Raw genomic sequence first — 132,387 nt, 5'->3', positions numbered from 1 at the left:
ATAGAAGGGGGTAGGGAGAGAGAAAGAGTGCAGATGGAATGAGAGAAAAAGAGAGAGGGTGAGAGAGAGAGGGATATCATACATGGTCCTAAGGGGTCCTAATGGGTCTACACATATATTAGAGAACCATATGACCCCTTAAGACATCATACAACCCCTTAATATATCATATGGTCCTAAGGGGTCATGTCATGTGCTAAGGGGTTGTATGGTGTCGTTATGGGTCTTTGAGGTCCTAATGAGGTCATACATGTGTTAGAACACTATATGACCTCTTAGGACACCATATGACCCCTTAGGACATCATATGGTCCTAAGGGGTCATGTGGTATGCTGAGGGGTCATATGGTGTCATTAGGGGTCTTGTGGGGTCCTAATTGGGCCACGCATGTGTTACAACACCATATGACCCCTTAGGACCATGTCCTAAGGGGTCATATGGTGTGGTAAGGGGTCATGTGGAGTCCTAATGGTGCAACGGACGTGTTACAACACCATATGACCTACTAGGATACCATATGACCCCTTAGGACATCATATTCTCCTAAGGGGTCATGTGGTGTGCTAAGGGGTCAAATGATGTCGTTAGGGGTTATGTGGGGTCCTAATTGGCTCACGCATGTGTTACAACACCATATGACCCCTTATGACACCATATGACACCACCTTAGGATATCATACATGGTCCTAAGGGGTCATATGGTGTCATTGGGGGTCATGTGGGGTCCTAATGGGGCCGCACAAGTGTTAGAACATCATATGACCCCTTAAGATATCATATGGTCCCAAGGGGTCATGTCATGTGCTAAGGGGTTGTATGGTGTCGTTGTAGGTCTTTGGGGTCCTAATTGAGCCGCACGTGTTTTAGAACACCATATGAACCCTTAGGACATCATACAACCCCTTAGGACAACATATGGTCCTACGGGTTCATGTGGTATGTTAAGGGATCATATGGTGTTGTTAGGGGTCTTGTGGGGTCTTAATGGGTCTACACGTGTTAGAACACCACATGACCCCTTAGGAGATCATACAACCCCTTAAGATATCATATGGTCCTAAGGGGTCATGTCGTGTACTAAGGGTTCATATGGTGTTGTTATGAGTCTTCAAGGTCCTAATGGGGCCACACATGTGTTAGAACACCATACGACCCCTCAGGACACCATACAACCCCTTAGGACATCATATGGTCCTAAGGGGTCATGTGGTATGCTAAGGGGTCATATGGTGTCGCCAGGGGTCTTGTGGGGTCCTAATGGGTCTGCATATATGTTAGAACACCATATGACCCCTTAGGACACCATACAATCCCTTAGGATATCATACATGGTCCTAAGGGGTCATATGGTGTCATTGGGGATCATGTGATGTCTGAATGGGGCCGCACAAGTGTTAGAACATCATATGACCCCTTAGGACATCGTACAACCCCTTAAGATGTCCTATGGTCCTAAGGAGTCATGTCGTGTGCTAAGGGGTCATATGGTGTCGTTATAGGTCTTTAGAGTCCTAATGGGGCCACACATTTGTTCGAACACCATATGTGCCCTTAGGACACCATACGACCCCTTAGGACATCATATGGTCCTAAGGGGTCATGTGGTATGCTAAGGGGTCATATGGTGTTGTTAGGGGTCTTGTGTGGTCTTAATGGGTTTGCATATGTGTTAGAACATCATATGACCCCTTAGGACATCATATGGTCCTAAGGGGTCATGTAGTGTGCTAAGGGGCCACATGGTGACGTTAGGGGTCATGTGGAGTCCTAATTGTGTCACACATGTGTTATAACACCATATGACCTACTAGGACACCATATGACCCATAACAACATCATATGCTCCTAAGGGGTCATGTGGTGTGCTAAGGGGTCACATGATATTATTAGGGGTCATGTGGGGTCCTAATTGGGCCACACATGTGTTACAACACCATATGACCCCTTACGACACCATATGACCCCTTAAGATATCATACATGGTCCTAAGGGGTCATATGGTGTCATCGAGGGTCACATGGGGTCCTAATGGGGTTGCACATGTGTTAGAACATCATATAGCTCCTTAGGAAATCATATGGTCTTAAGGGGTCATATGGTGTGCTAAGGGACCTTATATGATGTCATTAGTGGTTATGTGGAGTCCTAAGGGGGAGAGAGAGAGAGAGAGAGAGAGAGAGAGAGAGAGAGAGAGAGAGAGAGAGGGTATGAATATAATGTACTAAGATCTATATATGCATATATTTTACAGACATATATATGTATATATACACATACACATACATATATTATATACATATACATACATATTATGTATATATACATATATATACATATTATACATATACATACACATATGATATACATACATATGTATTTCTATATATTAGGATGTCTTTATGTTGACATAACCCGTACGGGTTTTGTTCTCTCCAAAATGCGTACAAACCTCGTATGCGCTTTTGTTTCTAAAAACCCCATACATGCTATTAGTAAAACTAAACTCGTGCGTGTTTAGTACATTTAGGCTTGTGATTAGGCTTGGATGACAAGGCCAAGGGTTGGAAGTTTGATTTCCCTCCTTTCTAACGTGTTTTGTTTTATCAAATTGGTTTCTCGACTTTGTCATCATCAGGTTTATACCTCATCAATTGGTTATTTCTACAATTTCCACCATATTTTCACCCATCTTTTGAGCTTTCTAACCATATAATTTTAAAAAAAATTGAACAACATTAACATATTAATCTTGAATTTCTTTTACCAATGTCTCCATAGTTCTTAGAGACATATGTGTACCATTTTTTTAATAATTTTTTATCTACTTATCCAAATCTTTAAAAAAATTTATATTATTGTAGTGCACTTGATTCTTTACACTTATACAAAAAAAATTGCATTTTTGATTATTTTGGTGCAAGTTATGCTTCACGCATGAACAAGTACCTGATTTTCAGGATGTGACCATTTCGAAAATTCATAAAAAAAAAATAGTCAACAAAAAATTACAAAAAAAACACAGCTTCTAGTTCTCACTGTTAGCTATCTTTCTACCAAAGGATTTATCAAAATACTAAATATAACTATGACTTTTTTGATGCGCATGTCAGACACTGTGTTATATTTTTCAGAAAAAATAGGGACTATTTTTTTGTGTGCGAAGGATTTGACCCCCTCAATCTTATCCAATTTTGAAAAAAATCAGTAGTTTGGAAACTAGATTCAAAGTACTACAATATTTGTTCTTTGAGTATCTTCATATTTTGAGTGTATGACTCAAATTTCTCCTCCAAGTTCAGATTTAACTTATTTCAGAAAAAAAAAAGTGTCCACTTATACCCCCTTTTTGCACACCATCTTGGTGCACTTACCCAAATTGTGCTTGATTAGGCACTTCTTGTAAGGGGCATTCAATCCCCTAACATTCTAGTTCATGACCTTTATTTTTCCTTAGGAAGGCACTTCCTCTCCCTTGCATGTAAGAGAGAGGTAATTTTAGCTTGATCCTCTACCGCCCTTGCCATAATTCTTAGTTTGTTTAAGGATTTCCTCCCTCTCTTCTCTTTTGTCTTCCCACTTTTTGCGGTTTCTTTCTCAGGGCAGTTAAGGCCAAACCCTATTTTACTGTGTCCCTTTTTTCCTCTTACTTCTTGACATTGTTACTATTAAATACCTCTTCATTCTCTTCCATCTCCTTTGCATCTAGCCCCAAGATCTCTTACCAACCTTTGTTTTTCTTTTACCACATCTATTTTATCCTCCTCTTTTGTCTTGTACTCTAATCCCATAGGATGGTTATGCCCATCATATCATATACAACTTCTAGTTATGCATGAATATGTTTCTCTTCTATTTCCTGGATTTCTCCTTGCTCTACGTTGATTGTCCCTACCTCATCCTTTTGTTGTTTTTTCTCTTTCTCTTCCAACTTATCTCTATATGCTTCATCCAAACAAGTCAGTTATTTTCTTACCTCTTCCTAGAAAGACTCTACTTCTTCTAATATCTGATTCAAAAATGCTTTAATACTTTCAGAAACTCTCATGATTACATCCTCCTAGGTCTTATCCTGATATATATCATGTTCAAAGGCAAAGTTTTCAATAATACATCCACCAATACCATTGCTAAATTTTATATTAGTACCCTCATCCTGTGAAGGCTTTGTATTGATTTTGACCAATTTGTCCACTGCAATAACCTTTTTTGTTAATACATTGCCATGAATGGAGCCTCTAAAAAATTATGGCTTGATAAAATATGCCTCTCATGTTGTGATTATTTCCAGAGGTTCTAGGTTTCTAACATTTACATCAATGTCTACTAGTATTTTAACCTCTGTGGAATTGAGGAAAATCTTCTACTCCAATAAAAGAACCCAAAGCATTTCCAATCTTCGCTAGGGTTTCTATATGTAACAATTCTACTAGCAAATATGATATTCTAATCCATTTAGGAAATTTTCTAGGTTTAAATGATTTAGGGCTAAAATTAATTTGCCAATCCAAAAGATGAAAGCTAAATCCCTTGTATATTACAGGCTCACCATATAGTAGTTCTTTTTTCAATGACTCTTCTTTACAATCTATAAAAAAAAAGTTATCAAGAAGGATAGAAATACTTACTTTGTTTGGGACACTAGCTCGCAATGTTATTGATTGGTTGCCCTGATCCACTCCATTTTGCAAATAAACCATGCTTACTGTAGTGATTCCATCTTCCCTCCATTGTTTTGTTATGGATGAAAAATGCTTTGTAATTTCCCCTTTTGATTTGAGGATTTCCACTTTTACTATCATAGAATTGCTTCTGATTTGGTGCCTTTGTGGAGCAGGTTTCAAAGTATTAACCTTTTTGATAATGCAATGAGTGGATTTGGGTTGTGGTTTCCCTTGAAGATGGGGTCTCTATGCAAATTTTCCCTAATTGCATTGGATATTTCAACTATGCCTCATAGCAGTTATATCCTTAATGCAGGCTTTTGGATCAAATTGATATTATTTCACTTCTAACTTCCTCAAATGCCTTAGATGAATTTCGTTGGCTCCTGTCGCTAGCCAAGGGATAGAAACAGGTAACTATTTGCCCTTGATGCCACATGATTCGAATTTAGGAGATTTTGCAAGATTTTTTCGTTTCTTCTTGATCTCCTTGATTTCACCAATTGCCATTCATTCTTCTTAAGTGAATTTTTAGGGAAGAGGTGTTCCCTGCTTCACTTATCTTCCCATATTCACATTTTCACACATAATTCTAATTTTAAAATTTGATTATTTATATCTTTTTTTTGTAGTCATGGAAGTTAGTTATATTATGAAAAAATGTTTTTTAGCTCAAGAATATTTGATTCATAGATATTTTTAATATATATAAAATCTAAAACTAAACACTTGTTGCAAATCTTAATTCATTATTCTAAATTAAATTGGTAATTGTTATAATTTAATTGATTTCTCTATAATTTATGTCAAAGTTTTTTGTTTTATTTCTAAAATTCTTAAATATGAAAAATAAAATAAAAATCATTAAATTTTACATCTGTTAATTCAATTTAAATGATATTACGAATTTCACAATATAATAATTTAATGCAAGTCTTAAATTAAATAGAAAATAAAACTACTTTAAAAATAATATAAAAAATTATAATAATAAAATAATTCTAATTGATTTTAAAAATTATAAATATTTTACAATTAATTTTTAACATAGAGTAAACAATCTAAAAATTAAAAATATATTAATTTTTCAAAATTCAGGCCTGCCTAAAAAAGAAATAAAAAGTTTTTTCTATTTCTTCTATAGTGAATCTCTATTAATTCGTGTATAAAAGGAAAATTATTTTGGCCAATAAATAGTCATCAAATGTTTTTTTATTGAAAATGTAAAAAATTATGTATATATATTATAAAAAGTTTACTAATTATAATTGATATTATTAAAAAAACATACTAGATTATAATTGGTATAAATAAAAATAAGTAATAATTAACCCTAAACCGAGCGGCGGTGAGATTTGCAGGATGCGCAGCGGCGGCGAGATATGCGACCTTTGCAACCCGAGCGACGGCGATAATAGTAACATTGCTCTGCAACCCTAATCTGAGCGGTGACAAGATTTGCAGGGTGGGCCGAGCAGTGACGAGATCTACAAGGTGGGTGGCGTCGGCGAGCTCTGCAACCCTAATCTGAGCGGTGACGACCTCTGCATCCCGAACAATGGTGAGCTTTGCAACCCGAGCGATAATGAGCTCTATAGGGTGGGTGACGACCTCTGTATCCTGAGTAGTAGTGAGCTCAACCCTAAGTGATGCCGCAAGCCCTGCAACTAGGGTTGCTAGGGCCTGGGCCCATGGGAGTTAGGCGGGCTTCGTGGTAGTTGCACGATGTTTTATTAGAGGATAGGTGTTCTTGTGGTGGAGTCTAGCGGTTTCTAGGTAGATTGCAGGGTTAGGGGAGAGAAAGAATATTTTTGCGTCATCGTTTTGAACGCTGACTAGATTGAACACCACAACCCCCTTTGACATTTATGAGGGGACACCACCATTGTCACCTTGTTCTCTATTTGATTCATAGGCTAATCTTGTTAATCTTCAATCATATGTGACCTGGCCAAACAATACCCATTTGATAAACCCCAAATTTCTTTCAACCCCAAACAATGTTCCAATAAATAATTTGCGCCAAGGAGCACCCTTCAAACCAAAAAAGGTTACAGAGAACTGGAGAAAGAAAACCCCTTGCACATCTCTTCTCGATTCTCTTGCAAAAAATTCAGATGCAGAAGGTAATGGGCAACTTTCAAATGATACAGCTAAAGAGGGTAGCTGGGTTCCAGTCTCGCCAAAGGTCACAGATGCTGCTAACACTGGAGAATTAGGCAAGTCTGAGGGTGTGTATGAGATCATTTTGTCGGACCACCTTATTCAACCTCAAATAGATTTGTTACATGTCACATCCCTCATTGGTAAACTTCATTCCACTATTTCCTTTATGCATATTTCATTTTGGGCTAAATAGAATTAGCTGGGCTTGAATTATATTTTTTTGATGGATAAGCAGTCTCTCTTTTTCATTGCCATTTTTTATTCCAAAGAGCATAGAAATTGTGTTCATAGATATAAGGGGTGGTTTTGTAAGGGTGTTGGTATTATCACTTTGGCGTGGGTTCCAAATTTTAGTCTGGATTCAGTTCCTCCCCTTTTCATGCCTTTTTGGGTTGCTTTCTCGAGGCTCCCGCTTGAGTATCGTGATCCAGATATTGTAAAAATTTTGGCTAACCAAATGGGTATTTTCATCAAGCATGACCTTATCCCGTATGAACTTTCCCATTTAACCTGCCAAACCTCACAAAGCCACTTCCTAAGTCTATTTTAATCACTTCCTCCATAGGGAAATGGAATCAAGACATTTGCATATAGGGTACCAGGGATGTTGATGACCGTATAGATAAATTGGGTCATTTTAATTCGTAGTGCCAAGGATTGGGTATTGATGTTGTTAGGGTTTGCAAGGATTTTAAATGCTCATTTTATCAGTCTATTGCATCTTCTTCTTCTCCACCAATCGGGATAGTTATTATTAGAAAGTCTCGTACCTCCGAATAATGTTGACAATGTTGCAAGACCTTTCCAGGTTGTTTAGTTTCAGGTAGATCCTCCTCTTTCTTTGATTCCTTCTCAATTCTTTTCGGGTTGTATGACAGACATTTTACTTCCAATAGAAAAAAGAACAAAGCCCTCCAATTGGAAGAATTATCCTCAATCTCAAGTTGTTATCTCTGGTTCATGTTCTCTGCAAAAATTTGTGGGTAGATACAAGAATATATCTTTTGAGATCCACTGCTCTTCAATCCTGGTTGATTGGTTGTATAAGAACATATTTTCTTCCTCCCTCTTTAGGCAACTTACTTCTTCTTTTCTGAGTTTAACTTTTGTGGGACCCTCAAATTTTTAATTCCAGGAAATTTCTCTTTCACAAAATGCAAAGGATAACCTAGTTCATAGCTTGATGTTTAATTGCCAACCTTTCCATGTGGTTGGTCGCAATCTTCCCACTATCAGATCCTCATCGAATGCTCCAAATATCGAATTAATGGCATGTGATATCCTTATCTCTATCACATTGAATTTGATTGATGAATTTGCTCTTGAGGAATTCCTGGAAATTCAGGATGTCCCTTCTGTTGATGCCATGCCTCTCGCTCTTAATACTTCACCATCCACTTTTTCACCCCTTTTGGAATCTAGTCATGTTGATCACCTTGTGGATGAAGATACTTCATATCAACTCTTTCAACCTCCCACACAGCTTGACTTTGATTTTTCTCAACATCTCTCTCTTGCTCAATCAGTTTCTTCATCTCCTCTGTTATCTAAAACACCTAAAAAAAGAGGTCAAAAGCCCAAGATTCTTAAAATCCAAGAAGAGATTGCAACTGGTATCTAGACTACAATTGTAGACAAGTTTTCACCCCATTCAAGGCCAAGAAGAACATGTTGTTCTTCTCGGGTGCAATGAGGATCATATCTTGGAATGCTAGAGGTTTGAATGCCTCTGACAAGAGGGGGCATATCAAGAAGCAATTGGATTCCTCCCAAGCAGACATCATTTTATTACAATGAAACAAAGCTTTCTGATGAAGCCTCTCAAAAGATTTTTAAAAAATGGACTTTATGGGATATCATACATGTTCCTGCAGTAGGGGCTTCTGGTGGTATTCAGACCTTGTGGAATCCTAAGACAATCAAAGCAAAAACCTTGAGCCAAGGGACAAATTGGCATCTTATTCTTATTGAAAATTTTGATTTATCCTTTCTCCTCTTTAATATTTATGGTCCAACAACTCAACATGAGAAATATGCTCTTTGGAATACTTTATCTTGTTAGATCCATCAGCAGGGAGTTCAGAAAATCATCTTAGGAAGTGATTTTAATGCCATTCTATCTCGGGATGAGAAATAGGGAGGCAACCCTACTGCTTCTAAGGTGATTGATGACTTTAGATCTTTTGTGTCTAATAATGCCCTTTCTGACATTTTACCTTCTAATGGTCAATTTACATGAACAAACCAGAGAACTTCCTTTCGAATTGCAAGCAGATTGGATAGGTTTTTCACTTCATATGAATGGATCCTTCAGAAATATACTTTCAGCTCTAATATTTTATCTTTCTCTGGATTTGACCATTTTCCTATCTCATTGTGCTTGGATAAACATGAAGTTTCTCATCATAGATCTTCTTTTAAATTTGAAAGAATGTGGTTTCGACACCCACACTTTCATGCTTTGCTTTGTCAATGGTGGGTAAGTGCTCCCTTCTACAGGGGGAACAAAATGTTTCAATTTATATGAAAATGCAGTTTGTAAAAGCAAATATCAAAGTCTGGAATAGGGAAGTATTCAAAAACATCTTTGCAGAGAAATCCTATGTAGAGAAGGAGCTAAAGGGCATCAACAAACTTATCTTTTCTAATGGGATTAATCCTGAAACCTTCTCAATGCAAAAGCATTTACAAAGTTACTAGGAAGAATTATGCTCTAGAGAGGAATTGTATTGGAGACAAAAATCAAGGGAGCTATGGCTAAAAGATGGGGATAAAAATACCAAGTTCTTTCAGGTATCTGCAAAGATTAAGCAAGTTGCACCTACTATCTTTTCTCTCGATGCCTCTTTTTCAGGTGTAAAATTAACTAATGAACAAGAAATTAGGGAAGAGGGTGAACTCTTCTTTAAAAATCTTCTTGCTCCCTCTCCTTCGTTTGTTCCTAAGGAGTCTAGTGTCGAGGTATTGTTAGATTCCATCCCTTGTCTAATTTCATAGTGTGATGATGATTATATGATGCAACCTTTCTCTCTTGCTAAACTCCAAGAGGTGGTAGTTTCGATGGCTCCTGACAAGTCTCCAAGTCCTGACAGTTTTACTATGTTATTTTCAAAAATGTTGGGACGTTCTAACTATTGATCTTTTAATGGATTTGGAGGAGTCAAGACAAAAAGCTTTTATTCTCAAGAATTTTAATTTAACCCATCTTGCTCTTATCCTCAAATACAATAACCCTCAATCTTTTGCAGACTTTAGGCCCATCTCCTTGTGTAATACAGTTTACAAGATCTTCACAAAAACTATTTATCTCCGGTTGAAATCCTTGATTTTTAAAGTAATATCTCCTTAGCAAGGAGGTTTTATTCCTGGTAGGGAAATATCGGAAGGTGTGCTTGTGGCCCATGAAGCTTTGCACTCAATTAACTCTTCACAGTCCTCTGCTTTCATAGTTAAATTAGACACGTTGAAAGCATATGATAAAGTATGTTGGTCTTTTCTTTTGAGAGTGCTTAAAAAGTTTGGCTTTTTGGATAAGTGATGCAAATGGATCAAAAATTGTCTCTCTGGTGCACATTTCTCAATTATTATTAATGGTAATCCTTCTAGATTTTTTCGAGCCACTCAAGGAGTTCGGCAAGGTGACCCACTATCACCTTTTCTCTTTATTATCATGGCAGAAGCTTTTAGCAGATTGGTCAATAAGCAGCTGACTCTAGGTCTTTGGAAGGGGGTGTTCATCCCTAACACTTCAATTTCCATCACCCACACTTTATTTGTAGATGATACACTTTTATTTGGTTGTTCCAATATTCAAGAGGCAAAGCATATTAAGAAAATGTTGGACATATATACTTCTGGATCTGGGCAGAAAATCAGTGCTCAGAAGTCTAAAGTATTCATATTTAATACTTCTGAAATGGTGTCTAACAACATTATCCAAACCTTGGGCTTTCCGATGGATTCTCTTCCATCTTCATACTTGGTCATCCCTTTCTTTATGGGAGTAGGGAAACCTTCTTTTTGGGATTCTTTGATTGACAAATTAAAAAGAAGAATTTCTATGTGGAAAGCTAGATGGTTATCTCTGTTAGGTAGAACCCTTCTTGTCAAAACTATTTTGGCTGCAATCCCAAACTATTACATTTTTGTCCTTCAAGCCCCGAAATCTATTGTTTCCCATATCGAGAAAATTAGTCAAAATTTTATTTGGAAAGCAATATTTTAGAAGATAAAAATATCCATCTTGTGTTTCTTAACAAAATGACTCCCAGTAAAACTACGGGTGGGGTTGGTCTACACGATCTTTCAAAAAGGAATAAGGCCTTTAGGGGAAAGCTAGTTTGAAATATTTATGTAAAACCACATGCTTTGTGGTGTCAAATTATGCAAGCAAGTATTTAGATACTCCTACCCCATCATGTATTTTTACTATCCTTAATCCTCTGTCAGGGTCTGCAGTTTGGAACTTCATGGTGGCTTCTAGGAATGTGATTACTAGATATTTATCTTGGCAAGTACATAATGGCAAAGATGTCAACTTTTGGAATGATTCGTGGAGTGGTCTCCCCCCTCTTAATCTTGAGGAATCTCTAGTAGATGCGATCCCTATATTTATTGCTCATTGGGGATCTTACCTTTATGATTACATAGATGACCTTCAGAAGCCTTCAAACTGTGTCATTTGGAAGAATCCCGCTTCACTCCCAATCTCCTTGGATCAAAAGGTAAAAGTTTTCTTTGATTCTCAAGAACCGCATTGTATTTATTTCTAATGGTTTGGACAAATTGATATGGTGCCCTTCGAAGAACGAAAAGTACTCTATTAAGGAAGGGTATAAGGCAATTCATTAGATGTCTATTCAATCCTATTCACAAAGAGCTTATAACTTCTGTTGGAACAACAATATTCTTCCCAAGGTAGGGATGTTTGCTTGGCTTGCTTTACACAAGAGAATACTTACTAGTGAGAGACTTGATAAATTGAATATTGCACCTCCATTTGCCTGTGTACTTTGTGGTAAGCATAATGAAACGTTAGATCATCTTCTCCTCCAATGTGATTTTTCTCATTATTGTTGGATGTTTGTGCTTGCTAAACTTTCCTTTAGCATCCCTCTTCCAAATAATGTGTGGGATTTGTTACAATCCTGGCCAGTCTTATACTCATCCTCTCTTTTTGCATGCATTTGGAGAGTGATCCCATCCATAGTAGTATGGTCACTTTGGTGGGAAATAAATAAGCGTATTTTTAGAAAGCAGACATCTTCTCTTTATGATGTTCTCAATTACATTGAAAAATCAGTGTCAGAACAGGTTAATGCTCATGTTTCAAATCATTTCAATCCAAATAGGGAATTTACTTCTTGGGATGGCCAAGTTATTAATTGCTGGAAGGGCATTTCTATTCTAGTATCACCTTACTTTCTGAGAGTGAGAATTAGTAAAATTGATAGAAATAAAGTGAAATGGTGTCCTCCGAATTCAACACATTTCAAATTGAATTTTGATGGCTTCTCTAAAGGGAACCCAGGGGATGTAAGAGTAGGAGTATGCATAAGGGATCACACAGGGTGTTTTTAAAAAAAAAATCTGTTTCCATTCCACCGGGTACTAACAACTTCACAGAGGCATATGCTCTGCTTGAAGGCATTCTACTAGTTAAAAAATTGAACATTTCTTATATTCACATCAAAGGTGACTCAACTATTATTATCAACTCTTGCATGAAGAGAAATATTGACAATTGGCAGATAAGATATTTGCTTGAACAAGAATAGGCTCTTATTGATACATTTGTAAACTTTACCATTTCACATGTGTATAGAGAAGCGAACTGGGTTGCAGATCATTTGGCAAATATGGGAAGTTCCAAGGTGGAGCTTAATATGATGGGTCCGAATTGCGATCTCGATTCTTTTCCAACTCTTAGAAAACTAATTTTGGAGGACATGTGTACAGGATAATATTGCACATGGCTGTGCAGTTGTCCTTTTCATAATGATAGAAAGTTTGTATGTGAGGTATTATAATTGCAGGGTTTTGTGTATTTGCTGTATCTGAATGATGTGAATGGATGTCAATTTGGGCATCTATGAAGCGTGTGGACTTCAAGCTGCATAAATGCTTAAGTTAGACAATCTATGGGTTGTTATGTAAATGTGTATAGCTTTTGTGATGTTTTGGTTTGGACTTCATCTTGCTGAACATACTCCAGGAAGCATTCGATACTCAGGGATGATTTGTGGCATTTGGTATTCTGGACATTATGAGATATATTATATTATGGCATTTTATGTATTATCGAGCAAGGATCAACGTTTTTCTTTCTAATTATTTTCTCCAGGAACTCTATGAATCAACTTTTTAAAAGAAATATATAAATAAAATATATTAAATGACACTACCACCTTTTTAAAAAAAAATATAAAAATTAAAAATTCATTTCAATAGTACTATGCCTAAAGACAAATACTACCTAATAACCCTTAATTTAACCGTTCTATTGTCATAATATTCAATTAAATATATTTGTTCCATTATGTAATGTTCAATTAAAGGCTAGACTTTTGAGAACTCCGACCGGCTATGACTTTAGACTGGGGAAGGGGCCATTTTAAACAGTCGAGAAAGACACACGAAGATAAACAAAATTTGTGGAGAGATGCATTCTTTTGGATACAGGGCGAATGCCCTCTTAACATTTGCAGTGACAATTCTGGCAATGATGTGCGTCATGGCCTCCCTTTCCGACAATCTTAACACGCCCAACACACATGTGCAGATCGATGTATACTTTCTAACCCTATCCTCCATTGTTTTGACAACACTGACCTCCATTTCAAACAATGATGGATGCCCCCTATACCCTTTGTGTTGGCATTGATGGCATTTATAGTTTCTGCTTGGTCATCCATAACTCTTTTGTGGTGATTACCTTTTATTCGCATTATAAAAAAGTCGGTTATTCGAATTATCTAACAAGTCTTTAATGGCAGAACTAAGGTCATGCAAATTCATCCGCTCAATGCAAGTTTCTTGAATGTAGGTATTTTGACATTATAAGATAGAGAGGCATGTTGGATATTACTCGATGATCCTAAATTATGAGAACTAGGTTCAAAGGGCCCTTTGTTCTATAGTTGGTATCTAGTTTGTTGATATGCATGGACGAACCATTCCTTTTTTAAGATGTCGATATAGATTGAGAAAGATCCAACTAGAAAATCCATATTGTTGATATTTTTGGTATCCATTATCCTCATGTTTCGGAAGTCTCAAAATTTGCCTAGAAGGAAAGCATCCAATTATAAACCCTAACCAAGAAGACCATCATGGTTCAAACTCATTAGTGATCTAGTTTGTTTATATGAACCCAATCTCAATATGTAGTTCTCTTCGACTTCCTTTGTTGAGAAGTGACCTATAAACCAGTGTGGTATGGTTTTCCTTTAATGACCACTATTAGGACAGTGTTGAGTGCAGCGACCGTTTTTTGCCCTGTGTGTGCATGTTAGCTTCGCTTTAGACATGTATTAGTTGATGGGTTGGTTCTTTCATATTGAGCATTCACATAGAAAAGCTTTCTTTCTTAAACTAGCTTTAGTTCATTACTTTTGGTTCTAGCTCTTTTCACCGCAATTGCTTACACAATGTTATATAAATCTAGTTAAAGGGTAGGTGGGTACTCGATTTTAGAGAATCAAAAAATCAATTGAACTATAGTAGTTTTGGCATGGAAGGTGCTCTAATTGAGGTTGGATTTTAATATTGTCAACAACTATAGTATAGTAGTTGCTCGATCATGATCTCTTTTCCAATCCAATGCCCCCATCCTCTATAGTGGGGCAAGAAAGTGTACTAATATATACCTTCTTCCCAGGCACTTCCTTTCAATAACCTAAGTTATATAGTTGTTTAGTCTTTGTATCACCCTACTATTCATTGGTATCCCAACATGCAAAATGAAGGTAGGGGCAGTGTTTGTATCTTTGTATGGTGGGATGGGGTGATTCCTACTATCCATAGGCAGCTTTCTCATTGTTAACTTATTGCTTTGGTACGATGCTTCCTTTTGGTGGGCAGGTCTACTAGGATCCCTATCATTGCTAAAGTGGGGTTGGCGCCATCTACGACTTGCTCTTAATGATTAGGAATTCTTTCATTCCCTTCTTGCATTGAAATTGTGTCATTGTAGCATGCACAACTCAAACCATGTTCTCTTTGATTCATGATTCATTCATTATCATAGCACAACTTACCCAAGATCTTGATTGGCTCACATTTTGGTTTTGGTCCTATCCATCCCACCCAGCTCATAGGTATACTCACATATGATTTATTCATTGTATTTTGAGCCTTCCCTAAGTTTTCAAGTTTATCCTTATTGACTTTTTGTACGTCCTCCTTGGATGGACCTTGGATTGAGAGCATCTTATTTTATGTTTCTAAAGAATTGCCGACCATTGGTGGTGGGAAAACACTTGAAAGGTATCTTGCTCATTATAGAGTAGTAGGGCCTTGCTATGTGAATAGATAGGGCGTCCTACTATAACTACCATAATAGTTGGAATTAGTAGCGCAATTGTTAACATGAGATGAACCATGCGTGCAATGAGCCTTATTTTGTTTACTATGTCGATCTTTTTGGGAGTTAGTACACTTTGTGCCTTTTTTCTAAAATGATTTACTTTCAAGTAATACCTAGTTGAAGGTGTAAAGAATTTGATTGCCTTTATGACGCTTAAATTCTCATAGGGAATGAAGCTTTTATTGAGTAGCTTTGAGGTTAAACAATTTCAGCTTAAATTCTCACAGGGAATGAAGCTTTTGCTGAGTAGCTTTGCGGTTAAACAGTTTCAGCTTATGGGTGTAATGTGCCCTTTTCAAATTAGAATTTAATAATAAACAATAATAATAAAATTATAAATATAAAAGAATAAAATTAAACATAACCATAACTAAAATTTAGTTAAGTTTAATGAATAGTCAAAAGGTATAAGATGAAAAGTTGTGACTCCCTCAAACATGAGATATAAGGGAGAAGAGAACTTCATTTGAAAGGGGGATAATTGGGGAATCGGAAGTGCAGATCTGATTTAAATAAGAAGTGCAAATCTGATCTTGAAAGGTTGTGTCCCTTTCAAAGGGCCGATATAATGAAGAGTTGCACTCTTCCAAAGGGTGCTAATGATGGAAAGGGTGTGTCTCTTGCCAAAAAGGGCATACATGAAGAGGTGTGACCTCTCCCTCACATTGAGAGTTACAAAGGAAAGGAGTCAAAAACATCCAGTGAGATGACCATCGATCAGATTAGATCAGAACTGTATTAAGTTACAGGCAGTAACATCCTTGTTCTTGGTGGTATGCATGGGGAGGTAAGGAAGAAAAATAAGAGAGGAAGAAAATACGGGAGATAAGGAAAAGAGAACACAGGAATAGGAAGAAAGAAAAAGAGAGTCTGATTATTATCGTTGGTCATCACACATCACAGGTAAGTGGATGTCTATGATAATACGTAAGGGAATTACTAAATATTGTTTATTATTTAAAACACAGCATTCACTAATGATAACAAGAAATGTGTATTGCCTAATACAAAGATTAATGTATATTAAAAGAGACTAATACTCATCATTAACAATCATTTTTAAGTTCATATCTGACATAAAATTATAAAGGTAATCAGATTTAATAATGTAACTTATAACTGATAGGAAATAAGAAAATATATAACGCTAACATTTCTAATACAACAAAAAAGATGAAATAAGAAAATAAGGAAATAATGAAATGATGGCAAATAAAGGACTAACGATGATAACAAGATATTATTAACATAAAGCATTGATATAAATATAAAAGAATAAAATTAAACATAACCATAACTAAAATTTAGTTAAGTTTAATGAATAGTCAAAAGGCATAAGATGAAAAGTTGTGACTCCCTCGAACATGAGATATAAGGGAGAAGAGAACTTCATTTGAAAGGGGGATAATTTGGGAATCAGAAGTGCAGATCTGATTTAAATAAGAAGTGCAGATATGATCTTACAATGGGATTTTCATCTTCACAGAGATTAGAATGATTTGGATGTTGCTTGTTGGAGAATTTCATTGTCGCCAAGTTTGAACTTTGGTATCTTGGTATTGTAGCCTAGCATTTGAGTCTCAAGCCTTGAAAAGATGAGGGTTTGATTTACAGACACCACTTTTTGTTTTGGTTGTTATCTGTTGAGTAGATCCCAAGTTGACTATGGAACGTAGAAATTTTTTAGGATGTATCTAACATTTAGGCTCATAGGCTAGGTTCTAATATAAGAGTGATCATATTTGCACATGAATTCATTAGATATATTGGTCCCAAAGGTCTTTAATCCAGTTGCCTAATTAATAGAGTAGCTAGTATTTGGCTGGCCATTGACTAAATATTAATACTTACAATTGACGAGTTGCATTTGTTATGATGGTTATTAAAGTTGTAACATTTTTGTGCAAGATTTGTTTTATTTGTTGAGAAAGATAGTTCTTTCAACAAAATTTGGTATCACAGTTTTCGTACCTCTGTTAGCCAAGCTTATAATATATATGCATGTGTAAGTTTGTCTGTTAAGTTAAATAAAATGCATGTTGAAAGATTATGTTTCATAATATGTTAAACTTGTACCTTTGACTTAAGCAAAAGAACAAAAGGATTGCTTAATTTATATTTGATTAATTTGTATTGGTTGAAAGGATTGCACTACATACAGTTTTATTATACGAACATGTCTTTGGTTTATTAAAATTTTTATTGATTGGGTCGCTAAAGGTAATTTACTTAGTTTATGCTTGGTTTTGATTAGTTGAGTTTTGTGTGATTGCTGATGTTGCAGGTTTTGAATGTCAATTGGTTTCAAAGACACCCAAATTGGAATGACGAGGTAATGAGATTATTTCATCTTTATCCTACTTTGAATTGTTATAACTTATAAAACTCTCTATACTAAGTTGATTCATTTGTGTTAATTTTTGAAATATTCAAGCAACTAGGTTTTAATAAAATAGCTTGCTTTTTCATAGTGTTCCATGCAAATTTCCTGTGATAGATGACATGCTGGTTTCTTTTTATGAATATAAAATTGATTTTGTGTTGAAATAAGGTATGAAAGAACGTTCAAATTATGTGGTTTGGTTTTTCCAATATCTACTATAGCATGCAAAGTATAGCCTTCAACCCTTGTTCTTTGCATTTTTAATACTTCTCTTCATTAGCATGGTCCTTGTTCTTGCATTGCCTTTTTGTGCAGGTTGTGCATTTTTTTGCCACCTTTATCACAACAAGTAGGCACTCTCATTAAATTTTAGGTGACCAACCATTAGAATTAATGAAACTGATTTTGTGTTGAAATAAGGTATGGAAGAATGTTCAAATTACTTGGTTTGGGTTTTCCAATATCTACAATCGCATGCAAAGTATAGACTTCAACCCTTATTCTTTGCATTTTTAATACTTCTCTTCATTAGCAAGGTCCTTGTTCTTGCATTACCTTTTTATGCAGGTTGTGCAACTTTTTGCCACCTTAATCACAACAATTAGGCTCTCATTAAATTTTAGGTGACCAAGCATTAGAATTAACAGAAATCTCGAGATGCAATACAACATTTTACTTTCCACCATTAATTGACATCCTTGCTGTCCTGAACTCGATAGTTTTGTATCTTTTTATGTTTAACATGATGCTGACTAGGAGGTGCAAGCAATGCAACCTTTCATGTGTTGCTCTCGAGGACTTCTCTACACTAGAAGAGATTCAATAAGTCAGTGTGGGTTTGTCAATGAATGGAATATGAAACCTAAAGTTTTCTTGAGTCCACAGCGTCATATTAGAATATTTTGCTTTTGTCTATTGGTTCATGTAAATTGTTTGGGCTATGTACTTGTTGATTCATTTTTCAATGATAAAATTAATGTTATGTGGAAATAAGGTATGCAATGATCCATAAAAGGACTAGAAAGGGTTCATGACAACAAGGTGCAACTTAAGATTACAGTCATGATGAGGAAGAAGATGTTTCGAGATAGAGTTAAATGCTTCTATGCCGAAGAATATTTAGGATGATATAGGACACCTTTGAGTAAGGTTTTGGCAAATGAGAAAATTTAGGAAAAGCAATGCTTTTGGTTTTTGTGCAAAATTCCTAATTCTAGATAGGGGCATTTCGTAGTTATTAACTTATTGGTATAGTTTTGTCCAAAGAAAGTGTTGGTTTTGTATAGAGCGAAGGAGGTGATTGGTTTGGACTTTTACAGTGCCCCCAGCACCACCAGTAAAGAAACATCCTTAAGTTGTCTCCCTTAGAGAGGAGATGATGTTTCTAGGGTGTTCACCTTTGATGTGGATGTTGAGGGGATGCTAGGACATCCATAGGATCCTCAAAAACTTAGTTATTTCCCTTGAACATCTCAGAATTTTACAATTGCCCTCAACATTTGGCAGTTAGTTTTAAAAAGAACAATTTTTTTGAAATTTAGGCCACTAAACCTATCCTAATGGGGCCCCGCCCACACTCTAAACACTCAAAAGAGGCTATAAAAATTACATAGCCCCTATCGTAGGTTGGTATAGATTCATCAAATTCACTGCTAGTTCTTTGAAGAATTAATTTTTGGTGAGAAATATTGAAACAATATGGGCTTGGTGTTGAAGAAAATATAGTAATAAAATTATGAAGATGACATGGCTGTTGAGTTTTTAGCTCAGATAGAGACTTTTATAGGTTTAGTGTGAATGTGTGGGGAAGAGTTCAGGCAGTTCGAGTTATTCTATTCTTGTATTTCACTTTTGAGGATGAAACTGGAAGTCTTATTTAGCTTAATAAGCCTAAATAAAATGTAGATAAACATTTAGACTTATCTTCCATCATCCTTATAAGTGATAAGGATGCTTTTTGTAAATAAAGCTTATTTCTGGAAGATTAGAGTTTTAGCTAAATTAGTATAAAGATAGGAGCAAGATTGAAAAATTAATACATACTAAATAGTGTGGATTTTCATGCAATTGTGAGTTGTATCAGTTGCCTTGTAAGTTTTTCAAGGAATAAAAGATTGATTTGAAGGTGTAAAAATCTATGTAAGCATCTGCATTTGCAGATTTGATTATTGTGTGATTTATGCAATGTTATTGCATTAGGACATAATTATTGGGGTTTTGAATTTTTCTTTATGATATTGGAGTCAGGGTTTAAAAGTTAGAAGTGCAGATTTGTTGGAAAATTGTGTAGGAGGGTTTTGTGAAAAAATTGTTTTGCTAGGTATAGGAAGAAATTATGGATTTTTCTGAAGTAAATTTCAGCCTAAAATTTACTTCAGAAAAATATTGGGTTGGTTGGAATAGAAATTGTGTAGATTTTTTTGGCCTAAACTTTATGGATTTATTTTGGAAATTGTGGCGCAAAGGAATGGAAGAAAATTGTTCCTTTTCTTCTTCCTAAAACTGCGTAGGATTTTTAAGGGAAAATCATGCATTATTTTCTTTTTCTTTTTTCTTTCTTGTTCTATTTGTGGGCCGCACTTGTTAATAGTAGGGGTTTCAGTAGATTCATGATGCCATTTTTTGTGATAAGCTTGAAGGATCTTTGATGCCATTGTTTGTGATGGGTTTGAAGGACCCATGATTGGTTTTTAAGTCGTTTTTGTAGAAATCAAAACTCGTTACTAGGGGTTAGGTAAGCCATTTTCTTAAGATTAAACCTATAGCTTGGGTTTCAGAATATGCAGCTTGAGCAGAAAGTGGCAGGCAGGGTTTTATTTCGAAAACTTGGAGTTTGTGAATATTATCATAAATTCTTAATCTTGGACAAAGCTACTATCATTTTGAGTAAATATTAACTGTGAAAGATCCCCAGCTAGGTTATAATGAAATTTTTCTGATTTTTATGCTGCAGATTGAAGGTTTTAGGGTTTACTGAGTTTTGTGTTCTAGATTTTTGATGTCAATGGATTGTATAGGATTTAATCATAAATAGTGTCAATGAACCACAAATTTTGAACTCAAAATACAGAAATACGATTGACTAATAATTAATTCCAGAATTCTGATTTTGGAACAACAATATTGTTGTGCCCTGCACACACTCCTCGTCGTTGACAGGGTCCGCCCCCCTTTTTTTCTTGTTTTGTCGTTTTGCATTGCTGGGGTCTTGAGTAAAGTTTTGAGCTGAGCAGAGAAGTCGCAACTGCGAAGAGTTTGAGCTCTGGGTGGGTGATCCAATCCGAAAACACTAAAAGGTTCTAAATTCACAAATCGGCTCATAAGGCTGAAATGTGAAGTAAAGCTCTCAAAATCGGTTGTCAGGCTGAAAATGATCAAAAAGACATTCTTGCAAAGTCCTTATTTACCCAAAGATGACCAATAGAGACCAAATCGCGACATATAAGTCATTTAAGCCAAAAATGATAAGCTTCCCAAGTTGCACAATATCGGCTCGTTCGGCCAAAAACTTAGGAAAGTGAAAATTGTGCAATTCGACCGAATTGCACGAAATTGGAAGCCAACTTACAAAATCGGCTTGTAAGCTGAAAAGCATTAGACTCTAAATTCGCACAAAATGGTCTTTTTGGCCGAAATGTAGAACAAAAGTTCAACAACTTGCAAAATGGTCTAATAGGCCGAAAGGAGGTTAAGTTAGCAAAATCGGCTCATAAGCTGAAATTCAAAGAGGGAGTTAAGTCTAAATCGTGCCATCTTCCCCATTTGGCCGAAAACTTGAGAAAAGTCTAAATCGCGCAATTCGACTCAAATAGGCCGAAAAGAACAAAAGGAGCAAATAACCCAAAAGTGGAGAGCTAGGCGATTAAAATGTTAAAGATAGAATCACGCAATTCATATCAAAAACCCGAAGTTTGTAAAAGAGGGCGTTCAAGACACAAGTCTTCAAAATCACCCATTCCCACCTAAGAGGCCATAAAGGTAATTCAAGACAAAATCGTGCATTTCGTCCTTTTAGCCCAGAATTTGAACGTTTAGGGCGAACAAGAGGGCCCAAAATCCCACATTTCAGCTTGAAGTCCCGAAATTCATAAAGGGTGTTGATATAAAGTCTTTAAAAACTCCAAAGCGTGCAATATCATCTAATAAGCTGACAATAGGAGTCTAAATCGCGCAAATGGCACTCAGAAGACGAAAATGATCAACAACTTCTAAATTGCGCAGGAGGGTTTTCTTGTTGACCGAATATCATTCAAAAGATTCAAATTCGTGCAATCTACCTCATCCAGCCAAAGTAGGAAGGGATCTAACAGGCCCAAAGCAAAAAGACAAAGGTAAAAGCGAGACTTATAGACATTTTGAAAGCAAATCTTCCATTCTGAAGGAGCTTCAGTTGTGCAAATCGACTCAAGAAGCCGAAAATTCAAGGATACCTGAAATTCTATTCCAGAGGTGAAGTCAAGCTGCAGGAGGTCGCATTTTGGGAAAGAGCAAAGTTTTACCTTCTAAGGGCACCCAAGACGAGCTTCTTGCTGCCAGGTAAGTCGAGATTTCTCCTTCAAATGATTAAATTTGTGCAAAGTAATCATGTTGCTTAACGTAGGGTTTAATATACAAAGGTAAAATTCAAATTAATTTTGAAAACTAAATACCCAAGAGATAATCATCATTTGCTAAAATTGACCTTCTAGCCGAAATTCAGACTTAGACAACGTTTAGGAGTTCTGGTCCGAAACTGTTTTAATCGCATTAACTCGTCTTTAAGAAATTGCAATTGCAAAATCATTCTCAAAACATTCAAAACACTCAATGAAAGCTAAAAACTTGAACGAAGAACCTGAACCGCAACAACTTTTTTAAAACATCAGAAATCAGGAACATCTCGAAAATCTGCTCAAACCAACAACTAACCAAACCAACTGATTTTCAAATATCCGGATTGCAATCCGATAACGCAGAATTTGAATATCCTGTTTTAAACATGCTTTCAAATTTTAAAATATTTTGCTGTTTAACAATTTTTATGCTGATGCTGTCTTCTGCTACTACTAACTCGCTTTTTCGCCCTAAACTTGTCTCGTAATCCGTGTTCGGGTGTGCAGGATAAATGCCCAATCAGGCGTCAGAGTCTTCAAAGGCACCCGACGCACCAGGAACATCACAAACCTCCAGAGCCAACATTCCCCGCAAGCATACAAACCTTGGGCATATAGACATTCAAGACTTCAGAGACAGAGTGTATGCTCCAAATGCATATGGCAAACCCAAGCGGATGCTAGAAAGTGGCATCGCGTAGGTTGTTGGTTTCCCACCGACAGTCCAAAATTATGAGCTTGTGGTTGAGGCCGCAAGGCACTATCGGCTGGAAACAAGAATGGTGGTGGTAAAGGGAATGGTAATGGCCGACTTTACACCTGAGGCTATCAGGGAAGCATTTGACATCTTGCTGCTTGAATGCACCACCGCAGTGACCATTGATGAGGTCCAACTCGCTGTTGACAAGGATCCCAATAAGTGCAAGATATTAATAAACGAAGAATGGTTTAAAGTAAGAAGAGCCCTGAGCACTAGGATCGTCAAAAAGACCTATAGAAGCGAGTTCAATGATGAGTACGGGGATATGGTCACGCTACTTAGTTGAGTTATGGGGCTCCCCCAGTCTAACCTGCATGAGGATTGGATGTTCTATTTCACCGAGCAGGTCTTTAATGGTGTAACATGCTAAAATATTTAAAAGAGATATCAATTCAAATAATCTAACCATTGCAAATATAGCCGTTAACATAAACATAGCAAGAAGGATTTTTTTTTTTATATATTCAAAACAGGAACATGAATAACGATAACTAAAAGATTAAGTACATTGAACTAAAAATTAAGCATACATGAAGATTTTAAGAAATAAATAACTTGCATGAAATTAAAGAGAGATAGGGTTTAGAGAGTAGTTTTCAACTGATGCTAAATTTTGAACTTCAAACTTTGTCATGATACTGGTGAGGAGGGAAAGTATCATTAGGGCGCTTTTCCGCCCAACCACGGACTATCTAGTCCCCCGTGCCATATCCTTCTGGATTGACCCGACCCTTCGCAGGGAGGTAAAGGAAAAAGAGAACTCAATGCCATCTGAGACTTGGTGTTAGGACCTACACTCTTAGTCGGTCATACACTAAGGGTAACTCCCTACTATTATGATGCTTTGACTAGGGGTGTGTCTGGTGCTAAAGATCAGACTAGTGCATGCATTACGCATCACCACCTTGGCCAAGGTTTTACACTGTAAGCACAAATTTACGCGTTGTCAATGATCTCACCCTTCTCGGCAATAAGTCTAGGTTTTAGGAGTTCAACTGAACTCAAAAGGGAAAACTAAGGCCCAACTTTTGTGTTAGCATTCAAAGGATACAGTTTTAAGTATTCCAAGTGTTATCAACAATTTCTTCCTCACTCTAACTCCAATGTTTTTAAAATGTATCAACTGAATCCCTGGCTTGGGAAATTAGGGGGCATAAGAGCCACCAATTGTACGTACAATTCCTAAGTATGGATTATAACTTGCCGGACATGTCTCTGCTGTCCGACCTCTTGAGAGTAACCTCCCAATGATGATGCTAATTGCATCATGTACAATCACGCTCTTCCACCCATTGCCTTCCTAGGCTAGGGTATAGGTAAATTCCCTTATTCTACAAAGGTTGATCTTAATAAAATAAATTTATCTAAGGGCTGTCTTGTCATCTTAGTTTAAGAAAGTTCTGAAAGCTTAGTTAAGAGGTCATAATCTTCATTAGGTTGACTCAGAAAAGAACTCCCTTGGAATGATACAAATCTGCACCGTTATGTCGGAATATACTTACCAGTGCATGTTAAGATACGCATACACGGACACGTGAGTACAATTACCTTTGCGTATACGTCAAGTATTACCAGTTATAATCACACTGGTACATACTTGCCGGTATATGCCCAAGTATGGTACATTCGCGCACCTGTATCCGCACCTTCACAGGCACAATGAGTATTCTTGGTGTCTAAGGTTTACCGCTTAATTTACTTTAGACAAAATTAACAATGGCCTTATCCTTTGTGTCACACTGACTTAAATTTCATGAAGAGCAAAGATTCTGTGGGTAAGATTTATTTCAGTCTGTAGTTTAACTGCGGTATGCAAGTGAATCTATTTAATAGACCAGCAGTTTGCTGTTTGGTTTCAGTTATTCTAACGAGGCTGCTGAAGATTTAACTTCCTTGTTTAGAAAGGTAACAGCAGTATTATCATGATAGAGATGTCTTGCCTTTTCAAAATAAATTGCCCTCTCAAGGTTATGCTTCTACATACAACACACACACACACACACACACACACATATATATATTTACATATAAGTATGCACTTTATAGTTATACAAGTAAGAAGTAATGACATTCACTCATACCATCCTTAATATTCCACTGCAGAAAATAGACATGTATTTTCTTTTTACACAAGTTTAACCCTCATCAAACAGAGGTATAAGTTTTTAATTCATTTTCTCTCTTCTTAAACATGTTTAAAAGGGATAAAATAGTAAATCTCAGACCCGCAAGCATCTTTACATACATATTTGTGTATATATTCCCATTTATATAAGCAAATATATATGTATGTATACCTCCTTTCTTATTTCTTTTACAAACTACTTGAAACCCTACTCAAAAATTCATTGACTAACTTCAAACTGGATGTTATTTGCTAAGAACTGAAATAATAACATTATGTTTCATAAAAACGCAGAAGGGTTTCCAACCCATAAGAAATTCCATGAAATTTTCCAAACTTTTAGTAATTTACAACCACAAACGCATTTATGCCTTTCTTCCTTCTATTTCCAACTGAGAAACAAAATAATGGTAAGAAGAAGAGAAAATCGCAAGCTTGGGAGATAGTATGACCTGTGAAAAGAAGTATCACAACTAAGAACCCTCTGAAGTGCGAAATAGCAGAGCTGATAATGACAGAAAACACACATCAAAACCCTTGTTCTCCGCCGTTTTCCAAAAGCCAGCCGTAATAATAATAAACTTCGCTCTTTCCCCCTCTGCTTAAGTATGCCAAAATGTTATACTCATTCCCACGCCCTAATACCAGGCGGGATTCTCCAAACCGCCCAATGAGTCATGTAGGCATGCTTCATGTTTCCCGTGATCTGCATTTTAGCTTCCATGAGAAGCTTCCAATCCTCACCTAAATGTACCCCCCAAAGAAAATAAAATATCTTCCCTTCCAAAAATAATCCCCCCCGTGTTTTCTCATTAAGCTTTTTGTTTTATTCTAGCAAAAGTCTGATATCTTATGCATAAAGGTTTGGCAATATAACCTGTTTTAAATTTTCTTTATTTTATTTTTTATAAACCTCTTTTGTTCCCGATAAAATCATAAGGCATGTGAAGCAATGAAATATGATTTAATTTAAAACTTATATTCCTCACCATTGCCATAATATATTTAAGTCAACACTTGCAACTTAAAGAGGGGTGAACTTCATATCTCCCTTTCACATAACCCTCACTTGATAATAGAGATGCCAATTAAAGTTGGCAAAAAATAATTTGATTTTAATTAAAAAATAAATATTGCCATACAATTGCAAATTAATTTAATATACATATTTATTTATATTTACATATAAGTGACCTATACTCCCTACGAATACCTGACTGCGGTAGTACGAATACCTGACTGCGGTAGTACGTATACGACCATGTATACGTACTCCCGTACCCAGGTACTCGTATAGGATATATATATATATATATATATATATATATATATATATATATATATAATAAAAGAACATTAGTCCAACCAACTTGATTAATAATTAATAAAATAATTAATTAATATTAATAATTAATAATTATCACGAGAAGTGACAAACCCTAAATTCTCTATACTGACCTACCAGGTTACCTAGTGCACTGGCCAACAAGGTCTGACAAGATCAACATAGGTTTACTTGGCTTAGGTTAGGGTTTTCAAATGGCACTGAGTCCTTTCCTTCCTTTCACCTCCCGACCTGATGATACTTTCCCTCCTTTCGTGGAGGACGACGGTCTCCTGCACACACTTGGCCCATAGAAATCGGTTAGATCCAATCTTGTCTAGTTCTGACAATTAATAAATCATGATAAAAGTGAAAGATGATATCATATTGTTAACTGCAATTCATCAATTTACTAAATCAAAGTACATCAAATTAGCATAGAAAGCATAATTATCATTATTCACATATGCATAATCATCTGAACAAATCCATCATTTAAAGCATAAAACTAGGCACATTATACATCATACGAGTATATCAAAATGCACTAGGGTTAACATGTATCGGGACATAAATACTGCACAAAATCAACTAGGGCACAAGTGGGATGTAACAAATGGAAAGGCTAAGTTTGACTGGGCTCAGATCATTAGGGATAACATTCACACACAGCTAGTGGAGCTTGAGGAGAAGAAATACTTCACCATGACCTCCTACTTAGTCTATATGTTCGCTAGGCATCAACAACTGCTAGGGTTAATCCGAAAGGGTGAAATCGGGAATGGACCCAATCAGGTGAAGGTATATGACTACTACCCCCAATTGCATTATTATAACATAGCTCAGAGGGAGAAAAACAACATTGCTTATGCAATCAGCCAGTATAAGCGCATGAATGATGCATTCACAATGTGCATGGTTAGGATGATGTAGGGGGGATTACACATAAGGCTGTCAAAACAGGCTACCGCATTGATAGGGAAATACGGGGCGTGGTTCATCTAGTTCCCTCGCTTTTCCTACATCAGAATCTCAGGCTTTGAGGGAACACAATACCGACTTCCTCGTTATCCATCAGACAGAATGGTCCTCATGGAAGTTGCAAGACAGGCGCATCCAATAGGATATATACTCAGAGAGAAGAGGCAGTCAGGGTTCACATTTGCAATGGTCATAGGGAAGAATGATGTGTATTTCAAAAACTCCGTGCAGGTCAAGGAATCCTTTGATGAATTAGCAACATCTTGCTTGCAAGAGCATCTCCCTAGGAAATACTTCTACCTCGCTGGGCTAGGAAAGAAGGCCTATGGCAGACATTACAAGGGTAAGGCATCCATAGAGAACTACTGGGCTAATTGCCTAGATGACTTTGAGGTCCGTCGGCGGGAATACTCAAGGTTGAATGTTCAGCAAATGAGAGATTTTGAGTACTGCCGGGTCCCAGATCAGGTAGTTGATTATGGAGATTGCCTGCAGAGTCAAGATTATGAGGTAGCCAAAGACCTAACACCAGCCATTAACTGGGCCCAGGACCCGATCAGAGACTTGGAGTTCATCTTGGAAGGTGCTAGGAGATATACAGACAACTGGCTATCCCAACAGATAGAAAGGCTAACTCATGAAGGGACTCAGTTCTTCTATAATATGATGGGCAATCTTGATTCCCATTCTTCAGAGGATGAAGGAGTGTCAAGTGCGCCAAGGGAAGAAGAGGTTGAAAAACCTGAGAAGAAAAGAAAGAAGGCAAAGGCCAACAGGGGAACCCGGACATCAAAGAGAACAAAAAGGGAAAATATACCAATTAGGAGGCCAAAAGTCACTACCTCGTCCAAGGATCTCAGTTCGGATGATGATGTAGTCGAGCTTGATTATCTACCTACCCCACCTTCACAGAATGATTCAATTGCACTAGAGACGAATGATCTGCAGATGCAAAGTGAGCAAGAAATAGAGACACAGATCATTAGTTTGGAGAGACCTGAAAATCGGGTCGAAGATGGAGAAATTGTGCTAGATAAGGAGATTGACAGACAAGAGCTCACATAGGGGAGTAGACATGAGGTACAGCAGGACGAAGGTGACAACAAAGATAACACCACAGTTGAGGGAGAAAAGGAAGAAGATAGAACCCAAGAACCCAGTAAGTCTGAAGAGCAACCGCTATTAGAAGCTACACATCGGTTGCTCAGTGAGGTGGGAGAAAACTCAACCGTGAGTAAAGGACTAGATATAGCGCCTAACCCACCTTCTACATCTGATCAGCCACAGATAGGCAGCGAGTTGGTTGAGACATCTAGAGGACAAGGTGGGGAGTTGGTGGTTACATCAGGACAAACCATCTCTCACGACTGGTTGATAGCTCGGGCACAACGAAAAGCAGCTATCAAGTCCCAATCCACCTAGAGGACATATTCTCTCGGATAGGAGAATCACGAGCCAAAGAAAAGAAGAATCCAAGAACCTACTCTAGGATCACCAAGGATGAATAGAGGAATCAAACGATTCATATTGCTGCTCCGCCCAAAGACAAACCAGTAGAATAGGTCGCATTGGCTGATTATAGCATCACCTCTATCCCGCTAGGGAAGGCAACCAAGGTACAGGAGAGAGAAGAGTTCAAGGGCTTTGTTCAAAACATGTTAAGGCAATTGGATGAGATGGCTGTTGAACGGGATGTGTATCGAGCTCGTGCCCAACAGGCCGAGGGATACATAGATCACTTGCTAAGGCCATTACAACATGCTGTTGAGTCTCACATTCCCCCTTTGGCGTTGGCACAAAAAACTACAACAGAGTTTGAAGGAGTGCATGACACCGCCAAAGCAGTTAGAGATTGGATCCAAAGCATTAAAACAAGAGGGAAGAGAATCTTCAAAGATGTATTTGATGTAGCAATCAATATACAGTCGACCCGCCTAAAGATGGTGGAGGTAGAGAGAGAGTACGCCAAAATCCAGGAGATTATTAGCATAGCTCTACCCCTCATGAGAGCTCTCTTTTGGACTCACGTTCGAATTCCCGTGCTGCAGACAATCCTAGATCCCTATAGTATTAGCACCTTTAAGGAATGGTATTGGATTGTCAACATGAAGAATGACATGGCAGACACAATCAAGAAAATTCAGGAGTGCGAGGAAGCCTTGTTTGGCGTTGAGAGTATCGGTGAAAATATCCTCAGAGCATTGGTCACTCAATGGAAAGATGACATGGAAGGTGACGATGTAGTGTCACGATGTAATGACAGGTTGAGAACCGATAAAACTACATACTCCGCAGAGGACAGAGAATTCATCAGCAAGCTGCATGCAGATATACTGCGTTTTGAAGCTCATCAATCAGACTGGCGTGAGCGACTGAGGGTAGTGGATATCCATCTAGAGGGCATTCAGTTCAAAATGTGTAATCCTCCCATTCCTCCTAATAGGGAATTGTTGCCGGTTTGCATGAAGTTTTAGGAATATGTTCGGGCAGAGCGCGCAACAAACAGGGACATTTGGAAAGATTACTTGCAAGGGGAAGTTGAATTTTTGGTAAAAGAGTCTACCCCAGGAAAAGAGAAAGTGCATTCCTATAGTTAGTTATTTCTTTTCAACTACCCAAGTTCATTGCAGATTTTGAACTCCATCCAAGTGCACTTTTTGGGGAGTAGCTTTATGTTGGGTAGTTATTAGTTAGCTGATAGTTGGTAGGGGGATATTTGTTCCTCATTAATAGGTATGGGCAGCCATGCCTTAGAGGATGGATTTGGGCCACTTGTAAGATTAAATGTGGGCCATTCATCCAATTTTGGAAATCTATATAAGGGACTGTTTTTCCCTCTTTTTGTAAGAAGTTCTAAGATTGTTGTTGAAACTCTGGCAAATTTTATATAGATTTAATGGAAGTTAAAGCAGTGTTATTTTCATGTGAGTGCATGGTCTCCTTCTTCACTATTTAATTTTCATGTCAAGTATTTTGTTTTCAGATAGTATTTTTAGGTTAGTATTTGATAGAAACCTTGGAGTTCATACCATTAAGCATTGACTGATTGTCGTTCCCCCAACGTGGTTAGTCTGTACGCACTTACATGTTAGTTCAGTTGTTAAATATTAAATGGATGGATGTAAAAGTTCTACATTTATGTTTAATAGCATGAAAATCTAACTCTCCTTGAAGATTGTGTCAGGTTTTACATAATTGTGCTTTATTAGCTAGTAAAGTTGAATCTAGTTTTTTGAAGGTTTAAGTCTATTTTCCTGAATATATTGTCTTAGATAGATTGATTAGATGCTTTATCTCACTTTTCCCCTCTTTTTCCCCCTTTTTTATCAGAAAGTTGAAGTCCAAAACAACATCATGTTAAAGAGAAATTCGATGAAGTCAAGACTGTAGAGTCTTAGGGAACCCATACAACGAAACGGATTTTATCTAACCATGTAAGTCCCCTTGGTGTTTCCAGCAAAACACATCAAACAATTGAGTTATCCTGCAGTCATGGACTGACAGTTGGAACCTTGAGGTCGTCCCCGTTGATCAATTAAAAAACAGCATTAGGGATCCCTTATTTCAAGAGAGCATAGGATACTTAGCTAGAATATTCTATTCTTCTTTGGCCGGATAGAGTTGTAGTAATACGATTTTAGCCATGTCAACAAATATATTAATTTTTCAAATTCAAGAAATCTAACACACCAGGACAACAAATTGCATACCAAGAGTCCAATGCCTTGCCAAGAGAGGGTTTTATTAAAGAAAATAAGAATAACATGAACCATGAGCTCCCAATTGCCATAAATAGATCCAAATGGTTTTTATTCACTCCTACAACAATTACCAAAAACAAATACTGGATAATTATTGACTCCCACACTTGGCTCCCAGGTTGGATTATTCAATTGACTAACAAAAACCATAATTTGAATCAAAATGAGATCTCGACGCCCATTGAAACCATCAATTCTTTGAGAGATGATGCTAACAATGAAGTTCATACAAGATCCAACCCCAAACTGAGTTGGCACGACCAACACTTGCAACCAGGAGCCTGCTGAAAGGTACGACCACCAATGGGAAAGGAACGACTGGCTTGAGGAGTTAAATGGTTGCCCTAGGAGGGACATAAGCTCACCAAATTCTGCAATCAGATCTGAAATTCTCTGAAATAAGTATCTACTAAAGCACCAATAGGAATTCTGTGTGAATCCCTCTCTCCTATGGATTGGGGTTTCGTCCAATTGACTTGCCTTCAAGGAGTTTTTATTCGTAGAAGACTCATATGTTGCTGAAAATCATCTCCAGAGCTCAATTCTCAATTTGCTAATGTAAAAATGAAATCAAGATGCCAAAAAGAAGACCCCTCTTGTTGTTTTATTGCTCACCAACCCTAATCGTACCATTTAGGGTTTTCATGCTTTATTTTAATGAAATTTATCAAATAAAATATTCTCCTAGCAAGTTCTCCCAACTTGAGGATCTTATTCATCATTAACTTTGCCCACCTTTTAAAACAACATTATGCCTAGGGGTGCGTTTTTAAATATTTAATTCAACTTTGCACTTTATAAAGTTACTTTAATTAATCTTCTTCTATTTTTACAAAAAGTGACTTTATATTAAAATAAGATTATATTCTCAAATAATAACACTTCCTAGCACCTAATTGCAAAGTATAGACCCCACATGCCATCACTAACATCTCCTATTCATTGAATTCGCTTGCGGAGATGGGTAGAAGATGAATCTCTGTGTCTGAATGAACAACTAGGAAAGAGGGGATGTTACAGTCCTCCCTTCTCGGAATTGCTTGCCCTAAAGCAATTGCAAAGTTGGATGCTAAAGTATCATCTCTCCTTCCCACGTGGCATCCTCTATAGGCAAGTCCTTCCAACGCACCAAGTATTCCTTGATCACTCTGCTCCTCAATCTCCTCTCCCTCATATCAAGAATCTCTCCAGGAATCAGAATCAGTCGGTTCTCCTCATCCAATGGTGGCAAATCTGGTGATGAGATCACATGCTGTCCCAAAGCCTTCTTCAAGCAAGATACGTGAAAGATATTGTGTATCTTACTCTTTGAAGGTAACTTAAGCTCGTATGCTACCTCTCCAATCCTCCTCAATATCCTGTATGGACCATAAAATCGAGGCTTAAGTTTCTCTGCCCCAGTCTTCTTAAGTGTACTCTACCTGTAGGGTTGTGAGCACAAGAAGACCATATCTCCGACCTCAAATGACCTCTCAATTTGATGCTGATTTGCATACAACTTCCGCTGATTATGGGCATGATGAATGTTATCCTTAAGTGCCTTAAGGATATCCTGATTGTCTTGAAGTCAGTCTCGAGCTCTAGGCACTTTGCTGACCTGAAACTTAATTATGCAAATATCACTTAACCCATTTGTTGACTACCTCTCTATGACCATCTGTCTAAGGGTGGTAACTGGTGCTAGGGGTCAACTCTGTACGCGCAAGTCGGAATAGCTCCTGCCAAAATATACCCACGAATATGCTATCCCGATCCCTAACAATGGTCCTGGGAAGTCCATGGAGTCAGAACACCTCACGAAAAAATACCTCTGGCACCTGTGAAGTTGTAGTCGGCTGCAATGGCAAAAAAGTGTGCAAATTTTGTCAATCTATCCACCATCACATAAATACAGTCCTTCCCCTGGACACTCGGAAGACTAGTGATAAAATCCATCGATATACTCTCCAATTTCTGCTCCGGAATAGGCAATGGCTGCAGAAGACTAGCTGGGAAAGTATGCTCTGACTTGTTTTGTTGAAAAGTCACACACTCACAAACATAGTGCAAGACATCATCCTTGAGACCCTTCCAGGAGAATCTCTCTTGTACCTGTTTGTATGTCTTGAAGTAACTAGGATGTTCTACTAATGGTGTGTCATGAATGGTTCATAGAATATTATCCTTCAATTTCGATCTAGGGACTAAGTAAATTCTGTTCTTATAGTATGTCACATTGTCAATCACTGTGTACTTGTCATCTTGAATCTGTCCATCCATAATCTCGCATACAAAGTGATTTTTGGAATACTCAACTAAAAGTTGATACTTCCAATCAGCTGAAATCTTACTCAAGGAGAATAGAGTAGCAACTGAAGGCCTCTTGGAAAGTGCATCAACAACAATGTTCTTCTTCCCTTTGACATACTCAATGTCAAAGTCATATGCTTGAATTTCGCTGACCCATTTTTGTTGGCACTCACTTAGTTCTTTCTGCTCCAAGAAGTATTTCAAGCTATTGTGGTTGGTCCTCACCACAAACTTCTCACCCACTAAATACTGCCGAAACTTTGCCAAAGCATGCATCATGGTGAGCATCTCCTTATCATAGGTGGAGTACAGTCTTTCATTATCCTTCAATTTCTTGCTCTCATAGGCAATGGGATGGCGGTTTTGCATAAGGACCACACCCAGGCCCTCTCCTGATACATCACACTCTAGAACAAAGGGCTAAGAGAAGTCTAGAAGAGCTAAAACTAGACACGTACCTACTTGCGCTTGTCAAATACAATCTGTGCCTCATCTGTCCATCTAAAGGCACCCTTCTGTGTGAGATTTGGCAGAGGAGCTGCAAGTTGTGAATAACCCTTCACAAACCTCCTGTAATATGCACATAATCCTAGGAAACCCAACAACTCTGAAATATTCCTAGGTGGTGGCCAATCAAGTATCGCCTGTATTTTCTCTTGATGGACCTTCACTCCATCACCACAAGTCACACGCCCTATATCTCTGTTAGTCCAAACTCGCATTTGGACATCTTGGCAAACAGAGACTGCACCCCCATGATATCAAGAACCTCATCCAAATGCCTCAAGTGTTTCTCCCAAGTCCTGCTGTATATCAGTATGTCATCAAAAAACACTAGCACATACCTACGCACTTGCTTATTAAATATATGATTCATACATGACCAAAATGTAGCGAGTGTTGTTAGTGAGACCAAACGACATCACCAAGAACTCATAGTGCCCGTAGTGACATTTGAATGCTGTCTTATGGATGTCCTCCTCATGGACACGAATTTGATGATATCCTGAGTGAAGATCAATCTTCGAAAAGTACACTGCCCCATGAAGCTCATCTAGTAACTCATCTATGGGCGGAATCAGATACTTGTTCTTGATCGTTTTCTTATTCAGTGCATGGTAGTCTATGCACATATGCATAGTGCCATCCTTCTTCACCAACACCGCAAAAGAAGCAAATGGGCTAGAACTAGGCTTGATGAACCCCATATCCAATAGCTCCCTAATAGTCTTCTAAATCTCAACCTTAAAGGCCTTAGGATGACAATAGGGAGTAGTGATGACGGGCTTAGCGCCCTCCTATAGCTCTATCACATGCTCAAAAGCACAATCAGGAGGTCTTCCAGGAGGAATATCACCAAAAACAACACTATGCTTGTCCAACACTGTCTGGACATCAATGTGAAATGGCTGCTCATCAGGAGAAGGTGGTGTCTTGGACTAAATGAAACACTGTGTCGCCCAAGTAACATCACCATGTCTAAAAAGTGACTCCATCCTGCTTGCTGAGACTACCATAGGCCCATCGCCATAAACTGCCTTCAATACCACCTTCATGCCATCCGCCTTAAACTCCAAGTCCACCCTCCTGAAGTCCTGAACATATATACCAAGTGACTGTAGCCACTAGATGCCAAGCATTGCGTCAATCTCACCAAGACCTACACCGTAGAAGTCATCGGTCAAAGTATAGTCATCCATCTGTATACTCAGCTGTGGGACCCACCTGATGCATTTCATAGCAAAGCCATCTGCCACTGTCACACTCAAACCACCAAAGTCCTCAGCTTGCAATCCACGTCTAGCAACTAGTCTCTCATCAAAAAAATTGTGCGTAGCAGTGGGTGGCGATGTAGTCTCAAGGTTCAGAGTAGTCTGAATAGCCTCATGTAGGGTCCTAGGCTGAAGAGCCTTGACCGATCCCCGTAACTTGTCGTGTAAACCCTCGATAAATAACATCGTCATGCTTCTGTCAGGCATCTCTGGAACCATAACAGCAATATGTTGAAACTCATTAATATAAGTCTCAACATGGCCAGTCAGTCGCAGTAGTGCAAGGTCTTTGTAATACAACTCAACATCCTTATGGTCAAATCTGGCAATCAACTGCTTAGTAAACTCCATATAGGAATGAATAAGTCCATGGTTTTGGGTAACCAAACCATGGTGCTGCCAGTCATAAGCCATGCCCTCCAGATGTAACGCTGCAAACTGTATGGCCTTGTCCTTTGACATTGGCTTAAGTAATAGGTAAATATTTAGTTTGTGCACCTAGGCTCGTGCACTGATCTTCCCAATGCAATCGAAGGAAGATAAAGTGAGCTTACTGGTGGCTTGCTTAAGATCACTGTTCTCTTGCTGTTTAGGCCATCTGTCATTATGGTTCCTCATACTGTCTCTGTGTTGCGCGTTGCATACATCACTGATGTAAAGGGAAGGGACCTCCAAAATGCTCTGGGAGGCGTGCCCACTCATTAGCCGCCATAACCATGTCTTGAAACTCAATGCCCTCCTGTGGGTCAACTGGCAGTGGCTTGTCCCTAGGAGGAAAACGAGGCTGAATGGGTCTGTCTACTGTCTGTGTATGAGCCCTGTCATTCCTAGGAGAAATAGATGCACCACCCAATGATGAAGGATCTCTACTATTGCCACGACTCCCTGCAGCTGAAACAGACCTGTCATGTCTGTCACGCCTATCCCTGTGACGATTCAGGTCTAATCTATCCAGAGTATCCTGAAGTTTGTCTAGTGCCTGCACAATCCTCGGTCGTGAATGAGCCAAAATTTTCAGTAACTCATCAAGGATCAGGATGGTTTTGTCTTTCCTCTTGCTGAGGACTCCTATTACCATTAGGTATATCACCCATGTCAAAATTCATGTGCCCCTGTGCTCTTCTGCATGTATAGTATCTGTAAGGTCTGGTTCTTCCCGGATGCATAGAATTAATCAAAGGACCCTCAAGCTGGAAGTATCATAGCTCTGATACCATTGAAAGATCCCCAACCAGGTTATACTGAAATTTTTCTGATTTTTACGCTACTGATTGAAAGTTTTAGGCTTGTTCACTGAGTTTTGTGTTTCAGATTTTGATGCCAATGGATTGTATAGGGTTTAATCATAAACAATGCCAATGAACCACAACTTTTGAACTCAAAATACATAACTAAAATTGACTGATAATTAATTCCAGAATTCTGATTTTGGAAAAACAATATATTAATTATTCAGATTCAAGAAATCTAATTCACCATGACAACAAATTGCATACCAGGAGTCCAACGCATTGTCAAGAGAGGGTTTTATTAAATAAAATCAGAATAACATGAACTATGAGCTCCCAACTGGCAAAGATAGCTTCAAATGGTTTTATTCACTCGTACAACAATTACCAAAGCAAATACTGGAGAACTATTGACTCCCACACTTGGCTCCCAAGTTAGATTATTCAATTTACTAACAAAAACCACAATTTAAATCAAAATCAGCTCTTGATGCTTGCTGAAACCATCAATTCTTTGAGAGACGATGCTAACAATCAAGTTCATACAAGATCCAACCCCAAACTGAGCTGGTACGACCAACTCTTGCAACCTGTACGATCAGCAATGGGAAAGGTACGGCTGGCTTGAGGAGTTAAATGGCTATCCTAGGATGAATGCAAGCTCACCAAATTCTGCAATCAGATCTGAAATTCGCTGAAATAAGTATCTACTAAAACACCAATAGGAATTTTGTGTGAATCCCTCTCTCCTGTGGATTGGGTTTTCGTCCAATTCACCTGCCTTCAAGGAGTTTTTGTTCCCAGAAGACTCATATGCTGCTGAAAATCATCTCCTGAGCTCAATTCTCAACTTGCTGATGCAAAATTGAAATCAAGATGCCATAAAGAAGACCCCTCTTGTTGCTTTATTGCTCTCCAACCCTAATCATACCATTTAGGGTTCTCATGCTTTATTTTAATGAAAATTTATTAAATAAAATATTCTCCTAGCAAGTTCGCCCAACTTGAGGGTCTTATTCATCATTGACTGCCCACCTTTGAAACAACATTATGCCCAGGGGTGCGTCCCATGGGGTGCCTTTTAAATATTTAATTTAAGTTTGCACTTTACTTTATATAGTCACTTTAATTAATCTTTTTCTATTTTTAGAATAAGTGTCTTTATATTAAAATAACATGTTATTCTCAAATAATAACACTTCCTAGCACCCAATTGCAAAGTATAGAACCAACATGCCAGCACTGACATCTCCTATTCACTAAATTCACTTGCGTAGATGGGTAATAGGTGAATCTCTATATCAGAGTGACCAACTATGAAAGAGGGGACATTACAAACTGTTCTCCAGTATTAGTTACTTTCCAAATCAATGTGTTTTGTACTTTATAAGCACCTGAGGAATCTCAGAAACTCTTAAGCTGTACATATAATACTGGCTTCATCTGAAGTGTACGTATCTGGTCGATATTTAATGTAACCTGTTACAATTAATGGTTTCTTTATAACGGATAACCTTATCCATTAAGTAAAAGTGCATTTATTCAGATACATCTGGTATATTATATTTAGAGTTTTGCATGTTATAATGTATTCTAAATGACCAATGAAAATTATAGGCTGCATTTAAATGCAGACTTGATCTTTGTAGCAACCTGAAGATGAAAGGCATGTGTTTTGAGAATTTAAATATAGCAAGGAATGCTAAAAGAATGTTTAAGGACTAAGAAAAATCGGATCCTGGTGATCAAAATTTGACTGGAATGGCTTTTCAATCATGGCGAAGTCATGGATGGAGGGTCTAATGAAAGACTGTCGAACCATGCAGCCCTACCTCTAGATCAAAGTAACAAACACCCAGATCTAATCTAACGGTGGAACAAAAGCAAATGCACAGCAACATGAATAGAAAAATGATGTATTATTTCATCCATGATAATTACACCAAGCCTTTAGTCATTACAATATGGTGTTGAAGCCTCACAACAGTTATAGTCCAATATGTTCTTCAGCCTAATACAACGAACTTCACTAGGAAGTTGTTCCCAGACTGTAGTTTTAGACATTCTGCAACATGAGTAAGACCACAATCTTCAGTCCTTATGCTTACATTGCAAGAAATGCAGTGTCAGATCCTCACTTATGTGCCTTCAGACTATTAATCTCAACTACTTGGACTCCTACTTTTAATTGGCTTGTTGCCTAAAAAAATCATTTTTGCTCTCAAATCCTTGTTTAAGCTTTTATCATTTCACCTCCAACCTGACTAGCTAAATGATTCTCAAGGAAAAGAGCTCAAAGTAAATTATGTTGGCCTTATTAAACACTTATATTTTACAACTCTTCATTAATTCCAAAGCATTGGATAGCATTATTTTGCTTTGTACTAGAACCAGGTCTTGAGTAGGGATCATAATGGTCCCAGATCACCAAACATGTATACGTGTACCTTGGGAATGATTCCAGTGGGTCCTGTTCTTCATTGCAAGCTATGAGTTGAGTTGTATTCCTTTTATCCTCCAAGTAAAGGAAAACAACACCAATTCATATAATAATAATAATTCAACCTTGCACCATCTCAGATCATGAAACACAAACATAAAGCTCAAGGGTGTCACTGCACAACATCCCTGGGATGAATACTTGCTTGGTTGTTACTGTGTAGTTTCCTGATGATGAAATGCATTATTGCAGCTCCAGTTTGAATAGCTGATCTTTGCACCATCTCCAATCATAAAATATGAACTTATAAAGCTCAAAAAGTTTGCACTGTATGTCATCCTATGAGGAATACTTCTTCCGCACTACTGTATAGCTTCTCTGATAATGAAATACTTCATGTGCATTACTGCACAAGCACTGGTCTGTCATATAGGCCCTTTCTCTTCATGTGGCAGTCAATTCTAAACGAACATCATGCACCACAAAACCTTTACAACCAGACATTGTCAGGCTTAATGTAGATTACTTGAACTCCAAAATCTGCAAAAGAACAGACAACACAAAGAAAATGAAATAGATATTTTTTGGGTGATGCTAGATTGCCTGGTCCTTGAGATTGGCTCTGTATCAAATTGGTTGGAAGAAATCAGAGAGTTATATCACAGCAGAAAAGTGGTACAGAAAAAAGTATTTATAATGTAGAGATTTTATTATTTGTTGACAATAAATTGTTATAGTCTTTGAAATATTTTACCATTGTAAAGTGTGTGTAGAACAATTGCATATGCATTCATAGCTTTGGAATGCTTGCTATGCTACTTTTCGTACACATAGATCTTGCTGAATGATCCTCAAGTATATAATCAAAACAGTTGCTGAATGAGGTGCTTAACATCCATCTAGCAGAGATCTAAGTATGTTGCATTAGTTTAACACTTTGATTGTAAGTGGCACAATGACATTCTGTTCACATGGGTTCTATTGTGGTGGTTTTTTTTGAGGCATGCAATGGCCTTTGTACATGCAATGTTATTAATTGAGGTACAGATCTCTGAACTGTCCATTTTGCTATATTTTTATTACTATAATCATTTATGACCCTGATAAGTTACTTCACAGAAAATTAATCCAGCGTTTGTTACCTTTTGCTTAATCTTAACAAGTTTCAACGAAGTTTCTGCATTATGACAGTCCCAACGACAAAAGACTTCAGAAAGTGGCCCAAATGTGATGTAATATGTGCTTTTCATTTGACTGCTAGCAGTGTTGAGGATATTGAGAAGTCATCACAAGAATGTCATTATAATATTATATGGAGTCAGGATTACAATAGTCTTGGTGTGATAATTTAAAGTGCATAGTTTTCTGCTTTATCTTGTTAAATATTACTTTTCCTCATGTTGCCAAAGGCTGCTTTACATCTGTTTGAATTACCTTAAAAACATTATCTATTAGGCAATTCAATTATGATATAGTTTTTTCCAGAACTGCAGATGATTCCATTCTATCTAAGTATTCTCTTATTACTGTGCAGGTTAGTTTGACACTGAACATCTCAGCAGATTTGCAGTCATTGTTTACGTGGAACACAAAGCAGGTGAATTTCTCATGTATATTCAATCTTATATATTGCTGTCTTTTAGGTTGGGTATTATATATATCTTGGTATTTGGTTGTTATCTTGCTTTTGGAATTTCTTTTTCCCACTCTCATTTACCCCTTTTCTGGTGGGGCATTGATTGAAAATGTTAAGGCAATCATTTAATGCATGGAGATTCATATAACATAGCCTACATATATGCTAATATATGGGAATTTAGATCTGGTCTTCTTTTAGGCACAAACCTGTGTTTCTGTTTTTGTTAATTTTACAATGCACATCGCCAAAATTGCTATATCCTAAAATTTGTATTCAATAGATTGCTCATCCATATTTTTTTGGAAAGTAGAGGAATTGATGATATCTCTGGATTTACAGCTTTGGCTAATTATCCAAATCTATTTTCCATTTTTCCACTGATTGAGAATCGGTAAAGCCATTCTTAACAACTGCTTTCTCAAGCACCTGAAGCTTATTAAGCAAAGATATAGTGTGTTTGTGTGCATCCAATTATACAAAAACAACTCTGGGAATATGAGAATAAAGATGTTGTGCATTGGACCACCTTGTACCATTAAGAGAAGGGTTTGACAATCACAATTCTGTTCAAGGGTATTCCATTCTAATGGCTGTTGCCACCAAATTTTGTTTCGAGTCCAAGTGCATGGTAGTAGCTCACCATTTGCTTCAGACACCATGTGTAGATGATAAGTAAGTTTGGTGCCTCATTGTCCTCTTTATCACAAAGGTAAGAATTGTTGCATGGATAATGAGAAATAGCATGGGATCTAGCCTGACTCCTTAATAGGAGTTCTTCCATTAGTCATGCAGGTCTTCATCGTTTTTGTATTTATGCATATATTAAGAAGTATACATTTAGGTATACATGTATTTCTTAAAGAAGTAAAGAACATACAAGTAGGCTTGTCAACAACACCTATGGGCAATGTAATTCATCACTTGGAGACTTTATATGATAAATATAAAAAGCAATTCACTTAACTTTAAGATAAATACTTAAGTGATAGACGTGACCATTTATTGTCTACAATGTATATGACAGGATCAGCTATGGCTTAGTGGTATTCTTGCTAATAATTATACTCTATCATATACTTCCTACAATCCACCAGAAATGATGTCATGAAATCAAATATCATCAAGAACAACTTTAAGAATATCTCTAGTGTTACGGAGATATTGAGAATTTAAGTATGGCAAAAGGTTGTCAGAACCATTCACAATTGTTCAAAGAGAGAGATTCTATCATGGAATATGCCACAGTTTGACCATAGACATGCCTAAAAAAATTGTTTATCATAATCCTAGTTTTAATTTTTTCATGATGGTAACATCTTTGTATGGGAAGACACTTGTGTGCATGGGCAGACAAAAAGTAAGCAATTTAATACCACTTCTGCATTGATTTGTTATGCAATAAATTACAATACAATTTCTTTTGGGGTTATGTGCATGCATGTTACATTTATTCTACCCCAATTCATCTACAACTTATCATGAAAAGGAGGTCCCATTTTAATTTTAAAATCAAATTATTGGTGTGATAATGAGACTCATTCCCTAATCCATGTGACACAGAGGTGGGGTTACTCCATCGAAAGACTTTGGAAACTCTGGTGAAAAATTTCCCTAAAGACATCTTACTGATATTCCCCCTAAAAATGGGGCATGCAGAGCTAAGCAATGACCAGGTGTGTAAAATCCATCTGTTGTTATGGTCTTCTTCAAAGGAGATTGACTTATGGATGTTTCTATTGTGTCCCATCAACCCTCTGCCATAAGGAAATATATAAACACGTACAATCAGTAATGTGCATACTTATAGCATTTAATATTAGACAACTATCTTGTATGTAATTTTTCCTATCGTGTTATAACTTGCAAAAAATAATTTTCACCTTTTAAGCAAAAGGTTGTTAAAAAGCAAATTATGCCCTCATGGGAGTAGGAAATGCATATCAAAGTTAGCGGTAGTGCTTCTTCATGTGGGGGCGTTTTTATATATTGCATTTCATACAAGCAAAGAAAATTAGTACCTTTGCATTGAATTATTATACACCAATTTACAATACATATTTCCTTGGGGTTGTGGGCATGCATATTACATTTAATCAAACCCCAAATTCACTAATTTTTTCATTCTAGAATCAAATAATTGGTGTGGTAACAAGACATATCCTCCAACCTAGGAGATACACAGTCCTTCCACATGGAAGAATTTGTGAAGATGAGTCTACCAGTGTGGGGCATGAAGCTTGCATTGAAGAGGTACCTGGAAAGGGTGAAGACTTTACACAATGGTATGATTTGGAACAGCATGGAGGTGCTGTTCAGTTTGTCAACAATCCTTTGTTTGAGGCAGACACTACATGGTAATGTGATAATCTACTCTTCGAGATAGATGTTGATTGCTCTCACGACCCCAGTCCTGAGGTGAGCATTGATCTTAGTGTTTGGGATCCTAGCAATGCATCCGGATTTCAGACAGGACTCGCATAGGAGTTTTCAGCAGTGTACATGGTGAGGAGTGCATACAGTTTCACATTTGATCCTCATGTACATGATTTATTTCAGATGCACGCTTCAGTGGCACATGTGATGGATAGTTTGTATGACAACGTATTTTGTGCCAAGTTTGGAAGTGAACAAGATCAGTGTTTTGAGTTGCTTCCACTCGAGACTCTCACTCCAATGACACCTGATGGCGAGGATGAGTTGATTCAGTAGGTTCAACTTGATGTGCTAGTGTTACAGTAGGTGTTGGGTGACAGCAGGGGCATTGCATAGTTCTTCATTTGGGATCCAGGTGGAGGAGTTTATTGCAGTCGAGATTGTTTGGGGACAAGCAATTTCAGGAGGGATTGACTGTAATGTCCCCTTTTTAGCAGACATGGATTTTTGGATGATTAGCCTATCATTTCGGACTCTCGTAGGCTAATGAGGATGGTTAGAGGGTCTCCTGAGGTTTGTATCATCTCCAGTGTTCAGTATGCTTCGGGTTGGTCTTCGTTTGGCATCATTTGGAATTCATTTTCTATACGTTTGCCATACTTACTATTTATAGTAAGCCAAAAGCTCATAGAGAGGGGACCTTTCTATTTTTAGAAAGTGCTTTTGGTCACATGGGGAAAGACAGGATGAACTTCTGTTTCAGACGACAAATCAAAATGTTGAGTATTTTGGGAGTGAAGATTTTAGTGGCCAAATTAATATTAAATCATTAAATGGCTTATTATAAAGTTATAATTTAACTTTATAATTTCACTTAAGTTGAGGGTCAAGTCATCATTGGAAGGGGCCAAATTATTTAATTAATTCATGCAAGCCTAAACCAAAGTATTTATTAAAGTGTTGGAGATAATGAAATATTATTTCATTTAAATGAAATAAAATGCTGTATTGGAGAAATTTGAACTTTCTTGGGGAATATATATGCCTTTGCATTAAGAAGTTCGATTCATTATTATGATGTTGATTATTATTTCTCTTGATTGTCGTGAGCTTTGGAGTTTGTGGAGAAACAAGGGTTTCTTGCAGATTTTCAGAGATTTGGACATTGGAGGACGTTCATTCTTCATTGTCAGAGCTGCCCGAGGTTGTGAAATACCAGTTGAGGATAGCTTGCAGGGTTGGCTTCATCCAGAAGTCATCAGTGTGCAGATTGGAGACATATTCGCAGAGTTTCTTTAATCTTTTTGGAATCAGAATTATAGAGGGTTTTGAATGCTGTGATTGAGGAGGATTTTGTCTTCATTCCTGGATTGTACGATTTGCTTTTTCAATCCCCATAGCTGCAGCAAAGGGCGATTTGCATTAAGGGACGATTTTCACTGAGGAAGCTTCTCAAAATTGTGGGAAAATCAAAGAAGAGAGCGGCCAGCAGTGTAGAGGACTTAGCCACCAAGAGCAAAGTGCCAGCAATTCCATTGTAAGGGAATCCGAGCCATGTGGGATTGCTTTTTCGCAGAAAATTGAAATCAGCAGTTGATACCCTCCTCATCTGGGTATGCATGTTGTGTAAAGGTTTCAAATTTCAATAAAAAGTTATAAATATAGTTGCAGCTGTCATTACTCATAGCAATCTTTGAATTTACAGCATTGTGAGTTAATTTTTATAGTTCATATGCATTACTTTTTGAATATCAAACCCTTGCAAAACAAAAAAAATTATAAAACTTCAATACCAAACAAAAAAACCAGAATCAGCAGTTAGAACCAGCAGGGTTCTTTACACTATTGTTTCCCATCATCCCTCACCCCTAAGGAAATAGTCAAACACATACTATCTTCGGTAATGTGTATCCACATAATATTTTATATTATACAACCATCTTGAATGTAATGTTTCATATTTTTTAAGGACTTACAAAAAGTAATTTCATTCTTTTTAGCAAAAGGTTGAGGAATTTAGAATTTATTAATGCTGTCATATTAGCCTATACATTTTTTTATTCATGACACGTTGATTACTTACACATTTTAAGCATGCAAGATGTCTTCTGGTGATTTGAACATGGGTATCCATCATAAATCAGAAAGTTGGCATACCACTTGAGCTCATGCCATTTGACTATCATCAATGGCGATTTTTCTGTTTCTTTTTTAGTTCTTTTACTTCCATTTTAGAATGTTTGTTGCTCTAATTCCGCAGTTGCAGGCTGTATGTCCAGGTTGACCGTTGTAATATCAATTCAAACTGTCTTGCTAGCCGTCCCTTTTTATTTTTCGTTAGTTTCTTTGCCAAAAATGACATATTTCTGTGTTCCAATTTCATGCAATTGTTTTCCTCTGTAAGAAGCATAGATATTGTTGCTTCCAACATTTATGAAGAAAACACAGTAAGCATAATAAGATACTATTAGAGACCTTAGGTGATTGATATGGCTCAAAATTGTTGTATCGCTGGCCATTCAAGTCAAATAGGAACTTCTATCTCAGTAGATATACTACATTTTTGACTTGCAATGTGAACCATTTATTCAAGTCATTTGAATTTTGTTGTGAATTCTGTGATAAATCAAGAAGGTGTAGCTCTGAATCAGACATGCATTATTAATAAGCAATTTCACTTTGTTATTCCTATATTTTCCTTTTGTCAATTTTAACTACTATAGGTGCTTTATCTGTCCCTGCACCTTTTGACCATCAACTGAAGTTAATCTCGAACTGTAGGTTCTTTATTTGTCACATCAATGATCCTCCTTTTTATGTATGTAATAACTAAAACACTGTTACTGTGGAGTTGTCAATTATATTAAAAGTGTTGCCTTCTTATGTTTGTAAGGTGGAGGGAACCTTGCAAATTTTCACAATTATACGAAATTGCAAGTCTTGACTCTATATTGGGTCATTAATATTTAATATGACATATGCCACTTTATACGTTCTATGATGGGTGTTATCAGCCTAATGCTTTTTCTGGATAGATTTGTAGCTGTATAACAGTGCTATCCTTGTACTGCGAAGACAGTATGGTATCAAATCATGTTGGGGATTTTCTTTCAATTGGAGTGTAACAAGGCGTGCGTTATATTGTTTGTGTGTAATGTATAAGTTGGTAGTGGTGTAATTCATCTTTTTGTGTGGATATATTGAGAAATGCCATCCTTCAAATAATGACATTTTCTGTGTTGTGTGTAAATATTAGTGGGGGATTTGTTGATAAGTCATTTTATGTTGGTTGACTGTGTTAGGAAAGGTGTCTCAACCTTGCTCTAAATTAAATTGTAAAAATGCGATTTTTGGGTTATAAAATAGAAAAACCCAATTCTTACTACAGAGCTGGTCTTTGGCCAAAATCAATATTCCAAGTTGTTTGACACTACTTTGTGGGGTGCTTGTGGCATAGTGAAATAATATTTAGATGTTGTAATTAATTAAGGAGAGGAATACTCCTTATATAGAAAATTACAAGAGGATCTTTCCATAACAGAAACGTTCGAGAATAGAAACACGAAAGGAGACATTCTGAAAAGAATCTAAACACTAAAAGGGAAAGATCCTAAACTAATTAACTGAATGACTATTATAGAAACATTACATAATTGCTCCAATACCCTTCTTTAATGGTCATTCTACTAACTACCTGTTGTGACGTATTCACACATCGCCCCATTACAAATGGGGACCCCTACTTTTTTTTGCTTTCTGGGGTTTGCTTTCTAGGTGTTTAGGGTTTGTCTGTTAGCCTTTGCATTTTGAGTGTCGCCAGAGGATCAATAGGATGGTAGGCTTTGCTTGAGCCAGGGGAGTCAGTAGGTGCCCCAGAATTAGGGTTTCTTTGAGAGTCTTCCTTAGGGCCTGGTTTTGCTCTCGTTGCTAATTGTGTCTTGCTTTGGGAGTGGGTATCATCCTTGAAGGTCTGAGTTAGGTCGAGTTGGTGAGTGATGAAGTCTGGAATGTCAACCTGATCTTCAAATGCCCTGAAATTTGGCTAAGTCTGGAATGCCCTGATCCTGAAATTTGGCTAAGTTTGGAATGCCCTGATCCTGAAATTTGACTAAGTCTGGAAAACTGAAGAATCCTCCAAAAACTAGATTTTGCAATATAACTCCTGGAGGTCCGAAACCACTCTCAAACATCCTAAAAGTATATATGGAATATAACTTAAAGTATAAGTTCTTATACTTAATTGTTATATTCCATAAAATGATCTTGACGGAGAGTCCAAAATGTCAAATTTCGCTCCTGACCCTTCCAAAGGGTCCAAAGCGAATTTTGCTCCTGACCCTTCCAAAGGGTCCAGAGCAAAATTCTCCATAAGACATTCTACTTTGACCCAAACCTAGAACTAATGCATTCCTAGGCTTGAATGAAGGTAAAAACGCTTGTTTGAATGAAGAAATGTGAAAATGAAGTCAGGATCTTGGCCAAGATTAGGAATTTCGCTCCTGACCCTTCCAAAGGGTCCAGAGCGAAAATCTTTATAACTCTTGTTTTCCTCCTTATTTTGGCTAGGCGTTGTCTTGATGGGAGTTGAATGGGTATGTTTTTGCCTTGAGAGGGAGTTTGATTGATTTTGAAGAACAAGATTTTGGCCTAAAGGAGAATTTCGCTCCTGACCCTTCCAAAGGGTCCAGAGTGAAATTCATCATAAACTCCATTTGCTACCTTGTTTGACCTTGAAACCTTCTTCCTCAGGTGGAAAATGATCTAAGTTTGCTTCTTGAAGTGGTTCGAAGTTTGAAAAATGAGTAATCTATCCTAGAATGAGATTTTCGCTCTTGACCCTTCCAAAGGGTCCAGAGCGAAAATCTTCTTAAAGCTCATTTCCTCCTAAGTTTGACTAATTTTTGATTTGCAGGGTATCTTGGAAGGAAGGATGGACATTCTTGTTGCCTTTGAAGTGTTTGAAAGCGTTGAGAAATGAAGGATTTTGGACCAAAATTGGAATTTCGCTCCTGACCCTTCCAAACGGTCTAGAGCGAAATTCCTAAAAGCTCTTATTTTTGCAATGAAGAAGATCAAGTTTTGATTTGTTATGACGTGGATGGAAGAGAAATAACTTGTCTTTGCCTCTTGAGGTCGTTTTGAAAGGGAGAAATGAAGAATCTAGCCCAAGTTAAGATTTTCGCTCCTGACCCTTCCAAAGGGTCCAGAGCGAAAATCTCTCTAAGAGGCATTTCTTTCCTTATTTAGCCAAATCTTGATGACCAAGACATAATGAGAAGAAGAATGAGCATGATTTAGCCTTTGAGAATGTTTGGAAGTTATGAAAATGAAGGATTCTAGCCAGGAAAGTGAATTTCGCTCCTGACCCTTCCAAAGGGTCCAGAGCGAAATTCCTTATTAGCCTACTTTTTTGACCTTTCTTGGACATGAAACCTTGTTCCTAGGGCAATGAAAGATGAAATCCTACCTTGCAAAGAAGTTTCAAGTTGAAAAAATAATGATTTTGGTCAAGAATGAAAATTTCGCTCCTGACCCTTCCAAAGGGTCCAGAGCGAATTTTCTCAAAACTTCTTTTTGCTATCAAGTTTTTGCTAGGTCAAGTGTGGGATAAGGCAAAATCAAGAGGAAGTTGCCCTTGAGAGTGACTTTAAGTTGCTAGAGACCATGAAAGATGAAGGAATTGAGCCTAAAAGAGATTTTCGCTCCTGACCCTTCCAAAGGGTCCAGAGCGAAAATCCTTAAAATCATCTTTTCTTCAAAATTTTGAACAAAGCCAAGCTTGGACAAGCATGAGAGAGGTCATTTGGATTGCTTTGGAGTGGATTTTGGTCACCAAGAATGCAAATTTTGAAGCCAAATGAGATTTTCGCTCCTGACCCTTCCAAAGGGTCCAGAGCGAAATTCTTAAGATCACCCTTTTTTCCTTGCAAATCAAGTCAAGATTTTGGTTTTTATACCCTGGAGAGGAGTGAGGCAAGATGTTCTAAGTCTTGGAGGTAATTTGAAGTTGAAAGGATGGCAAAATAGCCCTAAAACAAGATTTTCGCTCCTGACCCTTCCAAAGGGTCCATAGCGAAAAACCTAAAATCTACCTATTTCTTTCAAATTTATGCTAAGCTATGCCTAGACCAAGGTGAAAGATGCCCTAAAGATTGCCCTTGAGTTGATTGTTGTCTCCAGGAATGATGATTTTAGGCCAGAGGAGGAAATTTGCTCCTGACCCTTCCAAAGGGTCCAAGGCGAAAATCCTTCAATCACCTATTTTGCCTTGCAAAATCAAGTTAAACTTGGGTTGGACGTGAGAGGAGAAGTGTTTTCTAGCCTTTTGAGGCGAGTGCAACTTGAAATGATGGAGGAATAAGCCTAAATTAAGAAATTTGCTCCTGACCCTTCCAAAGGGTCCAGAGCGAATTTTCTCTAAATCACCTTTTTTCCCAAATTTGTGCCAAGCCAAGTGCTGACTAGGGCGAGTTTTGATGGGAGAGGTCCTCAGGAATGACTTTGACTTAACAATGATTATCAAACTTGAAGGAATTGAGCCAAAAAGTGATTTTCGCTCCTGACCCTTCCAAAGGGTCTAGAGCGAAAATCTTAAAACCACCTATTTTCCTTGCAAGTCTAGTCAAACGTTAGGTTTTCATGGCTTGGATGGGTGCGAGGGGACATGTTCTTGCCTTTTTAAATTAGTTGGTGTTGAAAATGATGGAAATTAGCCCAAACCAAGGATTTCGCTCCTAACCCTTCCAAAGGGTCCAGAGCGAAAATCCTAGGATCACCTACTTCTTTGCAAGACAAGTTGAAATTTTGATTTTTATGGCCTAGATAGGAGTGAGGCAATGTGTCCTTAGTCTTGGAGGAGAATTGAAGTTGAAAGGATGGAGGAACATGCTCAAAACTTGAAAATCGCTCCTGACCCTTCCAAAGGGTCCAGAGCGAAAAACACTAAAACCATCCTTTTCTCCAAATTTTGTGCTAAGTCAGGCCTAGACTAGGGTGAGAGAAGCTATTTGGAATGCCTTGGAAAGATGTTTATCCACCAAAGATGCAAATATTGAGCTAGAATTGGAATTTCGCTCCTGACCCTTCCAAAGGGTCCAGAGCAAAATTCTTAAAACCTCCATTTTTGCCCCAAATATACATCAAGCTTGGTGTTGGTTGAGAATGAGGACGTCCTTGGGCATGTATCTAAGCAAGTATGATCACAAGGTGAGAAGAATTTGAGCCAGGAATGCAAAATTCCCCCCTGACCCTTCCAAAGGGTCTAGGGCGAAATTCTTATGGAGCCTGTCCTTGGAAAGGATTTTAAGAAAACTTCATTTTGATATCTTCTTGTTGATGATTTAAGGTAAGAAATGCTATGTTGAAATGAATTTATTATGTGTCCTTAATCGTCTCTTGATTTGTTTTGCAGATGAAAGAAGAGTAGACATCATCAAGGACGACCTCCTCCAGCCCAGCATCGACAGGGACGACCTTTTCCAGCCTAGCATTTTAAGGGAAGGTACACCATCCATCCTGCACATCAAAGACAAAAGAGGAACAAAGCAAGGGTCCGTTGGAGAAGCAGATAGTTTCAGAAGAGTTAATTAAAGTTAGCTTCTCAGCATCACCAAATTGAGCATCAACCAAGTGTCAGACAAGGTGGCATCCCAGTCATCACTCCTCCAGTCGGGTTGGTCCACTTCAGCATGTCTAGATACAATGTACCCGACTCATCAAAAGATGGCACTAACTTCGATGTACCTACCCTGGCTATCCATTGGTCGAATATTCCAAAGAAGACATGTGTCCAAATAATGCAATTATTTCATTGGTCAGAATTAAGTTTGTTGTAACAAACCCTAATTAGGGTTTTCATTGTAAAATCTCGGCCATTGATCTCAAATTGATCTGAGCCATCAAATTGTATTGAGGGCACTATATATGCCCTGGCTCCTCATTTGTAAAGGCTAATAGTGAATCATTAATAGTTAGAAGGTGAATAGTTAGTTCATAGAGATTAGAATAGCTAATGATTAATAGCAAATAGAATAGCAGTTAGAGTAGAATAGGAGGACAAGGCAAGAAATTGTTGCCATTGATTGTAAATAAACTCCATTTTCATTGAAGTTATGGTGAAGTGTGTCGTTTCTTGCAATATGCATGGTTTCTTGTTGAATCTTCAATTCTAGATGGTAGATGATTAGATTGAATGAAGAAAATTGTTGAATGCACCTGTGTGGAATCCGTCTAATCCAAACCACTAGCCTCTTGCTGATGGTAAGTGCGCCTTGTGTGGTCAACTGGAATAAAATGAGCTTAATCTTAATTCGTTACACGTCTATTGTTCATGCATTATCTTGAATGGTGATTAGTGTCTGATGGTGTACGATTTGAACATATTGGAAGCACCCCTTAGAAGATCGCACTGAGTTGGTGTTGAATTGTTCAACCTGATGGTGAGACCCAGCTCGGTAGGACTCCACCTAGTCATTCATCCATCTTCTCGCATCCTAGATAGTAGAGTAGACTTCCTGAACCCTGCATCTTTTGCCATTTGTTTGTCTTCCAGTTAGTGAATAGGACTTGCGATTCCAACAAATTAGACGTTCAGGTAATCAAGTGTAAGTCCCCTTGTGATTCCAGCAAAATCACATCATACCACAGAGAGCTTATCCACAAGTAGAGAACCTACATACAAGAACCTTGGAGTTGCCTCGACTGATCCTTCGGCGAGATCTTCAGCAGTCGGGAAACTTTGCTCAAGAGAGGATAGGGTACCTTTAGGTATTTTATTCTGTGTTTGGTCGTGTACAAAATACACATCAACACTACCCTACAAAAGACTTGACATAATTTGCAGGTCATTTGGCCACAAATGCATCGAAGGCTTCCCCCTTCTCCTCAGAATGCTCTGCGTAGGAGCCTGCTACTGAGACCCTCCATGGTTAGACTTCTAATCAGCCAACTGCTCTCTACGGAACTTCTTCCTTTGATCAAGAAACCACAATCTTTCCAATAGGATGTTGTAATGAAGCTGTCCCTCCTGCTATCTAGAGATGTGGAAACTGAGTTCAGCTGCTCAAAAAACACAGTTTTGAAATAACACAATTTTACCAAAAATGATCAAAAGAAGTAACACCCACGATTTTGTAGAATAAACCGTCAATTTTTTTTGTAGAAGAACACTGTTCACCCTAGAAACCTTAGGTGCGACCCAAAACAAGCTGCACGAAACCAAGATTTTTGTTAAAAAAAATCATCAAAAAGAGCACCATGATTTTGTGAAAAAATTGGCAAAAATATTTGTTTTGTGGAAAAATGGTAAAAATCTTTGTTTTGTGGAAAAATGGTAAAAACCCACGAACTCAGAAATCTGGAGAAAACCCATGAACTCAAAAATCTGAAAAAAAAAACCCACAATTTTTGTATGAAAAAATCACACAAGACAAAAAACCCATCATGATTTTATTTTGGAAAAAATTAGAAAACCCAATTTTTTGTACAAAAAAAAACCCTCCAGCAGAGAACCCTTTGTTTCTGCAACATCAAAAAAAACCCACCATTTTTCTGTAATGTCCCCTATGGGAACCTTACTCAAATTGCCCTAAATTGCCCTAAGTAGGGTTTGGTATGATGTTTGGAACTAAGATTCTTGTGTTAGTCCCTTATCCTGATCCTGCTACCAGATTAGTGACACAAAATAAACATAATATTCAACAATGTACAAATAGAATTTCCATGATCATGATATTCAAGAAATGCCTTTGGATTTCCATCCAATCAATCCATTGCTATTGTGAAGTACCCTTGGGAGATCATATGTCTTTGAACCTATCCAATTAGGTTTAGGGGCATGGTGCAACCATTACATTACCTCCTGCTTAACTCTTTGGAGTTCAGGGCTACGGAAACACATCCATCATCGACCCCTGCTTAACCTACATGGTCCCTTGGCTACTTGCCCTCCTTATATGTGCTGTATCTCCCCTCCACAACACAATGTCTGATTGGCTGGTGTTCTAGAGAATCTGTTCATTCTACCTTATTATGTAAATATACGGATTTAGAAATATATAATCAGGCTTAATACAGCATAGATGACATTGCTAAGATCATATAAAGATTATTTTACCCTCAAATATATATTCACTATTAATATAGATCATACCACCAGAATAAATAGGAATAGTTAGGTCGCTGAGTTATTAATGTGTATATCTCTGTCTGAAGGCATGCGAATGCTTCCCTTTTTGATAATGAAGATATTTCGATGTAGTTGAAAGACCTGTTACAGATTAAGGAGAGATTATTATTAGTATCTGATTGCTGTAACATATTGGGTTCCAATATTAGAGAAATCGTGAGGTTTTATGAATAAAACAATTTTCTTATGATAGTAAAGATTTATATCTGCATTAACTTCGTCTGATTTCCTTCTGTATCTCCCTCTTATATCTCCTTGCTTCCATGAAGAGAGGCATCCCTTTGTAAAGATGATGTCCTTCCAAATAGACATGACTCTTCTTCAATAATTATTTGTGCATCTTCAAAGTAGATCACTGCTCTTTTTAAGATGCTTAATAATATGTTCATATGTCCGCTTTAATAATACATTTTGTCTTCTCTGTATCTGCTCTTGTATGGATAGCTATCTTCCTTCTCATTTAATTCCATCTTTATATTCCTATCTCCAAATGAAGGAATACATTTCTTTGAATAGAGATCTCCTTTCATAGAGACACGTCCCTTGTTATGAAATGATTACTCCATTAATGCTGCCTTCTTATTAATTGCTACCTCAATACTAATCATAGTCGTTGCTTTTATAGAGTTCTCTCAATCGCACCTCTCATGGATAAATGTGACTTTTGTAAGGGACTATATTATAGAGGGAGGCGTCCCATTTTATATTTGACACTTTTAAAACAACTACTTCACATAGGCCTTAACTAATTCACTGCTGCCTTTATTCTTTTGTCTTCTAATATGTTTTGTCTTCTAGTGTCTTTTGTCTGTTAGTGCCTTTTGTTTCCAAGTGTGGCTGAGTGGTTTGTCTTATTTGGCAAAGATTTTTAATCCTTTTTGTTTCCTTAGGATTCTACGGGGGTTGTATGAGGTATTGGCCAAGGAATGTGGATTAATTTCTTTCAAATTTCAGGAACATTACATTTTCATAAAAAAATAAAAAAAACCAATTCAAAAAACTTGTGGAAAAAATTCCAGGTAACCACAATTTTTTTAAAAAATCCGTCAAAAAATCTTTCCCTGCTCTAATACCATGAAATTATAATTAAATGTTGTAATTAATTAAGGAGAGGAATGCTCCTTATATAGAAAATTACAAGAGGATCTTTCCCTAATGGAAATGATCGAGAACAAAAACACGAAAGGATACATTTTAAAGGAAACTAAACATGAAAAGGGAAAGATTCTAAACTAACTGAATTACCATTATGGAAAGAAACATTACATAATTACTTAAATAGATGTCTCTTTGAGCTTTACAACTTAGAAAAAAATTTGGTCTCATTGGTGTCCTAGATCAAAAGTTATGGCCTTCAAAGGTTTAAATAGAAAATATAAAATGTGTTGGACACATAAAAGAGGTATAAGGGGGAGTTACACTTGTTGACCAACTTATGATGCCTTGTATGGCACATCATAATGCATTTTTTGTTGAAAATAATGAAACCATGTCATATCCCTACATGAATATATTTCCCACTATTCTGATCTCTGTCATTATCTTTGATATTGCTGCATGAATCTTCTTTAATAGCTAGTTCTGAATATATTTATTTATATGATCAGTCTTTAATATAATTCGTAGTATCTTCTAACTTTGTCTTGTAGGGTTAGACCAGCAGAAGCTAAGGTATTTACTCTTAATCCCCTACTAGGATCTATAACTAGAACATTTTTTTATCACTTTCCCTAAGGGACATTACAAGTGGTATCAAAGCCTGTTCCTGCCAGCCCAAGGGAATTGGTTGATGCAATTGAGTCAGTGAACCTTAAGGGCCCTAAAAAGAGAAAGGAAGAAAACCACAAAAGCCATGGAACATGAGTTTAAGGCCTTCATGGAGCAAACCACCCAGGCCCTACAAAACATATCAGCAACCATAGGAAATCTCAGGCCTAACCAAAGGAATGAAAGGGAAAGATCCCCCAATCAATCAGAAAATGATGATAGTTCAACCCAAGAATCTACCCATGGAGCAAATGCACCCCCATTCATAATTGGGGAAGAACCAATTAGAGGCGGTGAAGAAGTTCATGTCCCTGGTATAAGGGAACTTGCCGCAGAATATGCAAAGTTAGACCCCGAAATTAAAAGAAGTATCCCCTTCTTTGAGTTTTGTGAGGCCAACTCAAGAAGAAACTATAGAAAAAGGAAGGCACAACCTAACAGGGAAGTACAAAATAAGGTGGGAAAGATGACCATTCGCAACTTCGATGGGTCTGGAAAGATATTAGCCTATTCATGGATTCATAAACTAGAAACTTACCTCACCCTTTGTCCCATGATAGAAAAGGATGCTATCACTTTTGCCATAGTGCACTTAGAAGGAACAACACATGAATGGTGGCATCATGGACTGGTTACACAAGACCACAAAAATGTTAAGATCTATAATGCCTTCAAGGAGAAACTCATTGAAAGGTTTGATCACACCCACCCTCAAAAACACTTCAAAGTGTTAATTTTAGATCAGATTGATAGCAATAATCAGAAATAACACAATGAACACATAGAACACAAGAGTACCCTGGGAAAACCTCCCTCTTGGAGGTGAAAAACCCAACAATTAATCTCAGTTTATATTGGGCAATAATCAACATGTGACTTTATAAGTTTACTTCAACACTTGAAGCAATATGAACATCAACATATACACAACAGTATGATAAACTTATCTGCAATATACTTGACTGAAGATGATTTGCTGCTGCTGATCATAGGACCATTCGCTGATCAAGGAGTCAATTCGCTGACCATGAATGATAATCGCTGCTCCAGAATTAGTTCGCTGTTCTTGGAGATGAATTCGCTGCCATAGGGACATGCTTGCTGATCTTTATGATGCAATTTGCTGTCCTTGTAGTTATATTCGCTGACTGGATAATTTCGCTGCTGATCAAGGATGTAATTCGATTTCTTCCATTGTGTGTGATGATGAATGAATGAACCTTGTATATATATATGTGATCTTAGCCACCTAATTCATCCTAGGTCGGCTCACAAGGATAATCAATTAATAATAATATGATGACCTAAACTTGGCACCCAATATAGGGTCAGCCCCATTGCATTTACAAGTTACAATGTTCAATATAGGGTTAGCCCTATCCACTAGTTACATCGCCCATTATAGGGCCAGACCAAATTACAAGTTATATTTAATTTTGCACATTTAATGTGACTAAGGCCAATAGGCCAATTAGTCACCCACAAGTTACATTATGGGTCATGCCCAATTTTCATATTTGCAAGTTACATACACATATCAACATCCTTAATGGTTACAAGTTACATAATGCGTTTGGGTCCAGCCCAATACAAGTAGTACTTATATTTGATCCGAACTAGCTATTATTTCAACACAAAGAGCTTACAAGAATAAGACAAAAAGGAACTCTTAAGGGGTATATTACAAAAATCAACTCCAAAGGTTAGCTGTTATGGTCCCCGGGATATCTGAGGAAAGACTTATCTACCTATTCATAGAGGGGTTAAATGATGCGGCCCAAGGGCTGGTAAGCTCTTTTGAGCCTCCTACTCTCCAAAAAGCAATCCTTAAAGTTACTCAACTAGAAGTAACCCAAACCAATGGGCGGGATCATTATAAGAAGGCAACATCAAAAGGACACATTCATGACAAAGATAGAAGCAAGAAGACCACCATCTCACGAGAAGAGCGGGAGGAGCTAAAGAGGAAAGGTCTATCTTTTAAGTGCAAAAAGAAATGGGAGAGGGGGCACAACTGTGAAAAACCCAAGTTATGTTACAAATGCAATGAAGAATGGAGTCCAAAACATGATTGCAAAAAGGAAAACCCAAGGAAGAATAAAAAATGCTTCAAATGCGGGGAGTATTGGGAGCCTGGTGATAATTGTGTAAGAAAAGGCTAAGCTCATCACATTAAGTTAGTAAGTGATGAAGATGATGGGACCCCTTGCAAAAAAGTAAAATACAATGATGACGATAAGGAGGGAGGAACTTTAGCATCCATCTCAAGGGCAACAAAACACCGCCCTCTCAAGATTTGAGGAGTAATTAAAGGGAGGAAGGTGACAATTTTGATAGACAATGGAGCTACACATAACTTTATAGATGAGGATCTAGCCAAAAGATTGGGGTTGGAAACACAAGACTTCAACTGATTCAGGGTAGCTCTCGTTGATGGGTTTACAACTTCATGTACTAGAAAGATCCCTCAACTTAACATCTCCATAGGGAAATATGAGATTAAGGATAAGTTCTGTACTGTAAAACTAGGGGACACAGATCTGATTTTGGGAATCCCTTGGCTAGACTCACTAGAAGATATGAATATAAACTTTTCAAAATTAATATTGTGTTTCGAAAACAACGGGGAGAAGATTACATTGCAAGGACTCTCTGATGGATCTCCTGGGGTAATTTCAGCAAGGAAGATGGAAAAGGTCTTTAGGCATAATCAAGCAGAGTGGGTAGTCCAATGCTTAATCTGTAATGTCCCCATTCAGGATTTACCTTGATTTAGTCCAAAACAACAATTCTAACTTAAGAATTGTAATACATTTATAAATATAATTTCATTGATTCTAAAGACATTTTACTATAATATTTAAACCATAATGCTAAGAATAATTTTGGAAGATGGAACTTATCTTGATAGTTTTCTTTGATTTGACAATGGATTTATGCTGATCTTAAATCTCCCATAAACTAATACTATTTACTTACAATTCTGCTATAAAATTCCTCACTAGAAATCTGTTATAAGACTCCTTATATCTGATATAACTTGATCATAAATCTGTCATGAATATGATCTCAAACTCCTTATATTCTTCTCATCTAATCTGCTATTTGTGTGTTCATGCTCTCTTTTGAATCTGCTAGTAGTTCATACTCTTCTATCTAAATCTGAAGTAATGTTCCCATACAACTCCTTCCTAAGTCTGCAATCTATCTCCTTATTGATGATACTTGGTACATATGTTTTGCTGTCTTGGAAATCAATGCACATCTCATTCAAATCTGCATCTTACTACTTATTCATACCCATCTGTTATAAGATAATCTTCTTACTTCTTCATCTGACCTTCGTGTGTACCTGTAATATGATTGGCCATTGTTCCTGCTTCCCTATTTATATGCTTTGCAATGATACATTTATACAGAATTGTATTGAATCATACAATAGTTCTATAGTTATTATATCAATGGCTTAGTAAGAGAATGTGGAGTTCAATCAGTCCTCACTGCCAAATGTTCTTATGAAGCCGAGATCTAAATTGATTATCCCCTCTCAAGTTCTGTTCCAAATAATAGATCTGATATATCCCTCAAGAATCACTGCCTTCTCAGGGTATTCATCTCCTCATAATAGATGTGTCCCTTAACTAAATTGCTGCTGTATCAATATAATCACTGTTTTAAACATATGAATGATTTTGTGAAGTAATCGCTGCCTCTTAACATATTAATTAGTGCATATTATAATTGCTGCTGTCTAGAGATGTATTGATGTCCAATCATAACTAAACTTATGGAATTCTCACCGCTGCCTTGATAATCACCAGTATTCCACTTTCTCCATATATTCCCCCCAAAATGATCTCCCTTTTGAAATGGTCCCCCATGTCTTCTTAATATGCCGTGAGGTTGAACAGTTATATCTCTTACTTGTACCTCTTGAATCGCACCCATTCAATATACTGAGGGTTAGTGTTATCCTTCAATCATTGTCACTACATGACCATACCCTTTTATTGCTGCAATCACATCTTAACAGATAGATCCTCTTGACCGCTGATGATTAGTTTTGGTTTGTAGTTACCAATCGGGCATGTAGACTAATTATTAATTAGTCTCTGGGCTCTTTAATCGTGTATCTTTATGTATGCTTACTGTTTATTATTGACTTCACCTTTGCTGATGATGGAGATATAATCCTTGAACAAGTTGGTTGTTATCTTCTATATGATTGTAATGTCCTCGTAACTTAATAACAGCTCTGGTTTGATTGGTCAACGATGTTTTGTATTTGCCTTATCATTAATATTGTGCCAATTCATAAGACACTAAGGGGTGGATGGATATGATAGTCCATAGTTAATACTAACTAATTATCGGTGTTTGCACTAGCTTGGGTATCGCTCCAATTCATTATTATTAATGAATATAATAACTTCCATTGCTATCAATATATGCCTGAACCGAAAATGATCATGTTCGATTCTTTGAAGCATTGTTATCATCGATTCTTCTAATCATTATTTTTGAACAAGTTCTTTCTGTTGAAATTATGTAGCTAGAATTGGATTCTACTTGGTTAAATTTTAATGTTGCCTTTGGCAATTAAAATTAAAATTAATTGTGATAACTTGTGCGATCAATTATGTAATTGGGCTGGGCCCAAATATAATGTAACTTGTAAATGGGGCCAACCTAATCTTGGTGTGCACACTTCATAAGGCAAGGACGTATTTAATATGTAACTTATAATTCAAGTTTGTATTTTGGCACCAAGGCCGACCTAGAAATAAAGTCTTAAGAGCATATATAAGAAGAGTGACTTGAGGTCACAAATATATAATTCAAGTCAAGCGATCATCTTCTGCCTTATGCAAATTCAAATCTGCAACACACAAAGACAGCGAACTTGGTCTAGAAGATAGCGAATTCACTATCTAGCCCAGCTAACTCAGTCTTATATATGGCGAATCTGATTTCATGCAATTCACAAGGGTTCTAGCCAAGCGAAGCTCTTCTATGTTATGCAAATTACTTCTATTGCTGGGCGAACTCAGTTAGATTGAAGATATCTGCTCCGACAATCAGAGAACTGGTTTTAGGGTCTGCACATCATCATTCTGGAAACTAATTAAGTTCAGATCAGAACCAAGATTCAGATAAGTTCGCTCCTATTGTGCCTTAGCTGGGCAAATTTGTAATTGTTTATTTCTGCCCTAATACAATCAGATCTGAGACCTTTTGATGCTGGGTTTTTCCTCCAAGAGGGAGGTTTTCCTAGGGTATCTGTGTGTTATGTGTTTGTTCTTCATTGCATTCTGATTTTTTGTTATTTATTGATTAATCTGATTGCTAAAATTAATATGGTATCAGAGCTTGGTTCGTAAATAGTTGTGATCAGATTTGTCAATCTTTGATCGTCTTTTAGTCTAACCTACTGTTCAAAGTTTAGACTACATGGCTTCTTCTCTTAGGGCTGAAGACAGGTTGGAAGATTCTGCAAATTACACCTCTTGGAATGTTCGTATGATGATGGCATTAAATGATCTTGCTGAGTATGTCAGCAAGGATGCCAAAGAACCTATTGATGAAAAGGAAAATGAAGAATGGCAGAAGAAGGACTTTCAAGCTCGAAGGTTGATCATTGATTCAGTCAAAGATCATATTATGTCATCTATCTCCAAGATGAAGTCCGCTAGAGAGATGTTCAACACATTGGAGAAGATGTACGGAGTCAACAACACTAGCCGCATTCTTGCCTTGAGGAATCAGCTCACTCACATCGGATTGGAGAAATGGGAATCCATCACCTCCTACTTCATGAGGATGACTGATCTAAAGGATCAACTCTTAGCAGTTCAGAAAGAAGTTGAAGACAAAGATCTTACCTTGACTGCCCTAAATGGTCTTCCTCCAGCTTGGGAACCATTCATTCAAGGAATCAGTGCTAGGATCGAGCTTCCCAAGTTTGAACGATTGAGGGGAGATTGCATCCAAGAAGAATCTCGGCTGGCTGCTAAGGGAGCAATTAGAAGCTCTTGTGAGATTTTGCCAAGATCAAGAGGCAATGGAAAGCACAAATAAGAGAACAAAATATATGATAGGAATAAACTGTATTCTATCAAGATGAAAATACTGATCAACTGGATCATCAAGCGTTAAATACAATGAGTATGAGCCTGCTTATATAGGCAAGGCTATATGGATATGTGAGCACACAAACATGACATGTGGCTCAATAAGAAACAAGGGTAGGTAGGAAATAGGTGTGGGTAGGTAGGAGAAACAATATAATATTCCACATGAGGTGGATCACCCACCGAAGGTGGAATTATCACTCCACTATAAGTGGATATGATAGAGTAGTAACAAGATCGCACCATAAAAGGTGGAAATTCTCCTACACACACTATCCCAATGTGGCACAAACACCCAAGTGTCTCATACTCAAACTACTATGAAATGCATGTACCTAAGTAAACTTAAGTAAAGTGTAATAATATCCATGATGAATAATTATTTACACCAACAGCTCTCATGGAGGAGATCATCAAATGCTTGCAGCCCAATTAGTCAAGAAGAAAGGTGGAAATTGGAAGAAGGGCAACTTCAAGAGGAATAGAGATTTCAGACCTTCAACAAGTCATGATTCAAGAAAGAAGCCAAGAGATCTCTCACGTATTCGTTGCTTCAGATGTGAAAAGTTTGGTCACTATGCGGAGGAATGTCAAAATCAGCCTAAGCAAGGAGAAGCAAACTTGAATAAAGTTGCAGGACCAAAGGATCATGAAGACTTCCTCTTCATTTCTGCCTTATTAGGCAATGTGCTGACTGACAACAACACTTGGTTAATAGATAGTGGCGCATCTAGGCACATCACGGGATACTGGGAACACCTCTCAGATTTGATAGAGAAAGAGTCTAACCTTCATGTGGTAATTGGTGATGATGCTTGGTATTCGGTAAGAGGTTTTGGTAACACATCTTTAAATTTAGATTTTGGCTTCTCTATACATCTCAGTGATATCTTCTTTGTACTTGGAATTAAAAGGAATCTTATCTCCATTTCTGCATTAGAAGATAAGGGTTATCAAGTAGCCCTCTGATTCTGCTGTCCACGGCTGCTGCCGCCCTCCGGTTGCCCTCTCGGCCACCCCCTACTGCTTCTGCTGTCCACGATCGTTGCCGCCCTCCGACCACCCCCACGGCCTCCCTTGTGCTGCCGTCGACCACCACCCTTCTCCGTCGGCTCCCGCCCGCCTCCCGCCCGCCCCGTGCCGCCTTTCGCCCGGGTTCAGCGCCTGTTGACATGGCTAAAGTCGTGTTGCTACAACTCTATCCGGCCGACGCAGAATAGAATGATCTCGCTAAGTATCCTATGCTCTCTTGTATAAGGAAGCCCTAATGCTGCTTTTAATCGATCAAAGGGGACAACCTCAAGGTTCCAAATATCAGTTCTTGACTGCAGGATAACTCAACGGTTGATATGTTTTGTTGGAAACACAAGGGGACTTACGTTTTGCAACAAGCTGGTCTGCTGTGATTCTCAAACTACAAAATAAAAGCAAAAGAGAAGGGATAGGAGACCTAAAACTAACAAGATTGGTACGCGGGTAGACGGATTCAACATAACCAATCCCTACTTGGCCAGAATGATTCACAACCTTGTAGGAACAGTGCAATCTTCAAAGGGACTTGGAAGATTTTTCAGATTGCAAATGCATGGCTAAGCACCCAATTCTGGCGCAGCTCAGACGAACACCTGCAATTGAACTAAATGCAATTAAAGGCTCAGACTAACCATACACAAGAACATACAATCAGTATATCCTCAATGGTATGAGCCTGAATCCATCAAATACCTGCACGCCCAAAACAAAAAGACTATCTAAAATGCTGAAAGAAACCCCATGCACACTAAAGAAACGGGACTCGGACTCGGCTCAGACTCGGCGAGGCCGACCCAGACTCAGACTCGGAATTCGGAGTTAGACTCGGTTGGACTCGGGAAAGTGAAAAACTCAAGAAATTTAGAGATTTTTAAAGAGATTTAAAACTTGTTTCATGCACCCTTTATTGAATACACCTTAAAGACACAATAACATCATCAAACTCGGCTCATTTGATTACATACACAAGTATACATCAATCACATAAGCATAAACGCAAATTGTAGCTGAAGGAAATAACAAACTCAGATATATAAATATTGTCAAATGTATACAATATTACAAAACTCATGGAATAAAAAATCCATGTCATCATATGATCATCATCAAATGTTCCATACAAATACCACAAGTAAATACAACTACAAGCCTATGGCTTAGAGGAGCCTGCACCCTCCGGCCCTAACCCCCTGCGAAGGCGTCTAAGGTAGGTCCTGGATGATTCGATAGCCACAGCCGGTCCCCGTGACACCATGCCATGCTCACCAACATTAGGAACATCTATGTCACTATCTGCCTCTGAATCCCCTGTCTCTGCTCGTGCTCTCCGCTCCTCCTTTGCCATGGCTATAGTCTAAGCCTCTATATCTACCCTGGTCGTTCCAATCCGTGTCAAACTCAGAGGTTAAATTTTCCCTACTTCTATCGACGCAATTTCCTCCCATATTTTTCGACGAGGGTTTGGGGGCAGTGCCCTGCGAGGCCAAAAAGACTTTTATTATTTAATAAAGGCGTCAGGTGTTATTTTTCTATTGGCTGACATGTTGTAAGCCTAATTTTTCTCATTCTTAGGCGGAGGTTGTAGTGAACAAAGACGAGATCATTCATTTTAAAAAAAACTTTTTAAAATGTATTTTTTTGTCATTTTATTTAACCTAGCCAACAACCGAGTTTCAGGCACTGGACTCGCCGAGTTTGGCGATTTTAGGGCGAGTTTGCCAATTTTGCCTCCTGGATTTGGCCGAGTCCAAGTTCGAGCTCTGCAGACTCAGGAGGCATAACTCTGACCTGGACTCGCCGAGTTTGGGCGAGTCCGGGCGATGCACGTTTCTCTGATGCACACAGACTAAAACCAAGATGATAAACACCAAATCAATGTCCATTATATTGATTCCAGTTGCCTATTACAACAATTTCTGTAGCATTTCTATGCTATTACTAAAATTTAACCTTCTACAAAACTCTAAACTATTCTAACTGCCTAAAAATCTAACTAAAGTCTAACAAAAATCTCTAACCCTTTACAAAAGAAAGGCCTCTGCCTTTTATAGAATTTACAATTCGAACCGATGGCCAGGATGCACTGCATCCAAGGGTCCTAATTTATTGCACAAAATAAGGCTACCCATACCCACTTAATTCATAGTTATCCCTTCAACCACTATCTCAACTAACTACAACTGTTTGGCTTCAATTTGGGTCTATCGGGTAGTTGGACATAACTGACCTGTGTCCCCTTGTTTTCAAAATATCTTGAGCGGGACCCACAGGTAGCTCTACATTTAAACAATTTCAGTTTCCAAAACTGAACTTCTGGAATTAATTCCAGCTTTGTATTTCTTGAGAATGCATAATTGCTGCATTCTGAATGTTCTTCGGTCTTTGGTCTCGGTGGTGGACTTTACCTTGTTGTTTGGTGATGGCGCGCTTCTCCGTACTTCATTTTGCGCTCTGTGGTGCAATCTTGCATCTTCTTCTCCAGCTTTGATCGCGATCCTTCTTCGATTTGCGTTTCAGGTTGACGCTCTAGCTCTTCCCCAATGTGGTTTTCTTGCGAACAATCAATTTCACCTTTAATCAATTAATTTGAAAAATTAAATAAATCAACTTAACAAATACTAAATTTTAAATGCCCCCTAAAGCTTGTGACGAAAGATCGGCCATTGTGGTCGAAATACAAACTTTCATTTTGACTAAGTGAATTCGATTTTACTCTTTACCACTTTGTTGGAGGAAACTCAACCCTTAAGGTGAAAATACAAACACCAAAATGCAAGAACTTTAAATGCTTATTTGAATGTCTAAATCGGGTCTCCTAGGCAAATAAATTGACCCCCCCCTCGTATTTTCATTTCATCCTTTTACTTTGTTCTGGAATTTGGGTTATAAGGGGGAAATGTGCGATCTCACTTGGTTTAACTCTAACGTCTTCCTTTCAAATGATGAAATTCAGCCCACAAGGTGAAGATGCGAGAATAACCCTTTGCCCTCTAAAATGTCTTTTTTTCTTGCAAAATGTTGAAAATGGACGAGTTTGAGCGATTTGAACTCTTTGTTCATTTCTAGCCTATTAGATTTTCGGCCAAATTGGTTACTCTGCGACCTCTCAAAATGAATTAAAATGCCGACTTTTAGGAATTTCGGGGCAAATAGCCGAAATGTACAATTAGTTTTATGATTAAATGTCCCTCCCTTGTCATTTTCAGCCTTTCGGGATTGAATTCGGGTTTCTTGGCATTCACATGATTTTAGCTTATTGGGAATTCACGATTTTAGGAGGAAATGTACAAGTTTGGCTTGGATGGTTTCCAACGCCCTTTCTTCTCTAATGCATTCGGCCAAAACCTGATAAAATACCGAACTTTGGAGGAAACATGCGAGTTTGTAGAATTCAACCATTTGATCATTTGTGCAATCTTTTACATGGATTTTGGGGTTGAAGGATCAAAATGAGAGGCGCGATGTTGGAGATCCTTGTGTTTTCGGCCCTAGAGGAATTCGCGTTTTTTGAGTTCTCACTCCATTTTGGCCAATTTCATTAACTTTTCGAGTCTTAAGCAAATTTTGAGAGTTTTGGCGATTTTCGGCTTAATGAAGAAATTTGCAAGATTTTGAACTTCATTTCATCTTTTCGGGCAAACAAGAGATTTCACATGACTTGTATTCTAAAGGGTTTTTCGGTATAAAAGATGACGTTGGCATGATTTTAGCTTTCATTGCATTTTCGGGCTATGAAACCATTTTGCTATTTCATTGATGTCTTAACCTTTTCGGCTTGTATGGAGATTTTGAAAGATTTTACCTTTTAAAGTTCGTTTTTGGCCTAAATGACCAAATTGTGCGATTTTCTCCCTAAAGGAAAACTTCGGCCTCTTAGATGAATGTGCAAACTTGTCTCTATTCAAGGATTCACGCGATATTCACTCTCTCCATTACTTCGGCATCTTGAAGCTGATTTGTAAACTATCTCATATTTTAGTTTGAAAGGCCAATTTTAGAGCCTTATAGATTTTCATTATTGCTTAGCATTTTGGCATTTTTCCTCTCATTTTGGTGTTTGGGCCGATTTGTGAGTTTTCAGTTTGAACTTGTCTTCTCTGTTTGCCTTTGGTCAAATTCGGACCTATGGGCGATTTTGGCTTCTATGACTTCGCAATATGAAGATCTTGGCACTTGTAGGTGCTCTAAGGAAACATGCCAATCTTCAAGGTGCGCATGACCCACACTCAACGCAATACTGGCCATGGAAGACTTTGACAAGCCCAACCATTATGACTTTTGCTCTATTTCACCAGGGCAAACACAACAGGGGTCCCCTATCGCAGAGACGGGTTGGGGTGTGTGATATGCCCAACACCGACTCTTGGCCATCCGCCCTTTTCTGGCGGCCAACCTTTTTTTTTTCCGGCACAATGTTTTCTGACAACCTAATTTTTTGGCAGGTTTTTTTTTTTGATAGGGGGATCTTTTCAGGCACTGGATTTTTTTTCTGGTGATGTTTTAGGCAACGGATTTTTTCAGCGGGCAGGGAATATTCTGTTGACATCATCATGACGTCATGCTGATGTCAGCGGTACAGACAACATACATGGCCCTTGAGTCCCTCTTTGTGCCCTAAAAGAGGTTTTTTTCTTTTCTTTTGGCCATAACTTGGGCATACGATATCGTTTTTTGGCAAACGAGATATCGTTGGAAAGTTGGTTTCGTCTACTTTCCAGATTTGTGGGTTTCATCACCTGTTTTTGTTGTTGGTACATTCTACAACCATTTGAAGTCAGAGGTGTTGTTTTCAGGCCCAAGCTCATAACTTTTCACTTGTTTCTCCATTTTTCGCGATTCCAGCGGCATTGGGACGATGTTTCAGAGCTCTTCACAGCCATCCATGCACTTTTTCCATATTTTGCTCTAGGTACATTTTATTCATTTTTTTGTGTTTTCACACTCTGGTGAATTACTTGGACATACGAGCTCGTGGAAACTTCTAGTTTCCGTGGGATGACTTGTTGTTGGCTGCTCTTCATGTATTTCCAGCTTTTTGTCTTCTTTGAGCATTTGATACAACATTTTGTAAGCATTTTTCTTTTTTGCAAACTCATTGAGATAAAGTGCCACTATGCCTTGCATGCTTGAGATCTTGCATATCTTGTGCCTTATTGTATTCGCACTCCATTAGAAAGTGCCATGGGGGGTTTGATGTTTGCCTTTGTTTGCCATCTACCTTTGTCATGTGAGTGTTCCTTCCACGACATTAGCCTCATGATATGTGTCAAGTGAGTGTTCCTTCCATGACACTAGCCTTTATATGTGTTTGTACTTTCTGTTGCACTTTGGATGTTCCTGGTTCTTCGTCATGCAGTTTTTCTTGGCATTCAGTTTCAGTGTACTTGTCACCTCTACCCTCTCCCTTGTCAGCATTATGGGGGGGTCTCTCCTGTTGGTTGTTGGTTCTATTGCTTCCTTGGTTTGTTGGAGTGAGCTATGTATTTAGTTTTTGTTCCTATGTACTAGGCGGATGCAATGGCTGGTTACCTATGCATTTCGGTGAGATGAATCATTTCCCATATGGACACTCTTTCATTCCTATTTTTTGAGGCAACCTTCCATCTTCGATTGATCAGCTCTTCAAACTTCGGTGTTTTTTGCCATCTGTATCTTCGAGTTCAGCTCTTCAGACTAGGCGGATGCAATGGCTGGTTACCTATGCATTTCGGTGAGATGAATCATTTCCCATATGGACACTCTTTCATTCCTATTTTTGGAGGCAACCTTCCATTTTCGATTGATCAGCTCTTTAGACTTCGGTGTTTTTTGCCATCTGTATCTTCGAGTTCAGTTGTTTGCCTTTGTTTGCCATCTAATTCGAGTAGTGTTATTTGAGGGCACTCATACAGATTACAGTCTTCTCTACCTGATCATCTTCTATTTCAGTGGAGGTTTTTCAGATCAATAGTTATTCTTCGACAGTGTTTGCAGGTTCTTCATGCTTCAGTGATTCTCCTGCTCTTCTTTTGTTCCTATCTTTTGGAACATTCTTGTTGGGAGGCTTCTTGAGTCCTTCACTTGTATTTCATCTCTTTTTGGAGTAGAGTTTTTTCCCATGAGGTTTTCTCTATTTCTCTGCTTTACAAAGATCTTTTGTACGAGGGTAGCTCATCAGGCTTTGTTGCCGGGACCCAAATTCGCTTTCTTCATGTAGTTGCATTTTTGCTTCATGCATTTAGTTTTTTAGCTACTCCCTAAGTTCATCTTAAGGGGGGGTGTTAGAGTTATCATGCATTACCTAATAATTATTTTTTTAATTATTAGTCTATTATACTCTACGTTTAAGCTAAACTTAGGCTTTTAATAATATTGTAGGTATTAATTCTAATTATTAAATACACATTATCCCTTTAGGGTTTCTTTAGGGTTGCACAGCTTTAGGGTTGTATATTCTCTTTTTATAAGGATTGTATTGTACTTTTTTATTTGATTCCCTCTCTGAATGATTCTTCTTCTTTAGAGCCATTTTTGCTTTTTGCCTCCATTCTTCTCTTGTGACAGGTATTTTGCTTGCAGATGTTCTTGGGATCTCTAAAGTTGTATTTCTCAACTTCTTCAAAAAGTCATGTGGAAGTTGGTTGGACAGTTACCAAAGGTTGGGAATGGGTTTAAATATGTTCAAATACCTCATGAAAGGTCGTGAGGAGTAGGGTAGAAGTGGAATGCAAAGTTCTGAGAAGTTATTGAATAATATACATTTAGTTTTCTGTATTTTCTTAACATTTTGCTCTACTCCAAGCCATTGTATGGCCCTTTATGGATAAGAGACCACTCGTTGATTTTATGTGAAAGTAATATGAATCTAAGTACTTAAAAAGTTGGTTTCATGTGATTTGATTAAGTTTTGTGCAAGATATTGCAATTTTGGTGAGTGTAGGTTTGAACCCTGCCTAGGATTACCCGTTTTGGGAAAAACGCCATAAATTTTATTTCCACCGTTAGATCTTTATGTAACATTGGGAAAAATTCTGTACCTATGTTATCTACAATTTGACCGAAGCGATTGACGTAATTTTATGTTGTGTGGAAGTTATGAATGACTCTTCGTTGCACTTCACAGTGAAAATTCTGAGTTTGAACCCTTGTAGCAGCATTACCAGTCAATTTTTTAGTCATTTGTTCCAAAATAACCCACACTCATTTCCATATATGTTGTTAAATGGCCAAAATGGTATCCAAATATGTTTTTAGATTTTTGTTACGAACCCTGTGTGGGGAGTTATGCCTTGTTAGACCCTCTTGAAGGGCTACTAGAAAGAAGACTTGATTTTGAAGGAATGGTTAATGATCTTTGTCCAAAGTAATAAGTGAGTGATTGTTTGTGTTTGTAAGGGGATTCTAATCCTTTCTCTACATCATTGAGGATCATGGTTTGTATAGACTTGCTGATTCTAATGATTCTCAGGAGCATGCTTTGGCTGTTAGAAGTACATCCATCAGAACACTTTGGCATCAGCATTATGGGCACTTAAACATGCACTATCTCTCTCAGTTATCTCGGGAGGGTTTGGTTGCTGGTCTACCTGAGATCCAACCTCAAAATCATGGAGTTTGTGCAGCCTATCAAGCTGGAAAGCAACATTGGACACCATTCTCGGATGGTGATTCTTGGCGAGCCTCCAAGGTCCTTCAATTGGTTCATGAAAATGTATGTGGGCCAATGAACACTCCATCTGTTACTGGTTGCAAGTACTTGTTATTTGTTGACGATTTCAATTGTAAAATGTGGGTGTATTTTCTGAAAAATAAATTAGATGTGTTAAGTACATTTCAGCAGTTTAAGGCCTTAGTTGAGAAAGAATTCGGTTCTCAGACTGTCACTCTAAGGTCAGATAATGGGGGGGAGTTTTGTTCCAATGCGTTCTCTACATTTTGTGCTATACATGGCATTAAACACCAACTCACCACACCATACACCCCTCAACAAAATGGTGTAGTTGAAGAAAGGAATCGCACCATTATTGAAATGGCTCGTTCTATGATAGAGCATCGCAATGTTCCTAAGAAATATTGGGCTGAAGCAGTTTACACTGCAGTCTACCTCCTGAATCAATCACCTACAGATGCCATTAAGAAGATGACTCCTTAAGAAGCCTGGTCAGGATGCAAGCCTAAAGTGGGCCATTTGAAGGTCTTCCATTCTACTGCTCATGTATGGATTCTAGACACCAAGCGTGCTAAGCTGGATTCAAAGAGCCAAACACTTATGTTTATTGGTTACAACGACAACCACAAGGCCTACAAGTTGATTGATGCGGAGATAGATCGTCTCATTTTTAGTCGTGATGTTGTGGTTGATGAGACTATTGGTCCATTTATGCCTTCTAGTACTCCTAGTCCTGCAACTCCGTCTGTGAACACTTTTGATGTTGGTGTTCGTCTTCCTCTTGGTTCCCATGATGGGAGGGCTTCAAAGCATTTTGACTCTGAAGATGAGGAATCTACTGATCCAGCACCACCTGATTTGTCAAAGGATTTGCATCCAGATGACTTTGTTTCGGAAACTCCAGGGGATGTTGTTCCTCCAATGCCAGATGTTGGTACTTCTAACCTCAGGCCTAAATGGTGGGCCAAGGCAATAGGAGATCTTTGTGACGATGAGCTTCTTGAGGATAGATCAGTTCGACGCAAGAGAAAGGAACAAAATACATTCATCTTTGCACTTATGGCCAACATCCACAACATCCATGAGCCCCAGACATATTACGAGGATAAAGGCATTCTTGAGTGGGAAAAGGCTGTGGAGACAAAATACCATAGTCTTCTGAAGAACAACACTTGGGTTCTTTCTGATTTGCCTCCTGGGAAGAAACCTATCAGCTGTAAATCGGTTTACAAAGTCAAGTATCATGCAGATGGTACTTTGGATAAGTACAAGGCCAGATTGGTTGCTCGGGATTTTACACTGTGGGAGGGTATTGACTATGAGGAGACTTTTGCTCCCACTGCCAAGATGAGTACCATTCGTCTTCTTCTCGCCATTGTAGCTTAGTTTGGGTGGAAACTTCACTAGATGGACGTATGACTCAACCTCCTGGCTTCAAGGTTCCTGGTAAGGAACATCAGGTTTGTAGATTGGTAAAAGCCCTATATGACCTGAAGCAAGCCCCTCGGGCTTGGTACTTTAAGATTGATCAGTATTTGGTTGAACACGGTTTTCAGTGCAGTCCCTCTTACACTAATCTATATGTCAAATTCTTTGGTGAGGATATCCTTTTTCATGTTGTCTACGTGGATGACTTGATCATTACTGGCAATTCAACACATTTGATTACAACCATCAAACAGGACTTGTGCCAAGCTTTTGCCATGACAAATTTGGGGCTTCTCCATTATTGCTTAGGTGTTGAAGTGTGGCAGACTGATGAGAGAATCTTTATTTCACAGTCCAAGTATGCCTGCAATTTGCTGGACAAGTTTCGAATGCAGGATTGTAAACCTGCCTCCACACCTATGGAGAAAGGGCTGAAGTTATCAGCCCAGTCTGATTCACCTGCAGTAGATGAAACCAAATTCAGCCTCATCAACCTCACTGCCACTAGATGTGACATCTGTTTTGTTGTCAGCTACATCTCTCGCTTTATGACAGCCCCAAAAGCTGATCATGGGATTGCGCCAAAGCGAGCGCTACGATATGTGAAAGGCACTTTAGACTATGGCATTCTGTATAGCAAGTGCAACGATCCAAAGCTGATTGGTTATACTGACTCAGATTGGACAGGATCAGTGGATGACAAGAAATCTACTTCTGGGTAACAATTTAGTTTGGGTACTGGTGCTGTCACTTGGAGCAGCAAGAAGCAACAGGCCGTGGCTCTTTCCTTGATCGAAGCTGAATATCGGAGAACAGTCAAGGCTGCATGTGAGGCATTTTGGCTTCGAAGGATGCTTTCTGACATGCAGATGCCGCAAGCAGGTCCTTCTCCCTTGTATACTGATAATCAAGGGGTGCTCAAACTGGCAAAAAATCCAGTCTTCCATGAACGCACCAAGCATGTCAAGCTTCATTGTCCCTACATCTGCAAGCTAGTAGCTAGACGGATTAGTTCAGTTGCAGTATGTTCCGATAGCGGGTCAGACTGTCGATATTCTCACCAAGTCTCTGAACCTGGATATGTTTGTAAAATTTAGGGGGCAACTTGGTGTTTTTGATCGATTGACCATTAAGGGAGGGTGTTAGAATAATATTTCATATTGTTTAATGGTCAATTATTAGCTGGTCTACAGTAGTTAGTAGTTAGAGGTAGTTAGACATCATTAATAGCTACAGTGTTTTGTCATTTATATATATTGTAATTTCTCCTCAGTTAATGAATGAAGAATTTTTACCAGTGAATCTAAATTATTCACAATAAGGGTTTTGTGGATTTGAATGGGCCTTTTGTCTAACTTTGAAAACTGTCAAAAAGCATTTTTTGTGGTCTCAATGGGAAGGCTGAAATGGGTTTTCTTCTTCCAACAAGTAGTGAATGCCATCATTGAGACTTTAGGTAGATATTTTATTGAAGGTGATGTGAGGCATCGAGTAAATTCTAAAATGTCTTCTATGTTTGTAGAGTCTCTAAGATTAACACATGACAAGTAGCTTGTTAAGGCCTTGGGTATATAGTACATTTGGGAGAAGTTTAGAATTGGTTTGGAGCAGGAGGTGGATAAAATGCTGGCTGAAAATCTTGTTTCCCTTTTGGTTTTGGGGTATGAAATCCATGGTTTGCCTCTGTTCATTCTGTTAGGATATTGAAGAAAATCTTGAGAAGCTGGTTATTGAGGTGGCAAAAATTCAGCACTTTCTTCTCTCTGTTAATGTGATGGAGGTGTACCAACTTGGGTTTTATGTGCTTGAGCTCCATCAAGTTAAAGTTTCCTTGGTAGGAAAGATTCAATGTGGCCAATGTGGAGAATTCTCTCTAATTTATGGCAAAGTGAGCAGCGTTGGTGAAGTTGGATAATGGTTCATATGGGGTGGACAGTGGTGGTTTCATTTAGTTTGTTGGGTGCTTCAGGTTGCAGCCATTTTTCCTTTGGCTGGGTTTTTGTTTTGTAAAGTCAATGTTTTATATGATTACGTCTTTGAGCCATTGGTTCTCTATAATTATTTTGTATTATGATGTTTGGGATTGTCTTGATGGGTTTGTGGTTTGAGTGCAGTTCTGTTCTGCTACGTCTCCCAATTGTTGGGTTATTATATGTAATCTTCTAATTTTTGATACTAATAAACAGGAGAGGGTCCTAATCGTTCACTTGAATCTTTTAAAAAGAGGTTATCTAAAGCTTGATTATTATTGATTTTTGGCCATCAAAAGCCCCTGATTTCAGTAGGGCTTTCACTTTGTCTTGTTATTTTCATTCATAATCAAACTGAGTTTCTTCATAAGAGAAGGGTTCTATTTTCAAATCAGATATTTGCATTCAAACCCAACGCTGTCACGTCAAGTTGTGTGCAAGGCAGCTATATCATCAACAAACTTTACAAGAAAAATCAGCAACAAATACATTGATTAGATCATTAGTATAAAGATTGTTGGAAGATGTGGGTGACAAGAACTAGGGAGGTCAGAGCATCCAAAGATGCATATTTTCAGCTAGGGTTTTTTGAAGAGTAGTGATATTTAGATTTAAGCATTAAAGTAGATTTTCAGGTTTTTCAAGTGTCTTCAGAGGGCTTTCCATTGATCAGGATGAAAAGCTTCAGCAGAAGAATCATTCAGAGCTTCCTGTCAAGACTTGCTGTTTTTAGCCCAAGCTATTTAAAGCCACTGCTATTTTTAGCCGTCACTGTTTTCAAAATAAATAAGCATAGTCTGAGAAATTTAGTTTTAGCTAGAGCTATTCATAGCACATGTTTTTAGCTATCTCCAATTTTAGTCTGATGTGCCTTTTGAGCAATGCTTAATTTTTAGAAGTCTATTTTTTCATTTCTTATCATGCAAGAGATGAGAGTTACAGTATTAGTTTGTATTAATCTTTACCAATAGTGTAGCTGAAGATTTATTGAGTTTAGCTTTATATTAGCGGATTAATACTAGAGTTTCGTAAACTCCTATATTTAAAGTACCATATGCACTTCAAATTCCTATTAGTAATTTTCATGCTTACTTCTTATGAATTAGTTGTCTTGTGAATTGGGTAAAATCTAATAATTGATGGAAGTTTTATATTGCAGATTTTGTTAGCGAAGATATTGTGGCTTTGTTTGCAGTCGTTCATGCTTGATTTAATTTATTTTCAGTCTTTGCATTTAATTGAAAGTTGCAAACTTTCATTAGGAGTGTAAGATATTTTTCTGCAGTAGATAGTATCGATGTTTTTACCTAGGTGAATCCAAAAAGGTACACCTTTAGTTTTGTTGAGCATGAGCATAAGTCACCTGGAAAACACAATACAAAATGTAAATTGCAAGTATATATGATTCAAATAAGGCTTGTTTTTGTTTACAGGGAGCCTCCCCTTGTAATTTGAAGAGTGAATCTGGTGTACACACTGTTCTGTTTTGTGTTGCACTAAAAGATATGAATTAAATTGCTAACAAAAAAGAAAGTTGAAATGAGATGTGGGGATTTTCCTCACCATCCTTGCATATAGGAAATGGCTGGAGGGATAGGGATGTGAGGTGGAGATGGTGTCACGTTCCTGTTTAAGCTTTTCTTCAAAAAATTTCATGAAGGGTTGACAACTGTTGAAGGTTTATAAATGTCATTATGGTCAGCAACAACCTTTCTTGGATTATTTGTTAACTTGTAGCCAGTATTTAAATCTGTGATGATAGAGAATGAACAAATAACTTTTTTAATTTAATAATCTTGTGGTATCATCTATATATTTGTATCATTGAATTGAGAGATTGAAAACTTCCATTTTTTTCCAGTTTCATTTAAAATTATAGAAACGAATGTTAGTTTTTTAAGTCGTCATTTTATTATTTTTAATTTGTAAAGTGTCACGTGTGTTTTTAAAAGATTGGTATCTTGTTAGATTATGCCTCCTTGTTCAATAATTATATAATAATTGTGTTATATTGGTTTTAAAGAGAAATTTAATTACTTTTTAGTTTTTACATTATGTTTTTCCTTATTGTAGGTCTTTGTCTTCGTGGCAGCTGAATACGAGACACAAAAGAATTCATTGAATCAGGTATATTGCAGAAATTATGGTTAGATAGAATATGCACTTCAAAAGTATGTGCGACAAGCTTGTGACTAATTGGAAAGTGATGAATTGTTAATCTACATATTTGAATGTTATTGGTAGTAATCACAGGGTAAGAAGTCTTTGTAGCTTAGGGGTTAATATTATATTAAAGTTATCTTCTTTTAGTCTCAAAATCTATTGCTTGTAATGGATGTTCAACGTATGCCTACAAGAGTCATTGATATCATATGCAATCATGCTTGTAGCTGTGGTTCCTATGCATGTTAGATTCTTTCCCCGTTTATTTGTTTGAAGATTGCTGGAAGCGTCCCTATATTTATGTGTTTATTACAACATCGAGAAAGGTTAGACTTAACAGCCTTGTGACTAAAAATAATTGAACATAATGGCATTTATAAAGCCTTTTTCAGTTTTCAACCTGCTTTCGCAACTATTTGAACCAAATAACTCCATATGGGAAATTACTTCTGCACAACTAACCGCTAACAAGGTTATTTATTTACTAACATTTATTTATTTAATATATTTATCAATAATCCTAACTATAGTTGAAAAACTTAAGACTCAATAATTGCTATGTAGGCCCAAATTTTCAAAAAAACCCAGTTCTTGTCAAAAACTAGGAGAAATACTCAGCAATAACTTGACAAATTTATCTAACATTTGAAAATACATAAACTATTCTTCAAAAACACATATTATAGAGACTGTTGAACATATTACTGATTTCCATCACATATAAATAAAATTAGAGTTTAATAGACCTCTTAATACATATGAAGTTCAAGTTTCAGTATCAATAAAAAATTATAAATCATGAATTTTGTTTATGATTAAAGCCCAAAAATTCTCTTGTGCTGTGTGGGTGTTGCAGAAGTGGTTAGTTGTTGGAATATCCTCAACAGGGGTCTCATCCATATTGATAGGATTAAGCTGTGTATTTGAGGAACCTGTCCTTGATGGCTCATCAACCTCGCCTTCTGCCTTTGTTAATTTTGTAATGTTGGTCGTACTATTTCATGCTTCTGATATATATATATATATATATATATATTAATTTGATTACATATACTAATATGTTAACATTAACTAATGATAAATAAAACCAAAGTTAACTTATCGCGTTTGACCAACGGTTACACCGCTCATGGTATCGGGTGGTAAAGCGATTCTCAAACAAGTCGCACTCCTTCCGATCGGGTAAGTAAACGGTGACTAGTTTATATACTATGGTGAGAGGTGCGTAGGGAAGAGATGTGTCTTCCCATGTGGGAAGACATATCTCTTCACTACGTAACCCCTCATCCACTTATATAGCATGCTTACATTGAGGAGGATGTACACACAGAAATTGATAAGTGTGGTGCATCTTTAAAACATGCTATAGCAGATAAAATACAACTTTCAGATCATATCTCCATCTCTTCTATTTTGATCGCAGAATTTGAAAGAACTTAACATGGTATCAGAGCGAAGTTAAGGAAAAGATCATATTAAAATTTTGTAACGATCTCATAAACTTTCACCAGGCTCTTACTAAGATCACATTCCCATAATCCTAATGGCAACTGGAGTTAGGTTTGAAGATAGATTAGATGGAGCATCAAATTTTGTATCTTGTAAATTCAGGATCATGCTTGTTTTGAAAGAAAATAAAATTGACTCCCATGTCAAAAGTGAAATTCCTGAACCCTCTGATGATACAGAGAAAATTCAGTGGAGCAAGGACAGTGAGAAGGCCCTTAAGATAATTGTGGATTCAATAAGAGACCACATTGTACCAGTTATTTCTAAATATGAGACGGCCTTTCAGATGTTCAAAGCACTAGCTAACATTTATCAAATCAACAACACTAGCAGGGCTCTCACCCTAAAGAATCAACTACACCATATAAAGATGAATAAAGGAGAAACAGTTACATCCTATTTCTTGAGGATCACTGAGCTTAGGGATCAACTATCCACTATTGGACATCTAGTAGACAACAAAGAACTTGCTATGATGGCCCTAAATGGACTTCCTACCTCGTGGGAATCGTTCGTTCAAGGAATCAGTGCTCGTTCTAAGTTTCCTAAGTTTGATAGATTGAAAACCGATTGCATTCAAGAGGAATCTCGGCTTGTCACAAGAGGAATAAAACAAAACAATGGTGATGAAGACATTCAAGTTCTAAACTCTAATTCCCACAAGAAAGGAAAGAAGAAGAACTTTAAGAGAAAGAGGGACAACAACTCAAATGGGAGGAGGTCTTCAAAGAAGAAGAGAGACATTTTTGAAGTACAATGTTTCAGATGTGACCAATATGGGCACTATGCAATGAAGTGTCCAGACAGGATCAAACAACAAGCTTCAATGGCAGAAATTAAGAAAGGGAGTAATTCCGAGAAGCTAGTCTTCTACTCAGCTCTCTCTAGTCAAGTCACCTCCAGTTTCAACACATGGGTGATTGATACTGGAGCATCTCGACACATCACTGAATTTCGTGAGCACCTAGATACACTTGTGGAAAGTTCAAATGAAGAAGTGACAATTGGTGATGACTCAAATTATCTAGTTATGGGAATAAGAACCTGCAATATCAACCTAAAGTCAGGCATATTCCTATAGCTGACTGGAGTTCTATTTGTACCTGGTATAAAGAGAAACCTTGTCTCAGTTTTTGCACTTGAAGATAAGGGTTACAGATTAACCTTTATGGAAGGAAAGGTACTTGCTTGGCCAAAGAACTCCACCATCAAGAAAGCCCACACCATTGGAGTAAGACAAGGGAGCCTCTACAGACTTTGCACCACTCCACCTTTAGCCTTGATTCATGAGACTCCAGATTCGAATGAACTTTGGCACAAAAGATTAGGGCACCTTCATTTCCATGCCCTACCTAAGATAGAGAAGATGGTGATTGGCTTACCCAAGCTAAGTCAAAAGTTTGAAGGAGCCTATAAAGGGTGTGCCTTGGGAAAGAATACTAAAGGGTCTTTTAATTCTAGCAACAGTAAATCCAAAAATGTATTAGAATTAGTTCATTCTGATTTATGTGGACCCATGTCTGTACCCTCATTAGGGGGATTTTTATATTATGTAATATTTGTAGATGATTATTCTAGGAAGACTTGGATACATTTTCTGAGGTACAAAGAGTCTGAAGAAATCCTTTCTAAATTTAAGGAATTCAAAGCTCTTGCAGAAAATATGACAGGTAAGAAAATCATAACCTTAAGAACAGACAATGGGGGGGAATACACTTTTGATATGTTTAAAGATTATTGTATAAATGCTGGGATTAAGAGGGAGTTAACTGTACCTTATAACCCACAACAAAATGGGGTAGCTGAAAGAAAGAATAGGACTATAGTAGAAGCTGCTAGGGCTATGTTGTTTGACTAAAATATAGAAACCTCATTTTGGGCTGAAGCATCTAGGACAACTGTGTACATTCAAAATAGATGTCCTCATTCTCTTCTTGACAATAAAACCCTTGAAGAAGGCCTTTACTGGCAACAAACCTGACATAAGTCATTTCCGAATCTTTGGGTGTCCAATCTATATTCATGTCCCCAAAGAAAAGAGGTCAAAATTAGAACCTTCTGGAAAGAAAGGAGTATTTGTTGGGTACAATGAAACCTCTAAAGCCTACAAAATATACATACCTGGTCAAAGAGAAATTGAACTAAGCAGAGATGTCATCTTTGAGGAAGACATAGCATTCAGGAGTTCCAAAAGCTCTAATGAATTAGAACACCAAGATCCTCCTACAAGCTTGGATGAGGATTCCACCTCTGAGATTCAAAGGGAGACCCCTGAAGATGCTGAGCATGAAGTTCAAGGCTTACCTTTAGAAGAAAATTATTTCGAAACTAGGAAGAGACCACTTTGGGCTATAAAGATGCTTCAAGAAGTTGAAAATTATGTTGCGCTCCAAAGGGGACCTTTAAAGAAAGTAAGAGACCTAACCTATTTTCCAGTTATATTGCCTTGATGAGTGAGATCATTGATGCAGAACCTTCCTGTGTTGGAGATGGGCTCAAGCATCTAGTTTGGAAAGATGCTATGTCAGAAGAGTATCAGTCAATTCTGAAAAATGATGTCTGGGATATTGTGCCTAGGCCTAAAGGCAAATCTGTGGTATCTTCTAAATCACTCTTCAAAATCAAACATGCATCGGATGGCAGCATTGAGAAGCACAAAGCAAGGTTTGTTGCCAGAGGTTTCTCACAGATAGAAGGTATTGACTAGGAAGAGACATTTGCTTCTGTTGCCAGATACACTTCTGTCCAAGCAGTTTTGGCTATTGCAGCATCTTAAGGATGGAAAGTCCATCAAATGGATGTCAAGACTGCTTTTCTGAATGGTAAGATTGAAGAAGTTGTTTATTTGGAGCAACCTGAAGGTTTTGTGATTCATAAGGTTGAATCACATGTTTGCAGATTAAAGAAAGCTCTTTATGGATTGAAACAAGCCCCTAGAGCATGGTATGAAAGAATTGATCACTATCTCTTGGAATTAGGGTTTTTCAAGAATGAAGCAGATCCAAATCTCTACTACAAGGTAATCAATGGTGAATTATTAATTCTTATTCTTTATGTTGATGATCTACTAATCACAGGAGAGGATAATTGTATTTCTCGATGTAAGAAAGAATTAGCCTTTGAGTTTGATATGAAAGATTTAGGAATTCTTCACTACTTCCTTGGATTGGAAGTTTGGCAGCAGGTAGATGGTATAATCCTTAATCAAGGAAAATACACCATTGATATACTCAAGAGATTTAGAATGTTGGATTGTAGATCCATGACTACACCTATGGAGACAAATCTGCACATGCTAAAGGAAACAACTGCAAAATTAGAGTTTGCAGATCCTACACTCTACAGACAGATTATTGGATCTTTGATGTATTTGGTAAACACAAGACTTGATATATGTTATGCTGTAAATGCACTAAGTCAGTCCATGTGTGAACCCAGGGAAATACATCTTGTTGCTGCAAAGCATATTCTGAGATATCTTCGAGGAACTATTGGTTTTGGTTTGAAACATAAACATGTAGAACTTGACCTACATGGATTCACTGATTCTGATTGGGCTGGAAGCATAGTTAACAGGAAAAGCACATCAGGATGTTGCTTCAGTTTAGGATCAGGAATGATATCATGGATATGTAGAAAACAATCTTTAGTTGCTCAGAGTTCTACAAAAGCTAAATACATTGCAGCCTCCATGGGAGCAAGAGAAGCTGTATGGCTTCGGAAATTGCTTGTAGGACTGTTTGGTTAGCCCTTAAATCCTACTGTCATCTACTGTGACAATCAGAGTTGTATCAAGCTTTCAATGAATCCAGTATTTCATGATAGGTCTAAACACATTGAGATTCCTTATCGTTATGTTCGAGATATGGTGGAATGGAATGTGATCCAATTGAATTATATTAGTACAGGTGATCAGATTGCAGACATTCTTACCAAGCCTCTCTCCAGGATCAAGATTGAACACTTTAGAGATAAACTTGGTATGGTTGAAAATGTTATTTAATTTTGAGATAGAGTCTCATTTATTCTGATATACTAATATATTTAAAGATGTTTAGTGTGTAAACTCTTTTATTTGTCATGTGTGTGACTCCATGACTGCATGGGCCCTCTGTGAACATTATTGAAGGGTGACGACTTTTCAATAATGAACACTTGTTTCAAATTGATATTGTAAGGTGACGATTTTACAATTACCAATTTAACTATCTTGATGGATATCATGTGACTTGATATCTGTGGACATGTCATGATAGTATATATATCTCTGAGACATTATGGTAGATATCTGTTGGTTGATATCATTAAATAAACCATAATTATGATAGAGATCTTCATGGTGAATATTATGAACATAATATTCGTGGACATGCCTTGAAATCATTATCGGTATGGTAGGCATCATGTGACTTGATGCCAATGCACATACCTTACTTGATAACTATGAGTTATGGTGAGTATCATGAGACTTGATATTCATTGTTGAACCATATCTCTGAATATCACTATAGTGTGATGTCTCCTCTCTTCACAATCAATGGATGAATTGTGATGTTTTCTCTAACATGAAATGTGTCCTCCCTAGTTAAGAGGGAGTGTTAATTTTGTAACGTCGGTCGTACTATTTCATGCTTCCGATATATATATATATATATATATATATATATATATTAATTTGATTACATATACTAATATGTTAATGTTAACTAATGATAAATAAAACCAAAGTTAACTTATCGCGTTTGACCAATGGTTACACCGTTGATGGTATCGGGTGGTAAAGCGATTCTCAAACAAGTCTCACTCCTTCCGATCGGGTAAGGAAATGGTGACTAGTTTATATACTATGGTGAGAGGTACGTAGGGAAGAGATATGTCTTCCCACGTGGGAAGACATATCTCTTCACTACGTAACCCCTCATCCACTTATATAGCATGCTTACATTGAGGAGGATGTACACACCGAAATTGATAAGTGTGGTGCATCTTTAAAACACGCTATAGCAGATAAAATACACCGAAATTGATAACCCCTCTTCTATTTTGATCATAGAATTTTGAAAGAACTTAACAACCTCCTCATATGTTGCCACATTCACTTCTAATTCAGTTTCTTCCCTCTCCAAATTAGTTAACTGATTATCTCTTAACAATGGATCCACATCAACATTCTTAGGCTAAAGTGTTTTGTGTGCCTTGCACCTGTACTTTTTCTTTTTCATGCAATTGAAGGTTGTACTGCACGTAGACAAAAGGTCATTCGAGTGCTTTTGAGTCAACCTATTGTGCTTCTTTGTGTGAATGGCCAAGAAAACACTCCATTTGTGCTCACAATTAGAAACTCCACAAGGTTGGGATAAAATGTGGATTTGGCAAGCTTTTGAAGATTAGGCATTGTGGTACCATAATCTTCCCACCACAAATCTGCAAGGATAATATTTGCCATTTATAACATAGTAAGAATTTTAGTAAAACAAACTAGAATGAATAATAAATTAAAGTTGAACACATTATTTTTATCTGGCTACAAAGTGGCTCTCTTACTAATGCAAAAATTTGAAGAAAATAGCACTTCCTCTGCTTTTTTATAACTTTGTATTTCATCAAGTATGAGGTCTCGAAGGTTCCCATCATCAACCAACCTCACAATACATGTGTTGAGGCCAAGAATGACCTTTGCATCTGCTTTGAAAGAAGGGAAAAAATAAAAGTTGGGGTTCAAATAGTAGGTAGTAGCATGAATACGTGCTGGCAATTGGAGCCATACTTTTAAATTAACAATTTCAATGACACAAATAATTTCTTTCGAGGTATTGAAAATGTCAACACAATGCCAAAGGGACCATGATCCAATTAGGACATGGATCTCCTTTGTTAGCACTTTGTAAGAGGAAAATCATGTCCTCAATCATTGCGAGGAGAGTACCTGAAGTTCTAGCAGTTACACCAGTGTAAGGAGCAATTAGTTGAAGACTACAATGAATTCCATGATTACTTTGTGTGCTTTCACGAAATCACTCTAGAGAAGCTCAAAGTAAGTGACTTGAATGTTTCAAACCCATTGGGACAAGCATTTCATAGTGCACCCAAAATTGAAGCAAGGTCAAGCTCAAGTAGAAGTTTTCCTAGTGCAATAACATGTTTTTTGTATATCACATTATATGTTAGATCCATATGAATTCACAAGCAGAAAGAAGCTGAAATTTGTGTTATTTTTAAATAGTAAGGATTGTAATTTTTAGTGTGCTCGCATGGGCAGTAGTTCATTTAAAAATTACAGCCATCTTTTGCTTCTAGCAGTTGTGCAATAGGCGAAAGTCCACAGTTGAGGAAGTTGTGAAAATCGCAGATTTTGTAATTTGCACACTTTTGTTTTTGCAGGAATCATAATACTCATGTTGATGATAATCATGCCTTCTCCTTTTTTTACGAAAATTAATGGTTTTTGGCAGTATTTTGAATGGTTTTTTTAATTTTTTGCAGTCTTTTCTGTGGTAGGGCAGAGAAAGTTTCAATTTTTTCCTCCCAATTGCTGCTAGGACATGCCACGGTTAGAGTAGTCATACAGTTGACAGTATTTTTATTATCAGCATTTTTATATTGGTATTTTTTTCTGTCAGAAGGGAGGTATGTTATTTTGTCTTACTTTGAGACTATAGATTGAGGGAGGGAAATTATACAAATGGCTTCCTTATTCAACATCATGTTGGAAGGCAGCCAAATATTCTTTGGTAAACACTACAAAAAGCCCAACAATTGTGGGGAAAGATCAGGATAAATTTGATGAATGTTACACAGTAATCATGTTGGTTAAGTTGTTTGTGAAATGTCTCTTGAAAATAATTCAATTGAAATTTGGGTATTTGCAATATTTGCATGAGACTTCATTAAAGGGTAGAGAATTTTCCTGGAAGAATATGTTATTTTTGATCATGATGGATGAGGAAGTTTCATTGTAGTAGCATTTACTTAAGATCAAGGACATTAGAGATTAGTTGTCAGCCAGTGGTTGAAAATGAAAGAGGACATGGTGGTAATCACTCTGAAAAGCTTTGCATGTGCTTACGAACATTTTATTGAGACCTTGATCACCTCTGCAAATGTTGATCTAAAGTTTAAAGAGGTGTGGATTACACTTACAACAAATCAAATGGAAAAGACAGTTTGTTAGTAGTGATGAGACAAAGGGTGTAGAATAGGTATTCGCAGCCAAGACAAGGGCAAATAGGAATGGTTAGAGAAGAAAATGCATGCAATAGTGAGGTTTCAATAAAGAATCCGAAGAACATCAGATGTCATTATTGTGGTAAGATGGGTTGTATGAAGAAGTACCATTGAAAAAGGCTGGTTGATCAGAAATCCAATTAGAGAGGGCTTCAATCAAAGGTTCATATCATAGAGCTTGTAAAGGAACTAGCCTTCTATGCATTCATGGCCAAAAGACCAACAAATCAGTCCAATGCATCTGCTTGGTACATAAATTTAGGAGTACATTGCTTGCAATTCTTCTAAAGATTCAATGATCTTTGATGGTGTGAAAGAGTACACAATAATAGGCAAAGGTAATGTGCAAATATCTTTTGGAGACTATTTTATCCCCTTAGTCATAGGTGAAAACACCGACTAGTTTGACTACAATATGAATTACTTAGGTTGGGTTCATAGTATGAGCCCATGGTTGCATGAAAGCATTGGATGATTAGCCACTGGTTGCTAGTGGGTTGTGAAGCTAGTATGATTTTTCTTTTGTAAGCTTTTGGACAACCTATTTACTCTTTTTCATTGTGAGTTATAGAGTAGGTCATAATTTGATTTGAATGGTCTTGGAAAACTTTCATGTTTTGTAGTTTTCTTGTTTCTAAAAGCATTAGGTTTGTAGATCTGGGGTTTTCCATTGATTCAGATCACATATTTGATGATGTGAATGTTTAAGTGGATTCAGATTTACAAAGATGGTTTTGTAGGTTTTACATGTTAACCAAAATTTGTGGTTTGTTTTATGAAAAGATTGTGTTTAGACTGAGTTTTCTAGATGGACAAAATTTTAGATTTGCAAGGCTACTTGGTGGGTTCATATCGATCTATAGTTACTCTTATGTGGGTTGGTTTTACAAATCAGGTTTAGCGTCGATCTTGGCATTTGAGTCGTGAAAATGTACATGTTACCTGATCTATTCAGTATGTACTGATGTGGGGTTGAATCTATATTCAATTAATTTGAGATTGGAACATTGATAACACATTTCTCTTTCTTGAGATGTTGCATATTTGCAGATCTTGTAAAATTGTCTAATGTGGATTCTCTATGGTATGTTTATTGTAGTGAGAAAAGGATTTTTTGCGAGTACTTGTATGGTTTATTTGAATCTATAGTAGTAGTCTATATGGCGCATGAGAAACTATTTTCACTTTTAGTAGAGTTTTGGCAGTGATATTGGTCAATGAAGCTATGAATAGTTTGGTATCGCTTTTAGTGGGATCTTTATGCAGTTACATGATGTTGTTCTATGTTATTTGTTTCAAGAGTTTGGTTCTAAGCAGAGTTACCCGGGGACGCGTGCTCGACCTGAAAACCCTCGTCCCCGTCCCGGGGACGTTTCGGGGACTTGGGGACATTTCCCCCCATCCCCAAATTCCCCTGTATTTTGAGGGGAAGCCTGCCCTAGCTTTAGGGGACGTCCGTACGTCCCAGGGACGGCTGGGACGTCCCCAATCCGTCCCGGGGACGGCCAGACGTCTCCCATATCTAAGGCCCTTAAAAAATATTAAAAAAATTAAAAAAGTTATATTTTCAATTTTTTATTTAAATTTTCTAATATAGGCCTGTTGTGACCTTTTCACACATCGCCACATTGGTAACGGGGACCCCCTCTTTGCCAGCTTCCTGCATTGTTAGGTTAGGGTTTTGGCTGCTTAGTGGGCAATTTTGCGTTTCCCGTGCCCGAGTCTCGGAGTTTTGATCATGCCTAGTGCCATCTAGGGTTTTTGAAGTTATAGGATCAAGTTGCAAAAGTTGATATTTTAATGATCCTAAGTTTTGCTAAGTGTAAACCTCTTTTGAGCGCTAACGTGTTTTTAAACACGCGCATCAAGTGATTTTAAAGTGCCAAGATATTCACAGACCTTTTGGAGTTGTTTTCTCGCTCCTAAGGTAATATTTAAGTTGGTTTCGCACTTTATTCCAATATTTTCCTAGCGTTTCGCTCATTTTTTTGGAAAATTAGTCTAAGTCCAGTTAAATTTAAAGTCGCTGAGTGATTTTGAGTGGTTAAATTGATAAAATCTTAAGGGAAATTCATATTCCAAGGGTTAAAGGGTCAAAATCCATGCTAGAGGTGTTTTTCCCCTCACATTCTAGACTACCCAACCTATTCCCCCACTCAAAATCCATACTACACATGGGTTTCCCCTGGAATCCATATTGGCCACTAATTTCCCCCACTGTTTATCCAGATTGCCATCGATTTTCCACCAAGAGTGCGGACTGGAAGTGTGGACTAGAATGCAAGGATAATTCCATGCTTGGGTCGATTTTCCACCAGGATTTTTGTGACAACTAAGTAAGGATTTTTGTCTGGATTTTTATCTAGACAGGGATCGAATTTCCCCTGAGAGCATTTGTGAGGATTTTTGTCCGGATTTTTATCTAGGCAGGGATCGATTTTCCCCTAGGAACATTATGAAGAGTTTTGAGTCCGGATTTTTATCCAGACTAAGGTCGAATTTCCACCAGGGAGGTATTTTTTCAAGTTAAGCGAGTTTTGGGTGTGGATTTTTGTCCAAACTCACATCGAATTTCCCTTGGGAGGGTTTTTATGTGCATTTTGATGAAATTGAGCATGGATTTTTGTCCAAGCATGGGTCGAATTTCCCTTATGGGTAAATTTTGACACTTAAGTGATTTTGAAGGGATTTTTCAATCTCAACCTATAGCGATTTTCCCCTAGAGGCTTTATTTTGGATTTAATTTGCAATATTTTAATAAGTAAGCCCCATTTTAATTGCTTTTAAATAATTATTAAATGATTATTTAAAATTTAAAAGCAAAATTTAATAACTTGCAACAATCATTAAATGTTTAAACCTTCTAGAAGCAAGTTAGGGTTTCACCAAGCAAGTATTTATACAAGTGTTTTATCCCACATTGCTTGTGTGGTGAAAGTGAAGGATGAAAGCAAGTATATGAGAGGAACTTCAGCATTATTTTATTATTATTTCTGCTAGGGGTCTCCATGAAAGCGATTTTTCACCAAGTTAGGGGAATTTTTAGCAAGGCATTTTTGTGAAGTGTGGGATTGAGGATTTATTTTCCTCCATTTTTTCTAGCTTGCTGATCTATTTCTCTTGGCTGCCATTAAAGACCAGTTTCAGATTTTCGATTTTGCTAAGTTTGGCGATTTTTTCCAAATTTGGCATTTTTTGGTGAAAGTTGGCAATTTCATGATTGGAGACTTGGGCGATTTTTCCTCCACCATTTTTGCTCGCTCTTCAGACCTTCATTGCTGCAGATTGCTGCCATTGACAACATTTTTCAGAATTCTGAAAATTTCGATTTTTGCTAAGGCAGGCAATTTTTTGTGTTTGGGTATCCAATCCCAACTTGGGCGATTTTTCTAGATTGCTGCCATCCTTCATTGCTGCAGATCAAGGCTGCCATTGACATCAATTTTCAGATTTTTTAAAGTTCAGCGCTAGGCTTGGGGAAATTTCGATTTTGCTTGGGAGGTGTTTTGGTGCCATATTTTGATGATTTTCATGCATGTTTGGTGGCTGCCATCACTTCCAGCCTGCTGATTCGCTTATGATCTGAGGTTTACTTCAGATTTTGACCTCCATTAGTGGCTGCCATTAATTTTCAGACTTAAGTTTTTATTGCCCAGCCAATTCCAACTTAAACATTTAACATTCGAAGGTGTTTTATGGAGTTTTCTGTGCAATTTTTAGACCATTTTATCGCTGTTGCAGGTCTGAAACTCCATTGTTAGGCGGTTGTCCTCAGAAATTTTCATTTCCAGCCACCTAACCAATTTTGGCGAATTTGCTTGGGGCTGTTTCCTTAGCAATTTTTCATCATTTTCAGGGATTTAAACCACTTTGCAAGGTGGTGGCAAGTCTGAAGTATTCGATTTTCAGACTTGTCCTCAGAAAACTAAATTTTATCAGCCATACTTACATTCCAAAAAATGATTGTTTTCATCAATAAAACTGATTTTTATTGATTTTATGCACATTTTGAAGATTACAACATGTTTTAAAAGTCTGATTTTTCAGGTTGTCTTCAGAATTTTTGACCTCCATTGTTGACTACGGAAGGTGTCTTCAGACATTCATTGTGTGAAAACACAACCTTTCACACCTTTCCTTAGTCATCACTTATCCGGTATACTCCTTTGCATTTTTTGCTTGCATATTTTCTAAGCATAAGGAGGTATAAATGAATTTTATGGAAGGCTTCCATGCCTTAGTGTTGTCACACTTTGAGCGTAATTGCTAAAATTTACCAAGTGTATGGATTATTTTCCTGACTCCATGCTCTAAATTAGCTAAATCTATAGAAAGTCAAGAATTTTATTACGAATATTTTCCTAAGTCTGACTTCGAGCTTCGTACAGGTGCGATGTCAAAGTCAGGATATAAGGAAAGGAAAGAACTACTGAAGACACTGGAGACTGGATTTTATCCAGAGTTTAAGATTTCATCCAGATGGAAGGAGATCGCGGATACAAACATGCATTTCCTGGACTTCGACCAAATGCAGCATTGAATGTTCGGAGTTAGAGATCAGGTTCCTTCTCCAGCATATGCGAATATTATGAAGAGTGGCATTTTCCATGCCGCTGGGTTTCCACAATCCATACAGTGCAGTGAGTTGATCCTGGAGTGTGCACGATGTTACGATCCGCTCACAAGAATGATCAAGAGTCCCAAGGGCATAGTCATTGCCCACCTTGCTGAGGATGTCATTGCAGAGGTGTTTGAAATTCCACGCGGAATAGACATGAAGGATGTGACCAAGGAGGATTATGCAGACAAATACACGAAAAAGATGGGTGTATGCAAGAGTTTAATTAACAAAGGGTGGATGATTGAGCCTAGGTCTCATCATTCCAAGGCTCCCAAGACACTTATGTGCATAGATTTTAAGGAGGAATATAGTGATTTGATATTCCTACTCAATAGAGTGATGGGAATGCCACAAGGAGCAATATTTCATGGATGGATGTTCTACCTCATTTAGGATTGTCTTAGAGGAACACTAGTGAATTGGTCCAAGATTATAAGTGACAATCTGGATTTCCAGTTGAGGAATGTAGAGTGGTCCAAGTCATTCGCCATGACTTCTTACCTGGTGTACCTACTTGCATGATTTGTTTCATACAGAGGATTAATGTGCAAAGGTGAAGTCGGGAATGGGCAAGGACAATACAAGAGTTATGAATGCTACCCCCAGCTGAGTATGCACAGAATTGAAGACTACAAGAGGGTGAATGATGCATTCACCATGTACATCACGCGGATGCTGCAGGGCGGAATCGACAGAAAATTGTCCAAGGAGGCAATAGAGCTAATAGAGAAATATGGATCGTGGTATATACAATTCCCCACTTTCACGTACTTGAGGATTCATGGGTTTCAATCCGAACCCTACAGACTTCCTAGGTATCCTACCGACAGAATGATATTGTTGGAGGTGGTGAGACATCTTCTAGAGTTCGATGTTATCCAGAGAGAGAAGCACAGGACAGGAATGACATTCCCTATTTCAGTTGGGAAGACGTTAGAGGTTTGCCAATCCGCCATAGCTGCCAGCACTGCAGGTGAGGAGCTTGCATTCTACAGATTTGCTACCTATAAGAAGAGAGAAAGATTCGATCCAGACAAGAAGGTCGGGAGGATCAGAGGAGAGAAGTTCACTCATAAGATTGACATAGAAGATTATTGGGCCAACCTGATGGATGAGCAAGCAGTGAAGAGAAGAATGTGGTCCAGAATGTCAGTGGATTTCATGAGGAAGTGTGGACTTTTCCTCATTCCTGATCAGTTATTAGATGATAGAGATCATACACATCCACAGTATGAAAATGAAATGAAGAAGGCAATCTTATTGCCTAATTGGTCAGAGTCAGAAGAGATTGACCTGAATGTATTGATGAGAGAGGTCTTGAATTTCTCCCGCCTATGGGTGGATATATAGATGAATAAGTTAGCTGACATGGGTGTTCCCTTCACTTATGAAAGGATGAAGCCGGAAGAGTCTACTTTCGAGGATGATTAGAGGACTGCCAGTGATGTTAGGATTCATGTAGACGAGGAGAGTCAAGCTCCCAAGAGAAGGAAGAGCACGCCAAGAGAAGTCAAGGCCAGAGGGAAGAAGATTGAGGATGCGAAGAAGAAACAAAAGACTATCATTCCTCCACTTATTCTTCCTTCACCCCCTCCTAGTGTCTCATCAATCGAAGTAATTGAAGTAATAGAACAGAATAAGGAGACTCAACAGTGTTCCAATACAGTGATACTACTAGAGAATACTCAGGAATTTCATGCCACAACAACATCTGCACCTCTTGATGAGAATGATGACCGGCCGGGATCCTCTACTGTCCTTTTGGAAGTTAGTTTGGGAAATGATGTATATGATTGGACCAGGAATAATCCTGATGATAATGATGAAGTTATCTCAGCATTGAAAGACCTTGATCGAGAAATATGTCTTGATGATGGTATGGAGATGATCGCTATTCCTAAATGGTTGAAGAAGAGTATGGAGAAAAGTAAATAGATGATAGAGGTGCAACCTATTCATGATATTGATGACTACCTAGCTAGGAGTGCTAAGGAGAAGGAGCCCAAGAGAGTGGAGATTTTGTCGCACATAGCTAGAGATGAGATAGGAATGCGGATTGCGCAGATCGTTGTTCCTATTGCAGGCGTGACATCGGACATTGCTACTCTTATGGATTTCCAAATCACTTCAGTTATCCTTGGTCATATAACCCCAGGGCAGGAATTCCAGGAGATTGGTGACAACCTCTAGGCAATCAATGCAAGGTTAGGCAGAGTGGATGAAGAGAATGAAAGGTACAAAGAAGAAAATATTAGACTCAGAGAGTATATTGCAGGGACAAGGCATGAGAATCCCACCCTTATTTCCCCTATTGCAGTTGACCATGGAATACATTCACACTGCGAGGTAGGGAGAGGTACACACTCGAAGGTGGAAAAGTGGATTGAAAGCACAAGAAAGCAGGCAGATGATTTCCTTACTTAGTTTGTCCAAGCATATGATAAGACAACATCACTTGTATTCAGAATCCAGTATTTGGAGGGAGTTTGGGAAGAATTCCAGCCTATCCAAGAGAAGACTATTCCATGCCTCCTGGCATTGAAGAAGGTTTCTAATTCCACCTTGGTCGGTGAGAACATTGTGCACAGTGGAGACAGATACGATTTCCATGGCTGGTATTGTGCATTAGCATTGAAGAAATCAGCTTATGAGAACGCCCAATCGAGTTGTGTGGAGATGGAAGGATTAATTCAGGACATTCAGATGAAGATCCTTGCTTCGATTGAGGAATTATTGGGTGTTGATGTTAGTGATGCTAGTGGTTTACACTTAGCCGAATTAAGAGACAAGATGAAATTTATGAATTTTTGCCAGTTGGACTCTTTGCAAAAGAGTCAGATTGATGACTTGGTCTCTTTGTTGATTCATGTTCATAATTCGCAGAAGCTTATGCCAGAATGGGATAACACTTTGAATGCTTGCTCGGATTCACTGGACGTGATTGATTTACAGCAAGATACCTTGCCTAGCATTTCCGTGGAGGAGTTAGATTCAGTATTGACTAGATTCTTCGAGTATGCTAGGAGAGAGAGAGATGTAGGGAGGAATCTTCTAGAAAATTCCCTATATGATGACTAGGTATCTTTTCATTGGGCCATATGTTGGTGGCGCCATTTTTGATGTAACCCTAATTAGGGCAATTCTAGGGTTTTGTTGGCATGATCTCGGCCGTTGATCTTAGATCAATCAGGGCCATCCATTTTGTAAGAGACTCTATATATGCCCCTTTGTCTCTCATTTGTAAGAGAGAGTTTTTGTAGAATTGTTGGTATATGCTACATCCATTTGAATCCTAATCATTGTTCAATTGTTGGTGATTTTGCTCTTCAAGTGTTGTATTTGCATTCATGGTTCTCAATTCCTCCAAGTTAGATTAGAATTTAGATTAGAATTTATTTTCATGTATGTTAGATTGAGTGAAAGATTTGTTGAATTCATTTGTGTGGAATCCTTAGTCCATACCACTAGCCTCTTTCCGCTGGTAAGTGCGCCTTGTGTGGTCAACTGGAGTTTGAGTAAGCATAACTTCAACTATTATGCGTCCGTTGACAAGCATCAACTTGGATGGTGTCTACGTTTGATGGTAATAGTCTGAAAATCATTAAGTATACCTTAGATGATTGCACTAAGCTTGTGTCAATACCTGATTGTGAGACCTTGCCTGGTTTGATTCCACTAGATCCATTCATCATTTCCTACATTCCTAGGATTAGAATAGATTTCCTAAACCCTATTCTTTTTCCCCCTTTTTTAGTAAGAAGTAAATCCAGAGCCTTATTGATAAATCTTAAGTTGTCAGCACACCTATTCCGCATCATTCATGATAATCCAAACATTTGCGTAAGTCCCCAAGTGAAACACAACAATTCACATCAACCACTGAACTTACCCACTCGTCAAGACCTAACATGTAGAAACCTTGAAATCATTTTAGTTGATCTCATTCTTAGCATCTAAGGTGATTTTGTTCAAGAGAGGGTAAATTACTTTGGTAATTTATTCTGTATTGTTATGTGCATAAAAAACACATCAATGAGGCCCCTTATTAATTCAAATTTTTATTAAAAATAAAAAAAATTAAAAGATAACATTAATTAAATTTTAAATTTATTAATTTAATTCATAATTTTGACAATGAAACTATATGGCAGCAGTGTAGCCTTTGGGCATTTTGACATAGAGATTAGAAAATCGCCAAACTCGGCGAGTCAATAGAAAAATAACACCCAACGGCTTTATTAAAGAATAAGTTTTTTTGGCGCTGCCCCTTGACCCCACCTTGGGGGAGCGCGCAAGGGGTGCTGCCCCTTGACCCCACCTTGCGCCCCCAAACCCTCGTTGAAAAATATGGGGGGAAACTGTGTTGATAGAAGTAGGGAAAATTTAACCTCTAAGTCTATTGATATGCATATTGACAATGTGAATGAATTGGAATTCTGATTTATGAATGCATAATTGCATATTGTCTATTGAGTATTAACAATGTTGTATGTTCAGAATTTACATTCTAAACTGTTTTCAACTTTTCATAGTATCATACACATGCTGTATCCATGTTTTATTGTTTTCATATGAATATAATGTATGTATGCATGCTTTATCCATGTTTTCATACGAATATAATGTATGTATGCATGCATGCTTTATCCATGTTTTCATATGAACATTTAGAATTTTGAAATTTTCCTATATATATATTTTAAATTTTTCCTATATTTTATATAGCCGTCCCCTTTGCCGTCCCCCCGCCATCCCCAAATTTGGCAAAAAAAATTGCCGTCTCGGAAACGCGTCCCGCCGTACCCTGCCGTCTCCGTCCTGGAAACTCGGGGTAACTTTGGTTCTAAGCTGTAGTTGCAGACTGCAGTATGTAGTGAGCCATGGATGATCTTTGATTAGAAGATGGATGGTCTTTTGGAATGGTTGTTGGTGGCATAAAGAGCTCTTGGATTCTGCCCTTAGGTTGTAGTGAGAGTTTAGTGACATCTTTGGTTCTATTGACAAGGGATGTGCGCACTGGTACGTGTGATCTCGTAGGTGGAGATGATAGATCACGATGTCATGATATGCTCCTAATTCTATAATTGGAACTTAGATAGTGGTCTTGTTGGTTCTCTTTAGTTTTGAGTAGTAATAATTTGCTTGGAGCTTCATGAATTTGCAAGGTGGCATTTGAAGTTGGCGTGGATTGATTGATGGATTCTCATAGATACTAGGGAGACTTAGGTGAGGCTAAGAGATCGCTTATTTTTGGGGATTAATGAATGTGAGTCCATTATAGACTTGAAGAGAAGATTGCCCTTTATACTCTTGGTCTGACCACTTTCCCATTATGCTATCCCTTCAAGGGGTCTCAAACATCTCCAAATCTCCTTTCAGATTTGAGAACATGTGGATGAAAGATCCAAACTTGCTAACCTTGATAGAAGATTGGTGGAAAGAAGAAACATTTGAAGGCTCCAAACTTTATTGTTTCATTTCAAAGTTAAAGTATGTAAAGCAGAAGCTGTTGCAATGGAATTCCCAATACTTCAAAAACATTTTCTCCTCCAAAAAATCTTTAGAAGACAGGTTGGCTGATCTAAATGCAAAAATTATCTCTGAAGGCATGGATCAAGACTCCTTTGAACAAGAAAAGAGATTGCTCATGGAATATGAGGATAGATATCCTATCTAAAGAAGAAATTTTCTGGAAGCAAAAGTCTACTGAAAATTGGCTCCAGATGGGTGATAAGAATACCAAGTTCCTCCATAATGTGACAAAGACTTGCAGGAGTATGAATAGGATCTTAAAATTGGATTTGAATTAGAACCAATCTATAGTGGACCCTGAAGAGATTAAGAGAGAAATAGCCTCATATTACTCAACTTTACTAAATAATGAAGATGGTTCCCATCTTACAGAGGAGAGAAACTTCTTGGCCTTGATTCCAAAGATCATATCAGATGAACAAAATAAGAAGCTTAATGAGAGATTTTCATTGGAAGAAGTAACTCAAGCTCTTAATCAGCTCCCTTCGGGTAAGGCTCCTGGCCCAGATGGTTTACCTACAGACTTCTTCAAGAAATGCTAGCATATTTTTGGACAAGATTTAGTTGAGGCTCTAGAGTTTGCCAGAAGATTAGGGAATTTGCTCAAAGAAATCAATAATACGTTCATAGCCCTTATTCCAAAAAAAGGAGAAAACTTCTAAATTAGGGGACTTCAGGCCTATTTCACTTTGCAACGCAGTTTACAAAACTCTCTCAAAGGTCATGACAAATAGAATGAAACCCCTTATGGCTTGCATTATATCAGAAGAACAGATTGGATTCGTCCCTGGCCGTTCAATTCTAGATGGTGTCATTGTTGCCCAAGAAGCTATCCACACTCTCCAAAATACGAAGAGACCAGGTATGATAGTCAAATTAGACATTTTAAAGGCTTATGATAATGTGGATTGGTGGTTCTTATGCAAAATAATGCAGGCTTTTGGTTTTGACAAAAAATGGATCAATTGGATATTTGAATGCATTTCTACGCCCAAATTCTCAATCTTGATTAATGGGAAGCCAGTTGGTTTCTTCTCCTCATCAAGGGGCATTCGGCAGGGAGATCTTATTTCTTCATTTCTTTACATCATCATGGCGGAAGCTTTAGGGAGGGCCATCAAATCAAAGCAATCTAACAACCTCTTGGAAGGAGTTAAAGTAACTACAAATTTTGTAGTCACACATCAACAATTTGTAGATGATAACCTCTTGCTGGGTGCAACAAAAATCAAGGAAGCAACACAATTGAAAATGCTTCTGGAATCCTTTGGGAAGGCCTTAGGTCAAATCATCAACAAAGAAAAATAAAAAATTTACTTCTTCTCCACCCCTGCCCTCCTAGAGGTTAAGATCCAAAGAATCTTGAACTGTAAAACTGACATCCTTCCTTGTATACACTTGGGCATTCCAATTGATAGAGGATTGCGGAACACAAAACTTTGGGACTAAAGCTAAAGATGGATCAGAATATAAACTCCTGAAAAGGGAAATGGCTCTCATGCGCTGGTAGACTAGTAATGCTCCAAGCAGTTATTTCGGCCCTACCCATCTACCTTTTATCCTTTTTATCCCTCACTGTTGGTGCAAATTCCTTCATCATTAAGAAGATGAGAAACTTATTTTGGCAAAACATTGAAGAAAAACCAGAAAATTGCCCTAATTGCATGGGATAAAATCATCAAACCCAAGTCCATGGGGGGTGTAGGAATCAAAGATATTCATTTGCAAAACAAAGCTTTGGGAGCTAGACTAGTTTGGAAGTTCATTAAAGACCGCAAAGCAATATGGGTTAGGATGATGGCAACTAAATATCTCACAGATGGGGATCCTCAAAACCTCCTCAGATCTAATTCTCATCCAAAGGGTTCTAGAACTTGGAATTTCATTGTCCCATGTAGAAATTTAATTGCAAATTCCTTGTCTTGGGATATACACGATGGATCCTCTAGCTTATTTTGGGAAGACTCATGGGGAGGATATCTGAGCATTGAAAGCTCTCTTAACATTCCAACAGCCAAGCACTGGCTTCAACAACACTAGGGATCTCGAGTTAGTGATTATTTGGTTTTGGAAAGGACTTCTAGCATGCAAGGATGGAGCTGGAAGCCTTTGGAAGGATTGCCTATTCCTATTGCTGAAATCAATTAGTTATTAGACCTCATAAGAGTAAGAAATATTAATCCCAGAAGAGGGAAAGATTCTCTTAAATGGGCATGTTCTAAAACAGGACAATATAATGCTAAAGATGGCTATAGGGTTCTAGCAAACTTTGGGAATCAAGAGGAACAAGATTTTCCACTAAGACTCTTTGGGAGCAGTAAGATTATCCCAAAAGCAGGAATCTTTGCATGGTTGGCTTTCAAAAAGAGTATCCTCACAGTAGAAAGATATACTAAAATGGGCTATGAAGGGCCTTGAAGATGCATTTTGTGCAAAGCTCAAGTAGAGACAGTTGACCATCTCCTTTTAAATTGCCCATTTGCTTCAAAATGTTGGCGATGGCTTTGTGCAAAATTGGGGTGGATATCAGCCCTCCCTAATGATATAGTCTCTCTTTTTCAATGCTGGCCTCTTCCTTCTAAGGAAAACACTTTAAGTCAGATTCTGGAAATCTCTCCTTCTTGCCTTGTTTGGGAAATCTGGAAAGAAAGGAATCAAAGACTTTTTGATGACAAAGCAAGAAGATTTGAATCAGTTTTATCCTCAAATGAAACTTCAATTGTTGAGACAGTAAATTGCAAACTTGCCTTCTCAACAGATTGTTCCAAAATTTTCTCTTCTTGGGATGATAGAATAAGAAATAACTGGCAAGGAATCAAGATTCCCCCTTCCTTTGGGAGAAAACCTAGTGCTAGAAAGGAAGCTATATGGTCTCCCCCTTAGCAGGGTTGGTTCAAACTAAACTTTGATGGAGCCTCCAAAGGTAATCCAGGTCCTTCAGGTATAGGATATGTGGTTAGAGATTATTTAGGATCAGTTATTGGAAAGATGTCCATGCCATTGCCACCGGATACCAATAATAATAAATACAGAAGAATTCAAAGCTTTGCTTCTAGGCTTACTTGATTGCCTCAATCATGGGATAAGAAACCTCATAGTAGAGGGAGACTTAGAGATAGCAATCAATGCAATTAAATTGAAAAGAACCCCAAATTGGCAGCTACAGGCAATTTTAGACAATATAATTGACAATTTGGTCAAATTAGAGCAATATGAGGCTAAACATGTCTACAGAGAGGCTAATATAGAGTCAAATGCTCTTTCAAAAACTGCAGCAGAAGTCCTTTCTTTACATTGGTGGGAGAAGGACAACATTAGCCATGGTTAAACTACAAAGTTTTCTTCAATTTCGCCACAGAGGCTAACACAGACACAAACTTTCTCTCTAAAACTGCAGCAGAAGGCCTTCCTTTACATTGGCGGGAGAAGGACAGCAGCTCCCAGGGTCAACCTTCAGAGAGTTTATCGAATTCGCTCATTTGTGGTTTCTTGTTTTCATTCGTCAAGCATTAACTTTTCCGCCAAGTTTGGTCAAACGGCTATTTATCCAAATTTAAACTTTTTCGCCATCTTAAAGCATTGAAACTATCACACCATCCTTGATGTCATCCATTTTTGGCCTTTCTATTTGCGAATTCTCCCACTCTCATCCCGAAATAACAGCTTGCGGTCTGCCGTCATTCCAAGTACGAGGCATGATTTTAGACAGATATCCCTCGCCACCTTTGCAGGCGAATTCATTGCAAGGCATTTCTCATTAATGCATGTTGAAGACAACACCTTTTAGCTTTTATTCGACTTCCTTCGCAAGATTATCATTTGGTTTCTCTTTGCAACCGCCCACACAGAAGCTCAAGCTACTACAAGTTTTCTAAGCGATGTCTGGTGAGGAGCCTTTTGGATTTATAATGAGCGTCTACCCCAGACCAATCTCTTGTTTTGGGGCGGACACTCCCATCTCTCTCTCGCCCTCTACCCGTCAAGTCTCTTTCAGGAAAATCACGGACCTGAGATTGAAGCGACTCCTCCTTTTTCCTAAGCCAACGGTCATCCTGGCCGTTAAGCTCATTCTTGGCAGTGGGCATATCAGCAGGGAAGAATACCCCCGAGACAACACGAGCATCTTGTCTCGGTTTGTCGCCTCCATGATGGACCTAAAGCTTGATAAACAAGCAGTATGGACCCTCACCAAAAGACTTTTTCCATGTGACATCTTGCGCGAATTGCAAGAAGCCCTAAACAAGGCATGACATGACTCTGGTGCTCCCCGGTCGAGCGAGAGAATCCTCTTCAACGTCCTGGGAGAGCTGATCAAATTCTACCCATTTCTGCTTGACCTGACTGGTAAGGACTTACAAAAGCACAAAACCTTTGCAGGCATGGGCCTCAAATTTCTAAAATGGAGGTTTCTGGGGGACAATCTGGAGGACATGGGTAGGGAAGAAGAATTTCTAGACTTTGCCAGACTCAATGGTGTCCTGCCTCCTAAAATAGAAGCAGAGGATCCCCAAGTGGAGCAGAGTAGGCGAGGTGGTGGCCGAGGTTCCGGTCGTGCTTCTGGCAGAGGAAGGGGTCGTCCTCCACGCAGGGGTCTTGGAAGAGGCCGAGCCCCAATGCCTCCACCCATGCCTGAAGGGGAGAATTAATCAGATAGGTTTCTAGTTGGTCTTTTTGTTTTTGAGACCGTTATAGAGCCCATAGTTGGCTTCTTTTAATTTCTCCGCTAATTTTAAAACTTTCATGTGTGCTTTAACGAAGCTTTAGACTTTTAAAATTTTGAATGCTTTAAGAAATTTTTTGAAAAGGATAAATGAAATGTAATCAACACTCAAATTCCACTTTGAGTCCAGAGAATTTTAGGGCTCTGGAATTGGTTTTCTTTTTCTGTGCATACTCATGGACATAGTTTGTTTTTCACAGCTTTTAGGCCCATTGGGCTATTTTGCAAATCTGGGGTTTCATGCTGTAAATTTTCCTTAAAATTAATATATTATTTTGGCCATGTCTTTTATCGACCAAATTTTTTTTTTATTATGTAGGGATATATGTCAAAGAGGGTAGTTGCCAATAACAAGGATTAAAACAATGAGTACAAGGGGTGAAATTAATATCTAAAGAAGGATGTATGACAACTTGAACATGGAAGATATTTAACAATAAAATACCCATTATAAATTATCTATGTTCCCAAGGATGTGTCCCAAATCCTTTTGTATGCATACCCATGAATAGGTTGTAAAATTATAGCTTTGAGATGCCTTATCAGCTTCTTGGTGCTTGTCTTCATTCCACCTTGTACCTTGCAACAAATGTTGTACTCCAGGTATGTTTCTAGGTATAAAATGTCTCTATGATTGGGTTTTGCTCGAAATGGATGAGGCAGATGTACCTTCTATGTGTGGACCACAATGAGAGCCCACAGTGTCCACCATAGCCATCTCCGCTTTGATTGACATGTTACGATAAATGGTTGTTGCTATGGTTGCTTGTGCCCTCACCTTCTTTAGTTTCTAATCATCAATCCAATGCAAGGTTTGCCTACATCTCTTGTTTTGCCATTTTCATGGTTTTTGCACACAACTTGGTGTGGTGGCAAAGGATTCATGCAAAATGGTGTTTGAGGCAATTAATTTCTTCATTAAGTATCTTTGAGCATAAGTAGAAAATCATACTCCTCAATATATGGCCTTATTTCGGCTTATTTTCAAGTGGAATTACAACTTCTAGTGGGGCGGCTTCCATTTGTTGATGCTGAGCCAGATGCTACTGTATGCTGACATGCAACATGTTTAAATACAAGTTTTTTTTTTTGAACATGAGTAAAATTAATTCATATAAATCCCATTTCAAACTTAAGTTGTTGAAAAGCAATAGCATTGTTTAATTTAATTTATACATTTTTTTGATCTTAAAATCTAAACTATATGTTTATAAAAAAACCTAACAATTTCATGCATAAAGTGTAAATTAGTTATAAAAGTTATGTAAATCAAATTCAATGCATGTAAAATTGTGAATCATGTTTATAAACTTAATATTGACATGCTAGGAAATAATTATATACTTAAAAAAAGGAAATTCCTCAAATCTGTTCTTCATGTTTGCTATAAACTCAGTCCAATTCACCCAAAAATTCTCAAATGTTGAGGAAGATTTCTGGGAATGTGATGTTGAAAATAAATAAATGTAGTGTTTTTTATGAAAATTCCTGCGTATAGACCATGATACAGTGTATAGTTTACATTGAGCAAGTTCTAGCATCGAATTCACCAACTACTGTGGGTACTTGCATGGGAAAAACTTATTGTGTAATCGTTTTGCGAGTTTTCCATCTATGGCTCTAGATACTAGATGAGCAATTGGGATGTAACATGGAGGAGTGTTGTAATGGTTGGCTTTTCCATAACTTTGAATGATTATGGTGACATAAATATGCAAGAAGGAATGGGGTAATCGATTTTGGCATGCTCCTAAGTTTTGCCTAGCCACTTGGACATGCCAGTTAAGAACTGTCAAACAAAGCCCTTGAATCTGTCAATTGTTAATGATTGACAATTATGACTTAAGCTTATGCAAGCACATGCTCAATAGATGGATCACCCAAATAAAATAGACGATGTGTATACTTGTTTTGGAGGATTTTGTGTATGCAAGGTTGAGCGGAGGGCATTTTGAAGTAAGAGGCTATGAGTGGATCAGAAAGGTGAGGTGAGAAGGTGACTGCTTGGAAACATCTGTTTACATGTTTTTCTTTGCATTTGAAGATGCATATGGGTGGTGAGTCCCATGCAAAAATATCAAACTTGCTTAAACAGATCGATCTACATTATTAGATCTGGAAATTCAATAGTCAGCAGGCGTTTTGGCTGACAAAGGCCCCTGAGTTCTAAACCCTTTGTTTTGTCTTGAGGATCCACTCCAAAGAAAACCCATGGCAAACTTGTATGATGGCAGTAAGGGAATGCACTACACTATCGTCAAGTAGAAAGATTATGTGCACAATAAGAATTAAAAAATATCATATTGCAGAAGCATTAGGCAAGTCTTTTTTGTCATTATCTAGCCAAAAGCACCAAGCGCTGAAGTTTAAAGAATAAGCCAAATGAGCCCTTATCTAGCTAAGTAAGGTGAGTTATCTTAACAGGAATGAATAACCACTTCATGAAGTTGAAACTACATGTACAATTGTATAGGTTTCAATAGCATGGTAACCTTTGTTTCATACCTTGATTTTACACATCAGTTGTTTGAATCATAGTATATTCTTAGCCTTCTGGGTGTGTCTACAAAAAATTATATCCGAGCTACAAAAAAAAAGAAATCATCTAGCTCGCTCCCTCTCCCTCATCGTCTGGTGGTGGAGGAGGAGCGTGATGTCCGGGATCCTGACAAGGCGCTCGCGCTCCCTCTGACCGTGCCATGTACTTTGAGTAGGGTATCACCTGCTGCGCAACAGGAACTGCAACACTATATGCTGCAACATAGTAAGATGCCCTACTAGACTGGTGAAGGACCTCCTATCACAGGGGCTCTATCTCTGCTCTCAATGCTGCAATATGATGATCACGCTCAGTCCTCACCTCGGTGATCTGGCGATCACACTCAGTCCTCATCTCAGCCAGTTGCCGGTCTCGCTCCGCCAGCTGAGTTTGAGCCACTAGCAACTATGACTGCAGCTCTGTAAGACATGCCCTCATCGACCATCCAGCGTCTGTCCCTTGCTCTCTCGCAGGCTCTCCACCTCCATCTCCACCTCCACCCCCAGCTCCACCTTGCTCCTCTCTTCACTGCCGAACCTGCCTAGGTGTTGCTCGCGACTCCTCCGTTCCACCCAATCTCACACCCACTCCTCCTAGGGATCCACCCTCACGCCTCTGCAGTCCTCCCTCAGCTGGCACCCTGCTACTGCTAGCACCTGGATCACCACTACCCCGTCGTGGAGCCTCAACTCTTTGTGCCTGACCCTGTCCTTATGCCTGTGCAGGGACATCATCCTCAACATTCTCAATATGAGGAGCCTGCTCACCTGGATCTGTAAAACAAGGGAATGGATGCTGCTGAAAATGATCTCTATATTGGGGCAATACCCCCACATCTGCTACATCGTCCAAGTAATCCCACCTTAGGCGGTGTAACCCTGTCAACTCCGACATCGCCAAAGCATACGATAACCGCGGAGACCATCCCTGTCTCTCCTCGTCGGCATAAGCTGTATACTCCTGTGAGATCCCCTAAGGCCGGCCATACTGCCTCATCACCCGAGAAACGATGAATCGCTCCACAATGGTCAGTGACCTCCCAATCAGTAGGCGTGTAACAAACAGGTCCCTGCGAACTAGTCACCAGTCATCCCACGGCTCCAAACCTCTATCTGGTCTCCATACGACGGCTATCAGCTCATCGAGCTGTCGTTTCCAATGCCGTGAGCATCCCGTGGTTCACACGGATATCAGATACTCTCAACAAATGAGTGAAGCCGTACAAATCAACATGAGCCTGCTCAACCTCAGATAAATCTCGCACTAATGTCATCGTGGGAGGATACACACATCTAAATAACACAGGAGGTAATCGAACTTGCAAAAACCCAACAATGAAGCATTAGAAAACATTCCAAATGAGCCTACAAGAGCAGTAAAACATCACACAAATCCAACTAAGTCAAATGCAAAATCAAAATTTCACGTTTACACCCTAAAAAATGCTCACTGTCTCTCAAATGACAAAACACAAAAAAGTAGCATCTCGTACGAGCCAGGAATAGCTCTAGTACGACAAACAAAGCTCAAACGACAAACTTTTAGACCCCGCACGACAAAATGGTCTTTTTACAGACTTGTCGTACGACACATGGATGGCCCTAGAATGACAAATCTAATGGTCTGAAATGACAAAACAAATTTTGCCAGTTTCTCGTACGAGACAGGATCCTGTCTCGCACGATAAAACGTGACCCTTGACTTCAAACATGTGGAAAACTTGAAAAATGAACAAAAAATTTCAAATTTGGAAACACAAACAAGCTTAAAATCGATCACTTACCGTTGGCTCATAGTTTCGGGGTTGATTATGTCTCCTTTGGCACTCGAATCGATGCTGACGAGTAGGGACCACCATTTTCTTCGCAGAAGGTTTTTTGAATTTTCAAACATGGAGGGTTAAAATGAATTGAAAATGACACTTTTGTCCCATATATAGCCAAAAACCTAATTTTTCAACTTGCTCCGATGGACATGAAAATTAAACTCTGCTAATTTGACCGTCCTCAGTCCATTTTTGGGATCGAAATCGAAAATCGAGATCATTTTGCTAGTCAATTTCAGAATTTGGATCACTTAGCGCTCTTTTCATCAAAAGCTCATGCTTTCTTCAAATTGCGCTCAATTTCTCATGAATCAACGCTAAATCTCAATTTAATTTTTACAAATCAACTTTGCGCTCAATTTCTTATCAATCAATGCAAAATGTTCAAAAATTCCTCTGAATCAATTTGTGCTCAAGCACCTTATCATCGCTAAAAAATTGCCTACAATCATGTACCCTCGCCATCTTTCGATTTCGCTCCCGAGTGGGCATACTCATGACCTTATGACCTCATATCTTCAAATGTCGAGAAAATTTTCAAATCTTCATCGAAAGTCGAGCAAAAAAAAAAACATCTTTTTCAACTAAAGAAAATCAATCAAATAAGACCTCATTGCTAGGGGCATCTCAACTTCATCGCTTTATATCAAGTTGAGATCTCTCGATCATCTGAATCAAATCAATCGCTAGGGGCATCTTGACTTTATCGCTTTATATCAAGTTGAGATCTCTCGATCATCTGAATCAAATCAATTTCTAGGGGCATATCAATTTCATCGCTTCATATCAAGTTGATATTTGTGTTTTATCTGAATCAATCTCTTAACGTTAATCAGTTTCATCGCTTTTCATCAAGCTGATTATTCATTTAAACTCAATCAAGGGTTTAAAGAGTATCTTTAATCACACTCAATCTAAGCAGGTGTTTTAGTTTCATTCGTTTCTTGATCAAGCTGAATAGTTTATCTTCATCGTATCTTGATCAATCTTGTTCAAGATCGATTTTAATCATCACTCACTGTGTCTAGATCAATCAAGTTCTAGATCAGTAAGATCCGCTTCTTGATCAATCAAGTTCAAGTTCGGTATCTTTTGTTTTCTATCGTTCCTAGTTCAATCAAGTTCAGGATCGGTATTGCTTTAATCAGACTTCATTCATCTTTGTTGCTTCGAATCAAGCTTAACACCTTGCTTTTAATCTAGTTCATGATCAATCAAGTTCAGAACTGGTATCTCCTAGACATCAAATTTTCTTTGAACCAACGCGCTGCTCGCACATTAATTCAAAGAGGGGCAAATGTAATACCCTAAAAATGGTCATCTAAACCATGAGCACCTAATCTCGACAACGTCACCAAGGTCCTTACCAAAGGCAATTAAATCAATCTTGAGCACACAATTAATTCTTTAATCATCAAATGTCACATGGCAAAATCAATCGCTCAATATTAATTAAATATTTATTTAATTAATTGATCATTCCAAGTAAATCATTTAAAACAATTATCTCATTTATTTTAATTGAATATCCTTGCATATTTAATTAAATAAATCAATTTTCCATTAAATCATCAAAAACAGGAATTAATTTAAATTAAATAAATCAATTGACCACAAATCTTCAAAAATGGAAATAAATCAAAAAATGAATTAATTGACAAAAAAGAATAAAAAATTTGAGAAAAGAAATCAATTCGAGATAATCTTGAAAAACAAATAAAAAATTGATAAATAATCTCAAAGAAGGCAATTAAAACAATTAAATATTAAAATTGAATGAAAGAGAGAATAAATCAGTTTTTTCTGATTTTAATCTTAATTTCAGTTCAATTTCCTTTAAAGTTGATAAAAGCATCCAACCACATCAATTCACCTGGATTGTGCTTCCTCTTGGAAAATCTTGACCACTCATCATCATTTGATCTTAGCCGTTGGTTTCTTTCTGAATTTTCTATAAATTCAGGCTCATCTCTCATTCAAAGGGAGGTTGGAGAATATATTGTTATTATGTTGTTTTTGCTCTAGATTCATTGATATATTGCATACATATTTAGATCATTTAGCTTAATATTGCTTAAATCTTGTTAGATCAATATTGCATCCATCTAGCTAACATCATGCTCATATAGATTAAATCCTTCGTCTTGGTGTAGTCTAGTCACTGGTATTGCTAAATAATCTGAGAGCAATCTTATACTCACATCTTTTAGAAGGCAATGGGTTGATTTGTTATGGTTTTATTATTCATATTTATATCTGTCTAAGCATGCATGTAATGACTTAATTGAAGTGCTGTGTATTGCAGATACATATCATTGGTCCATTTTTCACACACACAAAGATGACTTCCCACTTCCAAATATTGACATAATAGTGGATTTAATAGCAAGGCACAATATGTTATCCTTCAAGGATGGTTTCTTAGGTTATAATCAGAGGAAAATTGCTCCTAAGGATCAAATAAAGACAACATTTACTTATCCTTAGGGAAATTTTTGTTGGAATGTCATACCCTTCAGATTAAAAAATATCAGAGCTACTTATCAATGTGAAATGACCACTATATTTCATGACATGATGCATACATATTTGGAAGATTATATAGATAATTTTCTTGGAAGATCTTACACCAGAGATGGACACTTCAAAATCATGGATTAAATTTTCACAATATTGGAGCAATATAAGGTGTGTTTGAATCCAAAGAAATCTGTCTTTGGGGTAACCTCTCGAAAGCTCCTTGGATACATTATCTCAGCTAAGGAAATGGAAGTTGACCCTGCCAAAGTCAATTCCATACTTGAAATTCCTCCACCAAAAAATATAAGTCAACTATGATCACTACAAGGAAAACTATAATCTATCTATTGTTTTGTAGCATAACAAGCAAATAAATGTCAACCATTTTAGCACCTATTACTCAAGAATATTCCATTCAGATGGGATGACAATTGTGAGCAATCTTTTAAAAATATTAAAGAATATTTAATGTCACCACCAGCGTTAGTACCTCAGATAAATGAAAATCCCCTACTCTTGTTTATATCAATGTCTACCACAACATTGGGTGCACTTTTGGCACAACATGATTTGAAGGAAAAGAATGTGATATTTATTATATCAATTGTACTCTACTGGGATATGAGCTCAACTGTACTTCTATTGAAAGAGCATCCCTTGCTATTGTTTTTTCCTCATAGAAGTTGCAACATTACATTCTTACACATCAAACCAATCTTATTGTAAAGATTGATCCTCATAAGTATCTCCTAAGTAAAGTAGCACTTATATGATGATTGGCTAAATGGTTCATGATTCTTAGTGAGTTTGACATTGAATATGTGGAAAGAAAAGAAATAAAAGGACAAGATATAGTGGATCAAATTTTTGATGCTCCTATGATAGATGACCATCCTCGTATCAGAAAGTTATCTAATTAATCAATATTATACATAGAATTTGCACCTCTAGAATTTATGTTTTGATGGCTCTTACACACAAGGTGGTTCTAGCCTTGGCATTCTCTTTGTCATACCTCAAGGGGATTGTATATGAAAGGCTTATAAGATATGTTTTTGATGTACTAACAACATTACAGAATATGAAGCACTACTTGTTGGGCTCTGTATCACTATGCAATGGAAAATCCTAGAGTTGTTGTTCTTGGTAACTCTTGACTAGTGATTGGACAAGTTACTAATGAGTATAAAAAAAAGGATGAAAATATAATGTTGTATGAGACAATGGTGGATTAATTTAAGCTTATAAGAGAGCAACTGATTTAATGGCTATAATAGCGTCATTTGTAATAATGCCAAGTAATGTCATATGTTGTGAGTTCTTGGTGGAACCGCTTTTGGAAGCCACCTATAACATGCGTCAATCTAAGATGATATGTAATATCGTTGGTCCTAATTCTAAGTGGTATGGAGGCATCTATTCTTATTTATGTAATAATAACCTACCACTTGACCTATCCAAAAAATATTGTGAAACCTTTATATGCTGAGCTTCTTGCTATGCCATTTTAGTAGATACCCTATATTGTCGAGTTCTCGATGGTACCTTACTTAGATGTCTTGAGCATGATGACGCCAATAGTGCCTTTCGAGAGGTGCACGAAGGTGTATGTATGGCACATTCTAGCAGTCCTACACTAGCCAAGAAATTCTTGAGCACTGGTTACTACTACCCAACCATGGAAAAATATGCTTATCAGTTTGTTAAGAAATACATGCAATGTTGGATACGCAAAGACTTGATACATGCACTTGTACACGAATTACAAGCCATTGTTACATCTTGGCTCTTATGTTAGTGGGGATTTGACTTCATAGGTAGAATCCATCCACCTTCATCCAATTGCCATAAATTCATTACCTTTGTTATAGAATATTTCATAAAATGGATTGAAGCCATTCCTCTCACCCATGTCACTGGTAAAAAAATTGCTAGATTCATCCTCAATTACATAATATGTGAATATAGTCTCCTCCTTTCTATCATCACAAACAATAATCATCCCTTCAAGAATTAGAATATTAATGACTTTAGTGAATAGTTCCACATTCAACACCATACTATCCTCAACGTAATGATCGGGATAAGGATTCTAATAAATCTATCCTAAAAATTCTCAAAAAGACAATCAATGAAGTAGGTTACGATTATCATATCCAATTGAATCTTGCCTTGTGGGTTTATTGCACGAGTGTCTGCACTCCCATAGGTGCTACTCCATAAGACCTTTTCTATGGTGCAAAATCCATACTACCCATCGAGATTGAGATGCCTCCCTTACGAGCCTTTTTGTGCAATCTGATCAGTGATGAAGACTACAAAGTCTCCCACTTGCATGAGCTAGAAATGATCGATGAAAGAACACAAATTGCCTTCAATCACCTTAGAGAATACTAGTAGCACATGTGCAGAAGCTACAAAAATAGAGTTAGATCATGAACATTTGGCATTGGTGGTCTTTTCCTTAAAGAGAATCCTAAGAATTAACAAGGTAGAGAAAAAAAGGGCAAGTTTGAACCTAACTAGCTAGGTCCATACATTATGACTGTTATGTATGGATCGAGAGAATATCAACTGGCTAATCCAAAAGGTGAACCACTTGAAGATCTGATCAGTATCATTCACCTTTTTAGGTTTTATGCATAAGCATTTTAGGGAATTTCTTTGAAGATCTTGAAAAATGAAAAAAAAAGTCTTGAAAAAATGAAAAAAAATTAGAAAAAGTATTGAAAACTCTATTGGAGATGGTGTGTTCAACATACTCATTTCTTGGCATAGATAATTACTCATAAGTACCTACAGGGAGTGAATTCTCAAGTTCTTGGTCGTTTTAATTTACCAGGTAGGAGTTAATTCATATGGTCCACTCTTCAGAAGGGGGCTTTTCTTGTTAAGCAAGGTCTTTTTTAGGTTGTCAATGTTAGAGTAATCTTTTATTAGCTAATAATTATTTATTTAATTATTAGTCTATTATACTCTATGCTTAAGCTAAACTTAGGAATCTTATAATTCTTTAGGGTTTTCAACTTTAGGGTTTTGAGTATCCTTTTATAAGGATTCTCTCTTTGTATTTTCATATCAATTCTAATTATTGAATTGCATTCTTGTTGTACAATCAATATGACTCCTTTTTCTGGATCTTTGAATTCTGGCCTCCATAGCTTTTTTGTTTCTCTCTTTCTGTGACAGGTTTGCATGCAGGTGATCTTTGGGAGCTGTAGAGTTGATTTTTTCTCAACTCCAATATGGTATCAGAGCTCCAGATTTGCATGCCCATATTCTCTTCATGAGAGATTTTGGGCCTTGTTCTTTAGATCTGTGTATTTAGGGGTTTGTGTAGTTGTTTTTTTCATTTCTGGGGGTAGCTGATTTTTTGGTATATTTTGGTGCCAAAAGGACCTCACAGATGGATTCAAAAGACTGATTCCATGAATTTTGATATAATTTGCCTATTTTTGGTGATAGGGGCATATGGGGCATGATTTTTTATTGGCATGTTTTTCGAGGCACAAAAATCCATACGAATATACTTGCAAACGCGTCAAAAAATTTTCGTCAAAAAAAAACCAAAAAACCAAAAACAAATTTTTTACCTTCTTTATGCCCTACAAGAGGGGCTTTTTTCTTTTGGCCGTAACTTGGTCATATGGAGGCAATTTTTCAAAAACCTTATATCATCGAAAAGCTATTTTTGAGCTCTATCCAAACCTGGAGGTTTGAACTTTTGTTTTTTATTTTTTGATGACATTTTATGTTGTCAAAGCCAGAGGTTTTATTTTTGCACTCCGGGAGACATCACTTGAGCATCTGAACTCCGTTTTTTGAACACTTTATATTATTGGAAAGCTTGTTCTGTGTACTTTCTAGTCATATGCGTGTTCTTTCCAGATTCTAATCCAAGTATATTTATTTAGTTTTTTGCTTTTCAGCACTCTGGTGAATATCTTGGATGTTTCAGGTCCTGGGATCTCTTTCTTTGAGTAGGATGTCTCATTTTTTGTTATTCTTTCTATTTCTAGTTTTTTGTCTCTTTTTATCATTGTAGCATTTTATTTATGTAAACGCATTGAGATAAAGTGCCATCATGCATTGTCTACTTGAGATCTTGCACATCTTGTGCCTTACTGTACATGCACTACTTATAAAGTGCCATTAAGGAGTTGATGTTTCCCTTGTGTTTTCTATCTACCTTTGTCCAGTGAGTGTTCCTTCCCCGACATTTGCCTCATGATGTGTGTCAAGTGAGTGTTCCTTCCACGACACTATGTACTTTTTCTCTGCACCTTAGATGTTCCTGGTTCTTCGTCATGCAGTTCTTGTTGGTCATTCTTTTCAGTGTACTTGTCCCTCTCCCTTTTCCACATTATGGGAAGGTTTGTCCTGTTGTTTAAATGCTTCCTTGGTTTGATTGATTAGCTCTTCAGGCTTTGGTGTCTCATGCCATCTATATCTTTGAGTTTAGTTGTTTGCCCTTTTTTGCCATCTGATTCAAGTAGTGTCTTCTCTACCAGGTCATGTTCTATTTCAGTGGAGCTTCTTCAGATCAACAGTTACTCTTCGATAGTGTTTGCAACTATTTCATGCTTCAGTGGTGTTCTTCATGCTTTTTTTGTTCCTATCTTCTGGAAAACTCTTGTTTGGAGGCTTCTTAGTCCTTCACTTTTGTTTTCATCTCTTATTGGAGAGGAGTTTTGTTCCCACAGGGTTTTCTCCTTTTACTCCACTTTGCAAATATTTTATTGTACTTGGGTACCTCATCAGGTCTAGTTTCCGGGACCCATTGTTGCTTTCTTGCATTTTTAACATGGTTTTTAGTCCTTAGTTGTTTCTTAGCTACTCCCTAAGTTCATCGTAATGGGGGGTGTTAGAGTAATCTTTTATTAACTAATAATTATTTATTTAATTATTAGTCTATTATACTTTATGCTTAATCTAAACTTAGGAATCTTATAATTCCTTAGGGTTTTCAACTTTAGGGTTTCGAGTATCCTTTTATAAGGATTCTCTCTTTGTATTTTCATAACAACTGTAATTATTGAATTGCATTCTTTTTGCACAATCAATATGACTCCTCTTTTCTGGATCTTTGAATTCTAGCTTCCATAGATTTTTTGCTTCTCTCTTTCTGTGACATGTTTGCATGCAGGTGATTTTTGGGAGTTGTAGAGTTGATTTTTTCTCAACTCCAATAATGCTCAAGTGATGTCTCCCGAAATGCAAAAAGGGAACCTCTGGCTTTGACATCATAAAACGTCATAAAAAAAAAAATCAAAATTTCAAACATCCAGATCTGGATAGAGCTCCGAAAGAGCTTTCCGATGATATAAGGTTTTTGAAAAAGCGCCTCCGTATGACAAGTTACGACCAAAAGAAAAAAACCTCTATTGTCGGGCATAAAGAAGGTATTTTTTTTTTTTTGATGAAAATTTTCTGACGCATTTGCAAGTACATCCGTACGGATTTTTGTGCCGCGAAAAACGTGCCAATAAAAAATCATGCCCCAGATGCCCCTGTCACCGAAAATAGGCAAATTATATATCAAAATTCATGGAATCAACCTTCTGAATCTAACTGTGAGATCCTTTTGGCACTAAAATATACCAAAAAATCAGCTACCCCAAGAAATGGAAAAAAACAACTGCACAAACCCCCGAATACACAGATTTGAAGAACAAGGCCCAAAATCTCTCATGAAGAGAACAGGGGCATGCAGATTTGGAGCTATGATACCATATTGGAGTTGAGGAAAAATCAACTCTACAACTCCCAAATTTCACATGCATGCAAATTTGTCATAGAAAAAGAGAAGCAAAAAAACTACGGGCCTGTCTTTTTTTAGGTTGTCAACTCTGGTAATACAACTCTTTTTTGGTCTAATTCTTGGGACAATTATCCTCCTTTTCTATCTAACTTTCCTTCTCTTCAGGATTTGAGTCATAGTTTCATTGATGCTGGCTAGAGTAGGGTTTCTGAATTCAAGGAATGTTATTCTTTGGGGTTGTCCCCCATCCATCGGTGGAAGGATATGTCTAGTTGGCCCCTTGGAGGAGATGTTTCTTTCTGTGTGCTTCTCTCTTCTATTTTGACATAAAGATATTTCTCCTCTTCAGGGGGCAATGATATTTTAGCTTTGGGTTTTAGCTTTGCATGTGCATACTTGGTGGCCAATGGTTATAAGAAATTGGAAATTGATAAGTTTGGATTGGAACCTTTCCCCTGTTGGAAACAAGTTTGAAATAAATTTTGTTGGCCCAAATGTAACATTTTTGTTTGGCTTCTTAGTCAAAATAAGTGTTTGACTTGGGATAACCTCTGTAAATGGGGGTTTCAAGGGCCTTCAAAGTGTGTTCTTTGTGGGTGTAATGGTGAGGACTCTGCTTATCTATTTTTTCAATGTACTTTTGCATTGCAGTCATGGTCTCTATGGTGGAATTGTTGAAATAACCCAATTATTCATCCTACATCTTTGATTGACTTCTGGAAACATTTGGGTCAGCCTCCTACGAAGGCTTCTATTCTTCAAATTTCTTGGGAAATTGGTCCTACTTTTCTTCTCTGGTAGGTTTGGTTGGAAAGAAATCATAGGATTTTTCAGGGTCATCAGCATCTTATTGATTATGTTTGGTCCAAATTTCTATAGTCTGTTCAAGAGACCCTTATGGAAAAGTGTTCTCTTGATAGGGATCTTTTCCCTGTTGATATTATGGTGATTCAAATTTGTAGCTTGAGCATCTTCTTGATAATTTTGTCTCTCTTTCTTGGACTTCTCTTTGTCATTCCTCTCGTTAGATTAACAAAGATGGTCATTGGACTCTTCCTCCTTGTAATATTCTTAAGATAAACACTGATGGTTCTTCTCATGGGAATCTTGGACCTATGAGAATTGGCGGTGTTGGAAGGGGTAGTAATGGTGCTATGCAATTCTTTTTTTTAATGGGAACAGGTTTTGGGAAAACAATCATATGGAATCTTGTGCTCTCGTATTTTCCTTACAACGAGCTCTTGAGCTACAATGGAATCATGCTATCTATGAGTTGGATTCGATGATTTTGGTCTCTCTCCATACTAATCCATCTTCTAAGAGAATTTATTGGAAAATTTCATCTCTAGTTGCCCAAATTTGGCAGATATCTTCTTGCTTCAATTCTATCTCTTTTACTCATATTTCCCATGAGTGGAATAGGGTCGCTGATTTATTTGCTAAATGGGAATCAAATTCTCCTTGTGGTTGGTGTGTTATTGATTTGGATTCTCTATCAGCTGATAAAGATCCTCATCTATTTAGTCTTCTTTGGTATGATGCAGGGTGAAGGTGTTCTTTCTATGATTCCTCATTTTTTTCTTGTGGATCTCTTTGTTATGCAGGTTTGTTAGGAGGCCTCTTTGGGTCCTTCATGTTTTTTGGGTGGTCATGTCCACTATTATTTGGAAATCCTTCATCATTGTATATGTTTCTTTGTACTTCTTATTCATAATGTATTTTTAGCTTTTTGCCAAAAAAAAAAGGAAAATAAATAAATAAATAAATAAAAAACTAAAGATAATTCATTCATGCTATAGTGAAAACCTAGCAAACATGTGCTTTGGGAAAGTACCATGGTGAAAATCGAGAAAATGGCACGATGTGTAGTGATCTTTCTCTTTCCTCCTTGAGGATTCTACTTGACCTTTCACCTCATATCCATTCTCCTTCCACATTAAAATAACCTTTCCACGACAGAAAATGTTAACCTTAGGTATAAAGTGTTTGATCTAGGATTTAGCCCAAAAGGGAGGGGGTATGGGAGAAGAGGACATCAACGAGACAACGAAAGAGGTAGAGAAGCTGCCAGCTGGGTTAGGAGTCCAAACTAAAATATCATCCTATTGATGCGACCCCATATGAACAACCAACAAGGAAGATTGAATCGGTGCTAGATCCATGCTGATCTGGTAAAGATCCACCCATCAACCATTCCTCCAATGGTCCTTAACATGAGTCCCATAGAAAGCCTTGCAAGTATCAACCCACCCATTGAAGCTTTCATAATAATTTAAGGGCTCCTTCATTATCCATCCATCTTCCCAAAACCTAGCATGATTCCCTTTTCTTATACTCCAGTTGACTCCCATTTTAATAATTTTCCTTCCTCTAACCATATCATTTCAGAGAACTGACCCACAAGGCAAAATTGTAGATTCAAGAAAGGTCTTAAGAGATCCAGTATTGGCCATATATTTGCTCCTTAAAATATCGTTCCATTCACTATTAGAGGAAAAAGTTCTCTAGATTTGCTTAGCAAGGAGAGCCCTATTCATGGTTTTAATTATCCCGAGACCTAGACCTCTCACATTTTTTTGGTCTACAAACAACTTCTCAACCAATAAGCAGAATTCTTTTTCTTTCCACACTAGACCAAAGAAAGTTTTTTTGAACTTTTTCAATGGCCTCGACAAATTTAAAAGAAATTTTAAAAGGACTTAAAGCATAGATAGGAAGATTATGAAGAGTAGCTTAAAGAAGGTGAATTTTACTTGCTTGACTAAGAAGAGAACCTTTTCATCCAGCTAACTTTTTATTGAATCTATCAATCAATAAATTTCAGGAGTTAGGAGGTTTAATACCCAGGGGAAAAACTAGATAAATAGATGGTATTGAATCCACTCTGCATCGAATAATTCTAGCAATTTTATTCTGCCTAGGCTCTGGAGTGTTGAAGAAAAATAAAGAGCTTTTCTATCTATTAACCATCTAACCGGACGCTGACTGACAATCATCCAAGGCTATTTTCATATTCCTAGCTTCAGCCACAGTAGATTTCCCCATCAACATGGTATCAGCCACAAACAATTGGTGAGAACAAACCAAATTACTGGATGAAGGCCTCAAACCCATTAGGGATCCCTACTTGACCATCCTTGTCAGGTTCCTACCAAGGCCTTCTTCCATAATAGTAAAAAGAATAGGGGAAATGGGGTCACCCTGTCTTAGCCCTCTTGAATTCTTAAAGAAATGTTAAGAAGACCCATTCAAAATGATGAATAAGGAAGCTAAGGAAATGAGTTGACCAATCAGCTAAAGGCCTCTATTGTTGAAGCCAAACGCCCTCATGATTTTGAGTAAGAAGTCCCACTCAACACAATCATAAGCTTTCAAAATGTCTAACTTGAGAAGAAATCCCTCAAACATAGATTCCAAGAGAGAATGAATATTTTCATGGACATTAATAATTGAATAAAGGATCTGCCTTCCAGGAACAAAGCCATTATGTTAAGGAGAGATCAAGGAGGAAACAATAATTAAATAATCTTGAGGTCAGAACCTTAGAAATAATTGTAGAGGCTTATATTCCTGAATGCTTCAAAGTGCACAACTCCAAGGTGTTTAGGGATGAGGACCAGGAAGGTGGCATTTAGCTCTTTAAGAAAGCGTCTTGAACCAAAGAACTCCTTAACAACATTCACCACATCATCAGCCACAATCTCTTAGAACCACTAAAAGAAGAACATATGAAATCCATCATGTCATAGAGCCTTATTAACTTCAAAAAAAAATGTAGCACTCTTGATGTCTTCCTTGGATGGAATAACAATTAACATCTCGTTATTTTCTTCCTTAACAAGTCTAGGGATAGCATCTGAAAGATGATCTTGCATTGCATGATTAACTCCATCATTCGTCAAGAGAAGATTACTGAAAAAAAGGACAACTTGTCTTCTAATATCTTCATCCTTCTCAAAGCAGCTACCATTGTACTCTATGCAAGAGACTCTATTTTTTAGCCCTATGTTTCAGCGTAGTCATGTGAAAATATCTGGTATTTTTATCTCCTACTGAAAGCCAAATAGCCCTGGATCTCTTCTTCCAAAATTCTTCCTCTTTAGATATTATGTCATGAATCTTCATGAGCAACTCATTTTCCTTCATCTTGTAGTCAACAATGTATCCCTCTAGCTGTATTTTTTCTTGTACCTCCTTAAGTTCAAGTTGTAACTAAGACTTGATACCAAAAATATTACCAAAGGTTTATTTATTGGATCTTCTAACCTTTATTTCGAATTCCCTCAATTTCTTGGCAACTCATAGCTGTCCCAAAGACAGAGACATTCCACCATTTCCTAACTTCCTCAAGGAGTTGGGGGTGGGAAAGCCACATACGTTCAAATCTAAAGAGGAAATTCATGTTTGCTAAAATAGGATCCACCACAAAACTTATAGGAAAGTGATCAGAGCCCACCCTAGAGAGAGCCTTTAAGGAACATAAATAATTTAACAACCATTTATCAAAAATTAAAGTTCTATCCAATCTGACTTGAATCAAATCCTTACCAATTCTTCGATTTGACCAGGTCTAGGAGGCTTCTTGTAGCTCCAAATCAATCAACGTTTGGTTATTAATGAAGTCTTGACGAACCATTTTACTTTATAGATTCACCTGGGATCCTATGAACTTCTCATTATCCTAGAGAGGGTTATTGCAATCTCCCATGACAATCCAGTTTTCATTAATAAATTTTCTACGAAAGGCATCAAGCTCTTGCCACAAAATATTTCTGGACCCTTTCCCATTAGGGGAATAGATATTGGATTGGATCCAAAAAAAAAAATCTCAGATATGGGTAAATCTGGCAGCCACATGATCGATACTCTCAAAAAATGGTTCACCTTTAATAAAGTTTAGATTCCAAAAGATAACAATTCCCCCTGAATCACCATCAAAACTATTTCCATGCGCCCCGCGAAACTTAAACATTTTAATCATTTTCGCTCTTTCTTTAGGGATTTTAGATTCTTGGATTAGTAACCAATGTTAGGACTATAAAGTTAATACACCTTAATCCCAATAGTATAATCATACATAAAATTCATAATAAATTATACAGAGAGACCATTAAAAGAGATTGGAGCAAAAAGTTTTATAAAGAATTGTTTGTTCATTTTTAAAAATAAATATCATCTTTTAATACATAAAACATATAATTGTGATATGAAAGGAAAGAAAAACAATATTTACTCCAAGAATTTGGTTCTATACTTAACCATTTTATTAAGTTCCATGTTTGAACTCTTAATGTATCCAAAAGATATAGCTTGGGGATTCTCCCTGTATATTCGTTTATCTATTATATTTAATTTACACATAATCAATTCATTTCACTTGGCATTTTCTTATTTTTTCCTTTTTATTATCAGTACTTGTCGTTAGGTTAGTACTATTGCAATTGATTGCATTATTTATTTTTATCTCATTATTATTCAATTGTTTCTCCACCAATTAGAACTATGTATTTTTGTTTTGGTCTATATTTTTTAGTTTTTATAAAGTTAAGATGCATGATTTTTAAGTTTCTAAATTATAAAAATTATTTTTCTGCAATCTAATTGGCTTGGAAAATTTACATCTTATTAGCAATTTTTTCAGGATCCACCATCTGAATGAAATTTTTTAGGCACGTTAAAATAATATTTAGCATGTTTAAATTTTCTTATCAAATTTATTTCATAGATCCACCAAACAAATATTTAACAAATTCTAAATTTTTTTAAAAATTAATATATAATATATATAACATTAAAAGTTAGATTGGGGTAGGGCTCTTCTAAAAAAAAAATTGAAAAATACATGGCTCTGCATTTCGACGAACGACATAACCACAAGGGTTTCTCAACAATCATGATTCAGGGTTTCTCTCAACAACCGGTAGGGCTTCCCCTCTACAGAATTAACCATGGTATAAGGTGAAAAGCAAGCGATCAACTAAAGCTGAAAGAAGGGAAGCGAGGGTTTTGATGGATTTTTCTAAAGTTTGGGCAGTCCCCATTACATCCCGAATCCCAGACTGCGCTACAAAGGCAAATCACATTCCCTTGGGAACTAGGGATGCTACATCAAATCGATGTCAACCCCTTAAAAGGCCCCTGTGTATACTTGTTTTGGAGGATTTTGTGTATGCAAGGTTGAGCGGAGGGCATTTTGAAGTAAGAGGCTATGAGTGGATCAGAAAGGTGAGGTGAGAAGGTGACTGCTTGGAAATATCTGTTTACATGTTTTTCTTTGCATTTGAAGATGCATATGGGTGGTGGGTCCCATGCAAAAATATCAAACTTGCTCAAACAGATGGATCTACATTATTAGATCTGGAAATTCAATAGTCAGCAGGTGTTTTGGTGACAAAAGCCCCTGAGTTCTAAACCCTTTGTTTTGTCTCGAGGATCCACTCCAAAGAAAACCCATGGCAAACTTGTGTGATGGCAGTAAGGGAATGCACTACACTATCGTCAAGTACAAAGATTATGTGCACAATAAGAATTAAAAAATATCATATTGCAGAAGCATTAGGCAAGTCTTTTTTGTCATTATCTAGCCAAAAGCACCAAGCGCTGAAGTTTAAAGAATAAGCCAAATGAGTCCTTATCTAGCTAAGTAAGGTGAGTTATCTTAACAGGAATGAATAACCACTTCATGAAGTTGAAACTACATGTACAATTGTATAGGTTTCAATAGCATGGTAACCTTTGTTTCATACCTTGATTTTACACATCAGTTGTCTGAATCACAGTATATTCTTAGCCTTCTGGGATATGGTTTATGGCTTATAGTTAATTCTCACAAGTCTACAATAACCACTAACTGTCAAGGAACTCATTAAGGTTGCTCTGTTTACCAATAGTCCAAGACAATGTTTTTCTATACCTGAAGTATTTTCTAATATAAATTTATAGAGGCTGCAATTTAAGAAAAGTCTTCTAAGGGCTTTTTTAAAATAAAAATGAATGGCTGTTGGGGAAATTTAAATGTCCCTGGGATGGTCAAGGTACGCAGGGGATGCTATGGTGTCTCCAACTCATAGCTAAAGGGTGTGCATTCCTTTGGTGTATACTTGGTTTTAGCTCCATATTTATTTATTTGTTTGCTCTCAGGTCCTTATCGATATAGATCAATAGCTATCATTATTGTTGGGTTGTGGCCTCATATACATCTTATTATTGCATTGTGGCTCCATGATGTGTCAAGATTGAGCCAGGGAGTATTGGATTGTAGGTCCATGATATGTATCAAAAGTGGCCCCAAATCAATAAGCTCTACCCCAAGAAAGGAAAATCATTTCTTCATGTTTGGGTGTGCAAATACTACTCAACGATGAGCTCCCATGGTATACCTGATGGAATTGCATCGTGTACTGATCTTTACATTCATTGCTTGAATGCATCTTTTAGGATAGAGAAACCAAATTATGATGTATATCCACATGTTAAGTATTCAGAGGTCTTCACTACAAATAGGTTGAATCAGGTTATTGAAATGGGCTGAACTGCTGCAACTTGGGTGCTATTTAAGCCTTTGAACTCTATGATCTTCTACATTTGAGCATTTGATTAAGTATAAAATATACATCTCTAGGTGGATGTTTATCAAGTGACGTTTTACATGAATCCATTAGAAATTACTTTTTGGTGTTGGCAGTTACGTGTATTACTAAATTCTATTTATGGTCCGGAAGTTACTTTTTACAGCCCGTTTTTTATTTCGATTATTCATTGCTTTTGTTTGGCAATTACAATTAACTTAGTTTCTTTGTATTTCTTTGTATTTGCCAGTGAACTTTTTTGAAGCTGAATAAGACATCTAGAGTGCAAACGTTTCTAAAACATGTTTACCTGGACTTTGTGAATCCCATTAAAACAGGTTTCTCTATGGGATGGTATCATACCTTCAAAGGAGAATGCTAAGTTCTGGATTCATACAACAAATAAATATGCTTTTGTGGATCAGGTTTGCTTCTAAGAAGCTTTCTTTTATGGTTGCCCTTGTTAAGTATCTGTGCATTATATAGCATTTGCAAAGAACGGACAATCAAGGAAAGGCATGGTTCATTTTCATATAATCTTATCTTAATTAGAAGCACTAAGCATAAGCAGGTTGGGTGGTATGTAATGCTAATATCTTGTCCCACCTATAGATATTATCTGGTTTGACTTTATAGGCAGGGTATATCCTCCAATTTTTTTTGTCTGAATTTGAATTCTTGATATCGTCTATCGGATATCCAGTGTCTGTAATGAGAACATATTTTGGACAGAAGAATTCGCTGAATGCCCGTCTCTGTTTGTGCAATTGATTGAACCATTTTGCTCTTCAGCTGCTCTCTTTTCTTTTTATGAATCTTGAATAATTATGTTCTGCCACCGTTGCTTGCAGGGGAGCAATCTACGTGGCAAAGAGCTCAATTTGACAATGCACTGGCATGTTATGCCAAAGACAGGTTATATGTTTGCTGACAAAAAAGTGATATCAGGTTTCCGTCTGCCAGAGGAATACAGATAGCATTGATGTATCAAACTGATTCCAGCGGTTAAGATACTAACATCAAAATTGCATGGACACGGATGCAGATGCAAATACGGATACGGTATGGGATACGAATATGGCCATATTTTACAACCCCCAATATGGATATGGCTGGATACAACATTCATAAAGAACACATATACATATTTAACACAATTTTCTAAGTTATTAGAGGAGATTTTCATTATTTTAAAAGCAATATAGACACATAATTGCTACATAACTAATTAGAAGTTGATTTAACAGTTAAAAATATGCAAAAGTAGTAGAGTTGCATTGGAAGATAACCCCCAAAAAGGGTTGCTGAATATTTCATTGTCTTTCTCATTTGATGTAGGTTTTGTTTATACCAGTTTTTTTTTCTTTTAAATTATCTGAATGAAGTGTTTTTAAATTAAATTTAGGAAGATTTACAACCCCACCATCACTTCCACTCATCCGTTAACGGGTCCTGTCTGCAATGATCACATCCCCAAGGTAGATGAAACATAAATGCGATATAGATGCCAGACTAAACAGCAGCACAGATATTGATGTAGAAATTAAGAAGTTAACATGACTTTGGAAGGCAGTTTTATTGCTCATTGTTTCTTTTCATATTCAGAGAATTGCATTGCGATGAAGATGACTTGCAGAAGGATGCAAAATGCTACTCTGCCGCTACTAGTAAAGAAGACTTTCTTGATTTAACCCCAAATTAATGGGGGTGAAAGAGAATACATGCATAATCTTTTATCAATCGGCGTGGAAGGCAGATGTTTGCAATTCCTATAGACAATTTTGTAGTTGAAAATCCACAGGTGTAGTCGCAAATAAATTTGGTTGCGGTTTGTAGTTATCTTATTATCAGATGGGGTTGGACTGTTGTTTAGTTTTGGATTTACATTTAAAGAGATTTTTAGATAAGAAGAGAGTTGATATGCTTTTGTTCTTCTTGCATTTTCAGGGATCATTTGATGATATTTTATGCGGTTAACAAATTCCTATGTATAAAGGAACTGCCTTTTTTCTAGGGATGACTTACACGCTCATAAAATTTGTAACAAATTTTAAATTATAGCATGAAATCTCTATCCAACATCAAATGCCTTGGAGCTATTTACAACTACTCATTTTTCTTAAGAAATGAAACAGATCCTATATTTGAAAGAAACGATTGAGAAATTTGGACAAAGATCCAACAATTTCATTCATTTAAGTGTAAATAATAATTGCAATGAAGTTTCATTTTTAAAAATAGAAAGAGAAGAGGGTGACAACTCAAACCTTAAAAATTATAGCATGAAATCTCTACCCAACATCAAATGCCTTGGAGCTATTTACAACTACTCTTTTTTTTCTAAGAAATGAAACAGATCTTATATTTGAAAGAAACGATTGAGAAATTTGGACAAGATCCAACTATTTCATTCATTTAAGTGTAAATAATAATTGCAATGAAGTTTCATTTTTAAAAATAGAAAGAGAAGAGGGTGACAACTCAACCTTAAAAATTATAGAATGAAATCTCTACCCAACATCAAATGCCTTGGAGTTATTTACAACTACTCATTTTTTTTTTCTAAGAAACGAAACAGATCCTATATTTGAAAGAAACGATTGAGAAATTTGGAGAAGATCCAACTATTCCATTTATTTAAGTGTAAATAATAATTTCAATGAAATTTCAGTTTTAAAAATAAAAAGAGAAGAGGGTGACAATCAACCTTAAAAAACTTCAATTATCAAGGAATGAGGCAACACCCCACTTTGCAAACAAGGGAACTGCATATCTAAATGAAGAGGGTAAGCAGTTTTAACATAAGGTGTGATAAATGTATAACTAAATACTGTCACTTAAGTGCTACTTGGTTTAAAATGGGCCATACTAGCAGCCACATGATTTTGCCATGCAACATGTAGCTGATAGGCACGTGGTTTTGAATTACATGAAGATGAAGTGAAAGTGGGAAAAGAGATAGAAAGGTAAATAGAAACAATTATAACTTCATAGTAGGAACAATATGCAACAAAACAAATAATTTTTATATGCAAAATTTTTTTTTTGTTTTGTTGCATATAAACATGTTTTGTTTTTTACTTGTTTTGTTGCAACCAAAACAAACAAAATTATTAAAAAGTTGAAATGAATTTATGCATGTTTTCACCACAAGATTATAAAAGGTTTTATTAGTTAAATGCATAAACACATTTATAAATGTAAGATTTGAAATTTTTGGAAGGTAAAAAAGTAAAAATCAAAACGTGTTTATATGCAACAAAACAAATATTTTTTTGGTATTGAAAATTGTCATGATTGCTTCTTTTTAAATGTCATATTGAAGACAAATTTCTCATGCATATATTTGGTTTTGTACAATAGAATAATAATTTAATCTTTTATTTTGTAACACACACACACATATATGTGAATGTGTCTATAAGTAATATCCAAAAGCATATCTGAAATAGCATAATTGTACACTCATTGATATTACACACAAACACACACACATGTGAATGTGTCTATGTATAAGTAATATCCAAAGGCATATATGTGATGTATATATGAAATAGCATAATTGTACACTCATTAATATTACTAATAATATTTGTGATATATATAAAAAATACCATAATTGTATGGTACTTTTACTAATAAAGATGACGAATTCAAGCTATTTGTGCTTTTATATGTGCATGCAAATGTATCTTTTTTTTTAAGATACCCTAAATAATTATTCTTGCTCAATTAACCTTTCATCTCATGAGTAGGTCATTATTTTGGTTTGATGAATATTATCTTTCATCTCATAATTGCACACACATTAATATTATATCTTTTACAAATCAAAATTACATGTATGAGTGCTCATTTCAGATTGTCCAACATGTAAGGTAGGTCTAGAAGGTAAATTATATTTCTTAATAGTAATCGTAAGTCACAATGCTCTCCATTTCATTGCATTGTTCAAAATGGCTTGTGCACAATACCATTGTAGAGCCCCGTTTTGCCCTTAAACTTTATCGCATAAGATACCATGCAACAACATAAAATAAAATTCTAGTCATATGGATGTTAATGTATAACCTATATCATAATTTAAGAGATACAATTGAGTGAAGAACTTTTCTTACCTATTGTATCCAAATCTTGATAGCGATCTTCGTGTTGGAACAATGCCATTCAATTGATTTCTTTGAGACATTTCTAAAAAAATGAAGTTATGAAAATATATGTTAGTGACACACTTCAAGCTCCTAAATTTCCAATAATGGTAGATATCATTACTTGGATAATCAAGGTTGAAGACAATAATAACTTACAAGAAATGAAGGTTGCAAAGATAGGTAAGTGAGATGGCTATTTTCCATTGAACTTGTTGCCAGTTTAGTTTGATAAAGGGAAATAAGAGTTTTTAACTTCCCCAAACTTTTTGACAAGCTTCCACCCAATGAATTACGCAATAAATGGTTGAAAAATAGCACACATATTGAGTTTGAACTTAGTTTTACCTTAGAGTATATATACATTTATTTATAAATACACACAATGACATTTATTTATAAATACACAATGAAATTTATTTATCTGCAATAAAGGAAATGAAGTTGTTAACATATGTTTATGTGGACAAGCACAAAAGTAAAAGATTTAATTTGGAATTGGCTATAACTTGTGTTTGTACAAGAAGATGAGACCTAAATAGACCCGAACAACACATGAAAAGCATATAAAATGAAGACCTACAAAATTGAAAATGGAAACGAGATAAAGCAGTTAACAATGACACTGTTTTGCCTAAAATATGAAAACCATGTAAATATGAACCAAAAAATTTAATTTGGAAGTGGCTATTGTTAGAATTTTGATCAGATGTAGTTTAGCAAATATTTTATTCTTATTTAACTTTGTATAACAGTTTGGAATTAATTCAATTTATGATGACCTGTAGGGTTTAAATATTCACTATCTTTGAATAATAATAATTTGATGTAGATTATTAAATCTACATACTGCAGCCAGTACATTATATGTGCTTGGTCAGTCACACATAGAGTCATGACTCTATATGGAACTAGTACATTATCTTTTAGCAAACTGAAGGCAATAGTATTGGTATTATATGTGCTCGGTCAGTCACACATAGAGTCATGACTCTATATGGAACCGACATGGTTCCACATAGAGTCGTGATTCCTATGTGGAGATATGACCCTTGATAACAATAAGCATCGCTTAACAATGTAATCGACATGATTAATATAATCGATACAATGTTATGATAACTAACATTAATCTCAACACACACACACACACACACACCGATTATGTTAATATCATTGATGTTATGTATGATCGATAATATAAGCAAGTATCAATTGTACATAGAATCAATGGTATGCATAATTCGATACTCATATAGATGATGATTGAAGAAAATCGATCATATAGTAATATAATCTGTGACCAGAATGTTAATTTGCAGTGATGTATAATCAAGGATAGAAATAAGGAATTAACTTTCAGATGTCTAAGGTCGTTAGGCCATTTAGACATTTGAACAGTTTAGAATCATCCAACCGTCGCTACATATTTCAACAACTATAACCTGTGTTTGTATAAGGAGATGAGACCTAAAGAGACTTTAGCAACATATGAAAAACATATAAGATTAAGATGTACAAAACTAAAAAGAAAAATGAGATAAAGCAGTTAACAATGAAACACTGTTTTGCCTAAAATATGAAAACCATGTAAATATGAACCAATAATTGCCCATGTTTCGATGAGGTATAAGAGTAGTGTGCAATTCAACAAATTCAATTTGCAAAATCTACATTTTATATATTTTGTATGAATATAATGCACAAGCATGAATAGGCTATGAAATTCATAAATATAAAATTAAGACCTAAAGAACTAAAAAGAAAAATTAGATAAAGCTCGGTTAACAATGAAATGTTGTTTTACCTAAAATATGAAAACCATGTAAATATGAACCAAAAGATTTAATGTGGAAGTGGCTATAACCTGTGTTTGTACAAGTAGATGAGACCTAAGGAGACCCCAACAACATATGAAAAGCATATAAAATTAAGACCTACAAAACTGAAAAGCAAAATGAGATAAAGAGGTTAATAATGAAATGATGTTGCGTAAACTATGAAAACCATGTAAATATGAGCCAATAATTACCTTTATTTCAATGAGAAATAAGAGCAGTGTGTGCGATTCCACAAATTGAATCTATACAATTTGCATTTTATATATTTTGTATGAATAAAATGCGTGAGCATGAAAAGGGTATGAAATTCATAAATATAAAATTAAGACCTACAAAACTGAAAAAGAAAAATGAGATAAATTGATTAACAATAAAACACTATTTTCTTAAAATATGTAAACCACGTAAATATGAAACAATAATTACTTGTGTTTCAATGAGGGATAAGGCTAGAGTGCAATTCCACAAATTGAATCTCCACAATTTGCATTTTATATATCTTGTATGAATAAACTGCACGAGCATGAAATGGGTATCAAATTCATAAAAATGTGAGTATGGAAGGTTTAATTAGGAGACACAGTGTCAAGATAAATTCACACAGTTTAATGTTTGTTTGACAAAAAATCCAAAGCAAGAACACAATAAACTGTGAGAAACCCAAAAACAGAAACGTTAAATCACCTATCATTCACAGTGATTTTATAAAATTTCCTCCATTTCAACCACACAAAATACATGTATATCTACCAGTAGCTTATATCATATCTTAACAGATACAATCAAGTGAAGAACTTATATTACTTAGTGTATCCAAATCTTGAGAGTGATCCTCCTGTTGGAAAAGAGTCACTTAGTTGATTGTTTCAGACGTTTATGAAAAATTTAAGTTATGAAATTATATATTAGGGACATGCTTCAAGTTCTTAAATTTCCAATAATAGAAGACATCATTGGTTGGATAATCAAGGCTCAAGAAAATAATGATTTACAGGGAAACAAAGGTTGGAAAGATGGGCAAGTGAGCTAGGTATTTTCTCACTAAACTTGTTGGTAGAAAGATCAAGTGCAATCTGATTTCTTAACTTCCTCAAAACTTGTTGGCAATCTTCCACTCATTGAATTGTGAAATAAATGCTTGGAAAATAGTACATATATTGAGTATTAACTTAGAGTACATATATTTTTATTTATAAATACAAACAATTAAATGTATTTATCTGCAATAAAGGAAATGAAGTTGTTAACACATGTTTATGCGGACAAGCATAAGAGTAGAAGATTTAATCTCGAAGTGACTATACCTTGTATTTATACAAGCGAATGATACCCTAAGAGACCTTAAAGCAACATATGAAAAGCTTATTAAATCAAGACCTACAAAACTGAAAAGAAAAGTGAGATAAAGAAGTTTAAAATGAAACACTATTTTGTGTAAAAAATGAAAACCATGTAAATATGAATCAATAATTATCTGTGTTTCGATGAGGGATAAAAGTAGTGTGTAGTTCCACAAATTGAATTTGCACAAGCATATATGGAAGCAACAAACATATGTGGTTTTGTTTGCAACGTGGAAATGCAAGCAGTGAAATGTATGTGTCAGGAACAAAGTGTTAGCAAGAAACAAGAAGGAAAAAACTAAAAGGTGCAAAGTCAAATATCAAGTAACAAGGAAAAGCAAGTTGTAAAACATTTAATATGGAACCACCACTTCTCTAGCCTGTGATTGAGTATATATTTGAGAACATGTTTTCTAACACAGATCAAGTAAAATGAGTTTAATTGTTAGACGAAAGGCATATGGAAAAAAATAGGATTAAAACATAGGAATCTTAAAGATTTATTACCTATTCTTTAGACAATTGGAAACAATCGATGTATAATGGTGAGCATGTATGTCACTATAACCGATAAGACTAAATTTTATTGCACAAGCACAAAGTTAATAGAAAGAAAATCCATACAAAATAAAAAAATTGAAGCTTAAACTACAACGTTAGAATTTTAGAAAGAAAAAAAAAAATGTCGACAAATATCAATAGAGATAATACTTGTTGTGTGAACACAATAATAAAATACATGTTCTGTGAACAACATACTAATTGATAGGATAGAAATTTTTGTATCCATTTACAGTATAATCTTTAAATAATTCTAATTGTTAAACTTGTATAATTTTTTTGCTATTTGTACAATTAGAAACATATCCATTGCAACATATGCAAACCAGATAATTTGAAATAAAAAATTACCTATTATTCGGCAACAACTAACAACAAAGATAAAAATAATATTAAGTCTATATGACAGATTCAAAAAAAATAAAATTCTTTATGTATAGGTTTCAAGTACAAATTCAAAATATCACAAGTGTCTTTTGATCCAAGGTGATTGAATGTAGTGCTTTCTATGATCAATTTACAATTGAATTCTATAATGTTTTTATCTCTAGGAACTGACAATATAGTTGAAAGTAGCAACTTAGTCTGATAATGTTGATCCTTCATCTTAACAATGTGCTTTACTCTGCCAAGATTTAAATATATGATGAGGAATACAAATTTTGTGTTGACTCATTGTTGCTTCGATGATGTGTTTGCTAAGAAGACAACAATCATAAACGAGCCCCTTCTTTTTTCTTGATGGTAGTGTAATCATTATTTTGCATTTTAGAAAATCTATCAAAAGAGAATGGTGGGTCAATGTGTAGACCTTGAATTGTCCTAACTCTCAATACAGATTTAAATGTTAGGCTCTGTCTTTCATTTTTCCCAATATCAATTATAACTTTATCTAGTGCAAAGCCTCGGGATTTGTGTATTGTAATTTCCCATGCCATAGTCAACGAAAGTTGTGTACAATTTACTTGTGTTATTGAAGCAATTGGTACGCTTTTTGGATTTTCTATATTTCGTGCTAGCCCAATATAATTATCAAAATCATCATCAACAACAAAAATGCTAGATCTGGTGGGTTCGAATTGTTGTCATACATAATTGCTTTGATTTTTCCCAATGATCCATTTATAAGGCTAGCTTGGATCCAAAAATTGGTTGTTAACATTATTTTTTCACCTATACAGAATCAAACCTCTGGTTGTAGTTGTTCATCATCAATAGATTCAATGGATGTTTGTCGACCAACTTGAGCAAGACTAATAGCAATCAGAACATTTAACTATTTTAACATTTTACTGTGATGCAGTACAACCAAATCATTAGTTGCAAATAGGTGGATCAAGCTGTCAAATTCTTTTTTTGCTTATGCATTTAAAAGAAAGTTTTCGAGTTTCATAAGTCTTTTCCAATCATCCTCAATAAGTTGAGCATCTCTTATATTATGAATAGTATGAAATATTTGTTGAATTTTGCTTTGTCCTTGTTGACTAAAAATGGTGTCCAACGTAATGACTATTGTGAAAGTCCACCACAAACTTAATGCTCTTGAATGTGACACATATACAGGTTTATATAACACTGGTGGTAGTTGACCAAGCTCACCAACAAGAATAAGAGAGAAACCACCAAAACTTTGATCTTTTTTGTTAAGGAATGCTTCACATAAACGACTATCCATTTTAAGCAACAATTTTGGGCTCAAAAAGCTCATTTTATCAATTACAATGTATTTGAAATATTTGAATTATTCCTAAAATGTTGTCAAAGACTACCCCTGCAAAGGATGCATTTCTTTTATACAAATACGAAGGGACGTATGGATTATTGTTTCCTGTATGTTATAGGCAACAACACCTATGGGGGGAAGAAAAATCAACGGGATTTCCTTTGTATATGTAGAGCCATTTATAGATGTTCGAATACATCTATTAAAAATGACTTTCTAGTATCGACGGTCCCTTGAATAAGCATTCTTAGAGGCATCATTTGACAAAGTGCACTATGATGCTGGATGATGATATCCAATGCCAATTGTTGTTTAAGAGCAAGCAAAATTTTTGATATGATTTCTATTAATGATTGGAAGCCAACATCATCGTTCTGTGATTTTGCAACAAATATAAACTCCACAACAGTGCTATGCAGTTGGTCAGAAACACTGATTTCATTCTATCTGTGGTTGACATCAAAGTTTCATTTTCCTAACATTTGCAACTCATCCATTCTAAAATTATTGGTTGCACCCATTTGGGATAACCCCCATTCATATAGGTCTATAAGATTTTAATGTTGTAGATTGTTGTCATCATTGTCATCTCCACTTTTAGATGTAGAATTGTTAGTTATTCTATCAATGTGCCAAGGGTTGTATTTTGTTGCTTTTAGCAACCTCCAATTTAGTATTGTTTATTTTTTGTAATTTCAATTTCATTTGGTATATTATGGAAAAGTTGGTAGAGGAGGAGTCCACTCCAACAAAAAATTTCATTTTTTTTTGTCTTCATTTGGAGGTTCTATAAAACAAGGGTGAACATTGACAATTTCTTTTTGTTTCTCCATGTCCATTTCTCCTTTTTGCACTGACTTCTATATGAGTACTTTTGTGATAATTGTATAAGAGACATTTTGTCCAACTCAACATGAGATTCTATATAAGATTGGATATAATTGGATGCTAGGCCATCTTCATTATCTGATTTTGTTATATGTTGGAAGATTTTTCTGCCCATATTCAAGTAAACAAATGACAAACTACAATTGATAAGAGCCAATTTTAGCAACATGTGGTCCATGTTTCTTGTGCTCCAATGTCATGATCAACAATTACATGCCCAACATGAATTTTCGATATGTTAACAAATCTCTATTAGCAGGGTCACTTGCATTTGTTGTTCTCTTTAACATGTCAATATAGCTTTTAGATTTTTTTTTTCTAATTTGGATGCATATTTAGAAATATGTTGTAAAACAACCTTTTTTAAGTGAGAAACTGGCAATCAACATTAGCCCTCAAAATTGCAAGCATTTGAGGGTTGTGAATATTAAGGCGGTCATCATTTCTAGCAGGTTTGTAAGAAGAGTCATTGTTATCACCAAATGCTAAAGTAGAGTTTTGTTGTTAAGCCCATGGAGCTTTATAGCAGCATTGTAAAGTTATTCCGTTTTTGCTAAGACGTGTGTTCAAAACATTATATATGCCTTTGCACAATATTCAACAACACTTCGTTATCTAGGAGCAGATCGCCAAACAAAATTTGTGTCGTTTCAAGAAAGCACGGTTCATCCAAAAATGGGTAGTGTGTCATGTCCTATTAGTACAATCATTTTCAGAGTGATAACCCCAAGAACTAACATATCTATCAAAAAATGTTCTTATTGTTTGAACTTCATCATTATTTTTGTAATTAACAGTGTCCACATTGGGGGCACTTTGGAGCCAAATGAAACCATGGACATGTGAGAAATCACAATGGTGACATTCATACCTATACCAATAGTATTTTTATTCGAACAAATTTTCTATGATCTCTTCATGGAAAATTTTGAACCTCTGATGTAGGTATAGTGATGTTATGTGTGGGTTTTGAACAACTTTGTATAAGCGGAACTCAATGTAAAAAACAATTGGGGGGGTCCCTGCTTGGTGTATCATTGTGGTCAAATCTGCACGTGTTTTATTCCAATGTGCCCGAGTCCCATGCAATAACAACCCAAAGTGCATGAGATGGGAGGCCAAGCGGCCATCAAAATGATAGATGATGCTTTCCTCACTTTTCTTAAGGACATCTTCAAGGAACCACAAAACCAAAGGAAACTCCATCAATTTACCACCACATCTTTGCTACACCACTATGATATCAAAATGAACATTAGGTGATAAATCTCTCAAGTTCCAATGTACCTTACCATTATAATGTATGCTAAAACCCTCAAATTTTTAGACCAATCCACTTGTATGCAAGCTAGAACAAAACTTCAACAACCAAATTCATTATAAACCTCATCCAAAAGGAAGGTGCAATAGTTGGAACAATTATTTTTTGCAAATCTAATGGCTGAAGTGAAACCACTCACAAACAATACGATGCATTTTTTTCCTAAAAAATATGTGAATTGGTAGTTTAATATGACTAATACAATTCAAAATTAGGAATCCCAAAAATCAATAGTATAACGGTACAATTTCAATACTAAAAATCCTTTGCCAAAAACAACAACAAATAAGTTGGAAACAACCATGTAAATTGAAAACATTCCCATAGAAACAACAAATTAAAAATCAATTCATCTTATGATTGATTACCCTTGTATGGCTATAAATAGGAGTGTAGTGGTTTGAAATGATGAGGACAACATCTCCCAAGTTGAGATTCATGGTGATAGTGGTCTTGTTCATGTTTTCCTTGCAACAAATATGCAATAGGTCATCACTATTCTTCTCCATTATATCCCTTTCATCTTTTACAAATATATCTAAGATTGAAGCCCTTCAACCAAAATTATGAGCATCCCCTTGATATCCCTTAATGATGCCAATTACTTCCTTTATGAAAATAACATTTCCAATATCTGAGATAAGAATATACTTGTATCCAATTGAGAAACTTGGACCCTAAGGAAAAATGAAAGTTTTCTAATCATAGACATTTCAAACTCTATTTGCATTTGAGTAGCAAAATCTTTGCAAATATTGTCATTACCACCAAAGAAACTGTCATCAACATAAATGACTACCAAAATAAAATCCTCATCTATTGACTTGAAATATAAGTTGCTACCTACATTACCTCTGCCAAACCCTTGTTGAAGAAATTACCTATCAAGCTTGGAATACCAAGCCCTAGGGTCCTGTTTTAAACCATATAAGGATTTCTTCAACCTACAAAAATAATATTCTTTACCTAGAAATTGAAAAGCTTCTGGTTGCTCCATATACACTACCTCTTCTAAATATCCATTTAGAAATGTCAATTTTACATCCATCTACCACACTTGAATTTTTTATAAACTAAAAATGCTAAGAACATTATTGCTTCTAATTTGGGATATGCGGGCAAAAGTTTCTTTAAACTCAACAACCTCAACTTGTGCATACCCCTTGCAAACAATCTTAGCTTAGCCTTATTCCTAGCAATTTCCCTATCTGAATATTAAGCCAGTTACTAAACACCCATTTAGCACCATTTGCATCCTTATCAATAGGTCTAGGAACTAACTTCCATGCTTTGTTTTTCTCTATTGGGCTTAAATCCTCTTTCATTGCTTTGATC

General features: G+C 36.9%; 1 protein-coding gene across 1 annotated transcript; it reads left to right on the top strand.

The window, feature by feature from the left end:
- Positions 1-13,392: 13,392 nt before the first annotated feature.
- On the top strand, positions 13,393-120,603 carry LOC131040741 (signal peptidase complex subunit 3B). Its single transcript, XM_057973693.2, has 6 exons — positions 13,393-13,615; positions 17,700-17,747; positions 40,606-40,668; positions 75,319-75,372; positions 119,566-119,652; positions 120,079-120,603. Exons 1-6 carry the CDS (start codon positions 13,490-13,492, stop codon positions 120,202-120,204), a joined length of 504 nt encoding a protein of 167 aa, XP_057829676.2. The 5' UTR covers positions 13,393-13,489; the 3' UTR covers positions 120,205-120,603.
- Positions 120,604-132,387: the final 11,784 nt, after the last annotated feature.

This window comes from Cryptomeria japonica, chromosome 5 (assembly GCF_030272615.1).
Source record: "Cryptomeria japonica chromosome 5, Sugi_1.0, whole genome shotgun sequence".
Taxonomy (NCBI): Eukaryota; Viridiplantae; Streptophyta; class Pinopsida; order Cupressales; family Cupressaceae; genus Cryptomeria; species Cryptomeria japonica.
This window is presented reverse-complemented; position numbering and strand designations above follow the sequence as displayed.

Bases quoted from the DNA above. Each gene is read 5' to 3' on its own strand.
- LOC131040741 (XM_057973693.2), top strand. From the start codon at position 13,490: ATGCATTCTTTTGGATACAGGGCGAATGCCCTCTTAACATTTGCAGTG. The intron at 13,616-17,699 runs GTATACTTTCTA...CTGATGTTGCAG, and splicing joins ACACACATGTGCAGATCGAT to GTTTTGAATGTCAATTGGTT. The intron at 17,748-40,605 runs GTAATGAGATTA...ATTACTGTGCAG, and splicing joins ACCCAAATTGGAATGACGAG to GTTAGTTTGACACTGAACAT.